The following is a 118,512-nucleotide window of genomic DNA, read 5'->3' as shown; positions in this document are numbered from 1 at the left end:
TTCATTTATACACACCGTTTACTACATCATACCCACAGATTCCTTTCATTACTATTTAACACACACAAGCCAAAAGCTAAGCTCTTCACCTGCTGTCCCGTCTGTGTGCCCAGCTCGACTGTATTGTGGGGAAGAAGGCATACCCCTTTATGGAGGACAGACAGCAGTGCCCGACCACTCCGAGCATGGAGGCTGAGGAGTATCACTGCTCTATTGAGGGGTAAAGTCAGGCTGGCTGCTCTGTTGAGAGGTTAAGTTGGTTTTGCCACACAGTAATTCTCCCACTATCGGTTCCCAGAGAGACGACTTGGATGATCCCAGGATTCCGCAATACAGGGTGCCCCTCCCCCAACATGCAAGGGTTGTTAACATCATAACATTCTGTTCTTCTTCTCTGTTTCTAGGATAAAAATCCTGTTTTTCAGGAAGCAAACTGTAACTCTACAGTCTACTACTTGAATCATAACAGCATGTATTTTCAAAAATATGATCTTTAGTGTGACAGGCTATGAAAATTACAGCATTGGTCTGTTCTGACTGTGTTGTGACTTGTTTTCCTTATTACTAACCAATATTTTTCTTTATTTTTCCATAGACTTTGTATTTCAGTGTTACAGTGTAGGAGAAGAGGCAACAGAGACTCCACTGATCCCAGGATTCTGCAGCAAAACTCTTAGATGGGAGAGGATATTACTGTCTTTCTGGAGTTTCAAGCCAGACTTTACAATACAGGGTGCCCCTCCCAACATGCAAAGGGTGTTAACAGCTTAGAATGTGGTGCTCTTACCATTTAATAGTTGTCTCCCTCACTTTCAAATTTTATGCTTTTTCTCCTCCCCACTGTGAAATTCTATGCTCCTTTTCTTCCCCACTCTGTAATTCTATGATTGTTCTCTTCCCCACTCTGTAATTCTGATTGTTCTCTTCCCCGCTCTATAATTCTATGATTGTTCTCTTCCCCACTCTGTAATTCTGATTGTTCTCTTCTCCACTCTGTAATTCTATGATTGTTCTCTTCCCCACTCTGTAATTCTGATTGTTCTCTTCCCCACTCTGTAATTCTATGATTGTTCTCTTCCTCACTCTGCAATTCTGATTGTTCTCTTCCCCACTCTGTAATTCTATGATTGTTCTCTTCTCCACTCTGTAATTCTATGATTGTTCTCTTCTTCATTCTGTAATTCTGATTGTTCTCTTCCCCACTCTGTAATTCTATGATTGTTCTCTTCCCCACTCTGTAATTCTGATTGTTCTCTTCCCCACTCTGTAATTCTATGATTGTTCTCTTCTTCACTCTGTAATTCTGATTGTTCTCTTCTCCACTCTGTAATTCTATGATTGTTCTCTTCTTCACTCTGTAATTCTGATTGTTCTCTTCCCCACTCTGTAATTCTATGATTGTTCTCTTCCCCACTCTGTAATTCTGATTGTTCTCTTCCCCACTCTGTAATTCTATGATTGTTCTCTTCCCCACTCTGTAATTCTATGATTGTTCTCTTCCCCACTCTGTAATTCTATGATTGTTCTATTCCTCACTCTGTAATTCTATGATTGTTCTCTTCCTCACTCTGTAATTCTATGATTGTTCTCTTCCTCACTCTGTAATTCTATGATTGTTCTCTTCCTCACTCTGTAATTCTGATTGTTCTCTTCCCCACTCTGTAATTCTATGATTGTTCTCTTCCCCACTCTGTAATTCTGATTGTTCTCTTCCTCACTCTGTAATTCTATGATTGTTCTCTTCCCCACTCTGTAATTCTATGATTGTTCTCTTCCCCACTCTGTAATTCTATGAATGTCTGTACCCCATACACCACTACGCTACATCATGGGCACATTTTTGTACTTACCCCTGGCATTCTGGGAGGCACGCAAACGCACCCCAAAACTTTAATTAAGATTAAATCATATGCTATTTTCTTCCCAGGTTTCCTACAAGGTTGACACATCTTGGATGGATGATTTGACATTTTCATTTTCACAACAGTTCCCCTTTAAAAAGCCCCAATAAATATCACTTTAGTAAGCCAGAGTGTTAATAAGGCCCGACTGAAGCCTCTACATTGCATGTCTGACAATAGTGAATAAATAGGGTGTAATAAATATATAAATGTAAATGTTTCCATGTTATGTGCAGCCAAACGGCGTCATGAGTAAATACTGTACATACAAGGCCTTACAGTCAACATTCAAGTTACAACAAAAAAGAAATATGTGTGGCTATAACCCAAGCTTCACCATAGGGCAGTGATCCCCAACAAGTTAATCCCCTCATTGTTTTCAGTTACACTCATCTTCAAAGGGGAACTTAATCCCCCTTATTGTTTTCAGTTTTAGACCTTTTAAGGGAAAGTTAATCCCCTCATTGTTTTCAATGAATCCATGTTAAGGGGTTCAGCCAAATACCAACCTGAATCCTAATTAGCATATGCTAATCAGGATTTGGAAGGGTTAAATGTCACATTAACCCTTCCAAATCCTAATTAGCATATGCTAATTAGGATTTGGTTTGGCCAGGACCGAACTCTGTGGAAAAAGGACGAATCCTGGATTCAGCACATCCCTATTATAAATACCGGCAGGGTAAATATGGTCACTATAATAATTCTCTCTAAGACTTCTCTCTGGATGCAGAGAAAATGTAGGCAGAGAGACGCTGCCTCCTGTGACCTTAGCCTTAGTGAGCCTCTGTGTACCTGAAATGGGTTCTGGTTGAAATGCAGGAGAGCCACAAACCCTGCAACATATTAAAAGAGTGAGATTTGACTTCATGCAAACCAAAGGGAATGTTTACACTGAAAAATGGACAAACAAGGCTTTACACTCTCCCAATATTTGGTTTCCGCTCATGTTATACAACTCACCTGTGTGGCTTAACTATCTTACACCTGCGCAAGGGGGTATAGCTTGGTGATAGAGCATTTACCTGCAGCTCGAGTGATCCCTGGTTCAAATCAGTGTGCCCCCTTTCTAACATTATATTAAAAGAAATATATATTTCAAAATTATAGCTAAACAATATGGTTACAGTCGAATGACATATAGGAGATCATTGCTGAAGGCCTTTGTGGATAATAAACCTAGCTATAGCAAGCAATGCTGTTCAGCAGCAACAAGGGCCAAAAAGAGTTTGTAATAGATTGTGTAATAGGTTGTGTAATAGGTTGTCTTCTGTAGTCATAAGGGACATTAGTGAAATGGAGTCCAAAGAAAACTGACTAAGCTACTATGGCTTGACTTGGGGATGGGGCTGTGATGACATTAGACCAGTCAGTCTAAAACGTTCCCATAAGAGTAACCAGAATTGGGGCAACATAGGCTATACACGACAATAAAGATTGGTAAATTCTTCCTGCAACTGGGAAACTATGCTATGTACCAACAACTCATCACAACTTATGTAACCTGCTTATATTTTGTTTTATTTATTATTTTATTGTTGTAAAATAACAAAAATAAACCTTTAAAAAAAAAAAACTACTATGGGTTAGGGGATTTCTGTTGCAAAGGAAGCATTTGTCTGGTGCTATAGAGTCACTGCCCCGTGTGTGACAGTCAGAGCGATTTCCATTTAATAACATTAAGATCAGTGAGAGCCAGACAGGAGCAATTGTTGTGCCGCTGTTCCTACTGGAGGGCAGCAGCAGACTAAAACCGCAGCCGGTCTCAGGAGAAAAAATGGAAAAATGAACACATCTGGCACATTCATAGGCAATATAGTAAATGGCTATATATACTCACCCCTTAATGCAAGTATCCTGGGCTCTGGTTGAAACACAGGAGCGCCACAAGCCCTGCAGTATATTAAATCAAAGAGAGAGATCTGACTACATGCGCAGTGAGACAATCAGTGAGAAGCCCGTCTTTATATTCTTTTATGCCTTATGCAGAGTTGTTTATATATGATTATACAAAACCCACAGAAGCCCTGAACAAAATATTGACATTTGGTGCATCTCCCAACATAATACTAAGCATTATGCTTTACTTGCCCAGGCCTGAGGGCTGACATGGCCCAATGCACCTGTAGCCACTGCATCCCATTGCTGCCAATACATAATAATGTGATGTTTCCAGCTCACGTGCAGCCAACTTGAGCCATAAGTACATGCTGTAAGAATGGGGAAATAGGGCCTTACTGTCACTTTAACACTGTTTGGTTTCAACTTGTATTCCACAACACACCTGTGTGGCTTAATAAATGTATTCTTGTGCAAGGGGGTATAGCTCAGTGGTAGAGCATTTGACTGCAGATCAAGAGGTCCCTGGTTCAAATCTGGGTGCCCCCTCCCTGCTGTTATATCAAAATGAATATGGAATGTAGCCTTATATCTAAGCAATATGGCTGCACACTACCAATGTATTAGACTAACAAGGATAAAAATAACTGACCCAAAGCCTGTATGTAGAGAGACATCACTGACAGCTGTCTAATAAAAAGCTCACCAAACACTTACCAACATTCATTTTCACTTGACAATAAAACTCAGTTCTACACACCTTACACTTACACAGGTAAGCCAGAGAAGCTTTACGGTAGAGGTTATAGAATTTAATAGCAGATTTTTGCATTTTTCTGGTTTAAATACAACATTAAATATCGATATAAAAATTCATCTTTATGAAAACAGTACACAAAGTGTATCAGAGCTAGAATTGTATTTGCCAATGATACCTTAAAACTGAATCAATCCATATATTTTGTGCAACATAACGATGAGAAGGGGGCACCCGGATTTAAACAAGGGACCTGCAGTCAAATGTTCTACCACCGAGATATACCCCCACATATTGACATACTGACCCTTTAGTGGTCGTTTTTAAGACAGACAATTCACTCTATGAGACTATTATTTTGTAAAGTTGATTTATATATTCGGCGTAACATAAGGGGCACCCGGATTTAAACCAGGGACCTCTTGATCTGCAGTCAAATGCTCTACCACTGAGCTATACCCCCACATTTTGAACCTTTAGCGAAGTCATTTTTATGACGACAATTCACTCTATTAGATTATTACTTTTAAGGTTGATTTAGATTTTGTGCAAGATAAGGAAAAAAGGGGGCACCCAGATTTGAACCAGGGACCCTCTTGACCTGCAGTCAAATGCTCTACCACTGAGCTATACCCCCATATTATGAACCTTTAGCGAAGCCATTTTTATGACAGACAATTCACTCTATTAGATTATTACTTTGTAATTTTGATTTAGATTTTGTGCAAGATAAGGAAAAGAAGGGGGCACCTGGATTTGAACCAGGAACCTCTTGATCTCTTACATCACTAAACTCCAATTATAACTGATGATATCACTAAGCACCGTTTATAAGGAAAACTTTTACAGTTCGGTCCCAAAGGCAACTGACCAAACTATATATTGTAATTAAATATAATTAGAGTAGCCTAATAATGTTATTTCCCCAAGTGCATACCGATACTTTCATTGAATCTCATGTGCTATTTTGCCCCCCTCGGATTCCCTACATGGTTATCACTTCTTGGATGCATTAAGCTGTTTTGGGACTTTTGGCTTGGGGGGGTAACCTGCCCCTCCTGTGCCTCGCTGTCCTGCCCCCACTCTCTGGACTCAGCCGGGCCTTCCTCTGTAAGTGAGTGTTGACCCCCCCTGGTTTTCCTCTGCATTGCTTCCTGGGGTATTAGACTATTTTCTCTGGTCATTTTTTTAGCTTTACCACTGCATCCTTAGTGGCCCTGTAGCTGCTGCCTCTGATTCGCTGCAATAACTACAGTTCTGTAAGCATTGACCTAGTATGTCTGCCCCAGCCAGATCAGAGCATCCTCACCAAATGAACACCCGGAGCAGCCAGCAGTTCTTACAGTACCGGCGGTATTGGGCATCACAAACTCACACTTGGGCACCAACAAGCTCTGGCCTTCTACATGCAACGTCTCAGAGAACGGGCCTGCCCACATATACCTCCGGCTGACTTCCTACAGAGCCCTGTGTCAGGCAAACTGCTGGAGGGAACTGATGCCTCCATTCTCCCACTACACTCTTCTCATGACTCTTTCTTGATCTCCATACACTCGACAACTCCACTTCTGCCTCCGCCAAAACTCTCCCCTAGTCTGTTGGCTCCTCCCACTGCCATCACTATTAGGGGTTGGGCCTTTCACTCAATTATGGTGGCATTTGTCCCATTAGTCTCCCTCCATTCACCTGGTTTTTGTACTTACCCCAGGCATTCTGGGAGGCACGCAAACGCACCCCAAAACTTTAATTCAGATTAAATCATATGCTATTTTCTGCCTAGGTTTCCTACAAGGTTGACACATCTTGGATGAATGATTTGACATTTTCATTTTCACAACAGTTCCCCTTTAAAAAGCCCCAATAAATATCACTTTAGTAAGCCAGAGTGTCAATAAGGCCCGACTGAGCTAGAGTTCTATGGGACAATTAGTGAAGACGGGGCAGGGGGACTAGCAAAGGGTTGTGGGGGAGGAGTGAGGGGGGCATATAGTTTACCAGATAAGGAGCTTCCGTTACAAGGAAAACAGTCTCATATCTGCCTTAGCTCTAACTCTCCGTTAGACGTGCAGACTTTGCCAGTATAAGGGCATCTCTGCAATGTGTCAACTGGGAAAGGCTTTTCATGGGGTTAGACACAGAAGGAAAATGGAACATCTTTAAAACATTGCTTTGCAGGTATACACAGCAGTATAACCCCCTTGTAAGCAAGGAGAGGCATCGCAAAGCAAAACCTTTATGGCTGAATAAAAGTGTTAGTGTCGAGGTTGGTAAGAAAAAACGTGCTTTTAAAGCATTCAAGTTAGCTGGGACAGCAGAAACTTTCATCAGGTACAAGGAAGCAAATAAAGCAGCAAAAAAAGCTATCAGGCAAGCTAAAATAGAGATGGAAAGGGATATTGCAGCTAGGAGTAAAAAGAATCCAAAATTATTTTTTATTATGTGAATAGTAAACAAATGAAGCAAGAAGGTGGTGGGACTTTATTATCACGGGGGGGTAATTGGTTGATGGAGAACGGGGAAAAACAGAAATTTTGGAACTCTTTATTTCTCATCTGTCTATCCCATCCGAGGGCCAGATAATGAAGGCTTCCCTTGGTAATATTGGCCCAGTTCTAGTAATTTAGGCTACTGACGGCATGGGTCCACTCGGGAGGAAATTCAAAGAGACTTGAACATGTAAAGGTAAACAAAGGTCCAGGGCCGGATGGGATTCATCCCAGGTTATTAAATGAGCTGAGCGCTGTGATTGCCAAACCTCTTCACTTAATTTTTCAGGATTCATTGAGGTCTGGCATGGTGCCAGAGGGGACATGATTACTCTGTACAAGTACATTAGAGGGGATTATAGGCAGATAGGGGATGTTCTTTTTTCCCATAAAAACAATCAACGCACCAGAGGCCCCCCCTTTAGATTAGAGGAACAGAGCTTCCATTTGAAGCAGCGTAGGTGGTTTTTCACGGTGAGGGCAGTGAGGTTGGGGAATGCCCTTCCTAGTGATGGGGTAATGGCAGATTCTGTTAGTGCCTATAAGAGGGGCCTGGATGAGTTCTTGAACAATCAGAATATCCAAGGCTATTGTGATACTAATATCTACAGTTAGTATTACTGGTTGTATTTATAGTTTATGTATGTGAGTGTATAGATTGGTAGGTGTGGGTTAGGTGTGCTGGGTTTACTTGGATGGGTTGAACTTGATGGACACTGGTCTTTTTTCAACCCTATGTAACTATGTAACTATGTAACTATGTAACTATGAAGCCTCTACATTGCATGTCTGACAATAGTGAATAAATAGGGTGTAATAAATATATAAATGTAAATGTTTCCATGTTATGTGCAGCCAAACGGCGTCATGAGTAAATACTGTACATACAAGGCCTTACAGTCAACATTCACGTTACAACAAAAAACAAATATGTGTGGCTATAACCCAAGCTTCACCATAGGGCAGTGATCCCCAACCAGTGGCTCAGGGCAACATGTTGCTCCCCAACCCCTTGGATGTTGCTCTCAGTGCCCCCAAACCAGGGAGTTATTTTTGAATTCCTGACTTGGGGGCAAGTTTTGGTTGAATAAAAACAAGATTTCCTACCAAATAAAGCCCCTGTAAGCTGATAGTGTGCATAGAGGCTGCCTAATAACCAATCACAGCCCTTATTTGGCTCCTCCATGAACTTTTATGGTGCTTGTGTTGCTCTCCAAGTCTTTTTACATTTGACTGAGGCTCACGAGTAAGTTGGGGTCTCCTGCCATTGGGGGTATAGCTCAGAGGTAGAGCATTTGACTACAGGTCAAGAGGTTTCCACCTGGTCTCATTTTCAAAACCAGCCAAAGTCAGTCCCAAAACCAACCCAATATTAGCCAAACACCACTTCAAAAGTAGCCCAAAAATACCCTAAAAAATAAAAGAAGGCATATGTTGGGAGCTACGTCACAGCAGAAATCGAATTAGTTGCATTAAGCCCAGACATGATATACATATGGGTGTACAGCAGGTTGTAACTCAGACAGGTTGGGACTGAGAGGTTAGAATAGCAGCAAAGCAGAGTAGGAAAGGGACCTTCTTTATACACCATTGCATGCTGGGTAATGTAGTTCTACCATTATTCCTGGCTGCAGGCTAATTGTTAAATCCAAACTACATTGCCCAATGAGCAGAAAGATGAACAGCACAGATAGCAACAATCCCAGCTTCCCATTGGAGAGTTTTGGGTCATTCATACAGAAAGCGTGGCCTTAATAGAAGTATCACCCTCAGGGGCTTGCAGTACACAATGAGGCTGTGACAATAGTATTTTTTCCCCAATGCATAAAAAGTGAAACTTGGTTATTAGAGAGTAATTAAGAAATACTATGGCATATTGTTTTACAATAAAATGGTTTAATGATGCTTCCTGTAATGGCCCTGTTGGTATATAAGTAATGATAGATTTATGCCAATGAGTTCTGTTCAGCATGACATCACAATGGTTACCATGGCAACCTTATCAGACAATCAGATTGTACCCTGAGTTCCCACTCTCACAGCTGCCATTAGACAGTAAGATGCTGTTGGATGCAGACCCCTCTCAGCAGCTGCATGGAAAGGTGAGAATTCTGAGCTTTAGTAGACATGAGCACTATTATTATTCCCAGGAAAAATCGAGTTTTTTAAAAATAACTCCCATAACTCATGATTAATGTTTAGTTAAACATTAATAACAACATTTTTTTGTAAAATAAAAATTCGACAGGTTTGATCTGTCAGGTACCATTGAGTCCTATGGAGGCTCATAATAGCAGAGGAATAGAATAGTCAGTGACAGCCTGTCCTTAAGGGCTCTGGCACACGGGGAGATTAGTTGCCCGCAAGAAATCTCCCTTGTCACGAGCGACTAATCTCCCCGAACTACTTACATCCCGAACATGTAAGTCAGCGGTGGGATGGTACACGCTGCGCAGGCGATTTCGGCAAATCGCCGAAGTTGCCTCGCGAGGCATTTTCGGCGATTTGCTGAAATTGCGCCGCCGTGTGTGCCATCCCACCGGCGACTTACATGTTCGCCGGTGGGATGGCAACTGATGGCAACTCGGGGAGATTAGTCGCCTGCGAACAGGGAGATTTGTCGCGGGCGACTAATCTCCCCGTGTGCCACAGCCCTAAAGGGCAAATTAATCCCCTCATTGTTTTCAGTTTCACACCTTTCAAGGGAAAGTAAATCCCCTCATTGTTTTCAATGAATCCATGTTAAGGGGTTCAGCCAAATACAGACACGATTCCTAATTAGCACATGCAAATTAGGATTTGGAAGGGTTAAACAATTGCCCAATGAGCAGAAAGATAAACAGCACAGATAGCAACAATCCCAGCTTCCCATTGGAGAAAGCGTGGCCTTAATACAAGTGTCACCCCCAGGGGTTTGCAGTACACAATGAGGCTGTGACAATAGTATTTTTTCCCCAATGCATAAAAAGTGACACTTGGTTATTAGAGAGTAATTAAGAAATACTATGGCATATTGTTTTAAAATAAAACGGTTTAACCTTTTTAGTGCCACAAAGGACCAAAGTGCCACAGAACGTAGATTCTACGTCCTGCTGCACTTCCGGTTTTGGGAGCGGAGGAATGGCTTTTCAAGCCATTCCTTCGCTCCCCACTCGTTCCCCAGCCTCCAGACAACAGTCAGAGGTGGGGAACGAGTGGCCCCTGGGTAGCGATTGCCCAGGGGCCCCATGATACATACCTGCCATCCACGTGGCTTTCTGTGCAGCTCCTCTCCCTTCCGCAGCTTCCCCCTCTGGCCCCCCTGCTTCCTGACACGCCCCCTCACATGATCTACTGCTGCTGGGCCAGATCGAGTTTCTCCTGCAGATCCTGATCTTCTAGACCCCAAGTAAGTGGCAAATACACACACAAACACACAATCACACATTTATTACACAAATACACACTTATACTCACACTTACACCCACACACATGCATTTTTGGGAGGTTTTCAAACATTTATCACTTACAGCACTTAGAGAAACTCACACTTGCTTGCACACTCGCACACATGCACACAAAACACATTTTACACACATGTACACACACACTTACACACTTATGTAATTTTGTAATTATTTTTTTTTTTCTAATCGCATCGTTTTTATTCTTGCCTGAAAAAAATGTTTTATTGCCATTGCGGATAGTGTATTCGCTAACCGCACTGCGCAATACCTTTTGTGTATTATTTTGGTGTTTCTACTACATTTTCTGTGATTTTGGTGGATTTTTGGGTATTTTACTGCATGTTTAGCCATTTTATAGCATTTTCAGTTATGCATAGTTGTTGTTTGCTTGACTTTGTCTGTAAAACTTATTTGCCCTAGCCAAAATACTCAAACGGTTATTCTGCCCGCAGATATTATTAGGCAAAAAAAAAAAAAAATGATTTTAGTGATTTTTTTTATCTTTATCAATTTTATTGCTTTTTACATTGTTCTTTGTTACTTGTCTTTGCACATGGACATTTTGTCTGCTGTATTTCAATTTGGCATCCTCTGTACCCCACATAGTTTGGTAAATCTATTCATATTGGGCATCAAACTGTTCAGTAGACTAGTGGCGTTCATACTTAGAGTGTTTTATGTTGGTACGTTACTAAATGTGGGGTACATAATGGGGCAACATGCAAGCTTTGTGACGATTTTCAGAAATGTCACAAAAACAGTTCTGTTTAGCATAGCTTTGTAATTTGGTAGTTTGCAGTAGAAAGTTTTATTTACCCATTTTTGTTTTGTCAGAATGTGTACTTTCAGAAAATATATGGGTTTCTAGGGTGTCTTTACTGTTAGGTGGTCGTATGGCACATAATACACATACCGGGTGCAAAAACTGCATGAGCCGAAGCATCTTATGTGAAAATTCATATGCACTATTTTTACTTGGGTGCCCCTGTACCCCACATAGTTTGGTAAATCTATGCATATAGGGCATCAAACTGTTCAGTAGACCCCTGGCGTTCATATTTAGAATGTTTTATGTTGATACGGTACAAAATGTGGGGGTACATAATGGGGTAAAATGCAAGCTTTGTGACAATTTTCAGAAATGTCATAAAAACCGTTCTGTTTAGCATAGCTTTGTAGTTTGGTAGTTTGTAGTAGAAAGATGTATTTACCCATTTTTGTTTTGTCAGAATGTGTACTTTCGGAAAATATATGGTTTCTAGGGTCTCCTTACTGTTAGGTGGTCGTATGGCACATAATACACATACCGGGTGCAAAAACTGCATGAGCCGAAGCATCTTATGTGAAAATTCATATGCACTATTTTTACTTGGGTGCCCCTGTACCCCACATAGTTTGGTAAATCTATGCATATAGGGCATCAAACTGTTCAGTAGACCCCTGGCGTTCATATTTAGAATGTTTTATGTTGATACTGTACAAAATGTGGGGGTAAATAATGGGGTAAAATGCAAGCTTTGTGACAATTTTCAGAAATGTCATAAAAACCGTTCTGTTTAGCATAGCTTTGTAGTTTGGTAGTTTGTAGTAGAAAGATGTATTTACCCATTTTTGTTTTGTCAGAATGTGTACTTTCAGAAAATATATGGTTTTCTAGGGTCTCCTTACTGTTAGGTGGTCGTATGGCACATAATACACATACCGGGTGCAAAAACTGCATGAGCCGAAGCATCTTATGTGATAATTCATATGCACTATTTTTACTTGGGTGCCCCTGTACCCCACATAGTTTGGTAAATCTATGCATATAGGGCATCAAACTGTTCAGTAGACCCCTGGCGTTCATATTTAGAATGTTTTATGTTGATACGGTACAAAATGTGGGGTACATAATGGGGTAAAATGCAAGCTTTGTGACAATTTTCAGAAATGTCAAAAAAATCGTTCTGTTTAGCATAGCTTTGTAGTTTGGTAGTTTGCAGTAGAAAGATGTATTTACCCATTTTTGTTTTGTCAGATTGTGTACTTTCGGAAAATGTATAATTTTCTAGGGTCTCCTTACTGTTAGGGGGTCTTATGCCGCATAATGCACATGCCGGTAGCTTATATTGCAGTGTATACACTTTGTATGCACTAACTTCCTTTTGGGGTCTCTAAATGCCAGATACATCAGTGATCCTATGCACAATGGGCATCAAACTGTTCAGCGGACCCTTGGTTTTCATATTTAGGGTGTGTTTTCTTCGTACCTAATGTTATGTGGGAGATATGGTGCTTGAAAGTGGAAGATTTGATGTGATTTTCAGGTATTTCACCAAAACTAGCAATTTTGGGAAAGTACTGCGACTCTGTAGTTTGGAGTAGAAAGACATGGGTACCAATTTTGAATTCGCCCGAATGTGTACTTTCCAAAAATATATGGTTTTGGGGGGTCAATGTATTTTTGTGTGTTTTTACCCCACAGAAAATGCAGTAATCGTGTTGAATTTTCAGTAGCTAAAGAGACCTCTGGGGCAATCTCTATGCACTGACGTCCTTATGGGGTCTCTAAATGCCAGATACAGTGCTGATCCTATGCACAATGGGCATCAAACTGTTCAGCGGACCCTTGGCTTTCATATTTGAGGGTGTGTTTTCTTGGTACCTAATGTTATGTGGGAGATATGGTGCTTGAAACTGGAAGATTTGATGTGATTTTCAGGTATTTCACCAAAACTAGCAATTTTGGGAAAGCACTGCGACTCTGTAGTTTGGAGTAGAAAGACATGGGTACCAATTTTGAATTCGCCCGAATGTGTACTTTCCAAAAATATATGGTTTTGGGGGGTCAATGTATTTTTGTGTGTTTTTACCCCACAGAAAATGCAGTAATCGTGTTGAATTTTCAGTAGCTAAAGAGACCTCTGGGGCAATCTCTATGCACTGACATCCTTATGGGGTCTCTAAATGCCAGATACAGTGCTGATCCTATGCACAATGGGCATCAAACTGTTCAGCGGACCCTTGGCTTTCATATTTAGGGTGTGTTTTCTTGGTACCTAATGTTATGTGGGAGATATGGTGCTTGAAAGTGGAAGATTTGATGTGATTTTCAGGTATTTCACCAAAACTAGCAATTTTGGGAAAGCACTGCGACTCTGTAGTTTGGAGTAGAAAGACATGGGTACCAATTTTGAATTCGCCCGAATGTGTACTTTCCAAAAATATATGGTTTTAGGGGGTCAATGTATTTTTTTGTGTTTTTACCCCACAGAAAATGCAGTAAACGTGTTGAATTTTCAGTAGCTAAAGAGACCTCTGGGGCAATCTCTATGCACTGACGTCCTTATGGGGTCTCTAAATGCCAGATACAGTGCTGATCCTATGCACAATGGGCATCAAACTGTTCAGCGGACCCTAGGCTTTCATATTTCGGGTGTGTTTTCTTGGTACCTAATGTTATGTGGGAGATAAGGTGCTTGAAAGTGGAAGATTTGATGTGTTTTTCAGGTATTTCACCAAAACTAGCAATTTTGGGAAAGCACTGCGACTCTGTAGTTTGGAGTAAAAAGACATGGGTACCAATTTTGAATTCGCCCGAATGTGTACTTTCCAAAAATATATGGTTTTGGGGGGTCAATGTATTTTTTTGTGTTTTTACCCCACAGAAAATGCAGTAAACGTGTTGAATTTTCAGTAGCTAAAGAGACCTCTCGGGCAATCTCTATGCACTGACATCCTTATGGGGTCTCTAAATGCCAGATACAGTGCTGATCCTATGCACAATGGGCATCAAACTGTTCAGCGGACCCTTGGCTTTCATATTTAGGGTGTGTTTTCTTGGTACCTAATGTTATGTGGGAGATATGGTGCTTGAAAGTGGAAGATTTGATGTGATTTTCAGGTATTTCACCACAACTAGCAATTTTGGGAAAGCACTGCGACTCTGTAGTTTGGAGTAGAAAGACATGGGTACCAATTTTGAATTCGCCCGAATGTGTACTTTCCAAAAATATATGGTTTTGGGGGGTCAATGTATTTTTTTGTGTTTTTACCCCACAGAAAATGCAGTAAACGTGTTGAATTTTCAGTAGCTAAAGAGACCTCTGGGGCAATCTCTATGCACTGACGTCCTTATGGGGTCTCTAAATGCCAGATACAGTGCTGATCCTATGCACAATGGGCATCAAACTGTTCAGCGGACCCTAGGCTTTCATATTTCGGGTGTGTTTTCTTGGTAGCTAATGTTATGTGGAAGATAAGGTGCTTGAAAGTGGAAGATTTGATGTGATTTTCAGGTATTTCACCAAAACTAGCAATTTTGGGAAAGCACTGCGACTCTGTAGTTTGGAGTAGAATGACATGGGTACCAATTTTGAATTTGCCCGAATGTGTACTTTCCAAAAATATATGGTTTTGGGGGGTCAATGTATTTTTTTTGTGTTTTTACCCCACAGAAAATGCAGTAAACGTGTTGAATTTTCAGTAGCTAAAGAGACCTCTGGGGCAATCTCTATGCACGGACGTCCTTATGGGGTCTCTAAATGCCAGATACAGTGCTGATCCTATGCACAATGGGCATCAAACTGTTCAGCGGACCCTAGGCTTTCATATTTTGGGTGTGTTTTCTTGGTACCTAATGTTATGTGGGAGATATGGTGCTTGAAACTGGAAGATTTGATGTGATTTTCAGGTATTTCACCAAAACTAGCAATTTTGGGAAAGCACTGCGACTCTGTAGTTTGGAGTAGAATGACATGGGTACCAATTTTGAATTCGCCCGAATGTGTACTTTCCAAAAATATATGGTTTTGGGGGGTCAATGTATTTTTTTGGGTTTTTACCCCACAGAAAATGCAGTAAACGTATTGAATTTTCAGTAGCTAAAGAGATCTCCTGGGCAATTTGTATGCACTAACTTCCTTATGGGGTCTCTAAATGCCAGATACATTGGTGTTCCTATGCACAATGGGCATCAAACTGTTCAGCGGACCCTTGGCTTTCATATTTAGGGTGTGTTCTTTTGGTACCTAATGTTATGTGGGAGATAAGGTGCTTGAAAGTGGAAGATTTGATGTGATTTTTAGGTATTTCATCAAAACTGGCAATTTTGGGAAAGAATTGCGACTCAGTAGTTTGGAGTAGAAAGACATGGGTACCAATTTTGAATTCGTCCGAATGTGTACTTTCCAAAAATATATGATTTTGGGGGGTCAATGTATTTTTTTGTGTTTTTACCCTACAGAAAATGCAGTAAATGTGTTGAATTTTCAGTAGCTAAAGAGATCTCCTGGGCAATTTGTATGTACTAACTTCCTTTTGGGGTCTCTAAATTCCAGATACATCGGTGATCCTATGCACAATGGGCATCAAACTGTTCAGTGGACCCCTGGCTTTCATATTTAGGGTGTTTTTTCTTCGTACCTAATGTTATGTGGGAGATAAGGTGCTTGAAAATGGAAGATTTGAGGTGATTTTTTAGAATTTTCATAATTTTTTATAGAAAATGCTAAATTCAGTAAAGCATTGCCGTTTGGTACTTAGGAGTTGGAAGACATAGTTACCCATTTCGGATTCGTCAGAATGTGTAGTTTTCAAAAATGTATGGTTTCCTGGGGTAAACCTAATGTTCCAGGATTTTTGGCTTTGGAATGTAAAGTATGCCGTATTCTGCTGTAATGCTTTGAAAATTTAGTAATTTACTGCTGGGAGTTTTTGATCTATAGAAGTCAGAAATCTCAATAAAACTATACATATCAGGTATTGGCACGTTCGGGAGACATGAGGCTTTCCAAATCAGTTGAATTTTTGTCCATAAAATAAAATGTGTTTCTGGTAGAAATCCTTATATCATGAAAAATAGCATTTTTTCTTTTTTTTTTTGTATTTCAAGCTCTGAATCTTGTTCCAGAAGTGGAAATACACAAAAACTCAGGTAGATTTGGAAAGCTCAGGTTCTCCTGAAAAAAACAATATATAGTTTGCCTACCTAAACTTAACCCTGCCCCCAGTAAAAGCCCCTACATTGAGAGAGCACAGAATGTTCACAAAACGTCTGGCACTGGGGGGAACTGAAATGACGAATTCGGCTGGCACTTAAAGGGTTAACAGATCCTTCCTGTAATGGCCCTGTTGGTATATAAGTAATGATAAAATTATAACATCATAGCTTCTAGTTTCACAGCTTTTGGGCCCCCCACATACATTTATGCCAATGAGTTCTGTTCGGCATGACATCACAATGGCTACCATGGCAACCTTATCAGCCAATCAGCCACTCTCACAGCTGCTATTAGACAGTTAGATGCTGTTGGATGCAGACCCCTCTCAGCAGCTGCATGGAAAGGTGAGAATTCTGAGCTTTAGTAGACATGAGCACTATTATTATTCCCCGAGTTTTTTAAAAATAACTACCATAATTCATGATTAATGTTTAGTTAAACATTAATCACAACATTTTTTTGTAAAATAAAAATTCGAAAAGTGGGTGGAGCCACCAACAGCCAATCCGTTTCCACCCATTACATTGCATTGGTTTATATTTAAACTGATGCCATTATTTAAGTATTAATTCCAGGGTTGTTAAACTTTGCAAAGTTAGTTACTGGGTATTTGCGGAGTGACCAATAGCCAATCACTTTTCACCTATTTACTTTCAATGGTGAAGTGTAAAATGGTGTCAGTCCAACAATTTTTATGTCTGAGTCCCCAGACTTTGCAGACCTGGTGTTTTGGTTTAAATTTAAAATGCTGCCATTCCCACACTATTTATGCCAGGGTGCCCACTGTTTGTCACTGGGAAATTTCGACTCAAGGTTAGAAAAAGGGGGCACACCCACCAACCACCAATCACAATTGACCTATTGATTTTTATTAGTTTAAATTTAAACTGCTGCCATTGTCACACTATTAATCCTAGGGTCCCCAAACTTTGCAGAGTTAGTCACTGGGTAACTGCAGTTCCAGGTTAGAAAAAGTGGGCGGAGCCAAAAACTGCCAATTAGATGTTACTCATTAACTTCCATTGGGGAAATTTAAATTACTGCTATTCGGACACTATTGAATCCACGGTTTTGACTATATAACTGTGGTCCAAGGTTAGAAAAACTGTGTGGAGCCTAAAACATGAAGTTTGTTCTCAAATTTCCATTTTAGTTCAATTTGTATGTGCTGCTGGCCCTGACCTCTGTATTAGAACATAAGCAGTGTAGTGTCTGTCCCACTGAGTGAGGCACTTGTAAGTGAGGCATAGAATTCTTGACTTATAGCTTTTACACATAGTTCTCCCAATCTGCCATTTTGTATTATGTGCCCACCTGTTTTTTCCATTTGCACTAGTGTACAATTCAGTAGTCCATACAAATCATTTACTGACTGTCCTTTATCTTGAAAGGAGGATCTAAAGAATCTGTACCACGTTTGCACTTTTTGCCACTGGATTCTTTGGCAGGATTCCCCCTTTATGGAGGACAGACAGCAGTGCCTGATCACTCTGCAAAGGAGAGGATATCACAAAATTTGCCTGTCTGTATCCCATTCACCACTATGCTACATCATGGGCACATTTTCATTGATGATTTGTGACTGGTTTTCCTTATTACTAACCAATATTTTTCTTAAGTTTTCCATAGACTTTGTATTTCAGTGTTACAGTGTAGGAGAAGAGGCAACATAGACTCCACTGCAGCAAAACCCTTAGATGGGAGAGGATTACTGTCTTTCCGGAGTTTGAAGCCAGACTTTACAATACAGGGTGCTCCTCCCTACATGCGAAGGGTGTTAACAGCTTAGCATTCAGTGCTCTTACCATTTAATAGTTGTCTCCCTCACTTTCAAACTTTATGCTTTTTCTCCTCCCCACTGTGAAATTCTATGCTCCTTCTCTTCCTCACTCTGTAATTCTATGATTGTTCTCTTCCTCACTCTGTAAATCTATGATTGTTCTCTTCCTCACTCTGTAATTCTGATTGTTCTCTTCCCCACTCTGTAATTCTATGATTGTTCTCTTCCCAACTCTGTAATTGTATGCTCCTTCTCTTCCTCACTATGTAATTCTATGCTTCTTCTTTTCTCCACTGCACAGTTCTTTAACTTTTCTCCTTTTCCCCACAGTGCAATTCTGTGCTTCTTCTCTTTCCCATTGCAATTGCCTGCTTCTTCTTCTCCCCACTGTACATTACATTCATTTATACACACCGTTTACTACATCATACCCACAGATTCCTTTCATTACTATTTAACACACACAAGCAAAAAGCTAAGCTCTTCACCTGCTGTCCCGTCTGTGTGCCCAGCTCGACTGTATTGTGGGGAAGAAGGCATACCCCTTTATGGAGGACAGACAGCAGTGCCCGACCACTCCGAGCATGGAGGCTGAGGAGTATCACTGCTCTATTGAGGGGTAAAGTCAGGCTGGCTGCTCTGTTGAGAGGTTAAGTTGGTTTTGCCACACAGTAATTCTCCCACTATCGGTTCCCAGAGAGACGACTTGGATGATCCCAGGATTCCGCAATACAGGGTGCCCCCCCCAACATGCAAGGGTTGTTAACAGCATAATATTCTGTTCTTCTTCTTTGTTTCTAGGATAAAAATCCTGTTTTTCAGGAAGCAAACTGTAACTCTACAGTCTACTACTTTGATCATCACAGCATGTATTTTTATAAATATGATCTTTAGTGTGACAGGCTATGAAAATGACAGCATTGGTCTTTTTTGACTGTGTTGTGACTGGTTTTCCTTATTACTAACCAATATTTTTCTTTGCCCCCCTTTAGACTTTGTATTTCAGTGTTACAGTGTAGGAAAAAATGAATTATTGATGGATTCCCAGAAGAAACTTTGGCTACAACAGAGACTCCACTGATCCCAGGATTCTGCAGCAAAACCCTTATATGGGAGAGGATATTACTGTCTTTCTGGAGTGTGAAGAGCTATACTCTACCTGCCCTACCCTGCCTGTGTGTGCTATAATCTACCTGCCCTATGCTACCTGTGTGTGTCATACTCTGCCTGCCCTACCCTGCCTGTGTGCCATACTCTGCCTGCCCTACCCAGCCTGTGTGTGCCATAGTCTGCCTACTCTATGCTGCCTGTGTGTGCCATTCTCTGCCTACACTATGCTGCCTTTGTGTGCAATACTCTGCCTGCCTTATGCTGGCTGTGTGCTGGCACTGCTCCTACAGTCTGCACAATAACTATATATTAAAAAACATTTTAATTGCAGTACCACCTCAGTACTTGTTCTTTTTGTAGTGTGTTACCTTTGTGTGCCATACTCAGCCTGCCCTACTCTCCCTGTGTGTGCTATACTCTGCCTGTCCTATGCTGCCTGTGTGTGCCATACTCTGCCTGTCCTATGCTGCCTGTGTGTGCCATACTCTGCCTGCTCTACCCTGCCTGTGTGTGCCATACTCTGCCTGCCCTATGCTGCCTTTGTGTGCCATACTCTGCCTGCCCTACCCTGCCTGTGTGTGCCATATTCTGCCTGCCCTATACTGCCTGTGTGTGCCATACTCTGCCTGCCCTATGCTGCCTGTGTGTACCATACTCTGCCTGCCTTATGCTGGCTGTGTGCTGGCACTGCTCCTACAGTCTGCACAATAACTATATATTAAAAAACTTTCTAATTGCAGTACCACCTTAGTATTTGTTCTTTTTTTAGTGTGCAGGGTTTATTTGTGGGTTTCTACTGCTCCTACAGGAGGTGTGAACAGGTGAACAATGTGGGTGATTACAGTCTGAGCCTGACGTGTGGACATTGCAGAGGGTGAACAATTTAGGTATTAAAAGGTGTGAATAACACAGGGGATTACATTTTTAAACAATGCAGGGGGATTGCAGCCTGAATTTGAGGTGAGAACCATGTAGAGGGCCACAGTACTGATACCATTTAAAGTTTACACAAAGGTAAGCATCAAAGCACCCAGACAGGTGGGGGGCCACACAGAGGGGGGTCACAGGCCAGTTGAACAGCACTGGTGTATTATTACAATGTTGCATGTTGTATGAAATCATCAGGGTAGGGGGGCTTTTAAGCCTGTTAATTTAGGAAAGGTATAGCCTAGCAGTAGGTCTACAGTGAATGCTGTGAGATGCTGTCTCATTTAAAGAATAAGTGAACCTATTAAAATGTAATGTAAAAATGCTCAGGCTGCTTGTCTAACTGCCAGTACAATGAATTTTGTAACAACAGCACCACCTGCTGTTCAGTTTCTGTAATTGTAAAAAGAGGAAAACAGAAGGAAAACAGAGGAGGGTTCTGATGTTGCTCTGCTCATGAAGACGATCAGAAGCATCAAATGCCCTTTATAATCTCTTCCCTGAGCAGAGCAGCATCAGAGCAGATCTTTGGTTTCCTTTTCAAGTTATATCTCTTTCTACAATTACAGGAGCTGACCAGCAGGGCGGCACTGTAGTTAAAAAGTTTATTATATTGGCAGCATAGGCGGAGGGTGACTTTTTTGTTTGGGGAGGCTAAAGATGGGCCATACAGAGACTGACCTACACCAAGGGGCTGATTTACTAAGACACGAATTTGAATCCGAATTGGAAAAATTCCAATTGGAAAACGAACATTTTGCGACTTTTTCGTATTTTTTGCGATTTTTTCGGCACCTTTACGACTTTTCGGAAATTATCGCGACTTTTTCGTTACCAATACGTTTTGCGCGAAAAACGCGAGTTTTTCGTAGCCATTACGACTTGCGCGAAAAAACGCGAGTTTTTTGTAGCCATTCCGAAAGTTGCGCAAAATCTGGCGATTTTTTCGTAGCGTTAAAACTTGCGCGAAAAGTCGCGCCTTTTTAGTAGTGTTAAAACTTAAAAGGCGCAACGTTTCGCGCAAGTTTTAACTCTACGAAAAAATCGCCAGATTTTGCGCAACTTTCGGAATGGCTACGAAAAACTCGCGTTTTTTCGCGCAAATCGTATTGGTAACGAAAAAGTCTCGATAATTTCCGAAAAAATTGCAAAATAACGATCATTACGAAAAAAACGCAATCGGACGCATTCGCCCCTTTCGTGGGTTAGTAAATGTGCCCCCAAATGTGAGACTTAGTGGATTTGCTGCTGGTGTAAAAAATGAGCCTCCCAACTACCTCTGGTAGTTCCCACTGACTGGGTGGGAGAGCTTTTTTACCCTAAAATGCTTAGGATGTAAAAGTATTCATACGTGCACTTCTGTGAGGGGTTCTCCATCCATTTGTATTTGGGATCAGTTAGCTTAAAGGGGTAGTTCACCTTTAAATTAATTTTTAATATAATGTAGACATTGATATTCTGAGACAATTTGCAATTGGTCGTCTTTTATTTTTACTGGTTTTACAGTTATTTAGCATTTTGTTCAGTAGCTCTCTATTTGGTATTTCAGCAGCTATCTGGTTGCTAAGGTCTTATCTATCCTAGCAACCAGGTAGTGGTTTAAACAAAAGATGGGAATATGAATAGTTAAGGGGCCTGCATGGAAAAATAAGGTAGACTATAAAAAATTATAATAATAATAAAATTGTAGCCTCGCAGAGCAATACATTTTGGCTGCTGGGGTCAGTGACCCCCATTTAAAAGCTGGAAAGAGGCAGACGAGAAGGGCAAATTATTCAAGAACTATAAAAAATTAATTAGGAAGACCAATTGCAAAGTTGCTAGGAATAGGCCATTCTATAACATACTACAAGTTAACTTAAAAGTGAACCTTCCCTTTGTGTTTTAGTTAGATTTATAGAGAGAGAGGCAGTGGGTACTGACATCCCAGGCACATTATATTCAGTGAGACACAGTCTGTATTTATAAAACCAGTACATTATATACAGTGAGATATAGTGGGTACTGACATCCCAGGCACATTATATACAGTGACACGCAGTCTGTATTTACAAAACCAGCACATTATATGCAGTGAGACACAGTGGGTACTGATGGCAGATATTCAGGCCCTGGCACTATAACACTGGGACCAATACACAACATTGGCCCCACTGTAACTAACTAGAAATGAACAAAACAATGACAAAAGTAAAAAACAAAATAGTAAGTGCAAAAAACAACAAATATATAAAAGCACAATGAGCTTTTTCAGGGGGAAAGAGTTAACTTACAATAAATCTGTCAGGGTAGGGATATTATAAATGTCAGGTCAGGCAAACAACAATTTAATTTCAACTAGTGATTTAGCCTTTAGAACTGTATAGTACCTGTGTATAGCGCCTGTGTATAGTACCTGTGTATAGTACCTGTGTATAGAACCTGTGTATAGTACCTGTGTATAGCGCCTGTGTATAGTACCTGCGTATAGTACCTGTGTATAGCGCCTGTGTATAGTACCTGTGTATAGCGCCTGTGTATAGTACCTGCGTATAGCACCTGTGTATAGTACCTGTGTATAGTACCTGTGTATAGCACCTGTGTATAGTACCTGTGTATAGTACCTGTGTAGAGTGCCTGCGTATAGTACCTGTGTATAGCGCCTGTGTATAGTACCTGCGTATAGTACCTGCGTATAGTACCTGTGAATAGCGCCTGTGTATAGCGCCTGTGTATAGTACCTGCGTATAGCACCTGTGTATAGTACCTGTGTATAGTACCTGTGTATAGTGCCTGTGTATAGTACCTGTGTATAGCGCCTGTGTATAGTACCTGTGTATAGTACCTGTGTATAGTGCCTGTGTATAGTACCTGTGTATAGTACCTGTGTATAGTACCTGGGTATAGTGCCTGTGTATAGTACCTGTGTATAGTACCTGTGTATAGTGCCTGTGTATAGTACCTGTGTATAGTACCTGGGTATAGTACCTGTGTATAGTACCTGGGTATAGTACCTGGGTATAGTACCTGTGTATAGCGCCTGTGTATAGTACCTGTGTATAGCGCCTGTGTATAGTATAAAAAGTTCACTTATAGTTAACAGGAATATATTATGGTGAGCACCCAGCCCGGCAAACATGCCACTGCTATTACACATGTTTTTCTCTTGGGATTATATCATAAGAGACTAGGATTCAGGATTACCCTTGTCTGAGCACGTTAGTCAATAATCGCTCAGTTAGTGGATTCGTTATCTAATGAACTCTCTTTGGGGTGAAGCGAGGGCACCGTTAGACCATGTTCTGCTAAGAGATACAAAAGGATGGCTTGAGGAATATAGATTTAAACAAGCTGTCATGTCATGTGATAATCATGTTGGCTCATTACCAAAACTATTTTGAGGCCCAACATCCCTCGAGGGGGGCAACCCTAGGCTCTGGAAACCTACGGTGTAAAAGCACATGAGGCTTTTAAGGTTTAGTCACTAGTTAGAATGTAACTGTGTAATATGAACCTGTAATCATTTCTATTGAGCCTTGCACTGTAAGTTTTACATGGTATATATACAGCATGTTGTGGCGGTCCCTAAGCTCATGTAAGTGACAGCAGCACAGAGCGTGTGCAGTGAATCAGCAGACAAGAAGATGGCGACACATATACTCATTGCTAGAAGGCTGTGGTTGCCTTGGGCTGGGACAGAAGTATAAAATATAAATTACAGCATTTCCATGTGGGGTGCTGTCAGCCCTCTAGTGAGAAGACTGTAGCTGATCTCTCGTTTTAACCCAGCGAAGTAGGTACAACATTGGATTGGGTGTCCAAGGCCCACTGCGGGGCTGCTGCCCCAGGGGCCCCCACCAGTGTCGGACTGGCCCACAGGGATACCAGGAAAACTCCCGATAGGCCCAGGTGTCAGTGGGCCCTCCTGCTTCTAATTTATAGTCATTCCCTATTTCTCTATGGGAACAAAACAACTAAATATACAGAAGAATATAGATTATAGTATATAGATTATAGTATATAGAAATAAAAAACTAGGAAAATATAAAGACTGAGTAAAAAGTGGATGAAAAATAGTTTGGAGAGTGGGGCCCATTGTCTAGGTTTTCTGGTGGGCCCCTGGGGTCCCAGTCCGACCAGGCCCGGATTTGTGGAGAGGCCACAAAGGCCCAGGCCGAGGGCGGCAAAAGTTTAGGGGTGGCATGCCGCCCCTCCGCAATTAAATTTGTAAATTTTGCTCCTATACGGAGCAATGGGGACCTCTCCCCACTGCACCGTATGGGAGATGTAATGTATGCGCATGCGCAGCTGACGTGGAGGGCGGGTTCGCGCATGCGCTCGCTGTGTGGGGGGGGGCGGGGTTGGCGATTTGCGCATGCGCACAGGGGGAGGCCGGAGGGGGCGGCCTCAGGGCGCCCGCGTCACAAATCCGGCGCTGAGTCCGACACTGGCCCCCACACCCACTCAAGGACCCCAACGGCTCACTCCCCATCAGCTCCTTTCAACCTCCGAGTGCACCTTTGCAAGGGAAGGCGATGGGGGGAAGCAACAGTATTTACAGGTATCAGGGTTGGCTGGGCCCACAAGGACTGGGGAGCACCGTGTTTTTTTGCAATGTCCCGCCAGCCCAGTCCGACCCTGAATAGGTATAATGAAACCATATTGGACATTCACCTGTTTTGCTCCAGCCAGTGGTAATACAAGCCCTGGCCTTAGCTGATATTTGGGGCTCTCTGATTACTTTATTTGGGGGCAAAATACAGACTGTGCACATTAGGGGACACAATGGGCTCTCGTGCACTTTCATGGGCACGGCCAAACCTGTTGGCACTAAGCACTTGTGTTAATTTCATTGTATTTAATTACAACATATTTGTTCCACTGTGGAAATGAAGTGCTCATTATTTCTCTCAGGCTCTGGCTGCCTTATTTATTCCTGTAGACATTCTCCTCCATATTTCACCACAGGATACACCATGATGTCACTGAACTATACAACCAGCCTTTTATTTGTACCTCAGCAGTACAGGGAGCAGCACTACTAGAAACAAAATCTAAATGTAATATGACATCATATCAATAAAGTCTCTACAGCTCCAGTCTTTTGACTATCAGCAGTGCCTCAGACCTACTCAGTAAAGATACGCCTTACAGACGCGCAACCAATTAGGAAACCCCAAAGGTGCGGATTCTCTTAGCACCTCCCAGCGACAACAATTGCAGCCAATGAGCGCTCACCCTGCAGCAAAAAGGGGCGTCGGCACTGAAAGTTAACCCTGCGACGGCAATGGGGGCGGGGCTAAGGCGGTCCCGCCCACGCTGGCTGTGAGGCGTCTCTAGGCTGCGCGCTTCTGTCAGGTTGATGAGCTGAGGGGACTGGGCGAGGAGCTGGAGTTATGGAGGTGAGGAGCTACACAGATACCGCTAGTTATGTGCCACAACTCACCTGTATGACTTATAAAGCTGTGCCAAGGCTTTTATGGTATGTTTTGTGGGAATGTTTACTGGCTGCGAACAGAAACTTCCTTATTTGACACCCCCTGTGTAATAGTAATATCACTATGAGCAGTAGCTCAGCACCTCTGTCATTTCATAAGTGCCAGGTAAATAGTATCTCGCAGAGTCATTCACTATTATATTAGGGTGTTTGACGTCTCTGAGAGCCTGGTGTGTAATAATGGGCTGTCTTGAAATAATGGGGATGGCAGACATTAATACATAGAGTGAATAATTGGACCCCTGCTGTAAAATGTAAGGATATTATAAGCCACTGAGGAGTTAGATGACCATATATATAGATTTCATTGAGTAATGAGACAAATGACATCAATAAGCACTGGTTATAACTGATGACATCACTAAGCACCCTTTATATAGTGAATAAATGAGCGCCTATTGTTTAATATGAGGATATTATAAGTCACCAAGAAGGGGGACGTCTAATATCCTTATGTCTTCAACAGGGGGTACATTCATTATTATAATACATAAGTACCAATGAATCATGTGACAGAAATGACTAAACACCATTATCTAATGACATCACTGAGCACCGTTTTGCAAGGATATGATGCACAGGATATTTATGGTTTTGGTGTATTATAAGAAATATAATACACAAGAGCCATAAATATCCTGTAAATGATATCCTTATATGTGGGGCTTAGTGATGTCATTAGTTATAAGCGGTGCTTAGTGATGTCATTTGTGTTAAATGACTGTGACTGTGTATTATAATAAATAAAGTGCCCCCTGTTGCAAAACATAAGGATATTAGAAGTCACCACAGAGTTTCGTGACCTGTATAAAAGCACTCGGCCTTCCTCCTTGTGATTATATATGGTCATGAAACTCCTCTGTGACTTATAATATTCTTATATTTTATAATAAGGGTACGTTATTCTCTATCATTTACAGGATATTTATGGCTCTTGTGTATAATAGTGATAACCTACTAGTTATGTAATGTAATACATGTGTGTAATACATGACTGCAGATACTGGCTATTAGCTTCCTGTCTGGAAGAGGTTGCCTCTCACTTGGGTGTCTTGCAATAAGGCAAAATAACTGTGTTTAATGTTCTTTCCTTTTTTACAGGTGTTAGTCAGTGGCATAACAACTTGTTGCCAGGCCCCCCCTACGAAAAATCTTCAGAGGGGCCCGGCGCTCAGCAACTGTCCCAGCCCCATGCTTCGCTGCCTCTTTGCCCCACCCCATCTCAAATGCACCCACATGCCTGCTTGTACAGGGAGTGACTATAGAGAAAGCTGACCCCACGGTCCATGAGCCCCCCTGTCCCCCGGGCCCCCCCATGTCTGTAAGGTTTGCTTCCTTTATAGTTACGCCACTGGTGGTAGCTAAAGGCTCAGTGGTGCCCAATGCAAACTTCTTTCTTCTTATAGCACCTGTATCCCCCGTTACCATTGGTTAATGAATCCACATGTGCTCTTGTGAATTGCCCCCTTTGATATTGTAGTGTTTATTTTCTAAAGAAGTAGAAAGTGCAATAACTGACTGTCCATCCCAATTGTGGTAGGGGATGTAGGGGCGGTGCAGCTTCCCTAAGCCCAGCATAGTGTTTCAACAAATTTTAGTTACTTTCCCCCCCCAAACACACATACCAACACATTATTCGCAATAAGGGGATGCAACAAATTCCCTCCAGAGCCCAGTGCAGAGTGCCAAGCAACACAGGTTCTGTTTCCTGGTTCATTAATTAACAGTCACTGTGGATTATGTATAAAAAAAAAGTGAAAGGACAAGAAAACCCTAATTACATTTTTTCTCCAGGTCAGCGAACCTGTATCGAAGAAAATGCATAAGGCTGGGAACTTTCTGTTGCAGGCAAGTCCCATTATCTTACCTGACTTTCCTGGGCATCCCTTACTTTTACAGAAGACTAAAATTGAAAAATGTTAAAATGCTGTGCAAAGGCCATACACAGGTATAAGCTGCTGATTCGGCCTTTCCAGACAGAGTTGGCAGTTTATTGGTCCGTTTATGGGGCCTTCTGATGTGCCTGCCTGACTGATATCTGCCCGAAAATTGTCCAGATATAAAAATGAAGAACCACATTGGCTCGTTAATGCAGTTCTCCCTCTAATGGCCTGCGTTTCCCATCAATGTGATCTGTTTATTTGGCTGAATATCACCTGCCTCAAGGTGGGCATATTAAGGAAGGATCCACTCATTTAAAAATCTCACCAAACAAGCAGATCTTTAAATGTGGTGCTGTTAAAAGTTCCTGGGCCAGTGCGTTTTTTTTCCAAAAAGGAGTGCCAGCCCTAGGAAAAAATTGAAAAAAATTAATTTACTGGAGGGGGTGCAATAACGTATTAACTATCCCTACTCCCACTGTGAATTAGGGTTTCCTTGTCCCATACATTAAATTGCAAAATTAGTTAGGGTAGCACTCTGCATATTTAAGCATTTTTTGTTGCAATAGATGTGTAGCATGAGGGGTAGGTCATTGCAAGTACTATTTAGAAACACTTAATAGACATTGTATCAAATTTTAACCTAATGTTAAATGCTGTGATGTGAAATGTTTCATTTTGGTGCCTACATTTGTGCCTACAGCACAACATAATTTGCTGCTGGTGGTGGCATTTATATGTTTTGCTGCACCCAAGAGCAGCGTATACAGGGAGTATTGGCTTAAGCTTTTCATACATTAAATATGAACTACTAAAAGATTTCTCCAAAATGATTGAGGCGATTGCACTGCACTTGAGCGCCCATCCACAAGATGGCACTAAAACCTTGATGATCATCCATTCCCTGACCCCAAGCAGCACTCCATTAGCATATGAAATAGGTTGTGTTTATTCACTTTTGCCACATATGACAGCTCATTTGAGGATTTTGTTTAGCAGCTCTCCAGTTTGAAATTTTGGCAGGTCTATGGTTGCCAGGGTGCAAATTACCTTACCAACCAGGCAGTGGTTTAAAGGAGAGCCTGGAATATATATGGGAGTGGAACTGAATAGAAAGATAAGTAAAGAAAAGTAGCAATAACTATAAAATTGTAGTCTCAAAGAAGAATAGTTTCTTGGCTTCCGGGGTCAGTGACCCCCATTTAAAGATGGAAACTATTAGAAAGATTAAAAATGTAGACTTAATGGCTCTCTGCACCTCTTCTTCTTAACACTCTCACCTTCTTTCCTTGCTATATTTCAGTAGTGCAAAGAATCCTAAGCCTTAGCATTCTGATTACATGTGGAAACATGTACGAGATGGTTAAGGCTACAATCATACTGTGATGCAGTCACATTTATACGTAGGCCGAGAAACATCCAAACCACTTGCCTCAGCCCACTCCAGTGTTTGTATTAAGAGGCACTGTGACGGCCTGTGTGCAGAAACATGGAGCAGATTTTGGAGTGAAATGTACACACAGGCTGACTGTGTCTGGTAATGCTGACACCAGAGCAGGCACAGACAGGGGGTTTGGCTGTTTCTCACAGGCCAAGATACTGCTCAGTGTGGCTCAGGGGTTTGTGTGCAAATTGTCTAAAGCAGCAAAGCTACTACTGTGTCACTGGCATTCAGTGACCACAATTGCTACAAACCATTATTCCATATTGAAAAGGAATAATGGTTTGTAGTAATTGCATATCACTATCCAGCTGATAATCATCTCTCTCTCTTGTCTTATTAAGCATAAAGACATCTTCAGTGGAAGCAGCCAGTGCTTGAGCTATTCAGGTGGAAATCAGAAACTGATGGAGGGATTTAACAGTAGCCTAGTGTCAGAATCATCTGCATTATTCAGTTACAAATTGCAGGTAATGTATAAGCCATGTCTTCAGTTGAAGTTTTTGTTTAAAGCTGCCCATACACAATAACATCTGCTTGTTTGTTGAGGTTTCCAAATGCAAACAAATGTAATTCTTGGAGATCATCATTGTCACCTGTGCAGACCTGTCAGTAGAGGGACACCTTCCAATAGCATTTTGAAACCTACCTGATAGATATCTGTCTGATTTTCAGAAGTTCATATGACCTTTTCAGGGCACTGAATTCTTTATGTATAGCAGCTTGTTTACATTTAGCTCAGGTTCATCAATTGGTGGCCTGGTGCTGACGGGCATTAACGTGAACAGTCAGTGATGTATGGTTTGAGGTCCTGGGATGGTGCTGTAACTATGTGTATTTGGCATAGTAAGCCAAGATGATGACAAGGTAAGGGGCTGTAGTTGTGGCATAGTGTGTAGAGTAGGGCAAGATAGTGTTGGGGGACAGAGCTGTGTCTTTTACTCTCACACTTCTTTATTTTACAGTTAGAATCTGCAATATGTTCTGACAGTTGATTAGTAAGTGACACATAGAACATCACAAAATGGTTGCTCAAGGTAAAAGACCAATATTTACTGATATATAATATATATAATACACTGGTAAGATTCTTAAATGGGCCACCTTTTTGTGCGTGTATATTTTAATTGTTATAGCACTACTTATGTGCGCAGTGCTGTTCAGCAAAACAATAAATTAATAGAACAAACCTGTTCTGAAGGTGTCATTTGTATTTAATATAATGGTGCATGATGTGACATTATAGCTATTACTTGCTCTGATGAGGTGAAATCAGGAGGAGATGATTAACTAGTGGGTAGCCTTCGTGGCAATGTGGTGAGTTAGTCTATATTGTAGAGCATATTTCACCTGCTCTATTCTCTGAAGAGAGAATAGTTAAGTTGGGTTGAAAAAAGACCAAAATCCTTCAAGTTCAACCCTTCTAAGCAAACCCCAATGCACTCACATAGATCCATACTAACCTATCTATACACTCACATATGTAAACTATATGTATCAACATCAATTCTAACTGTAGATTTTACACAATAACCTTGGATACTATGCTTGTTCAAGAACTCATCCAGGCCCTCAGAACAGAATTACAACATCACTAGGAAGGGCTTCCCCAACCTCACTGCCCTGACTGTGAAAATCCCACTACACTGCTTCAAATGAAAGTTCCATTCCTCTAATTCCCCTGTCTGCCTATAATCCCCTCCAATGTACTTGTACAGAGTAATCATGTTCCCCTCCAAGCGCCTTTTTTCCAGAGAAAACTCCTGCACAAGTAGCAATTCGCAGTTGCACTATGGACACACAGCAAGTTTATTTGTTTGCAGAAGGCAAATATGTTGAGGTAGCACACTAATAACCCATTTTTATTTTGAAAACCATTAGCAAAATACCTGCTTGTCAGAATGAATGTTCCATTGTAGGTGGCCTTTCTTCAGAGAAAACAACTCCATCTTTGACAACCTTTGCTCATAATTTAGTTGTTCCATTTCCTTTACAAGTTTAGTTGCACCTGCCTATTTCTAGATCAATAATAGCCTTCCTGAGAATATAATTGTTTAATGCTGTTTTTTCAGAGCAACAGCATATTAGATGTAAGTCAGAATTGTGACTCTTCAGCCCTTATTGTCCCCTTGGAAAGTTCCAAGAACATAGTTGATGCTTTTCTGTCTTACACACCATGGTCTGCCAGTGGGGAAGAGACACAGCCATCAGGCCACCCTCAAGTCAAGACCAAGTGAGTCCTTGTTTCATACTTAGCATTCAGTCCAGTGATCACTTTAACCTTAATTTGTCAAAGCACTTCCCTATGATATTATGTTGTATATCTAACAATAAAAAAACACAATGGATGCATTTAATTTGAGTTAAGCTGTTATTAGACACTATTTATAATTTTCTTTAGGATTCAAACTGAAAGCTGTGAGAATGGAAGCGAGTCAGATCTCTATGGATTAGTGTCTAACATTCTGGAAGAACCAGACAAAGCACAGCCGTGTTTTGCTGAAGGGTTTGTATTATGATTATAAAGCCAAATTATCATAATGTGAATGTAGGGCAATATTCGTATAAAGGGTAAAAAACAGCAGTTGTAGTCAAATTGTTATTCTGCTAAAAGGGCAGTTTACCTTTATTTTTTAGTATCTGCCTTCATTTTTTATATTTAAGGATCTTGAATTATTTAGCTTTTTGTTCTGCTGTTCTTGAGTTTGGAATTTTACTGAGTCGTCAGCCTGAGGGCTAAGGGGGTTGTACACCTTTAAATAAACTTTTATTATGATGTAGAGAGTGATATTCTGAGACAATTTGCAATTGATCTTCATTTTTTATTATTTGTATTTTTTTAGTTATTTCATTTTCAGTCCAGGAGCTCTCCAGTTTGGAGTTTCAGCAGCTATTTGGTTGCCAGGGTCCAAGTTACCTTGCAACCAGGAAGCAGTTTGGAGGAGAGCCTGGTATATGAATAGAAGAGGGCCTGAATAGAAAGGAAAGTTACCAATCAAACTGTAGCCTCCCAGAGCAATTGTTTTTTCGCTGCTGGGGTCAGTGACCCCCCATTTAAAAACTGCAAAGAGTTGGAAGAAGGAGGCAAATTATTCAAAACTATAATAAATAGAATTCGCCATTCTATAACATACTAAAAGTTAAATTAATGTTGATCTACCCCTTTAACTAAATAAAGGAAGTGCATAGAAAGTGCATAAACAGTTAGAAGTCAAGTTTTACATCTGATATGGTCTATATGTTGTGTTTCTGACAGGGCATGCTCTTCCATTTTAAAATCACTATGGCCAGTTAACACAAACAGGCTTCCTTATCAGCAAGACCTACTTCCAGAAACAAAAAGACAAACAGAGCCATCCATTACATATCAAAATAGGTGCATTACAGATTCCATTCCCTGTCATGGGATGCAAAAACTGGAGGATACATGTCATGGCTTGAGTGGCGTAGGCCAAAGCAGGACTGATAATGTAGGCTATTACAGTGACAACTCTAACATGGCTTTGCAGCAATACTGTTTCCCTCCATCATTTGAATCAACAGAATATCTTAAAGACTATCCACAGAAGGGAACAGATTTATATAATTCTTATAACAGACATTGTAATGATGGTGACATTAGTCAGTATGACATGTTAAATTCTGTGACATGCAAACAAACTAACACCTCAAAGTATGGCATTCAAGATGGCAAAAAGTCACTTAATGAATTATCTGAACTATTTCCTGCGGATAATGATATTTACTCTAGAATATTCCAAGCAAAGCAAGGCTACCAAACAAAAACTGACGATTTTATAACTACTGAACTGAATTATAAATGTACAAAAGACCCCCAAGAACATCCAGCTAACCCTATTGCAAAAGATATGTTTGTGCCTGATTGTAGGCTTGAACCAGACTTTGCACTGACAACACTTGCTCTAGATGGAGGCAGCAGCTATTTTGCAAATAACGTACATAAGATGCAGTCTAAGCACAATGCACATAATTTTACAAGCCTGGCATCTGCTTCTTCAGTGGATGCTGATTCAGTTAGGTCTCCATGGATGAAGAGAAACACTGAGAGTAATACAATGTATTGCAATGGAGGCACAACAATGAGAATTGGCAGTCATTCAGCTATTATTCAGAAAAACTGTGCTCAAAACACTGACTATAGTGCTGCATGTTCACCCTCTTTCACTCCAAATACTGCTTCAGTGTTCCAGAAATACTCCCAAGAGCACACACCAAACGTTGAGTGCAGCTGTTGTACTACAGACAGAAACCAGAAGGACAAAAGAGAAGAAAGTCTGTATAATCTTGTGCCAGGCAAAGAGTTTAAGCTACTTAATAGGTTGCATGAAAACTCCTCATACTCCTATGGTGTATTTGACATTGGAAAGCAGGGCTTCCAAATGAAACCGCATAGCACACAGTGTGATGAATTAGAAAAGAATTTAGAAAACATACAGCAACACCTTCAGGTTCAGGCTGTTAACATCAATAAATGTAACCCTCTTCAAGTCAAATGCTTTTACGGCCCCCTTTTGATGGGTGGTGACACACAGACTAGTGTCATTCATCCAATGCCTTTCACCAATATGAGGTCTTATTTTCCACATCCTTTGGGCCATTCTGTTCTCCCTTTCATTGACTGCTGTGAATCACATCCTTTTGAAGATATTAAGAGACTGAACCCTCGCTTCAAAGATTTGATAAATGGGGAACCACAGTTTTCTACCTTGTCACCAATGTTCGGCATCCGTGAATCGCTAAGGCCCCGGAATGTGTCCTCCAATGAATTACACATTTGCCTGGAAAAGTGTTATGAGCAGTGGCGAGCAATGGTAAAAGAGAGGAAACAGGTAAGACAAGGAAAATAAGAGGAATTTTTCTTTATGAAAAACTTTAAGCTTGCATGGTAAATCATGATTACTTTTATCCAGTTTAATGTATCTTATTCTGAAACTAGAATTAGAAACATTGAAATATTTAGAATAACCTTATTAGGCTGGTGAATGCAACTATATTAGATTTCAGATGCATGTTTTGTAAAAATAACTTTTTTGTCTACAACAATTGCACATTTGCACAGGTTAGGTAAGTATAATAGCCAGTAATTAGTTTTAATTGTTGTAGTAGAGTTAGGGCTCATACTCAAAAGAGTTTCTTCTTGCATTCCCCTGCGGTGGCATTCTCCTGCATTCTACCACAGGAAGGAATGCATTTTATTCTTCTGTATGTGCCTGTACTCACACAGGTGCATGTAAGCGCCAAACGCAGGTGAAACGCAACATGCTGCATTCCACTTTCATTCGATGCTTACACGCTCCTGAGTACACCACGATAGGCTGCATCTGTTCCTTTGGTGAAATGCAGGAAGGATTCACTGCAGGGGAACACAGGAACAAATGCTTGTGAGTACGAGCCCTTGGAATAATGAAAATCAGAGATATCATTTTTTTGGCACTGGTGAAGTGTTTTACTTTTCCTGGTAAATATTGGCCTGTGGCTTTCTTACAGAGAACCTAAAATTTCCATCTACCCTAAAGCATGCATTTGAAATGTAATCCAGCTTTGTAATAAACTGAAACCTACTTGGTTTAGCCACACTTGAAACCAAAACTTGCTTAACTGAATTCAAGCTGTTTGCAGAATTCAGAATACGCAGCTGTTTGAACTTTACTAATTCTTGTTCCTCGGCAGCTCTCTTCCTGGGGATCTTGGTTTTCAAATAAGATTATTAAAAGAATTTCCCACTCAACTGGAAGCAACTTATTCTTCTTAGGGGGGAAATGTAATATAATAGCAGGTTTACGGTTTTCTTCACTTCTAGCAACCCAATTGCAACTAAGCAGTAGGTTACAGAGCACTTGCGCCTGTCAGTACTGTATGTAACACCTACCATAGGCAGATGGTTGGCCAGGGACCCTGCTGAATATTGGGACTATTGGTACTCCCTAGCTTGTGATTATGAATGACTTGCAAGCTAGTGGGCATCCAAGGGGACACCTACGCACTGCCCCCAATGTTCCCTTCATGAATACAGCACTACCAAGTTGCAGGCATTCAGTGGAGAAGTGCAGGTCTTTGTGCTGAATTCTGGAGTGCAAAAAAATATGGGCCCTTATGGGCTTTAAGGGGGGAAAGGGAGCAAAGTACAAAAATATGGGGCTTTGTGCCCATTTTTGCACTGTATCGTCTGCCCAGCACTTTGTTTACATGGCTTATTCCAGATATTTCTGTATTTAGTTAATTAGGTTACATAGTAACATTGTAGAAGTGGTTGAAAACTATCATGCATCAGGTTTAACCTTGTTAGATAAACCTGATCTAGAGGAAGGCGGAAAAAAACTGCAGCCTCTACAGTTTGCCTCAGAGGGTATATAATAATCCTCACTCCAAAATGGCTTTTAGACAAATCCCTGGATTAACTAAGTACTGAGAGCTAATTTCAGTTATTTCAATAACTTTGTATTTTCTCACCTTCTAAAAGGACATCCAGCCCTTTTTTTTTTTTTTTTAAAACAAATGTATCTGGCAGCCTTGGGTAGAAAGTTCAACAATTTCACAGCTTTAACTGTAAAAAATTCTTTTCACATAATGAGATGGAATTTCCATCTTCTAATCAGAATGGTGCCGTCATATCCGCTAAAAGGACGTGCTGGTGAATAAAGCATCAGAGCATTTATTGAATCATCCCCTTTTATATTTGTAATAATAAGTAACCATAGCCCTTTAGCACCTCTTCTCCAATGTGAACAATCTCAACTTTGCCAGTCTTTACTCAGAACGGAGACCTACCATACCTTTTATTAGCTTTTTAGATGGGGCCTTATCAGTGGTGTGTAAAGAGGGAGATGACCCTCTCCTCCTATGAATCTATGGGGTTGATTCACTAAAGGTCGATAAGCGTTATCACATGGTTTTTTGCGTTCAAATTGACGCGATAAATAACAACCGATTCGTCAAAGTAATTTTGCATGTGTTAAATCGTGCGCTACTGCAATGCGTTAATTTTAATGCATGCGTTAAAGGAGAAGGAAAGTCTAAGTCACTTGGGGGTGCCAAAATGTTAAGCACCCCCAAGTGACTTAAATCTCCTACCTTTTACCAGGGTAGCTGCGATCACCTCTTTCTTCCTGCTTCACGTGCGCACGAATAAAAAAGCCCAACTTAAACTATTAAGTTGGCTTTTCACTCTACTGCACATGCGACTGTCCCGGGAATTTGCCGGCAGTGCAAATACGGAAGGAGGAAGCGCATCGCTACAGGTACCCCGGGCTGGTGCAATTTTCTCCTAACAGGGGCACCGGCCCGGGGTAAAAGGTAAGCGATTAAAGTCACTTGGGGGTGCCTAACATTTTGGTAGTATGTGCCAATGTACCAATTTGTATAATCGGACTTATTTATTGTTTCAGGCAGAACTTATTCTTTCAGCAAACTATACAGGCAAAAAGGTCTCGAGCACTAACAACACCGCAATCCCAAGGCTCTGTGCCAACCCTTCTAGAGTTGACCGACTGATTGTGGACCAGCTACGTGAACATGCCAGGGTAGGAAAGATACATATTCCTTTTTTAATATGGAAGAACCTGTGCATCAAATATGCAGGTATCACTTTTTATCTATATTTTTATTTTAACACATTTTTAACACTTTTTTAATGCTATTTTTTTCTTTTTCTATTTTTTTACTTAAATAATACTTTTACTTTTACTTAAATAAATAATACACCCTCCCTATTTACTGAAATTAAAATACTGTATTCCCCTTTCAAACTTTTGTATTCCAACTAGCCTCTCACTCTGATGAGTACTGCTCATTAACTTTTGCTTGCCACTGTTTGGCAACTATATCAGTCTGCATCAGTGAAGTCTTTTGGCACAGTAGGGGGGGGATTTAAGGTAGTAACAGGCACCAGTAGTGGTTTACAGAGCAGAAAGCAGTGTGAGTAGTGTAAAAAAAGGCCGCACTCAGCCATTTTTTGCAGTTTGCACCCTGCATCCTGCCTTTCCTGTATTGCTTTAGGATTTTGACTCTGTATTCGTGGGGGAAGCAGCAGGTCTCTGCATTCCAAAATGGAGCCCATTTTGGAGTGCAGAGACCTGCGGCTTCCCCCACAAGTATAGCATTGACTTCATTAATCAGCGACGTATTGGTCAGGGGGAAGCTTGGAGATGCCCACTCATTCCCTAGCTTGTGCGTTATGCAAATCATTCAGACCAACATGAGGAGCAGAGTGCCGATTACTAAGTGAGCACTAACAGGCTCAATCTTGTGCCCCTAAGCGCTTTTGCACATGCTCGTAATTTAAATTACTCCTAATATGAATAACCACACCCAGGGGTAGATACAGGGAAAAGTTAGAGCTGTTGGAAGCCAAAGGAGGATGCTTGGAACTGGCAGATATGTTAGTTGGGGCAGTTCTGTCTCCAAAGGATAGACCAAGGCCAACACCAGAAACAAGGTACTGCAACTAACATTCACTATAGTTTGCTGCCTCAGGTCTCAGAGAGGGAAATAGGAAAGCTATAATGGGGCATCCCTAGCTTAGCTTAAAGGGCAGTGCCATTTGAATATTTAAACAGTTCTCTGTTGTATTTGTTCCCCAATTTCTAAAAATATAAAAAGCAAGCATATACAGTGGCTTGCAAAAGTATTCGGCCCCCTTGAACTTTTCCACATTTTGTCACATTACAGCCACAAACATGAATCAATTTTATTGGAATTCCATGTGAAAGACCAATACAAAGTGGTGTACACGTGAGAAGTGGAACGAAAATCATACATGATTCCAAACATTTTTTACAAATAAATAACTGCAAAGTGGGGTGTGCGTAATTATTCAGCCCCCTGAGTCAATACTTTGTAGAACCATCTTTTGCTGCAATTACAGCTGCCAGTCTTTTAGGGTATGTCTCTACCAGCTTTGCACATCTACAGACTGAAATCCTTGCCCATTCTTCTTTGCAAAACAGCTCCAGCTCAGTCAGATTAGATGGACAGCGTTTGGGAACAGCAGTTTTCAGATCTTGCCACAGATTCTCGATTCGATTTAGATCTGGACTGTGACTGGGCCAGTCTAACACATGGATATGTTTTGTTTTAAACCATTCCATTGTTGCCCTGGCTTTATGTTTAGGGTCGTTGTCGTTGCTGGAAGGTGAACCTCCGCCCCAGTCTCAAGTCTTTTGCAGACTCCAAGAGGTTTTCTTCCAAGATTGCCCTGTATTTGGCTCCATCCATCTTCCCATCAACTCTGACCAGCTTCCCGGCCCCTGCTGAAGAGAAGCCCCCCCAGAGCATGATGCTGCCACCACCATATCTGACAGTGGGGATGGTGGGTTCAGAGAGATGTGCAGTGTTAGTTTTCCGCCACACATAGCGTTTTGCATTTTGGCCAAAAAGTTCCATTTTGGTCTCATCTGACCAGAGCACCTTCTTCCACATGTTTGCTGTGTCCCCCACATGGCTTGTGGCAAACTGCAAACTTCTTATGGTTTTCTGTTAACAATGGCTTTCTTCTTGCCACTCTTCCATAAAGGCCAACTTTGTGCAGTGCCCGACTAATAGTTGTCCTATGGACAGATTCCCCCACCTGAGCTGTAGATCTCTGCAGCTCCCCCAGAGTCACCATGGGCCTCTTGGCTGCATTTCTGATCAGCGCTCTCCTTGTTCGGCCTGTGAGTTTAGGGGGACGGCCTTGTCTTGGTAGGTTTACAGTTGTGCCATACTCCTTCCATTTCTGAATGATCGCTTGAAAAGTGCTCCGTGGGATGTTCAAGGCTTTGGAAATCTTTTTGTAGCCTAAGCCTGCTTTAAATTTCTCAATAACTTTATCCCTGACCTGTCTGGTGTGTTCTTTGGATTTCATGGTGTTGTTGCTCCCAATATTCTCTTAGACACCCTCTGAGGCCGTCACAGAGCAGCTGTATTTGTACTGACATGAGATTACACACAGGGGCACTCTATTTAGTCATTAGCACTCATCAGGCAATGTCTATGGGCAACTGACTGCACTCAGACCAAAGGGGGCTGAATAATTACGCACACCCCACTTTGCAGTTATTTATTTATAAAAAATGTTTGGAATCATGTCTGATTTTCATTCCACTTCTCACATGTACACCACTTTGTATTGGTCTTTCACGTGGAATTCCAATAAAATTGATTCATGTTTGTGGCTGTAATGTGACAAAATGTGGAAAAGTTCAAGGGGGCCGAATACTTTTGCAAGCCACTGTATATATATATATATATATATATATATATATATATATATATTGTAAACAAATATCCCGCACTCACAGGGCTTATGAAAACAAAAAATATTTATTGGCAAGTGACTAGTCACTTGCCAATAAATATTTTTTGTTTTCATAAGCCCTGTGAGTGCGGGATATTTGTTTACAATATCTATGCTTTTTGACATTCTGCACCCAGGCATTTGTTGCCTTTTGATACGTGAGTGCCAGATCTTTGAGTCTTTATATATATATATATATATAGCAAGACAGTGAGCTTCACACACCAGGACTTGGCGTGGGTTTTTTCCGAGGAAGAGCACAGTTAGGGCTCTGGCACACGGGGGAGATTAGTCGCCCGCGACAAAACTCCCTGTTCGCGGGCGACTAATCTCCCCGAGTTGCCATGACCCGCCATCCCACCGGCGAACATGTAAGTCGCCGGCGGGATGGCAGACGCGGCGGCGCGATTTCGCGCAAATCGCCGAAATAGACTCGAGAGTCTTTTTCGTCGATTTCCTGAAATCGCCCCGCCGCGTGTGCCATCCCGCCGGCGACTTACATGTTCACCGGCGGGATGGCGGGTCATGGCAACTCGGGGAGATTAGTCGCCCGCGAACAGGGAGTTTTGTCGCGGGCGACTAATCTCCCCCGTGTGCCAGAGCCCTTAGTGCTCGAAACGTTGGATTTCTTTGCTTAAATAAACTTATCATTTTTTTGCCAAGTCCTGGTGTGTGCAGCTCACTGTCTTGCTTTATATGTTTTTGCTAGTACCCTGGGCATTTGAACTTCAATAGGGTGTGCTCCGTTTGTTCCTGTATATATATATGTGTGATCCAGTTCTCTCCAATCCTTTTTGTTTCATTCAAAAACACAGGTTATTTTGCTATCTTAACTTAGATTAACTTAATATCTTTGTACAGAGTTGGTAAATGTGCTGTATATTACATGTACTGGCAAATCCAAAATTCTTACAGGTTGTAACGCTGCTGGGGAAAATGGAGCGCCTACGTATTTCCCCACTGCATGCTAACATCTCCACAGCACTCGACCGCCAGTTGGAGGCAATCCACATTACACAGGTGCACCGCAGGGAAGAAATTAATAACGCATCAAATCGCCAGCGTCAGGAGGAGAGAGGTAATAAAGCTTGGTAAACAGATTAGTTTATATTTCTTGGTACTTGGTAAATATTTACTGAAGACATATAGTATACAGCATTTTTTAGCCGAATCCCGAACTGGATTCGGTGCATTCCTAATATCCAACTGCAAAACGTTCACAGAATCTAGATTAGTCTGGGGGCTCAGCAAATGAACAACAATGGCAGAAATTCTTAGTGAAGGAAAATAATAGTCTTGGGACTGGAAAGAAGCATCATGTTTCAGAAGAATGAAATGAGAAGAATGAATGAGATGCTCTAAATATTTTTACTAAGAACAGACTTCCAAATATCCCCCAGAGGGTCAAGGAGGGGTGGAGCACTAAATCCTTCCCTACAACTATGAGAAAGTATATTAATGCAGAGTATTTTAATCATGGAAAAGTCATTCATCATAAAAGGCTAAATGGGATGCAATTTCATTCAGCATATGCAATAATAAGGAAACACTAGGGGGCACATTTACTAACCCACGAACGGGCCGAATGCGTCCGATTGCGTTTTTTTCGTAATGATCGGTATTTTGCGATTTTTTCGGAAATTATCGCGACTTTTTCGTTACCAATACGATTTGTGCGAAAAAACGCGAGTTTTTCGTAGCCATTCCGAAAGTTGCGCAAAATCTGGCGATTTTTTCGTAGCGTTAAAACTTGTGCGAAAAGTCGCGACTTTTCGCGCAAGTTTTAACGCTACGAAAAAATCGCGTTTTTTTGCGCAAATCGTATTGGTAACGAAAAAGTCGCGATAATTTCCGAAAAGTCGTAAAGGCGCCGAAAAAATCGCAAAAAATACGAAAAAGTCGCAAAATGTTCGTTTTCCAATCGGAATTTTTCCAATTCGGATTCTAATTCGTGTCTTAGTAAATCAGCCCCTAGGGGTCATTTACTTATCAAGTGTGCACCTGGGTGCCGGCAGGCAGCATTGTTGTATTCTGCACACCAGAAAAAAATCTATCAGGGAGGTAATGTAATTAAAAAACATTTTTATTTACCAGGTCATTATACAGCAACAATATTGCATTTGTAAAAGAATCACAATATCCATTAATTAACAAATCAATACATACCACCTAAGCGTTCGCTTGACAAAGGCGTTTGAGCCGAAACGTTGGGGTATTCTCTCATCCAGTATCTGCCTTCATTTCCTTTTTCAGTTTTTCACTGGTATGTATTGATTTGTTAATTGATGGATATTATGATTTTTTTTTACAAATGCAATATTGTTGCTGTATAATGACCTGGTAAATAAAAATGTTTTTTAATTACATTACCTCCCTGATAGATTTTTTTCTGGTGTGCAGGGTATATTTGTGGGTTTAGTTGGTATATGCAATCCTCTTATGGGGGGATTTAAAACCCTGGCACCTAAATTTCTATATATTTTTTTGATTGTTTCTTTAAAGGGCAAGTGTATCTTAGCCCGGTGTGCCCTCCGTTACTCTAAATTCAGCATTGTTGTATTCCACGAGACCTCTGAAACGAAGCACATAGACCTGCAGCTATTCTGCAATAGATGCATTCACTTTGCTCGCTGCCTTGGAGGTCACAATTACCCTTTTTAGCTTCATGAATACCTACCCCTTCCTGCAAAGAAAGGTAAAAAGCATCAGTTGCTTAGGATAGGGTTCTTGGCAAACTTATCAGGTTTAGAATGAGCATGTACAATGGCATGGATGATGGTCTGTTCAAAAGGGCATCTCTATGGCTTTCTGTGACTTTATTTTGTGTTTAGTAGAGCTCACTCCTCTGTGTGTAGTAGCTAGATTGTAACTGATAAAACCAGTGATGAATCAGTTAAGCATGGAGAGAGCTCCACCTACAGATCAGCGCAAATCATTGTCGGTTTATTTCACCAAAAGACAAATTAGTTCCAAAATTGTTTAATAGTAGCTCTTCCCACTCCCATCCCCAGTCTCACCAACAGCAGTACATTCTCAAGTAAATCTAGCCCTGTCTTTACATTTAATAAATCACTGACTTAACAATGGCTACTCTGTGAGCAGGAAAGAAGCTAGCCCCTCCATAGTTTTTCAAGAGAAGTGGTTTATGACTTTCTAATGGCTAATAAACTGGATGTCAAGACTGATATGTTGAAGAAGTTCTTCAGACTGCTTCTCCTCCCACAGATTAGAGGAATGGAACTTTCATTTGAAGCAGCGTATGGGGGTTTTCACAGTGAGGGCAGTGAGGTTGGGGAATGCCCTGCAGTGTTGTGTGACAGATTCTGTTAATGTCTATAAGAGGGGCTGGATGAGTTCTTGAACAAGCATAGTGTCCAAGGCTATTGTGTCTAAACGCTACAGTTAGTATTAGTGTTGTTATATATGGTGTATAAACAGGTCGGTGTGGGTCTATGTGTGTGCGTTGGGGTTTGCTTGGAAGGGTTGAACTTTATGGACTCAATGGACTCTTTTTTCAACCCAGCTTAACTATGTAACTATGTAATAAGCTAAGCGATGTCGCCAAGCGAGCGGATCTTCACCCGATATCCCCACCTACGGGTGGGCGATATCGGGTAGCAAGGGACTTAAAAAAAAATAATCCGATCGTTTGGCCCCAGGGCATTACATTTGAGCTTATGGGGCAGTCGGTTCGGGGACCGCATCAACGAGCCGATGCGGTCCCCGATCCGACTGGATTTTCCAACCTGGCCGATCGAGATCTGGCCAATTTCAGGCCAGATATCGGTCGGCCAGGCCGCTCTGTTCTGCCCATAGATTAGCTGCCGAAGGGGACCGATATCGGCAGCTATAGTCGGCCCGTGTATGGGGGCCTTAATTGCTGATTGGTTTCCCTGGGCAACATCACCTGTAATGCTTCACTCCACTTTTTACACAGCATGATAAATATACCCCAGAATGTTTAACCCTGAAGGTCGACACTGGAAGCCAGCACAAGGTCAGACGTGTCAGTCAAGAGTCCAAGACAGTGGAACATCCGTGGCTTGCTTATGTTAGCAGCAGGGCAAACTGATCCAAAAATAAGCCAGGGTGTTGTCATCAGTGTGTGCTAGTCTAAATCCACTTTTGACACTTTTCATAATGCATTTTTACTCTGATTACTGACCAATGAAAGTCTGTTAATGTAAATTCCATTTAGTGCTGTAAATCTGAAAACTGTTGGTTTGTGCAGAGCTTCACCTTGCATGCTTAAAGAGCATAATATAATATAGTGTCTTACTTTTTACATTTTATGAAGTAAACATATTGTTTTTTTCCCCACAGATGTCATTGCCCTCGCTTCCTCTGTCAAAAATCTGTCAGCAGCTACGCGCAAATCACGGACAGCTTTATGGTGCGCTCTCCAGATGACTCTGCCCAAAACAGTGTACGCTAGCAAGGTAGATCCGAAAAAGGCTGTGCCAAATACGGCAAATCACCAGGAAGAGGAATAACTGCCATGCTCAGTTCATGTTTGTGTTCACTCCTTATTAAAGTATTGTGAAGATGGAATGTGACAATTACACACTTTTTAGTACCAGTGTTGGTATGTGACATTTGTTTAGTTGAAACAAAAAGAAAAAGTATTTAAAAATTGCCAAAGCAGATAGATTAGTCAAAAGGTTCCCTATTTACCTGTAGATTAATGATAAATGTTAATGAATTATTTTCTCATAGAGGAAACATCATTCAGGTGAATACTGAAGGGGTATCTGGTGGGTTTGGTTTGTGTTTTAGTTTCCATGCCATTTTTACCCCAGAATTTCCATCTTGTCCTGGTGGGTATTCCAATATCTTTTTGAGAAGGGTTAAATTCAGTAAAAAAAAGTCGTACTAAAGTTGCACCACAGAAAATATCAGGGCCTCAGTGGCCCTTTACATTATTTGGCCACATGTTTTTTTTTCAATATATGAGTAGCGCAGTGCTGATGTAGTACAGGCTGAACAGGAAGCAAAGTAGTAGCGCGTGTTGCATCATTCTTACTTTGTGCACGTACCATTGGTTCCACACCAGCACTGCACTACTAATGCAAGGTAGGAAATTAATGACGGGCAACAATGTGCCAGTGCCCTAAAAAATAGCCACCAGATCTAGTCTGCATTCAATATTTTGGCATATACATTCAACTGAGGTTTTATTTTAATTAATGTATTGCTTACTTTAACGTCATATATTATTTAACAATATATTTATAAGTAATTTATTGCACCGTGTGACTAGTTGTTGGGGTGCTCTGCTCTAATTAGAACACAACGTTCAGCTGCTTTATTTGGGTGAAATCCCCCCTGCTCTTCCTAGTCCAAAAAATATCTGGTATGGAAAGTTGTGGGAAATGTTTTTATGATAAGTATGTGTATGCGATGAAATTCAGGCAATTCTGTCACTGATTCTCACTTGTTCTGCTTCAGTGAATTCACTAGGCAGGGAAGTATTATTGCCATGTTTGATTGGTCACCACACAGAGCTAGAGGTTAGGTTCATAAGAGGCTAAAGGGTTTAAATGTTTAGAAAAATGCATACGAAATGTAACTGAATGTAAGTTACTTTCTGCTTAACATTAATAAACTTACCCTTGTTCAAGTTCACAACTAGTGGCGTCTTCTTTACATTGTACCGTACATTGTGGGGAAAAAATTGTTTACTTGTTTTTAGTCTAAATTTCCACCAGTAAACATCTTCGTTGCTGTGATGTTAACATTTCTCCCTTTGTATATCTCTATACCATGGGGAAACAAGGCATAGAAGTTAACCTTGAACTTCTTAAAAGCTGGTTGCGCTTGCTTTGCTGTATGAGGCATAATGTACCAAGTGCGGGTTGAATTGCCGCACAGGAGCCCTGGAATTATTGGTGCTTTGAGGTGCTTTTACTTCCAGGGCTCCCTTAGCATGTTGTGCTGCATTGTCTGGGATATGTACGCTCTCCTTAACCTCCGCATAGACTCACGGGTAGACCGGTGTTAGAGCAAAAGATTTTATTTCATAGTTGTACTCTATTTACAACAGCTCTGGTGCAAAAGGAACAAGGCCAGAATGACAGTACCAAAGATATTCTTGTATATTGATCATTTTCTGCATGGAGCCAGCCGCAGTATACAGAGAAGCAAAGGATCTTGAAAGCCAGTGCCGCTCAACATAAATTTCTTTCTAAGCACAGCTTATATGTACCTATTGGGAAAGCCCTTTGAATTGGAAACTATAAAATTCTGATATGGAGTGCATACTATCTGCCAGAGCAGTGTAAAGGTGGCCATACACATGTAGATTTGTAAAAGCTTTTTTTTTGTTATTGTACAACCAAGCTTTAATCATTTACAAGTACAATTTGTCTATCAATGAGAACAGCCATTTCAAGTGATATCGTCTGGTTAAAGGCCAAAGTAGAAGAGAATGTGACCTATTCGTATACACTGCATACTCGTCCTTTCGTATCCACTTGCAAACAATTTTGTAATGTCCTATGGACAATGTATGCTGCATTGTACAGTTTCCTTTTTTTCAGTTTTTGGTTGTTGTTGTACAACGGAAAAAAAATAAAATAAGTTTAAAAATACTTGATATCTTTTTGATTTTTACTGCTGTAATATTGAAATGAACGTTCATACCAAAGAATGAATGATCGGTACATGTGCAGTTTCCATTTTAAGTGATCCAAATCTGTACATCCCATCAACGGACACATTTCATCGTTTACAGACGAACATTTTAAAACCTGCCTAATCCATTTTCTGACCGATCGTTCGGTGCACACCATCCTTAGGATGATTTGCAGATTTTGTCGAATTGCAAAGAAATTGTCCGTTAAGTATAGAAAAATCGTTACGGGTATGGCCAGCTTAATACTACACAGAGATGCAGCGAGCACTTTATCTACAAAGTTGCCATATATAAATGTTCCTTTATCAGGCCTGCTATATAGACCCCACCAAAGACTCACAGTCTGTCCAGTGTATCAGGAAAATACATTCTTGTATAGTGTCCAGTAATCATTTATTTTCTTCCAGTATCTGTAAATGTCACAGAATAATATTTTTAGAGATCTGACAGTCAATGGCAAAACTGTCTCAACCTTTAGCCCCCACTTTAGGGTTGAGAAATGATGGAGAAATGTACATAACCTAAGCGACAAGCTCTGTAGCGGTGCCACGATATTCAGCACCTTCTTTCATAATGAGATCATCGGAGAGCGCATTTCATTGCCTCTAAATCTGTCAACCTCTATTCCAGAATAAGGATAATCTGAAATCCCACAGTAGTGTCACGTGATCATCGCAACTCCAACCATTCCAGTGTATAAAATCATATTAGCCCCCCAAGCCCCCTTTCCAGTGTCACATGATGAATTTTCTTCTATATTATAATATACTCCAGTGTCATTGGATATTCTGTACCACCAACTTCCAGTTTTTTGCTTCCAGTTCCAGTGTCAAAGGAAAATCTGTACCCTTGAAAGAGAATCAGCTTTTCTCATCTTCAGTAGCAGGGGAGAATCAGTACCAGTGTAAATACCCCTCATAAAGTATATTTCTGGAAAAACTATTTCCTTCTGTTATAGTGTCTCAAGAAAATCGCGGCCAATCAAGTTTGATTGCCGTAGTACAAAAAAAATATGTCCCATTCGTTTACCCTAGCCCCATTGTCCAGTGTCACAGTGAGGTGGCACTACACAGCTTCAGGCCACAGAGGTCTCAGTAGTATCTAGCTGTCTCTTTCCAGCTGGTGACCCAATGCTTCTGGCTGTATGGAATCCCAGAGCAGAGTCCCTGCCTCTCTTCCAGTGGGACACACACAGCGTAGTGAGTCTTAACTAAGTTATAATATCCAACACGGTGGAAAAATCCAATCTGAAAAAAAGAAATCGGATTATGTAGAATTATCAACAAAGGGGAAAATGAAACAGAAGAGGAGAGATAACATGCTAGAGAGAGACAGTACATATAAGGAGGTTACACTGGAAAAAAAAGGAATTTAGCACAAACAGTACTTGTAATAAAAACTGTAGAAATAACAGACAAGAGTAACACTTTATATTAGACTGAGCACAACTGTATGAATATAGAAAAACACACAAAATTATTTCAGCTGCTGGCTGCACACATGGCAAGCCAACCAATCAGCCAGATCAGTAAAATATGGACACGCAAATGGATGGCCAGACTGCACCAATCTTATTAAATGGCCTAAAGGCCTATGGGTCACCTCACTGTACAGAATAGTGGGTTCTAGGTTGGATGATACTTCTGTACACACATCGCTGAAGCGTATTGGTTACCCATATTTTCAGTTCTGGTACCACACTTCCATTTGCTGAACACTTGTTTTGAGCTGAACAAGTTGGCTTGCCTGTAAACAGCCTTAGTAAAAAAGTTAGATAGAAAACTAGAAGTGACTCAGTAAGGGTCCTGGAAAGTTGTGAGTTGACACTCATAGCCTGGTTACCCGAGGGGGAGGGTCAGGGGTCAGAGGTTGAACTCAGTTGTCCTGGGTTAAGCGTTCTGTCTCCGATGGCTGCACCTTCATTTCAGCTTTTTGACCTCTGACCTCATACATGGCGCGGGTGTTGGCCCTCCGGAAGAATCCACACTAAAAAGCACGATATTGGTCAGGGGCCAACCAGAGCCCAAAGAAGATTTTAGAAAAATTAGACTGGAAGTTAGAGCTCTGTTAAGTTATATTACGTAGCTGCTGCAGTAAAAAGAAGTGATCCGAAAGCAGGAGAAGTTGAACCCAAACGCCAGAGATTGTGGTTAGCAGAGGTGAAAGCTTCAGTTTTCAGAGGAGATATTGTTAGATCAAGGAAGAGAAAATTAATTCAACCTCAATCGACTGAGCAAACAAGGTAGTCCTGCCTATGGTCAGTTTCTGGCTACTGTGTTATACTGGGCTTGCACTGCAAGACACTACTATCTGAAACAGTGTAAGAGATTGGAAAATCAACAGTATAGCTGCCTGATCATAAGCTGGATCAAAGGCAAAGATGCAACATTTCTCACCAAACACCTCATCAAAGCTTACAAGAAAAAGATAGTGAGGTCAAAGGTGCATTTTAAAATGCAGGACATATCTGCTTCTGGTGGTGAGACGCGAAAGTTAGATGGAGGATGCTTGGCTTGGGTACTTACCTTCCATAGAAGCAAGATAATTATACCAAGGAGCACAATTCCAGAAACTACCGAGACAATGATCAACCAGAGTGGCAGCTCAGCTGGTGGGGGCTCCTCAAGTTCTGAGTCTATGGAAACAGAGAACTGGGAAGAAGAATAAAAAAAAAATTAGAACATTTTGGGATGGGAGAGGTAGATAATTTAGGACCCAATGCAGATGCAGATATAAAGTAGTGGAGGCAGAACAAATACAGTTGGCTTATATATATATTTCCTAATTAATGGAAACCCAACCTGGAACCCAAACATCTCTCTCAGAAATTGTAGATGGCATGTTCTACAAGACTTAGAACCATTTCAGAAGGACATGTCCTACTAATAACACTGGATGCAATATAAAGCCATCCCAAGGATTATGGCCAAAAGTAATAACATACAAATACAAACAACCGATCAGAGTTATCAAACCAGATACACCCATTTCCCTTCTTGTTTTGTCCTTAGCCACTGATGCTGAACATACAATTGACAGATTTTTTTTGTCTGTATTTCTCTACATACCGTCACAAACTGGCTCTTCATGTTAATGGTGGGTACATCAGTTTTCAGGTACAGCTCAGCTCCTCCCATCACCCACACTCGATCTACATTTCTGTAATCCTGAGGGGGAAGTTGGGATGATGAAGGTAAGGTTAGCAGAAATTAAGCTAAACTGAAAAGTGAATTATAAAATGGCATAAAAACCCTACACCAACAGCTTACATCAGTCAAGGTTTGTATTTCTTAAGTACTATATTAAGCTGACCAGATTGTAACAAACAAAAACAGTAATGATGCACATTAAAACACTTATAAATAATTGTATCAGTGCTGCCTGTGCTCTCAAGCATTCCAAACAAACTCCTCTTGAGGGTAAAAGAATAACAGAGGAGACTGGACTCATCAAATTCTAAAAGAGGGGAAACATTCAGATTCCAGTAGTTTAAACTATTGCTAGAGCAGCAGGTTGGATAGTAACTGGATTGAGAATCTTTTTCACCTCTAGAAAGGTGCTGTTCCAAACTCTTCCCCGCATACTGATGGTTGCTCTTGACTGCATGTCATTCAGTGGACAGGAAAAATGCACACACGTTGCTCCTCCTCCGGAACATTTCTAGAAAAAGGCAAAGAGTCACCTTGATGTGTATGATACTGAATATAAGAATGGTTTGAATACAGGATTCAGTCTGGGTCTTTTTGGAATCACTTTGGCAGAATACTACAGGTGGCCATGCATAGGCCGATCTAGTATGCTCTCTGACGGAGAATGCATGAAGGATATGGTCGACTCTCTGTTGTTGCGATCAGTCGGTACACAAACAGTTGGAAGATCGGGGAGGTTAAAAGACACGCCTCCTCTTCACATTTGTCAGATGAAATTTTCAGACCTGCCAAATCCTGATTTTGCCCGATAGTACTTGGATATCAGGCGGGCCACGGTACATCACCTTAAGTGGCATATTCATCAATATTAAAAATTTTGAGGGGAGGGGGGGGTTAATCATTGCGCCAATTGGCCCAATCTTCATTTCTATATTTATTACAGTTGTCAAATGGATTAATCTTTTAAATAGGCTCTTTAATGTTCTGCCCAATCAGAAATAATGAACCCTAATAATGGACCCTAAACCTGGAGCCTCTTGCTCACTTAGCCATGGAGCGAGCTCTGACTGGCCAAAAGGTTTCTTACCAGTACAGCTTCAGAGCTTTCTCTTCTGACAGCCGCCAACGTCCGAACATCTGGTGTCTCATCAATTTGTCTTCTCCTTCTTTTAACCAAAGTTTCTGAAACCTGCAAACACCAAATATAATATTACCTAAATTAAGGGAAATATTTTGTTTTCTCATCTGTAAGATGAAGGGCATATGACTGAGCTGGTATAACTTATTTATTACTCCTTTATATTGGTTTTATAATAATAAAAATGAAATGCAAAATGATTTCCTGTAGTCTTATATGGCATCTATAAAGGAGGTATTGATTCAGTGTGCAGTCTAAGGGGCTGATTTACTAACCCACGAATCCGACCCGAATTGGAAAAGTTCCGACTTGAAAACGAACATTTTGCGACTTTTTCGTATGTTTTGCGATTTTTTCGGATTCTTTACGAATTTTTCGTTACCAATACGTTTTTTGCGTAAAAACGCGAGTTTTTCGTATCCATTACGAAAGTTGCGTAAAAAGTTGCGCATTTTTCGTAGCGTTAAAACTTACGCGAAAAGTTGCGCATTTTTCGTAGCGTTAAAACTTACGCGAAACTTTGCACCTTTTAAGTTTTAACGCTACGAAAAATGCGCAACTTTTCGCGTAAGTTTTAACGCTACGAAAAATGCGCAACTTTTTACGCAACTTTCGTAATGGATACGAAAAATTCGCGTTTTTACGCAAAAATCGTATTGGTAACGAAAAATTCGTAAAGAATCCGAAAAAATCGCAAAACATACGAAAAAATCGCAAAATACCGATCATTACAAAAAAAACGCAATCGGACTCATTTCGACCCGTTCGTGGGTAAGTAAATCAGCCCCTAAGCCTCACATAAGATGCCACTGTTCTCGGAATGACTGCCCACACCCATCCTTTTCTCCTCCTTTGGCAGTCCCCCTGTAATATTCTAATCCCCTTTCAATGAGCCAGGAGGCTACACAGACTTGTGACAACTAGGTCATGGTCTGTTAAAACTGGTGATGGAAAACCAGCAAATCATTAGAAACAATCTCATATGCACTGTATAAAGATAGAATACAATACACTTACATTCAGGTTTAAGGGGTTGATAACGTCCCCAGACGGATGGCAGGCCTTTTCCGTTCCTGTATTAACCAGGACCTCAGTAGGGTATAACAGCCACTTCCCGTTGGCTACTTCATGGGGCCAATTAAAAGCGATAAACAGTGTTGCCAAGGATGTCAGCGGTTCCCCATAATTGATAACCTAAAAGGTAGAGGGTGAGAGTTATTAGCCAAGCTTCCATTAACTGCTTGCATTATGTGTCGTCCAAAAATATTGTTCCTTACTGTAAAACTGAACTCCACGGGGCTTCCAACATCCTGAACTGTCTTCATGGCAGACTCCCCCATCACATTGCCACTGAAGTAGGTCTGAATGTGGCTTGGCTGGCTGGAAGTGAGGCAAAGAAGTCAAGGATGTTTAATCAGCCTCAATGGTCATGTTAATTATTATGCTAAGATACAGAACTGATATCAGAAGATATAGGTGAAGGCTGTAGATGAAGGAAGGAGAATTCTGGGTACTTACACAGAGAATGATATCTTTAGGGTGTAATCCACTAAGAGTTTAGCATACTCTTCATGCAGATCATCTTGTTTGCTTAACCTAAGGGAAAAAACATCAGTGGAAGAGTAGGTTAAAGGAAGCGCCACTAATGTAGAAGAAAAGACATAAAGTAGAAGAGAAAATTGGTCAAACAGAGGAGGAAGAAGGAGTTAAAAGACTTAAGTAAAATAAGTTGAGATAGTTTAAAAAAGAATACAGACTATGCTTTTTATTTTGCCAATTCATAAGACCTATTATTTTCTTTTGTTTTTGCTTTATCTATTTTTGGCAATATTAGAAGGTGAATTTCTAATGGTTTTCTCCAAATTCTATGACAATGTTAGGTTCAGCCTTGTATAAGACTCTATCCTTCTTGTCTGTTTGGTCACATGCTTCCAGTGTCCCTCTTGGAATGGTGGAATCCCTTTCCAAAAAGACATGATTTCTTGACTAGGGGCTTGGCTAAATGAAGGCATTACTGGAAGAGTCCAGGCAAAATAACAGAAGAACTGAAAGATTCTATAAAAAGCAGTGTCTGCCCGTAAATGCTGCTTGTGCCATTAGACTAAAATAGGGTCTTCCTCTTTGTCCCACGCCCCACTCTCACGTGGATAGCTGAAGTCCGGCCACCACTTCTCGTGTTTTCAATGAGATGCCAACAACTTCGAAAACGATGGTTATTTCAGCCTAGGAGTGAGGGAACAGATAGGTAGAAGATGTTTATGTGGTTGAGAATCTTGTTGGTATGTACATAATCCCCTGTGCCTGCAGCTAGACCAATGGCTTTGGTGGAGGTGGTGTAAAAAGCAGCTATGGGGGCCATGCATGAAAATATACCCAAAAACCAATGCGCCAGATATGTTATAAATTTTTCAACACACAGATCTATCAACTGTCGGAGGAAATTTAGGTTTATGCTGTTCCAGATTATTGCACAACCTAATACATATATCAAATCGTCTGTGTTTATCCCAGTGTTATGGTTCTACCTCTGAACTATGGCGTTCTGCTGTGTGTACTGTCAGTACTATCGCAATTATTTTGATAAAGGTGCAGCATGGTGGAAGTAGGGATCTTTTGTTACTTTAGACCAGTGCTGTCCAACTTCTGTGGTACCGAGGGCCGGAATTTTTCCGACCTACGTGGTGGAGGGCCGATAATGGAAGCAAGTTTTCACTACTCCCCTTTTTGAAACCGCACCCACTTGAACACACCCATGTTATCACATGACCATACCCATATTAATGGTTGTAGTACAGCAAAAACTTGCCATACTCTGCCTGCCCTACCCTGCCTGTGTGTGCCATACTCTGCCTGCCCTACCCTGGCTGTGTGTGCCATACTCTGCCTTCCCTACCCTGCCTGTGTGCCATACTTGGCTGGTTTGTGCCATACTTGGCCTGTGTGTGCCATATTCTGCCTGCCCTACCCTGCCTGTGTGTGCCATACTCTGCCTTCCCTACCCTGCCTGCATGTGCAATACTTTCACTGTGTTTGCCATTCTTGGCTGGTTTGTGCCATACTTGGCCTGTGTGTGCCATACTCTGCCTTCCCTACCCTGCCTGTGTGTGCCATACTCTGCCTTCCCTACCCTGCCTGTGTGTGCCATACTCTGCTTGCCCTATGATGCCTGTGTGTATGGCACACACAGGCAGCCTACAGTGACACAATGCTGGCATTGCTCCTACAGTCTGCACAATAACTATATATTAAAAAAACTTTTTAATTGCAGTACCACCTCAGTATATGTTCTTTTTGTAGTGTGCAGGGATTATTTGTGGGTTTCTACTGCTCCTGAGGTGTGAACAGGGGAACAATGGGGGTGATTACAGCCTGAGCCTGAGGTGTGAACACTGCAGGAGGGGAACAATGCAGAGATTAAAAGGTGTGAACAACACAGGGGATTACATATTTAAACAATACAGCCTGATTACAGCCTGAATCTGAGGTGAGAACCATGCAGGGGGCCAGTTAATCACAGTACTGATACCATTTAAAGCTTACACAACAGTAAGCCATCAAAGCAGCCAGACAGGTGGGGGGCCACACAGAGGGGGGTCGCCAGTTGGACAGCACTGCTTTAGACTATGTTGCGTGACCGCAAAATGGAGATTGTTGATTATTACAGAGACTTTCACCCAAAGATAGACCTGTCTGCGGGACACCTCCCTTTATTTGATCTATAGCCCCAATTTGTGTCCCCAATATAGATAGGCCTAAGGCAGGGTGAAATAAAAGGAAAGGTAAAAGGCAGTAATGGGTTAATACCTAATTTGAGATCATAGTTGGAAGAAATTAGACTAGGGGAAGCCTAGCAAACAACACTGCACCCATTGGTGATAATAAACAACACATATAGTCCCTCTTTTTAAAGGAAACTTAACTAACAATTTTGCCTATAATTTGCCTTATATGGAAATAACTGAATATTGTGCTTCATATATAAAAGGTTAGAATAGCACAGACCATTACTGTATTGTTCTGAAGCTTCTTGTCTCACATACTGTCGCCTCGGTTGGTATGCTATAGAGATGGCTTCCACAAGACTTGTATTTTGTATGACTAATAACTCAGACTTTCTGAAAGAACCTTGTCTCCGAGTCTTGTTTTATGACAAGGCACTTGGGTTAGAACAAATACCAACAAGATATTCTCACCTTCTGATTCCTTTTGAATGGGAAGCCAAGCTCACAGATGATGGTCTCCTTCAAGGTGCAGGCCAGAGGCTGTCAGGGGAAAGACACAATCTGTTAGAATGCAGTGCTTTATGGATATACAAGAGAAAAGTTTTGCTTAGGAGAGACGATATCAGGGAAGAAAGAAGATACAGATCTTGGAATTACAAGATGTGGCCTTGGAAAGATTAAGTCTCAAGCCTTGCAGGGCTGGTTGCACTTACTGGTCGAACAGAGGAAAAGAAAAGCTCAGGTGGAATGGTTATGTTCAGAACTGCCTCATGGGCATCATCCGCTGGTGATGTGGCGCTGGGAAAGTTTGTAACGATAACGTTCAGATTCACCTTATTCACACTTGAGTCATAGTGCAGAATCTGTGAGCCATTTACCCTGTGGGATCAGATGCAATAAAAGGAAGACATATTGAGGATTACCAATGGGGTAATATATAGAAAATAAATGTGTGTGTACATGAATATATCTACAGTGAATATAGGGAGGGGTTATATGGAGAAATGGAGGGATTACAGGGAGAGATTATATGTAGCAAGAGGAGCGGTTATATGGAAAAATGGATGGATTTCAGGGAGAGATTATATGTAGCAAGAGGAGCGGTTATATGGAGAAATAGGAGGAGTTATGTAAACTTATTGATGCAGTCCATAGTGGGAACCCTGGAATTACTGCTGCATCAGTAGGCATTCCTGTACTTAATTCACCAGAAGAGGTATGATGGACACAGGGCCCATTAGCACAACCATACAGTATAGCAAGAAGCGCAAAGATGGTCTCAATAGAGCAACATTTGCATCCTTTTTAGTGCAGCTTCGATACTGTTTGTAAATGACCCTATGACACCCAGATATATCGACTGGGCTGGGGCAATTCTGCTGAGCCCTTGGGCTAACTAGGAGCCATATGATTTTTAGGAGGGCTACCAGAAATCATTTTACTGGATTACAATGCCAGCCTACAAACCAGTACAACTAACTCAGCATTTCAGTTTTCAGGCTCAGATAAAAATGTCCACAACTCTTACTTGGACAGTGGCGCATTTCCAACCACGTACTCGTACTGCATTTGCAGGTTACTTCTGCACACATTATCTGAGCCGCACTCCTTCTGAAAGTGGATCTGCAATAAACAAATACAGAAAACATCATCACAAACTTAAAAATTGGTCTGGACCACACAATCCCGTCGCTCTATTAGTCTAGACTGATTTTTGGAAATGCACATTGGAATTGATATGAGAAGTTGATACCGACACGTTCCCATGAAAATCATTCCGAATGTGAGCACAAATACTTCTATTAATTGAAACGTGGCCTCAAGTCAACACAATCCAGTGGTACTTACGTCAGGCGACACTACAACATGGCTTTAGCAGTCTGGGAAAGACCTGGTCAGGAGTCCTATACTGTCAGAGTATGAAGGGGGATGGTTTTCCTCTATCTCTTAACAGCAAAGGACCTCCCCTGAACAATCATGTAATGGATCCACGCACATTATTTGTAAATTCTGGCTACATGCAACCATACACATAGGTCTTGGGTGCAGACACGTAGGGGATTTAGTATAGATAATAATAGAAAGCAACGGAAGGAGTTTGGTTAACATACGCCCTTTGCTGCTCATTCACCCATCTCTTGCCCCTCCCTGAGCGCTCACCTCCAGCTCTTGGAAGTTGCTCTGGTCTTCACTGAGCACAGGGAAATTATCCAGTGAGCGGACTGCCGATCGTCCTCTCGCCTCCCTCTCCAGAATTGAGTACTTCAAAGAGATGCTGATTGGGTGAAGCTTGTCCCGAATATTATCCTATTAAAGCAGACCGAGAAAGGTGAAAAGAAACATGAGCTTTTGTTAAAAAGAATCAAGAACATAAACTGCCTATATATACAGTAAGTACAATATTGCATGTGGTAGGAGAAGATTTAAGGACAACCCCTTAGGACCTAATGAAATCCTGCCTTATAACAATGACAGCCTAAAGCAGCAAAGAAAGACATCTAATACCAATGTATCCATTTTTAGGAATGTGTACATTTGTGTATTTATGGGGAAAAACTGTTTACTATATTTCTAAAAAAAATAAAATTCTCTACACCCTTTCTAGTAAAATACAACAGTCCAATCTTCCTTTATGGCAGAAATTCAGGATCAGCGTAAAGATAGCCATACACGTTTAGATGTTTCTCTCCCTAACGACCAATTTCAGCAAACCGAACAATCGCACATTTAGCGATTTTTTCATCCGACATCGGTCAGAAAATCATTTGGGCGGGTTTGAGAATTTTCCTCGTTAGCAATGAAATTTGCCAGTTGTCCAATTGTTTTCAGGACCAAGCAGGTAGTCTTCTTAGTTTCAACTAGACGATATCGCTTGAAATGGTAGTTTTCGGTGATGGACAAATCATACGTTTAAACGATTGCTTCAGGATAAGCTTGGTCCTATGATAACTAAAAAATCTTATCATGTATGCCCAGTTTCACAAGCCAAGTAACAGGATCTGATGTTAATGTACCTCTTTGTTGCATCTTACATCACTGCAGGAAATGTTGCAGGCAACAAAAAGATCTTTTCCACAGTGGTATGCTGTAGAGATCCAGAAAATGATTGTGGGTGGGGGGGCATAGGGGTAGGTTTTTTTTCTCCCTGGCTCTCCAAACACCCGCTGGCATCAACTTTCGGAATGGGGAGGAAAAGAACTGTAGGGCCCCTAGCCCTTCAGTTCAGGCACACATGTAGGGGTCATTTATAACAGCAAGTGCAGTGGGCGAGTGCAATCTCTGTTTTAATAGGCTAAAACAGCTTTAATGCATAACATGTATGAAGAAACATAGCATTTAAACACAGATTACACAACAATGCACATCATTCTTTGTCTTTAAAGGAACAGTAACACCAAGAAATGAGATTGTTCTAAAGTAATTGAAATATAATGTACTGTTGCCCTGCACTGGTAAAACTGGGGTGTTTGCTTCAGGAACACTACTATAGTTTATATAAATAAGCTGCTGTGTAGCCATGGGGGCAGCCATTCAAGCTGGAAAAAAGGAGAAAAGGCACAGGTTACATAGCAGATAACAGATAAGACACCATTGTATTCTACAGGGTTTATCTGTTAGCTGCTATATAACCTGTGCCTTTTCTTCTTTTGAATGGCTGCCCCTGGGGCTACACAGCGGGGTATTTATATAAACTATAGTAGGGTTTCTGTAGCAAACACCCCAGCTGTACCAGTGCAGGAACGGCTGCCCCCGGGGCTACACAGCGGGGTATTTATATAAACTATAGTAGGGTTTCTGTAACAAACACCCCAGCTGTACCGGTGCAGGAATGGCTGCCCCCGGGGCTACACAGCAGGGTATTTATATAAACTATAGTAGGGTTTCTGTAGCAAACACCCGAGCTGTACCAGTGCAGGAATGGCTGCCCCCGGGGCTACACAGCGGGGTATTTATATAAACTATAGTAGGGTTTCTGTAGCAAACACCCCAGCTGTACCAGTGCAGGAATGGCTGCCCCCGGGGCTACACAGCGGGGTATTTATATAAACTATAGTAGGGTTTCTGTAGCAAACACCCCAGCTGTACCAGTGCAGGAATGGCTGCCCCCGGGGCTACACAGCAGGGTATTTATATAAACTATAGTGGGTTTCTGTAGCAAACACTCCAGCTGTACCAGTGCAGGAATGGCTGCCCCCGGGGCTACACAGCAGGGTATTTATATAAACTATAGTAGGGTTTCTGTAGCAAACACTCCAGCTGTACCAGTGCAGGAATGGCTGCCCCCGGGGCTACACAGCAGGGTTTATATAAACTCTAGTAATGTTTCTGAAGCAAACACCCCAGTTTTACCAGTGCAGGGCAGCAGTACATTATAGTTTAATTTCTTTAAAATATATACATTTTTTTGGTGTTACTGTTCCTTTAAGCCTGACAGAGTCGTCATTGTAACATTCATATTTATTTCATTGTACTTCCTTACATTTTCTTCAAAAACTGCCATATTTATAGCAAAACTTCCTGTTCTTGCAGCTGCTTGGGGTTTTTAAAGCTTCTCGATAATGTGTCGCTGTCTATATTTACTGTATAGGCTGATCATTCAAACCACTACCTATTTTCTAGGGTAAATAATAAGCTAACAACCAGATAGCTGCTAAAATTCCCAACTGGAGAGCTGCTGTGCAAATAACATGCTAGATTTCTTCTGGAAGCAACAAGGGGCAATTCTGTGAAGGGATAAATATGGCTACAACACCCCAATCACACCACATGCATACATAGCACTGGGGGCCCATACTAGGGTAACAAAAGAGACAAGGCATGCTGGTCTGGTAGTGTGTCATGGCAGATTCTGTGAATATGGGCTCTGGGCTCAGTAGATCTAGCTCTGTAAGTGATTCTGTGTACATTTGAGTACCTAGATGTGTGTGTCTTGCCATAGATTGTATCTTTTTAGATATGTCTTATAATGTCTTACACTATAACAAAGAGCTGTAATCCATATATGGGCTGAGTCTTCTGGGGAAATGAAGGAAATGTTACAACCTGGGTTTGTGGACTGGAACCACAAGTGTCTGAGGTCGTAGCACACATCCTGTTCTGTCTGTGAGCCTTTGGTTATGTACTGTATGTAGCAAAGGAGAAAGGGGCCAATGCAGTGTAATTCACATATTGCCTTTTTTTGCGGTAGTTTCATTTACTGTGTACCCCAGAAAACATTCTCAGAGATTAAACTGGGAACATTTCTGGACACTCCCTAATGTGTATTGGCTACACCTCATCCATCATAGGCCTGCCCCCAGCTGGACCCCCAATTCCCTTTTTATCAAGGAATTTAAAACAAATCTGCAAGAAAACCAATAGTGAATATGGCCACTAGTTATACACATGCAGGATTATGGGTATATAATTGTACATACAAAACTAATTGGGTTAGATAAGCTGGGGCCCACAGAAACTTGCAAATAAGAGGAAAAAATATATGATAAAATCCACAATCCTGTCACAGTACAAAAATGGGTACCCGCGGGTATTGAGAGTTTTTCCTGCCCTGAGACTGTACAAGGGGAGTAAGCACATGGCTGTGTCACTGAATGCTCCATTTATGCTGCTTTAGGAAGGTTTATTTTACTAATAAAACATTGGTGAACTTCAATAAACAGAGTAAATGACATTTAGATAGATAGAAAGTCTTACTAATAGGAGCAGCTGAACATTCTGACACTTGGTATCTGGCATAGAGAAGAGTCCCTGGTACACAGCCCCAGAAGCACCCTGGAATTTCACCCTAGGTGGGCGTCTGTCATGGTCGGCCTCTAAAGTGTACTGCAAAGCTGGAAGGCAGAAGAGGATTAATAATAAGTGCCTGAAATGTATGCGTTCCCCTATGCCGAACTTTGAGATTGTTCATAAAATGTAATATTGCTTCCCACACAGAAATAGAATCACCCTACTACTTTCTTTGGATGCATTGCTAAAAAACACCTACTACTGCCTCACATACACCATGTACTGCCTCGCATACACCTTGTACTGCCTCACATACACCTTGTACTGCCTCACATACACCTACTACTGCCTCACATACACCTTGTACTGCCTCACATACACCTACTACTGCCTCACATACACCTTGTACTGCCTCACATACACCTTGTACTGCCTCGCATACACCTTGTACTGCCTCACATACACCTTGTACTGCCTCGCAAACACCTTGTACTGCCTCGCATACACCTTGTACTGCCTCGCATACACCTTGTACTGCCTCGCATACACCTTGTACTGCCTCGCATACACCTTGTACTGCCTCGCATACACCTTGTACTGCCTCACATACACCTACTACTGCCTCACATACACCTTGTACTGCCTCACATACACCTACTACTGCCTCACATACACCTTGTACTGCCTCACATACACCTTGTACTGCCTCACATACACCTACTACTGCCTCGCATACACCTTGTACTGCCTCACATACACCTTGTACTGCCTCACATACACCTACTACTGCCTCACATACACCTTGTACTGCCTCACATACACCTACTACTGCCTCACACACACCTTGTACTGCCTCACATACAGTGTTAAGAAACACCTACCACTGTCACGTACATCGCTAGAAAAGCCTTATACTGTCTAAAATAAAGTGCTTGAAACCACAAACTGCAAGAAACTCTGACCACTACTTCAAACACAATTCTACAAACACCTACTCTTGCCTTAAATACAAAAGTAAGAAACACTTACCATCCATGCACGGTGCTAGAGACATCTACTACTTTCTTAAAGACCTAACAGTACAAACTGCCCTCAGATCTTGTGCAGAACCCCCATAAGCTCAGATTTGATCCTTTCCAGATAAAAGGTGCCAATGCAGTTCTACTCCAATCCATACAAAATGACTGCCCCGTATACTCACTGATATTCTTTCGGTAGGCAGCGTTCCCAGTACTTAGCGTATAGGAGAAGCAGACAAGGACATCAATGCTACCAAGAGAAAGGACATGAGATTGAGTTACTAGGGTTCATTAACTGACACTGGGGAAATCCTAGCAACCAGACATTTGCTTTTATTATTCTACTGGCAGTAGAGCCTAGGGTATTATGGGACAGCAGTGAAGTAAGATAAAAAAGGCAAAAAGACAATCGTAGAGAACTAGCAAAGAGCAATATATAAGAAATGATCAGTCTCACCAGGAAGTATTCGAACATTTGCTTGGATCCACCAGTGTAGGAGTCACCTTAAAATCCTTTGAGATATTAATAACCGGGCGAGACCTATAAAAAAAGAAATGCCGCAATGAAAGCTGCAGCCAAAAACAGAATATACGAAATTCTTCAACCAACTGCTTCTGCCTATACAAAAAGACTTTACCTCAGAAGGGCGATACGGTCAGTCAGACTTCCCACGAGCAAATCTGGGTAGGCGTTATCATCCACGTCAAGCCCTCCGCTGAGTGAGTATCCAAAAGTGGAGATATTTGCTACTTGAGAGCCATCAATCACCTTTAGGAAAGAGCCACACCACAGTTACATGGGAATAAGAGATATTCCATTGTGAATACAAAGACTATGGGGACATGCAGACAGGCACTGTACCTGTGAAGGTTCTTGCTTTGGGCCGTCGGCATTGCTGTTATAGATGTACACTTTACCCAGTCCGTCAAACGGGGCTCCCACTGCCAGGTCTGTGAAACAAAGGTGGTGCTTTTAGAAACCTTACAACAAAAACTGCACATCAACTCAAGCCTCTATATTATTCATGCATCCTGAAGATACCCAGAGATACTGAGGCTCAGCTGCACCTAGTAATAAGAATAAGGTACAGGTATGGCACCTGTTATCCAGAATGCTCGGGAATGCTCCGTAATTTGGGTCTCCATACTTGAAGGAACTGAAAGTCCGTACGAGAAAAGTCACAGAAAAGTTGTGAGGATCCCAAACATTTGAATTGTTGCATGAAAACTGCGACTTTTTCTAATTGTCGCACAAAAAAAAAAAAAACAGCGTAAAAAGGGAAGGGTCATCTGCCATTGATTTCCACATGATCTTGGCAACTTTTACCTGGCGAATTGTCGGATTCCGATATTTAGCTATTTTGTTGCATCTTAAATCTCTAAAAAGTTGTTCCCATATTGGGAAAAAAAAATGTAGGCGGTTAGTATAGCCCCCTAAGGCTACTAAAAAAAATCATTTAAACATTAAATAAGCCCAATAGGATTGTTTTGCCCCCAATAATTCATTATATCTTAGTTGCGATCAAGTACAGGTACTGTTTTATTATTACAGAGAAAAGGGAATCATTTAACCATTAAATAAACCCAATAAGGGGTAATTATATCTCTGCCCCCAATAAGGGGTAATTATATCTTAGTTGGGATCAAGTACAGGTACTGTTTTATTATTACAGAGAAAAGGGAATCATTTAACCATTAAATAAACCCAATAGGGCTGTTCTGCCCCCAATAAGGGGTAATTATATCTTAGTTGGGATCAAGTACAAGGTGCTGTTTTATTATTACAGAGTTAAAAATGTTAATTATTTGATAAAAATGGAGTCTATGAGAGGTGGCCATTCCGTAATTCAGAGCTTTCTGGATAACGAGTTTCTGGATAATGGATCCTATGCCTGTTCTACATGCCATAAGCCAAGGTGCATCTCCCATTGTCCAGAAGGAAGACTTCTTGTAGAAGCGCTGCTCCCCACCAACAGTTTCCAGCAGAATGGGATGTCTGTGCGGATCTTAGTTTATGGCACCACTGTTTGACTGTCAATGATCTTTACATGGAGACAAAGTAATCAGCCTATGGCCATAGGGAAGGACTGTAACATGGCAGCTGGATCACTTACCGGTAAATCCATCCTGATTAATGTCTCCAATGTTTGCCAGGGCAAAGCCGAACCCAGAGAAGCTGCTCCCGTGCAGCACCATTGCTGCCTTATCATTGAAAAACCCTGCCACGTTGTTATACACATATACTGCACCCCCTATCTCCTCTTTTCGATCAAAATAGTAGGGAGCTCCAACAACTATGTCCTGCCACCTGTAGGTAAGACAAAAGAGAATAAAAAAGAAAAGACTATAAGAACACACCTACAAAGCGCAAACACACAATGTCAGGACCAGCTATTGCTACTTTGTGCATAGTCCTCTTTGGGCACTAGCAACATTTCAGACCAACATTGGTCCTTGTCCAAGCTATCAATGTTGGTCTGAAACGTTGCTAGTGCCCAAGTCAGAACCCTTAATAAAGGCTTTTAAAGAAGATATTTCTTATTGTGGTGCTGTTCACAAAGAGGATATTGGACAAGTGGATGGATCTGGCTATCAAGTGACATGCACCTGTAATAAAGTGTATTTTGAAGGTGCTGACGAAAGTTGTTGAGGATTTCTTTGTGCATAGTGTCTGAGTCCCCATGTACTGCCCACAATTGTATAGTTTTGCCTTTGTTGTAATAAGCGTTGAAAAGAAGAGGCAGGAAGGACACACTCACCCGTCATTATTAAGATCAGCCAATGCAATGGCGCTGCCAAAGTAGGAGCCCACCTGCTGACCATTCAGCACATGCTTTACTACCATAATGTTCTTTTGCACATCCAGCAGGAACACAGCGCCTTTGCTTTCCCATCTGGGAGCACTAGACACCACTGTCACTTGGTCCTTATGCAGAACTCTGGAGTTAACCTGGACTGTATACCCTGCATGAGAGGAAGAACAGAATCACCCATGGTAGCTGGGCCCGACTGTCAAGGAATATAATGTTATGGAACCAGAACAGGGTGGCAAGGAGATGAGAATTAAAAAGAGAACTATATAAGAGTGCACTGAAAGATGCAAGTGAAGCTCAGAGAGGGTGAGGGGCAGACAGTGAGAGAAGGAACAGCGAGAAGGGAAAGTGAAGAAGAGAGGAACTGAAAGAAATTACCCATATAGATGTTAAATGTATTATTGGTAGGATAATAGATTTCCTTTAGGTCCCAGGCTGTATCTCTCTGTAGGATGAAGTTTGAACCTGAAAAACAAAATCACACTAACAGCTAAAGCTTGGTACAATCTTACGGAACAGGATGTGGGGGTGAAAAGCTTTATCTGTCATGATGCATTATAGCAAATTGAGTCTTCCTACTCCTAAAGGGTAAGTAAGCTTGCCCATATCCATGGCTTTGTCTGTTTCTAGTGAGAGTATCTGCCAGGGCTAAATACAAAAGGGGCTGAAAGGAGAAACTGTGACATTCATAGGTACAGACCTCCCTTGCACCTCATTTAGGACGATACAAAGTACTGTGGCACCCCTGCAGGACTTACAACAAGAAAAGTTCACCCAGCACACCCTTACCTCCTCCAACAATTCTTACTCGGTGCACAGCCCAGAGAGTCAGCACTCCCAGCGCAGTCCAGCAAAAAATAGTTGACCGGTACAACGAGTGTAATGCAAGCGGGGCTTGGCCCCTGTGTGATTATTCAAAAAATAGCAGCCTGCAGGACTTACACACATTCTGTGCTTTGTGAAGGAATTTCAATCCAGCACAAGGGATAGAGTGCAAGTTGCACAAGTCACTAGTTGCACCAGTACCCACAATAAATATAACATAAGTGCTCATTTATGAAGCAAGTGCAAAATGTATATACAACCCTGCAGGTATTTTACTCACACTGCAGCTCCCCCCCCCCCCCCAAATTCCTACATTAAAACCACTAAGTTGTGTCCCAAGGTACCACTAATTGGTCTACAAGATACACCAATACAGGTGCAACATTTAAACCCCCTTTTCGGGAATCATGTGGAAGTTGTGGTGCACAGTTTCAGAGTTAGGATAAGTGCCAGTTCCAGGTTGCGGTGTCATGAACTGTATTATTTTCCTATTTGTTTGGGCAGAATTGGGGCAGATAACGCATGAGAGAATTAGGTAGGATACACTGCAGCTCTAATGACATGACATGAAAAAGGGAAGGACAAGCCTATTACATGAGGATCAAAGCATCTCACCTTGCCATGTATATGCCCCAGGTGCTCCAAAATAGACCATATTACTGGTAAATCCCCCACTGATGCCCATCTGGCACATGCCCGTGGCGTCAAAATCAGAATTAGGGTCACACAGCTCATTGTGATAGGTCTGCCAATCGTCATCTTCATTCAGCTCCAAATTGTTTCCTCTAATATAGCATTTTCCTATCATCCGCCGCTGGTCCTCCTCTCCTGACCAACGCACTGACGTGTATCTATGGCCGCAAACCTGGCATGGGTGGCATAAGAATTGTCTAAACAAAAGCAGTCCTTCTGCCCAAGTAATCCCAAAGAATAGAAGACATCCTATCAGAAGCCTCTGCTTTAATAATGCAACCATAGTAATGGGCAAGATTGTAATGGGATAGATTGATGATAGATAGATAGATAGATAGATAGATAGATAGATGATAGATAGATAAATATATATTGTATACAGGTGTGGGACCTGTTACCCACAACCTGGGGCTTTCTGGATAAGGGGTCTATCAGAAATTTGGATCTTCATACCTTAAGTCTGCTAAAAATCTATAAAGAAAACAATCGTTTTGCCTTCAATGCAAACTCATACAGCTTAGTTACAGAAAAAGAAATCATTTTTAAAAATGTGAATTATTTGATTAAAATTGAGCCTTTGGGCGATGACCTTCCAGGAATTCGGTGCTTTCTCGATAGCGGGTTTCTGGATAATGGGCCCCATACCTGTATTTACTTAAAAAATGTATCCATGCACACGGTGATAAGTGATACGTGCATGGTGCATGTGTATGTGTTTCTCCTTATTTATGCTTTTCTGCCATTCAATGCAAGCCCCAATATCATCACAAACAAAATATTGAATTGTTTTTTTTGCCTGTTTTAGAATTCTCAAAATAGAAAACAGTAGAACGATAGATTCACAAACAGGGTCTGACTTGCCTGACAGAATGCCAGAGCATATGTTGGTGGCCCCAGCCCTAGTGGACCCCTGCCAAGGCCAATTTCTTTCAGACATTTCTTATTTTCACCATAGGTCTATATGTCATTTATATATATATATATATATATATATATATATATATATATATATAATATATTATATTATATTTAGCAATGTTACATCTAATTGTTGTGTTAGGGGCCCTTAGTTTCCAGTTCTCTGGTGGGCTCTAGAAGGCCCAGTCCGACACTGAGACAGAAATACATTACATACTGTATATGAACTCACACCAAAGCAGATTCTCTCTCTGTACCACACAGAATTGACCCCTGGCTGTTATTTTACTAGCTGATCCTTCTTCCCATAGTAGATCCAGGTGACAACATCCACTGAGCCCTCGCACCTGAAATCTCTCTCATATCTATATTATATCCAGTGCTGCGGAATATGTTGGCGCTTTATAAATAAATGTTAATAATAATAATAATATTATTAATGCCGATATAGGAGTGTGCTATAAAATGCGGCTGTATTGGTTTGTTACTGACACAGAGTATTTTCTGTGTTTGTGTATGTACCCATTGGAAACACGTTCCCTAGAGATTCCCAATTGCACCACTTACCAGCACTCTTCCATCAGGCCCTTGTGACGCCACCGTTACACCCAGCCACATATTCTCGATAATGTTGTTCTGAGGGTCGCCTGTGTGGGAAACAATATTTAAAAAAAGATTAGTGACATTCAGGAAGGTGAAAACTGAGGGACACTTTATTTTATGCACTGGCTGGGATGAGAGGCGGAACTTCCTACTCTATGTCAACAATGGAGGAGTGGGTTCTGCCTTGTGAATGACAGTCAGTGTAGAAAAGAGAACTTGCTTTGGACAGAGATAAAGCAAACAGTTCCCTATAATCTATTTACAGGACATCCAGCTTGTGCTTTAGTTCTGATGGCAGCCATTGCCTCATACCTGTCACTTCCTGGTGCACAATAGATGGACCTTCTGATCTGCAGTGATTATGGCTAAGGGGGGCTTTGTAGATTTTGCACAGCTTGTTTATTTTGGGACAAAGAAAGTAGGCTTAAGGTGGCCATACACAAGCCAAACCATACGATACCTGGCAGACCAGCACGCAGGCTATATGAATAAATATCATATCATGCGTATAGCAACTTTTCAGTTGCTCATTTTGATTGGCCATGCCAGCTAAATGATCCGAACAGCAGGAAGAAACAAGGAACGGTGGCTTTCACTGACTTTCTTTCTGATGACCAATAACAAATTTCAGTCAGGACAGATAATCTTCTGTCCACATGTGCGAGTAAAGATGGCCAATATCGGGGTAATTCAATCATTTGACCCTAAGGCATAGGCTCTGTCGGACTGAGGACCACATCAACGAGCCAATGCAGTCCCCGATTAAACCTGTCCTATTGAGATCTGGCCAATTGTAGGCCAGATATCGTTAGGTAGGCCCATCAGGCATGAAATCTGCCTGTGTATGGCCACCTTAAGGCACACTTCAGATAGAATTCATAGCATTTATAGATACAACAAGCATTTCAAAGGTAAGCCTTTGCATTGCTTTTTCTTAAACTCTTTTAAGAAATTACTGATATAGAAAAATAAAACCACTTTCTAAGTTGGCTAATTTTAACAATGTGCCCAGAATGTAGGGCATTAAATGATGATACTATAACTTTAAATTCTTCTCAAAGAAAATCATGATGGACTTATGCCATGTTATTCAGATAGATGTGTATCATTCTTAAATAGCAAAGAGAGATCAGGGTGGGGCTGTAAGTATATAAACATTGTGCAGACACCACAGGCAAGGCTAGGGCCATGGCACACTAGGAGATTAGTTGCCCTCAATACTTCTTCTCTACCACGGGCTAATCCCCTACACATGCTTTCCCATCAACAATCATGAAAATTGCCGGTGGGAATAAAGGCAAAGAAACTACAACAACAAAGCAACGTGCATGTTTTCCCACCAGTAATTTACATTATTGCTGGTGAGATTAGTTGCCCACGGTAGCGCAGATTTATAGCAGGAGCTTATCTCCCTATGTGCCATCACCTTTAAGGGTAGGGGCATATGGGACGGATGATTTGCTATTCTCATCTCCTTAGTGCAGTTGCACACAGGACAATTATGTGCCTGTGGAGCTACACAGAGGAGTGGAAGAGATTGCATACCTCCCAACATTTGAAAAATGCAAAGAGGGACACATTTCTGGGGGATTTGGGGTCATTTTATGTGTTATTAGAGTTTTTCTAAAAAAGGTCAATACGGTTGTATGTAAGTGCAGGTGAAGCTTGTTAACTTTTTCTGGGCTCTCTGCCAAAAGCCCACTTATCTAATTAAGTTTGAGAAACATTGTAACCCAGCTTGCTTAGTTGTTACTGCGGAAACAGCAAACGGAGGGAAAATGAAGCAAATTCTTTTTAAAATACAAATAAACCAATAAAAAATAGTGTTGAAAAAAATGTCATTAATTCTGGTATACCATTTGAAACAACAGAACTAAATAGTGTTTGGCGGACGAACTACCCCTTCATCCTCTGCCCGCCATCATACAATGTGCCATGCGGATCTTTGCACTTACTTTCCGGATCAATGGGCACCCTAAAGCAGTCATTGGTAGAGCTGGTAATGGGACAGGCGTAGAGTGCACCAGTCCTGTTTGCTTTCACACTCGGCGCTGCTGCATCCTGAGGAGCTCCTGAGAGAAGCCTGAGAAAGATTGAAATGGGATTGTAAGAAAAAAAATAAAAATACATGTAGAACAGAGGCAGTCTAATGATCAAACACTGAGTAGACTTATATAGAGTATACAATTTAGAGAAATGGAGGGCAAGTATATCCTTGCCAAAAAAACAATGGATGTGTGTTTGCGCATGGTGCGCGTGCATTATTACGCATGTGTCTAGACGTGCGTAGTTAAAAGTCTGATACTTTTTTTGTATCATGTTTAAATGAATAAAATACTTTTTTAATTATAAATACCTCCCTGGGAAAGTTTCTTCTGGCGTGCAGGGTTTTTGTGGGGTTTTGTAGACTTATATAGAGGGCTGTAGATATATGTTAGCAATAGGAAAGAACAAATATATGTATTATCTCAGAGAACCCGAGATACCACAAACCCACATGCCTCTACCTGGAAGGCAGAAAATAACTCCATCCTCTGAGTCAGGGAGAGAGAGCACATGCTTTACTGCCCCGCTGGAACACGGACAAACAGGAAGGAAGTGATACTTTCATTATTTTTTAGTTAACAATGTGTAACTGCCACTAGCCAGTTCCCGTCCCGCAGGGCACTGCCATGAGAAAAATGGGAACATCCTCCCGGCAATGCACACCCATTGGTTTCCTGATAAATCGGGCAAACTTGCCAAAATGTCTCTAATTTTACATGCAACTGAGCTTATTTTGACTAACCCCAAAAATAATAGATGGGGGGGGGGGGTGTGAGGAAATACACAGAAGGAGAAAACGCAACAGCAAAGTAGAAACGGATTAGAGGAACACAAAGTGAAAGTGACAAATGATGGGAGGCTCTGTGGTTTAATCTTGTTCAGCCTGTTCAACATAGAAAGTCACTACCGCTGGCTACTACTAAAGGGGATCTCTGCCCAGAAATAGGGGTTTTGCATAACTATAGAAAATGTAATTTTAAGCAACTTTCCAATATACAGGTATGGGACCCGTTATACAGAATGCTTGGGACCTGGGGTTTTCCGGATAAGGGGTCTTTCCGTAATTCGGATCTCCTACCTTAAGTCTACTTAAAAAAATATTTAAACAGTTATTAAATCCAATAGGATTGTTTTGGCTCCAATAAAGTTTAATTATATCTTAGTTGGGATCAAGTACAGGTACTGTTTTATTATTACAGAGAAAAGGGAATCATTTAACCATTAAATAAACCCAATAGGGCTGTTCTGCCCCCAATAAAGGGTAATTATATCTTAGTTGGGATCAAGTACAGGTACTGTTTTATTATTACAGAGAAAAGGGAATCATTTAAACATGAAATAAACCCAATAGGGCTGTTCTGCCCCCAATAAGGGGTAATTATATCTTAGTTGGGATCAAGTACAGGTACTGTTTTATTATTACAGAGAAAAGGGAATAATTTAAACATGAAATAAACCCAATAGGGCTGTTCTGCCCCAATAAGGGGTAATTATATCTTAGTTGGGATCAAGTACAAGGTACTGTTTTATTATTACAGAGAAAAGGGAATCATTTAAACATGAAATAAACCCAATAGGACTGTTCTGCCCCCAATAAGGGGTAATTATATCTTAGTTGGGATCAAGTACAGGTACTGTTTTATTATTACAGAGAAAAGGGAATCATTTAACCCTTAAATAAACCCAATAGGGTTCTGCCCCAATAAGGGGTAATTATATCTTAGTTGGGATCAAGTATAAGATACTGTTTTATTATTACAGAGAAAATGGAAACCATTTTTAAAAATGTGAATTATTTGATTAAAATGGAGTCTATGGGAGATGGCCTTTCCGTAATTCGGAACTTTCTGGATAATGGGTTTCCGGATAAGGGGTCTGATACCTGTACACTAATTTAATATTTTCAGACCTGTTAGAAGGGTGTAGAATATAAACAGCCAGGCCAATACTGCATTTAATAACAATTACGAAGAACTGTTTATGTCATGTACACTGAAAAGTCACCTAGAGCTAAATTATATATTAAAGGAGTAGATCATCTTCAAATTAACTTTCAGTAAGATTAAGACATTGATATTCTGAGTCAATTTGTAATTGGGCCTCCCCTTTTTATTTGTTGTGGTTTTTTAGCTTTTTGTTCAGAAGCTACCCTGTTTGGTATTTCAGCAGCTATCTGGTTGCTAGGGTTCTATTTCCCCTATTATTATTATTACAGGTATAGGACCCATTATCCAGAATGCTCGGGACCAAGGGTATTCCGGATAAGGGGTCTTTCCGTAATTTGGATCTCCATACCTTAAGTCTACCAAAAAATCAATAAACCATTAATTAAACCCAATAGGATTGTTTTGCATCCAATAAGGATTATTTATATCTTAGTTGGGATCAATTACAAGATACTGGTTTATTACTACAGAGAAAAAGGAAATTAGTTTTAAAATTCTGAATTATTTGATTATAATGGAGTCTATGGGAGACAGGCTTTCCGTAATTCGGAGCTTTCTGGATAATGGGTTTCCGGATAAGGGATCCTATACCTGTATTAACATTTATTTATAAAGCGCCAACATATTCCGCAGCGCTGTACAATAAGTGGGTTACATACATTGGACATACAGAGTAACATATAAAGCAATCAATAACCGATACAAGAGGTGAAGAGAGCCCTGCCCAAAAGAGCTTACAATCTACAAGGAGAAAGGGCTGAGGCACAAGGTGTGGGAACCTAGCAAACAGACATTGTTTTGAATGAGATATTGAATTATGAAGAGGCGAGGGACTGAAATGAACAGGAAGAGGAGACTAAAAAGTAACAACAACAGTAACATTTATAGTCTCACAGAGCAATAGCTTCTTGGCTGTGGGGTCAGTGACACCCATTTGAACACTGCATAAAAATAAATAATGAAGACCAATTGCAATGTTGCTAGGAATAGGATATTCTATATCAAAGTTAACTTTAAGTTTAACCAGACCTTTAATACATATTATTATATATACTTTTAAGGTGGAAATCCCCTTTATCAGCTGCAGTTCTTTGCACACTATGCTATAACAAATAACACCTATATTTCTTTTCATTTTTCACAACAAGCTGAATTAATGTGCCCTTTGGCCCATGTTAGTGAGGTATGTTCCCCAGAACCTCCCAGATTTCAGGAATGTCAGTTCCTATGAGGCATGCTTATTGCTCTGTGCGTGCTGAAACATGCCGCACCTCTCAAGTCAGTGAAATCTCAGTTGTTTAGCTTTGCCTTGCTCAAGGAGATGGTTCCAGTTAAACATTGATTTTCCTTATAAACACAAGCTGCTATCTCTTGGTATCTCAGCAATATCTCACCTCAGCAGTTTCACAAGTCGGAACAATGTAAGGGCAGTACACGCATACAGACACAAGAAATCCGCTGATAAGAGCAAAGCAGGACAGGGAATGGTACGTTATGACTGGAAAAATCACAGCTGGAAATCACAGCTGGTCTGGGGCCTACTGTGAATTTATGTCCCATGAATTAAATATTAATTAATATGTATTCCTTTACCAGGAACTCAAAAAATGTTACTGCATGAAGCAGCCATTTTGTTTTGGCCTACTTCCTGATCATGAACCCATAATCTTCTACAGGAAGTGTTTTCCTTTAGCCTGCTATAAGTCCCCAAATATAATCAAAAAATCACAATTTGCCTTTGGTTTCAAACCTTAAAGAAATACTGTCATAGGAAAATATGTTTTTTGTTTTTTTTTAAATGCATCAGTTCTCCAGCAGAATCCTGCATTAATGTCTGTCTTTTAAAAGCACAAATAGATTTTTTTATATCTCATTTTGAAATTTCACATGGGGCTGGCCATATTCTTCATTTCCCAGGGTGCCACAGCCACTTGTGCTCTGATAAACTTCAGTCACACTTTACTGCTGAGCTGCAAGTTGGAGCGATACCACCCCCCTCCCAGCAGCTGATCAGCAGAACAATGGGATCAGTAGGTATCAGAATAGCACTCAATAGTAAGAAATCCAAGTCCGGCTTGGGACTCCTCCAGTTACATGGGAGTAGGAGAAACAATAGGTTAGCTGAAAGCAGTTCTAATGTGTAGCGCCGGCTCCTTCTGAAAGCTCAGACTCAGGCACAATGCACTGAGATGGCGCCTACACACCAATATTACAGCTAAAAGTACATTTGTTGCTTTAAGAATAAATTTTAAATGGTAGAGTGAATTATTTGCTATGTAAACAGTGTAATTTAAAAATAAAAAGTACCCCATAAAAATCATAACAGAATTTACATTGTCAGTATATAATGCATCTTAAGTCTGACTCCCACCCAGTCCCACACCTAAAATTCATATATACATAAATAAATATAAACAAAAGAAACACACGGGCAAATTCTATGTGTAATTCACATACCAGTCTGTCTCTTCTCCTCTACCTTTTACTCCCTCTCATAACTTCATTCCTTCTCTCCCTCCCCCTCATTCCTTCCCAGACTAACAGTGTTTATCTTGAGGCTCCTGGTTATACTCTGAGATAGATGAGTGGCCCAATAGATGTATATGTATGGGATCTCTTATCCAGAAACTCAATATTGCTGGAAGGATATTTCCCAAAATAAAATTATTTAAAAATAAGTCCTATTTTCCTGTAATAATAAATTGGTACCTTGTATTGTATGGTAACTAAGCTACATGAATCCATATTGGTGGCTAGACAATCCTATTTGGGTTTATTTAATGTTTAAATGTTTTTAGTAGCCTAAAGGTCCCCATACACGGGCCGATTCTAGCTGCTGATATCGGTCCCTTAGACCAATTCGGCAGCTAATCGGCCCATGTATGAGCACTACCGATGGGCCTGCCCGACCGATATCTGGCCTGAAATTGTCCAGATCTCGATGGGGCAGGTTAAATAATCTAGTCAGATCGGGGACCGCATCGGCTCATTGATGCATTCCCCGGTCCGACTTTTCCTAAACCCGTTGTTATAATTCGATCGTTTGGCCCTGGGGCCAATTAGCCTGGATTCTCCCGATATTGCCCACCCGTATGGGTGTATGGGCACCTTTAAGGTATGGTGATCCAAATTTAGGAAAGACCCATTATCTGGAAAATCCCAGGTCCCAAGCATTCCAGATAATGTATCCCATACCTGTATCTGCAGAAATCTGAATTAACCTTTTCTACACCTTGCAAGAATGCAGAGTTGGCATCAATTGGTTATGGTAGGAAGTAGGGCTGCACCAAATCCAGGATTTGGTTCGGGATTTGGCCAAGATTTGGACTTTTTCAGCAGGATTCGGATATGGCCCAATCCATGCCCCTGACCGAACCGAATCCGAATCCTTAAAATCACGTGACTTTTTGTCACATAAACACGGAAGTTGAAAGTTTTTTGCCACCTGCATAGCACGAGGTTCTCTTTAACCCTTACTTATTCTGATTTTCCCAAAAATAGTGGATTCAGTGCATCCCTAATAGGAAGCTCTATCGTTGCAAGGACCTATACAGGGTACTGGTACATGGCTTTGGTGCCTGCCATGAATCCAGCTAAAATAGTATTGAAAATCCAAAATTGTTTTGTGCCTACAGTGTCAGTGCAACAGCCTAGTCCAAGCGAACCTTGCATCATTTACTAGTTTATATGCCCACCTGGCACACACAGCGCAGCTTATAGTAGGCTTAATTATAGGTTTTGAATTGCAGGTTATCAAGGTAGTGCTGTGCAAAATAATTGCAGTGCAAGTTCCTGAGGTGGGCCATGGCACTTGGAACTGCAGGTTACTACTCTAAAACAAGGATATTTATTATTATTATTAACATTTATTTATAAAGCGCCAACATATTCCGCAGCACTGTACAATAAGTGGGTTTCATACATTGGACATACAGAGTAACATATAAAGCAATCAATAACCGATACAAGAGGTGAAGAGGGCCCTGCCCAAAAGAGCTTACAATCTACAAGATTTATGAGGTTCATACCCAGTGGCACCATGCGCAGAAGGAGTTAATAAGAAGAAGCTCAGTGGGGAAGTAATGGTGGGGGGCGCTGCATAGTGCTGTGTTGTGACTAACAGGAGCATGTTACCTGCATGTCTGGAATGCTTGAGGGAGGGGGTGAATCAGAGGAAACAGGAGATAATACTCATATCACCGCACCCTTAGTGACACAGCACGGATAGAGTCCATGCCAACCCTGTGACACGCTTCCGCAGAGCCAGCGCGGGTAATGCCAAGCTTCCTACAGAATCTGCTGCATTATGGATCCTGCACAGAGAACAGGCAACCTGTGCCAACAGGATGACAAGCACATGCCGCAGGCTAGGAGGGTTCTATAAACCATGACGTGTCTATACATCAAACGTCTTAGAAGTGGCGCTGCCAGTCCGAACACACGCCAAGGCCCAATAACTTGAATAAAGGAAAAACACCAGGTATAAAGCATGTAACAGCCGGCCCTTCTCCTCCTTATACACACTTCCTTATTGGCCCAATTAAAGAGCTGCAGGACCATCCTCCCTCTGCAATGTACAATGATGGCCTATGGCCGAGATACAGAAGCTGTGTCACTCTGACCCTGGAGGGAAAAGACCCAGCTCCTACCTATGCCGTAGTCTATTCACTTCCAGCCTCCCCCACTGTGCAAGTCCCAGCATGACAAGTGCAGCCAGGCATCCTGGCCTCTACAAACACCTTTGGGAGGAGGTAGCAAGCAAAATAAGTGCACAGCAGGGCTTGGAAGCATAAAATATGCAGCTGATATTAATATTCTACATTTATATAGAGCCAACATTCACGCAGAGCTTTACAGGGATTATACACCATTCACAGCAGTCCCTGTCCCCTAGAAGCTTACAATCTGAAGCAGGGTTGGGAAAAAACCCGGTGGGCCCTGGCGGCCCAGACCCGACCAAACCCTTGCTAACGCTGCCAACGGTGTTCCTCCCCATACGAGTTAAATTTACGCGCGCTCAGTGGAAGACGTTGGGCGAGGGTCCCTGTGGAGGGTGCGGGGATCGCAATCGGTGGGGGCACATGCAGGGTCCCTGAGCACCCCTCAGTCCAACCCCGATCTGAAGTCCATGCTACAAACACAAATAGTCACTGTCATCTGTGCATAATGCTCTGGACAGAATTGATCTCAGGACCCCAGTGCTGTAGCATTGCGGCCCACTGCCCCACCTATATTATGCACCAAGGTACTTATGCCTTCCTTTCCCTTGGCTATTTCTCTGCACATACTTTGGTCAGCACAATTAGTAATACATGTATGCTGGCCTGCCGATCCTGACCAATTTTTATGTACAGATATAGGATCCATTATCCAGCTACCCGTTATCCAGAAAGCTCTGAATTATGGGAACACCATCTCCCAAAGACACCATTTTAATAAATAATTCACATTTTTAAAAATGATTCCCTTTTTCTTTGTAACAATAAAACGATATCCTGTACTTTATCCCAACTAAGATATAATTACCCCTTATTGGGGGCAGAACAGCCCTATTGGGTTTATTTCATGGTTAAATGATTCCCTTTGCTCTGTAATAATAAAACAGTACCTGTACTTGATCCCAACTAAGATATAATTACCCCTTATTGGGGGCAGAACAGCCCTATTGGGTTTATTTCATGGTTAAATGATTCCCTTTTCTCTGTAATAATAAAACAGTACCTGTACTTGATCCCAACTAAGATATAATTACCCCTTATTGGGGCAGAACAGTCCTATTGGGTTTATTTCATGGTTAAATGATTCCCTTTTCTCTGTAATAATAAAACAGTACCTGTACTTGATCCCAACTAAGATATAATTACCCCTTATTGGGGGCAGAACAGCCCTATTGGGTTTATTTCATGGTTAAATGATTCCCTTTTCTCTGTAATAATAAAACAGTACCTGTACTTGATCCCAACTAAGATATAATTACCCCTTATTGGGGGCAGAACAGCCCTATTGGGTTTATTTCATGGTTAAATGATTCCCTTTTCTCTGTAACAATAAAACAATATCCTGTACTTTATCCCAACTAAGATATACAGTAATTATCTTATTATCGGCCAGGACCCCAACGTGACTATTATACTGCCCCTATTTTTACACCTTAGCCATTACGGCCTTCCTCTCCCTTGGCCAATATTCCTAGTGCTGTGATTTAATGGACCATCGCTCTTTACAATTACCAACAGTTGCACGGGGAAGGAACAAGTAAAAGGCTGCGAGCATTGATTTCTTTCAAGTAAATAGCCTGTAAAACGAAGAGTGTTTTTGTCCTGCCCTGGCAATCAATAAAGGTTCTGTGCAAAATATAAACAAATGATAAATAAGAGATGCTAGAAAATGATGAGAGTGAGACACCCCTGGAGGCACACTGTGCCCATTGCTACAGGCAGGCCTGGGACATACGAAAAGTAGATGCAAGTTGCAATGGTAAAGTCACATTAAAGTCTATGGGGCTGTTCACACTAGTGACTGCATGTACTCAATAAAGTTCTATCAGAGCCAATCAGGACGCCTACTGCATATTTTACATTCCTTAAGGAAAGTGTCAGGGCACGTGACTGCAATGTGATTAAGACTTGATCACGGGGGGGGGAGGGGGGCAGGTTTATTATCCCTTTTCCTTGAACTGAATCAGACCCTGTTTTTGCTAAAAAGTTCCCTATTTTGTAGCAACAATTTGTAGAGTGACCTCCCTAGAGACCTGTACAACATCAGCTGTCCCATGACAGACATCATTTGCAGGGCTTTTTTAAAAAAAAAAAGCATTTATTTTGATCCCTAGCTATTTAAAACATTAAAGGGGAACTTGACCCAAAAAAATGTTTTACGCAAAGTGAAAGAACATGGAATATACATTCGATATACATTTTCAATGATTTAAAAGTAACTTCTTAATGTTGTTGCAAATGAAATTATTCTGTGTCTATGTTTTCTTCTCTGTTGGTTCTGACTCCTGAAACAATATGGCAATATATGGCAAAGTGCTTCTGTGTGTTGGCTCCTGAGGCAGATGATGAAGCTTCTACACAAGAAGCAGCTGCCTGGGGAGACACTGTTCTGCTTTGGGCGGGAGGAGGAATTTGGTCCCCCCGGGGGATGACTGCAGAGAGGTGAAGTGCATACAGCAGGGAGGGGCCCGGTGTGAGCAAATCTTCAGAATGACTGGAATGTTTGCCAGGAAGCTGAAGGCAACCGCAGGCACCTCCATGTGTATGGCACACCTAGGCACAGAGGTGCCCCACTCCCCAGCCATTTTGATGCAGGCACACAAACCCAGCGGGCAATGTAACACACTACTACTACACGCGTCCCTACACAAACATAACAACTAAGCTAACTTCTGTATCCCAGCTGTACAAATACAGATGTGCACACCCAGGTAAAAATATTAAGGGGGAAATATATCCTAGGATATATAATGTATATAGCCTATATATCCTATCAGCAGCCAATTAATTTTAGAATTAACTTTGTGTATAGTATATAGATACAGATGTTCAAAGGCAGTTTACAATTGGTTGTTTATGTCTCAGCCTGAATGAAAATGAAAATCTGGTTGCTAAGATAAGCGATACCCTGCAACAAAAACGTAGATTTTCTTCTGATGCTAGATTTTTTTTTATCATGCTCTTTCTATTCAGGCCTTCTCCTATTGCTGCTCATCTTTTATTTAATCCACTACATGATTGCTATGGTCATTGGGACCCTAGCAACCAGATAGCAGTCTGCATTACACACTAGAGAGGCGCAGACAAGGAATAAAAACACCGACTTCTTTGTATACAAGTCATGCTAAAAGTTTATGAACCCCTTTAGTTAAATGACATCTCTAGAGGTAGGTCTATACACATGTATTGTATTAATAGGTGCGGGAGCTACCCTGCTGCTTGCCTATATAACCTAAGGCTGACGGATCAAGGCGGGATTCCTCTGCTGACATATTCATGTGACATTAGCCCTGGGGTAATAAATTCTAAAGGCCTTGCCTTCCAAAATCTCCTTTCTGCCTCTCCTACAGAATCTCAAGGCTTTACTGAGTGTCTGTCTATAAACAGCAATATGGAGACTGCCGCTTTAATGCTTGGAGGTAGGCAGGGGACATTGTATGATATAATTAGAAAGAATAATTCTATTACCATAGACTGGGAGAAGCATAATGTGGCATTGCCTTTAATCTGCTAGAGGCAGCCTTCCGCCTTGCAGCACTTACTGGGATTACAGAACCCCCAGCATCCAGGGAGCAGCATCAGCAAGAGCCACAAGTTGCCTGTCACTGGCAGTCATTTATTATATTGAGGATTCTGGGCACAGCTACAAGGACCACAGACCATTTCCTTGGTGCCCTTTCCTGCTGATGAGCCTAATGGCGAGGGGAGATTAGTGAACACATGATGCCCATGTTCTTTAGGGTGCATAGACTGCTGGGAAATTGTGTCCTGGCGGCTGAACTGGAGCAGAGCAGTCAACTTACATGACCCAGTTGAGATTAAAGCAGAAATCTTCTGCGCCAGGTGCCTGCGGTACAGGTCTGACTGGTACCCTTGGTTATGGTTAGTTCTGCACCAACAAATGGCAGGAGCCCTTACATACAGAAACACAGCATTTTGCATAGGAAATTGCTCCGTATTGGGCAGATTTATAAAAGCACGTGCCCTATTCTCCAATCCCCAGTATCCAGTGTACAGGTGTCTGCACACCCAGGCATGCCCTGTGCTGGGCAAACAGCTCTGTGTGTGTCTGTGTAAATGTATCAGTGTACTCACAATGTGCACCAATGTTTGCACACCCCGCCCTAAAGGAGTATAAAACTTTCTTATCTGCAGGTGTGAAGAACAAAGGGGCAGGGAGGCAGGCGGTTCCTCCTGCAGCCATAGAGCTGTTAACTACTCATCTGTCCCTCACCCTTATTATTAACACCTCCCGTGCCGGAGAACTAGGCATATAGACCTAGTACATCAATACCTACATGATAGTCGATTCATTTGCCATGCCGAGCTTTCTTAATGTATCCTGTTATGGACTGAAAATCCTGCAAATAACCTATAGGTTTAACAGTTGGGATCTGTGACCCCTCCACTGTGATTATAAAGAAACCTAGTCATAAATTGTGGCAATGTTGCTGCAAATAATGAGCTTTAAACTGGGCATAAATATAAATATCTGCTTGTTTGGTGAGACTGCCAAATGAGGGTGCTTAATCTGGTTACCCACATGCTTGGCTAAATATGGCTATTTCCATCTTTTGACCCCCTGGGCTAACGATCGGATCATAATGCAGGCCTATGCAGGAAAGAATAACATTGATAGGCTGATGTGGTCTTAAGCTGCCGCACATCAGATGGGCAAGGATGTTGGACAGGACCCATATATGGGCCAATAAGCTGTTGGCCAGGAAGGGCTACATTAACAGCTTATATTGTGGTTTATACGGGCAACTTTTGCCATTTGCATACAATTCCCAATACACACAGCTAGCCATTATACTCTGTTCCAAGCACAAAACCCATTCTGCTATTTTAGAACCCTGTCCCATTTACCTTCACAAATACAAGAATTTACAGAGCAATTATGGGCGCCACAGACATTACACACTCCTCTCCAGAGACCTTGGCAGCATCATTCAAGTGCCTTTGAAATACAAAATATATAGCCCCCCCCCACCACCACTTATTAACCCCTCATGCTCAGACACCTGTACGCCAGTTACGGCATCCCATCAATCTGTAACCCATTCCTGTAACATTATCCAGCTCTACAAAAAAATACCTGCCATTAACCCTATCAAGCCTCAAAGCTTTATTCTTTTGAGTGAATAAATGCCCAGCAATACATATGGCTACAGACTATCCTGCCCATACAGGCCTGTGTATCTGTATATTGCTATTATCACTGATCACAGTGATTAGTCTGTACAGTCTGTATAGTCTGTATAGGAAAAAGACATTTTGGGGGAAACACTTCTACAATGGAAAGGAATGGCAGGTTGCTTGCTTGCCTTCCCCCAGCAATAGCCTTTAATGTCAGTGTCAGTTATGTGAGTAACTTTGTTTCTCTGTTATCTTCAATATCAATAACCGGTCAATATAAAGTATATACAGCCCAGTATTGCTCATTAACTGCTACAGTGCCAGACTGACCCAGGCGCACTATGGCATTATATATAGTGGGGCCCCTATATATAGTAATATTCCTATACATATCTATAGAGAGAGAGTAGTACTTACAGGTACCGCTGTTCGCCCTCACTCTGCCGGTGCAGGGACACAGAGAAGCCGAACAACCCCCCAGGGACTCCGGCTTCTTTCAGCACAGGGAAGCGGGTATCCAGGTTGAAGGCGCAGGCGGGCCGGCACAGCAGGGCGAGTAGGAGCAAAGTGCCGGGGCTCGGCCGCCTCATCGCCGCCGGTAGAGTCAGTCTCTCGCTGGTTCCGATCCTGGTTCTGATCCCGCCTCCCCTGTAGGTTCCGATCCTGGTTCTGCTAGAACTTTCCCCCCCAGGTGCTGGGTCCGGGCTGATAGCGCTCCTGTCCCTGGTGCTGATCCTGGTTCTGACTCGCTGTGGGGCTGATTCTGACTTAGTGCTGTTCGCGGTTCTGATTTAGTTGCCGCTGGTGCTGATCCAAGTTCGGATCTCTGTTGCCGGTTCTGCTCTTGCTTCTGCCCCCGGTGCTGCTGTTCTGGTACCGGTGCTGACCCGGGCTGAGCAGGGAGCCGGTATGTGCCTGGGACCTGTATGAGTGTCCCCCCTCCCTCCTCCTCTCTCCCAGTCTCTCCTATATCAGTGCCCTCCCTGCCAGTCCCACCCACACGCACCCTCCCTCTCCCATTCACTCTCAGGCCGGCCAATTCACCTTCCCTCCCTGCCTCCCTCCCTTCTTTATTGTAACCTTCCCTCTCCCTTTTCTTCCGGTGACTTCTCCCTTTAGACCCGGTACGAATCCCTGGCAGGTTCTTAAAGGGGCCGCGCTGCCTGCCCTACACCTGCCGGGCCTGGGGCAGAGAGAGCTGAGCTGTGTCCCTAGCCGACCCCCCTGCACACAGACTAGTCGGACCCCCGACTCCCATTGCTACAGGCAGTGCAGTGCCAGTCAGACTGCTGAGAAATTGCACCATCAGTCCCGACTCATGAGCTCAGTGTAACTGCACAGGGAGCTGCTAATGGAATTACCCGGGGGATGCACTCACTGCTGCACATCTGGGAATATTGCCTTCAGCCCTCCCACAATCCTACTGAGAACTTGCCAGATACAGCTTCAGCTTGCCCAGGGGTAACACAACAGGAATGGAAGACACTGTGATGGCTCAGGGGCCCCAGGAGTGTAGGGGGCCCCCATGGGATCCTGACTGATAATTTCAATATGGACCAAAGTGGTTTTCCTCAATAAGTTGTTGGGGAGCCTGTTTTAAGGGGGTTTAAGTTGTATGTGTTCTCTTGCAAGAGCGCCACCCCATGGCAGGAATGCCTGCCACTCGGAATCGCCCCAGCAGCTGGAATAGAGCTCTATCAGATGATTAAAATGGAGGGGTCTGCGATCCAATAAGCTGTCTGCCCTGGAACATGGTCAGCAGATAAAGAAGGAGTCTGAGAAGCAAAATGCTGCACTAGCAGGGCCGCCATCAGGGGGTTCTCCAACAAGGGGCACAGTGGTAAATGGGGGCCTTGGAGTGGGCAGGGGTGGGTGGGGGTATCATGGGTGCAGTTTTGGCATAATAGGGTGCGGCAGGGGTGGATCAGTGCATGGCTATGTGTGCTTGAGGCTTTTTTATGATTAGTGCCCCATTTTACTTTTTGGCAGACCCCACCATTTAGGGTGAAGGCACACTGAACTTCTAGTAGCAGCTACTTTTTCATGGCTGGTAAACTCCAGAAAATACCCTGCCATAGACAATACTGAGAATTACCTCTGCTAAAACACATGAGACAAATATCAGTAAATGATCAGCATTGTTTATCTTAGTAGCCACGACAAGTAGCTGCTACTAGTAGCTGTGTGTGTCTTCACCCTTAGGGGACCCAGTTGTTCAGTGGGCTAATGGTTGTCTAAAGTTGGCAATACATAAGATGGTACTGGGCCAAATTTGGCTGATCCAATAGTTGGCCTGGGGTCAAGGAGACCTGTTGGGCACAAACTATATCAACAGACCAGTGCAGCCTTTGACTGATGAGATATTCAAACCCGCCATGCCCAATTTCCAATCTAATATTGGTTGGGCCAGCCCTTCCCAGAACCCTATACATGGGCTAATAAGCTGCCAACTTTGACTACAGGGGCTGAATCAGCAGCTTTTAGGCCTATGTATAACCATTATAAGCCTCTCTAGACTGGCATCTTATTGGTCCTTCTCCAGGGTGAGAAAGATGGGTATAAAGTCGTATAAACTTTGGGAAGGCTGCAAAATTCCATACAGGCTTTCCGACTCAGCCCCAGTCACATATTGGGGTGTGATTCCACTTCTGGCCCTGGGACAAAATAATCTGGTCGCCCCATGATTCCCAGCACAAGACGGAGGCAACAGAGGGGGAAAGACAGGGGCAGGATAGTGTAGAAAATATAAGACAATAAGTTAAAGCCAGTTGTTTTCTATGCGGTGTTAGAGTTTTGTGGCAGAGCTGAACTATAACACTTGGCTGTTTCAGTATGTCCTTGAAAAAACAATTAGCATGGTTTAATTTGAATGCAAGGCAGGTTCACGAGGGAACTTTGCCAATTGGTACCCCAAAATGTACCATAACAATACCTACAAATACTAACGCAAAGCATTTTTCCAGAATCAAACTACAGTGAAGCAAATCTCGACTTATTCTCAACAAAACTAAAGTTCTCGTGTGTGTGAGGCACTATAGGAAATGCAGCTTCCTGACCTTTATACTTCTAATATCTTTAGAATTTACAGTAGGGGGTACATTATCCCTTATAATACAAGTGATACTCAGAATTACCTGCATATCTCAGCCTGCAGCCTTGTGCCTTTATATGGGCACAGAACCCCTCACTGAATTCTAATATCCTTAGCATTTACAGTAGGGGGTACATTATCCCTTATAATACATGAGTGATACTCAGAGTTCCCTGCATATCTCAGCCTGCAGCCTTGTGCCTTTATATGGTCACAGAACCCCTCACTGAATTCTAATATCCTTAGCATTTACAGTAGGGGGTACATTATCCCTTATAATACATGAGTGATACTCAGAGTTCCCTGCATATCTCAGCCTGCAGCCTTGTGCCTTTATATGGTCACAGAACCCCTCATTGAATTCTAATATCCTTAGCATTTACAGTAGGGGGTACATTATCCCTTATAATACATGAGTGATACTCAGAGTTCCCTGTATAACTCAGCCTGCAGCCTTGTGCCTTTATATGGGCACAGAACCCCTCAGTGACTGCTAATATCCTTATCATTTACAGTAGGGGGTACATTATCCCTTATAATACATGAGTGATACTTAGAGTTCCCTGTATAACTCAACCTGCAGCCATTTGTTATAAGAATGATACAGAAATGCTAGGATGGAGTAGGCAGAAAGATGACTGGGAAGTAGAGGGTTACTGGGAGAATTCATACAAACATTACAATGAAATAAAGGAGGCTCAGGGAAGGAATTCACAACACATTTGTCATACAGAAAGTACAATATCTAGAATTTTGAACTGAAAAGCTCCTTGTTTGCACAAATCTATGATGGATCGTTTTACTGGAAGAATAGACTGAGTATTAGAATGAATCCACTGGGGGGGGGGGGGGGGGGGACTTATTTACAATACCCCACACAGCAATCAGCCTTTTTGTTGCACTTTGTCCACTTGTGGGTCATTGTGCAAATAGTGCAGGGCTCTGTGCTCTGTTTTGTATTGCAGAGACCTGTGGACTGTGCTTAGAACTGAATGTGGCTTGCGTTAGGCCGCGCTTGATTCTAAAGGGGTGGGCAGGGGGAGGCACATAGGTAGGGTTGCCACCTTGCCCCCTGCTGAAAGCTGGGAGAGGGCAGGGACAGTGACATCACATGGCGCCCCGTACCTGTCCCTACCCTGCCCCATACCTGTCCCTACCTTGCCCCGTACCTGTCCCTACCCTGCCCCGTACCTGTCCCTACCTTGCCCCGTACCTGTCCCTACCTTGCCCCGTACCTGCCCCTACCTTGCCCCGTACCTGCCCCTACCTTGCCCCGTACCTGTCCCTACCTTGCCCCGTACCTGTCCCTACCTTGCCCCGTACCTGTCCCTACCTTGCCTCGTGCCTGTCCCTACCTTGCCCCGTACCTGTCCCTACCTTGCCCCGTGCCTGTCCCTACCTTGCCCCGTGCCTGTCCCTACCTTGCCCCGTACCTGTCCCTACCTTGCCCCGTGCCTGTCCCTACCTTGCCCCGTACCTGTCCCTACCTTGCCCCGTACCTGTCCCTACCCTGCCCCGTACCTGTCCCTACCTTGCCCCGTACCTGTCCCTACCTTGCCCCGTACCTGTCCCTACCTTGCCCCGTACCTGTCCCTACCTTGCCCGTGCCTGTCCCTACCTTGCCCCGTACCTGTCCCTACCTTGCCCGTACCTGTCCCTACCTTGCCCGTACCTGTCCCTACCTTGCCCCGTACCTGTCCCTACCTTGCCCCGTACCTGTCCCTACCTTGCCCCATGCCTGTCCCTACCTTGCCCCGTACCTGTCCCTACCTTGCCCCGTACCTGTCCCTACCTTGCCCCGTACCTGTCCCTACCTTGCCCCGTACCTGTCCCTACCTTGCCCCGTACCTGTCCCTACCTTGCCCCGTACCTGTCCCTACCTTGCCCCGTACCTGTCCCTACCTTGCCCCGTACCTGTCCCTACCTTGCTCCGTACCTGTCCCTACCTTGCCCCGTACCTGTCCCTACCTTGCCCCGTACCTGTCCCTACCTTGCCCCGTACCTGTCCCTACCTTGCCCCGTACCTGTCCCTACCATGCCCCGTACCTGTCCCTACCATGCCCCGTACCTGTCCCTACCTTGCCCCGTACCTGTCCCTACCTTGCCCCGTACCTGTCCCTACCTTGCCCCGTACCTGTCCCTACCTTGCCCCATACCTGCCTCTACCTTGCATGTCATTCTGAGACACAAGGCATACCCCCCAACTGTCCCGCTTTTCGCGGGACAGTCCCGCTTTTTATGGCGCGTCCCGCTGTCCCGGATAGTTCCATGAATGTCCCGCATTGCGGGACATTCATGGAACTATCCGGCACAGCGGCATGCGCTTGCTGTAGCCGGATGTTCTTGCTTCATCGCCTGCTTCGTTATGCCTCTCCTTGCGCTGCGCGACAGGCCCTTTTATAAGGTTACGCCTGTGGGTGTGACGTCATTACGCACGGGGCGCAACCTTATAAAAGGACCTGTCGCACAGTGCAAGGAGAGGCATAACGAAGCCGCAGAAGAAGGCTGCGCCTATGGGAGGTACTGTGTATTGGGGGCTACTGTGTATGGGGGGCTACTGTGTATGGGGGGCTACTGTGTATGGGGGCTACTGTGTGTTGGGGGCTACTGTGTATGGGGGGCTGCTGTGTATTGGGGGCTGCTGTGTATTGGGGGCTACTGTGTATTGGGGGCTACTGTGTATAGGGGGCTACTGTGTATGGGGGCTACTGTGTATTGGGGGCTACTGTGTATTGGGGGCTACTGTGTATTGGGGGCTACTGTGTATAGGGGCTACTGTTTATAGGGGCACTGTGTATTGGGGGCTACTGTGTATTGGGGGCTACTGTGTATTGGGGGCTACTGTGTATAGGGGGCTACTGTGTATGGGGGCACTGTGTATGGGAGACTACTGTGTATTGGGGGGTACTGTGTATGGGGGGTACTGTGTATGGGGGGCTACTGTCTATGGGGGGCTACTGTGTATGGGGGGCTACTGTGTATGGGGGGCTACTGTGTATGGGGCGGCAAAACTGGTACTTAGTTATAACTCACTGCCTTCTCTCTATACTTGTATTTTAATGTAGGAGTTGCTATATTGTTTTCCTTAGGTCGTTCAGTATGAGGGTATAGCACATTTTCGTCTGCACCCGCCATTTCATCTATATAAAAGGGGTATTTTTTTAAAATGGGGTGTGGTAATTGGGGCGTGGCCACAAAAGGGGGCGTGATCAAAAAAATTTGCCGCGCTGCGCGCGCCAAATCTTTTTGTCCCTCTTTTAATTTTTCAAATGTTGGGAGGTATGCACAAGGTAGTAGCAGCAGGACACACAGCCCACATTGGCCCGCCCCAACTATTTCCCCTCCCCATGATGTCATTGTCCTACTCATAAGTGACATCACTGATCCTGGTGCGCCTCAGTAGTCATACAGTGTGCCAAAGTGGAAAATGAAGCCCGCAGTAAGAAGCCATCACCGCCATACTGATTGCTGGGTTTAATATTGATTCTTCAGTGTCCAGTGAGAGATGTTAATTTAGAAAATCTGACCAATAGAGGTTGCTGTTTAATAAGTATATTTGGTTAAGTGATGTTGCTACACGGCTAGTTTCAGGGTGGGGCAGAGGGGGCATTTGCCCTTGGACACCATCAGGAAATGGGACACCTTGGTAGGAAGAGAATAGATAAAAGAAGATAGGACATTGTATAACAGCTGTTATTTTCCCTACTGCATGATTATAATATACTGTATATACAGAATATGTAGCCCTTTCTTGGCACACTCTGCAGAAATTGGATTATCCTATCGTTATCCCTAAGTAGACTGAACTCCATTTGCATATATTGAAAGATACTGGGATTTACAGCACAGTGTCGCCACCTAGTGGGCACTGAGGAGCACACCTTAGGGCAATTCCAACAGGAAAATAAATCACACAGTTTGCAGATAAGATACATTTTATAGAAAAGATGAATAAATCATGAACAAATTTTATTATAAATAGTAATCTTGGCCTGGTTAACCCGTGTGGTCTATCCACTCCCGGCACAGTCTCTTAAGATGCCACAGTCCAACACTCTGATTTGGGTAAACAAAGACCACTGCTCAGTTCAGTCCTTTCCCCAAGAGCTCTTTAGTCCCCCCAGGTAGCGTTACCTGCCCCAAAGTACCTCTCCCTTTGGAATGGCAGTTGCTCCCACATAGTAGGGACATGAGCAACACCAGTCCAACAGGGGACACACACTGGGGAAACAAACTGGGGACACACACTGGGGACTCACACTGGGGACTCACACGGAGGTAAAGACATCCTCCAACAACTAAGCAGATCTCTTGCTTTATAGACTCAGCCGGTTACTCTTTGCTTTCCAGATCTGGCTCTCTCTGGCTGGCACTGCAGCAGGGGATCCTTTTATATCATGCTGGTCCCCCTCCTTTCCAAGAAGTGCACTGGGGCTCCCAGCCAACTGGATTTCTCTCCAGTCAGTAACTGGGCTGGATCATGTTGTAGACTGAAAAACAGGGGAAAGAGTCTTCTGATCCCCTATATATATATATATATATATATACACAGGGTTGGACTGGGCTGCCGGGAAACAGGGTAAAATCCCGGTGGGCCCCGGCTCTGGTGGGCCCCGGCAGCCCAGACCCGACCCTTGCCGGTGCTCCCCCTCCCGACCGTTCCTCCCCTGGCGCCTCAAATTTATGCGCTCAGGGGAGGACGTCGGGTAGGGGGCCCTGCGAGGGGGGTTAGGGGATGCGCCCGGCTGGGGCACCTGCAGGTCCCCTGGGATGGGAGCCTCGGTGGGCCCTTCACCCCCCATTCCGAACCTGTATATACACATATAGCCAGTGATGGACTGGCCAATCTTGCCATCTGACCTGCTGGGCCCCAGACACCCCTGCTAGTCCCTCTGCCCATGGCAACAGGGGCCTTGGTTGAAGTGTTCAGCGACGGGTGCTGGTAGCTGTGAGCAGCAGTCGGTGGTTGTGGGGGGGAATAGAGTGGAGTGACCAAAAAAAAATCCCCAGCCTGTCACTGGACACTTGTGGCTAGATCTGGAGGTGGAACTGAGGGGTGACGGAAGGGGGCAAATGGAGGGCATACCTCCTAATGAAAACTGGTATATATGCACGGCATAGAAAACCACTCCCACTTTGTAGCCCTGCTGCCCAATTATGATGCCCACTCAATTAAATATACCCCTTTTTATGCTATCAGTCTCTGGGCAGTCACTGGCTACAGGCATTGCTAAACAGGTTTAAGGGGTGGGGGGCCCAGTTGGAGATTTTGTGATGAGATGTTTACAGTGTTCCCTTATCTGTAACAATATGGGGTTTCACTACAAATAAAATTATTTTTCAAGTTACGGAGGGCACTCCGAAAAATGGGGCAATGTAATAAAAGTTTGTTTCCAGCAGCAGTCCAGTGGGTGCGGTTTTCAACCCAAAGCTACCCGCTAGAATTGGAGCAAACATGGCACCTTCTATGACATTACTCGTTTCCATGTACCAGCACTTGGCCTTTATAAACTATTGCACAGCTCCCTCTGCTGGCCATAAAACAGTAAAACATTGCAACAAAATATAAAAGCAAAGCCTTATTTTGCCTTTTAATATTCCATTTATTTAATTCCCTCTAGGGTCCACATGAGACACCTGGCAGATAATAGCAGTAAGGATAAAACTAAGGAATCAATAATGGGGCAAGGTACATAAATAACAAAATGGAAAAAATAAATTATTAATTATTGTGATACAGACAATTTGCAATTAGGCTTCACTTTTATTCGTGGCTTTTGAATTATTTAGCTTTTTGTTCAGTGGCTCTCTAATTTGGTTTCTGGTTGCTATGGTCCAGTTTACCCTAGCAACAAGGCAGTGGTGTAAATGAGAGACAGCAAGATGAATAGGAAGATAAGTAATGAAGTAAAAACAATACAATTGTATCATAGAGCAATAGTGTTTTTGACTGCTGGGGTTAGTGTCCCCCATATGAAAGCTGGAAAGAGGCAACAGATGAAGGCAAATCATTTAATATATTATTCCAACTAGAGCAGAACTACTGTGCCACACTGTTAATGGAAATATTACCAGCTTAGTGCCCAAAATACCAGCCTGTATAAACACAAGGTCAGGACTGGGATACAAAATAGGCCCTGGCATTCCAAGTACACAGAGGCCCAAATAGCCCCCCCAGCCCAATAAATAGTGACTGTCTATGGCATCTTACAGCAGCCCCTCTGGCATTTGCCAGAACCCACAGATTGCCAGTCTGGGCCTAATAAATAGCACATTGATTTGATGGCTAGCACGCATTTCTGTAAATTAAAGGAGAAAGAAAGGTTAAAACTAAGTAACTTTATCAGAGAGGTGTATGTAAATACAGCCATAAGCACTTACAGAGTTCAAAAGATTTGTTGTGTCTGTTTTCCTCTGCCAGAGACACGCAGCTCTCTGCTCTTACTGATTTTGACTATTAACCATTATTAGTGCAAAAGGCCTCATAGAATAGAACATTGCTTTGCAGGTATACACAACAGTATATTCCCCTTGTAAGCAAGGAGAGGCATCGCAAAGCAAAACCTTTATGGCTGAATAAAGGTGTTAGTGTCGAGGTTGGTAAGAAAAGATGTGCTTTTAGGGCATTCAAGTTAGCTGGGACAGCAGGGACTTTCATCAGGTACAAGGAAGCAAATAAAGCAGCTATCAGGCAAGCTAAAATAGAGATGGAAAGGGGAAAAAGCCGAAATTTTCATCTGTCTATACATCTGAGGAGCCAGATAATGAAGGCTTCCCTTGTAATATACCCAGTTCTAGTAATTTAGCTACTGACGCATGGGTCACTCGGGAGGGAATTCAAGAGACTTGAACATGTAAAGGTAAACAAAGGTCCAGGGCCGGATGGGATTCATCCCAGGGTATTAAATGAGCTGAGCGCTGTGATTGCCAAACCTCTTCACATAATTTTTCAGGATTCGTTGAGGTTTGGCATGGTGCCGAGAGACTGGCGGATTGCTAATGTGGTGCCGTTATTTAAAAAGGGATCCCGTTCTCAGCCTGAAAACTATAGGCCTGTTAGTCTGACATCAGTAGTAGGAAAGCTTTTGGAAGGGGTAATAAGGGATAGGGTACTTGAATACATTGCAGTTCACAATACTATTAGTTTGTGCCAGCATGGTTTTATGGGTAACAGATCTTGCCAGACTAATTTAGTCGCCTTTTATGAGGAGGTGAGCAGGAACCTCAATGCTGGAATGGCAGTTGATGTCATCTACTTGGACTTTGCTAAAGCGTTTGATACAGTACCTCACAGAAGGTTAATGATCAAATTAAGGAATATTGGCCTAGAACATAATATTTGTAATTGGATAGAGAACTGGCTGAAGGATAGAGTACAAAGAGTGGTTGTAAATGGAACATTTTCTAATTGGACCAGTGTGGTTAGTGGAGTACCGCAGGGGTCAGTCCTTGGTCCTTTGCTTTTTAACTTGTTTATTAATGACCTGGAGGTGGGCATAGACAGTACTGTTTCTATTTTTGCTGATGACACAAAATTGTGCAAAACTATAAGTTCCATGCAGGATGCTGCCGCTTTGCAGAGCGATTTGACAAAATTGGAAAACTGGGCAGCAAACTGGAAAATGAGGTTCAATGTTGATAAGTGCAAAGTTATGCATTTTGGTAGAAATAATATAAATGCGAACTATCTACTGAATGGTAGTGTGTTGGGGGTTTCCTTAATGGAGAAGGATCTAGGGGTTTTTGTAGATCACAAGTTGTCTAATTCCAGGCAGTGTCATTCTGTGGCTACTAAAGCAAATAAAGTGCTGTCTTGTATAAAAAAGGGCATTGACTCAAGGGACGAGAACATAATTTTGCCCCTTTATAGGTCCCTGGTAAGGCCTCACCTTGAGTATGGGGGCAGTTTTGGGCTCCAGTCCTTAAGAGGGATATTAATGAGCTGGAGAAAGTGCAGAGACTGCAACTAAACTGGTAAAGGGGATGGAAGGGTTAAACTATGAGGTGAGACTGTCGAGGTTGGGGTTGTTTTCTCTGGAAAAGAGGCGCTTGCGAGGGGACATGATTACTCTGTACAAGTACATTAGAGGGGATTATAGGCAGATAGGGGGTTCTTTTTTCCCATAAAAACAATCAACGCACCAGAGGCCCCCCCTTTAGATTAGAGGAACGGAGCTTCCATTTGAAGCAGCGTAGGGGGTTCCTCACGGTGAGGGCAGTGAGGTTGGGGAATGCCCTTCCTAGTGATGGGGTAATGGCAGATTCTGTTAATGCCTATAAGAGGGGCCTGGATGAGTTCTTGAACAATCAGAATATCCAAGGCTATTGTGATACTAATATCTACAGTTAGTATTAGTGGTTGTATATATAGTTTATGTATGTGAGTGTATAGATAGGTCAGTATAGGTAGTGTTTGCTGGGTTTACTTGGAAAGGTTGAACTTGATGGACTCTGGTCTTTTTTCTACTCTTTGTAACTATGTAACTATGAGTGCAAAAGGCCTCAGCAAAAGTGCATCAGAAAGAAAAACAGGGGAAATGAAACCTTGGAACAACATGGGGTATGGAACATCCAGAAGAAGTGAGGAGGAAAATGGCGGTTGTGAAGCTCTTGGAAGGACATGGGGCATGAAACCTCTGTGAGAACAGAGATGGAGATGTGTAGCCCCGGGGGCAGCCATTCCTGCACTGGTACAGCTGGGGTGTTTGCTACAGAAACCCTACTATAGTTTATATAAATACCCCGCTGTGTAGCCCCGGGGGCAGCCGTTCCTGCACTGGTACAGCTGGGGTGTTTGCTACAGAAACCCTACTATAGTTTATATAAATACCCCGCTGTGTAGCCCCGGGGGCAGCCATTCCTGCACTGGTACAGCTGGGTGTTTGCTACAGAAACCCTACTATAGTTTATATAAATACCCCGCTGTGTAGCCACGGGGGCAGCCATTCAAACTGGAAATAAGGAGAAAAGACACAGGTTACATAGCAGATAACAGATAAGCTCTGTAGAATACAATGGTATTTTATCTGTTATCTGCTATGTAACCTGTTTCTTTTCTCCTTATTTCCAGTTTGAATGGCTGCCCCCGGGGCTACACAGCAGGGTATTTATATAAACTATAGTAGGGTTTCTGTAGCAAACACCCCAGCTGTACCAGTGCAGGAACGGCTGCCCCCGGGGCTACACAGCGGGGTATTTATATAAACTATAGTAGGGTTTCTGTAGCAAACACCCCAGCTGTACCAGTGCAGGAATGGCTGCCCCCGGGGCTACACAGCAGGGTATTTATATAAACTATAGTAGGGTTTCTGTAGCAAACACCCCAGCTGTACCAGTGCAGGAATGGCTGCCCCCGGGGCTACACAGCGGGGTATTTATATAAACTATAGTAGGGTTTCTGTAGCAAACACCCCAGCTGTACCAGTGCAGGAACGGCTACCCCCGGGGCTACACAGCGGGGTATTTATATAAACTATAGTAGGGTTTCTGTAGCAAACACCCCAGCTGTACCAGTGCAGGAATGGCTGCCCCCGGGGCTACACAGCGGGGTATTTATATAAACTATAGTAGGGTTTCTGTAGCAAACACCCCAGCTGTACCAGTGCAGGAACGGCTGCCCCCGGGGCTACACAGCGGGGTATTTATATAAACTATAGTAGGGTTTCTGTAGCAAACACCCCAGCTGTACCGGTGCAGGAATGGCTGCCCCCGGGGCTACACAGCAGGGTATTTATATAAACTATAGTAGGGTTTCTGTAGCAAACACCCCAGCTGTACCAGTGCAGGAATGGCTGCCCCCGGGGCTACACAGCGGGGTATTTATATAAACTATAGTAATGTCCCTAAAGCAAAGGCTCCAGTTTTACCACCCTAATATTTGAATTACTTTGATAAATTTTGGAGATGCTGGTTCCAACCAGGAGAGATAGCTGGGAGTATTCTCCTTTACAGGCTCTGCTGCCTTAGTGAAGGGCCTGCAGTAGCGACAGGAAAATAGTCAGGCATAGTCTTTAGTTGCCGGCGACAAATCTCCCTTGTTGCGGGCGACTAATCTCCCCGATATGACATCCCACCGGCGAAAATGTAAATCGCAGGTGGGATGGTGTACGCGGCGCGATATGCCGATACACTGCTGCGTACGCCATCCCACCGGCGATTTACATTTTCGCCGGTGGGATGTCATATCGGGGAGATTAGTCGCCCGCAACAAGGGAGATTTGTCGCGGCAACTAATCTCCCTCAAGTGCCCGAGCCCTTAGGTGGAAACACTAAGGATATAAATCTGTTTAACCAGATGGTTCTCCACGGTGGTGCACTATTCTGATATTAAACCAGTTCTGTTTGAGTTTGCTGCAAAATTACTTCTGGCATCCTTCTTTTACATCATTATTACATCTGGCAGTGGGAGGTTTAGTGCAACCTATCACTAGCTGGACTTGTCTGTATTACAGCCAAAAAGGGGTTACTCATATAATAGATACTATACATATTCCAGCAAAGCAATTTCCTCATATAAGTACTGGGGTTGGCTTGCAGTGGGAAAGTGTGGCTTTTATAAGGATATTAGAAGTCACTGAGGGGTTCTGTGCCCATATAAAGGCACAAGGCTGCAGGCTGAGTTATACAGGGAGCTCTGAGTATCACTCATGTATTATAAGGGATAATGTACCCCCTACTGTAAATGATAAGGATATTAGCAGTCACTGAGGGGTTATGTGCCCATATAAAGGCACAAGGCTGCAGGCTGAGTTATACAGGGAACTCTGTGTATCACTCATGTATTATAAGGGATAATGTACCCCCTACTGTAAATGATAAGGATATTAGCAGTCACTGAGGGGTTCTGTGACCATATAAAGGCACAAGGCTGCAGGCTGAGTTATACAGGGAACTCTGAGTATCACTCATGTATTATAAGGGATAATGTACCCCTTACTGTAAATGATAAGGATATTAGCAGTCACTGAGGGGTTCTGTGACCATATAAAGGCACAAGGCTGCAGGCTGAGTTATACAGGGAACTCTGAGGATCACTCATGTATTATAAGGGATCATGAACCCCCTGTTGTAATTTATAAGGCTATCAGAAGCCACTGAGGGTTCTGTAACCATATAAAGGCACAAGGCTGCAGGGAACAGGGATTATGAGGGATAATGTACCTATTGTAAATTATAAGGATATTAGAAGTTACTGAGGGGTTAAACACTAGAGCATTTAACCCACCCCACGTAGCATCTACCCCTCCCCGTGTAGCCCTGCCTCACACTGGTATATACCTATTGAGGACTGCATCAATGAGCCAATGCTCCGACATCTCCTTTCTCCTTCACTGTATTGCGATTGTTTGGCCCTAGGGAGACATAAATCAGTTATTACTTGGCCATTAAGCTAACTTAATCCTACTCTTCCTTATATAAATGCACTGACAGATAGGGAGAAATGATTGGCCTGGGTGTTGTTGATTCAGTGGCACTCTGGCCTGGGCGTTGTTGGAGGGTAGGATTGGGGTGGGATGAGGGCTTAGGTGGGTGGGCCAAGGGCTTCATTTGAGGATATTACAAATTTATGACATTGCTGACATTTTTAATACCAGCCCTGGGCCTCGGTGGCTGGACGGCAACCCTAAAAGCAACTTCGCTTAGTCTTCTTGTCTGGGGGGTTTGGAACCCATTTTTTTGGCCAAGTAGATGGAAGTACAAAATTGGCATTAAGATCTGGGCAGTTAGCGTATATTTTTATACCCAACCCCCCCCACACTGGTGTACCCAATGTACATGCAGGGGGTAGGATCGCAGGGGGTGTGCCAAGTGCTGGTTCACACAGGGCCCTGTCTCTCTGATGGCCCTCTCGCTCCCCCCTGCTACCCCTATAGTCTCTCCACTGAACCTGAGCTTCACATCCAAGCAATATATGTATTATTTGCTCTAATCTGCACTAATGCAGAGAATGACAGTTGGGCTTTCAGACATGGGGCAGCTTCAGCAAAACTGCTTGATCCGCCACCAGAAGTTATCTGACGCGGCTGGTACAGGTGATTCTCAGCCAGCCAAAATCAATGTGGGGTGAAGTGGAGCTCAAAATCTTCAGTATTTTGTCACATACACACACGTTAAAAGCAACCAGAAGGGGGCAGTAAAGTCATACTTAATTATGCTGCTCCGCTCCATAGAGACTCCCCATTAACCAACCTGAAAATAATATCCCTATTGGATAGAAAGACAGTCACCTCTTCATTTACAGTCATCTCAGGGAAGATGTGCCAAATCCATCATCTTTAGGTATTTCTATATTTATGTAATTTGCTTATTAAAATGTAAGTGAATTAGGAAAAATGGGGCTGATTCACTAAAGTGCGATAAAATTTATCGCACGCTTTTTTGCGTTAAATTAGTCGTGATAATTAGTGCACGATTCACCATAGTATTATTGCGTGCGTTAAGTCGCCATATCGCATGCGTTAATTTCCGCGCTGAAAAGAATACGATCGCATGATTCACAAACACTTAGGCGCGCTAAATATCGCATTCGGCTATGCGAAAATTAACACCTACTACAGGCAGGCGATAAATTATAGAAAAGTACAGTAAATGAGTTTTTGGCAATAAAATATGGACTTTGCAGTGTTATTTATTCAAGTCTGTGTTTCCCCTAGAGTGACGCAGCCGCCAGTTTGCAGGGAAATGGGCATTTTTAATACAGTAATTTTACGAAAGTATTGGCGTGTATGGCTAATATGGTGTGCATTCATTCGCACGACTATTTATATTTGGCTACAAGTGATAAAATGTTTCGCCAGGCATGGATTCGCAGCAAAATTTTGGACGTGTGGCGAATTTTTCCGCGGCAAATTTTTTCATGCGTTTCGCAAAACAATCTGCCAATGGCAAAACGCATGAAAAAATTTGCCACGCAAAAATTCACCGCACGTCCAAAAATTTACACAAGCGTCAAAAAATAATAGTCGCAGGCAACAATTTTTTTGCCCTCGCAACATTTTTGCCGTTTCGTGGATCTTTCGAAAGATTTGCTAATTTTTCACTAAAGAAACCAGAACCCATTTGCTCATCACTAGTGGCTACTATTTATAAGCATCTACTATTTATATGATACCATTTATATGCTACCATTTATATGTGGCTAATATTTATATACACCATTTATATGCGGCAACAATTTATATACACCATTTCTAAGCTACTATTCATATCCGCCGACTATTCGCGTGCGTTATTTAGCGCATGTACTGTCAAATACTGCTTGAAAATAGTCATCGCGAGTTAAATAACGCATGCAATATCGCGCATAAAATAGTGCAAGTATGCTTATAGTGAATCGTGCGAAAAGTCGCGAAAATTAAGACGTGATAACATTTTTACCGCACGCTAAAAGTAGCGCACGTTTTATCGCACTTTAGTGAATCGGCCCCAATGTGTCATAATTTGCCCACATGTTGCCATTTCTTTAGTCACGTGACATGAACAATACCCTGATCGGCCTGACATGTTTCGTGGCCCTTAGACACTTCCTCAGAAGCTGAGGCACCTGGCAGCATGTCTGGCACCCAAAATGGCAACCGATCATCCCACCCACCCCTTTTTTAGTTGGATGGTGCACAATGGTGAAATACATTTTGTTTTTTATTCTATGTTGTTATTGATACTTTGGGCACATTGTCACAACTGTGGGTGGGTATAATTAAATTTAGTTCTTGCCCCTTGGGGTATGGTTTAATAGATTGTACTTTATATGGCTACCGCGGTTGCAGTGGCTGGCATAACGGCGTATACTATATTTGGTTATAATGGGGCAAGGACGTTTACCTGGTTAACATCATTTAATAAAGCTGTGGCTTTAAAGGAAACTTAAAGAAAAATGAGTCTAAAGGTCCCCATACACGGGCCGATTGTAGCTTGGACCAATTCGGCAGCTTTTCGGCCCGTGTAGGGGCAGAAACGATGGCCATACCCGACCGATATCTGGCCAAACGATCAAATTAGCCTACATGTTCCCTGATATCACCCACTCGTAGGTGGGGATATCGGGTGAAGATCCGCTCGCTTGGCGACCACGCCAAGTGAGCGAATCTTCATGTGTATTGGCACCTGTAGAGTTTTTATTCAATCTATTTAGTCTGTTATGATGCTTATGGCACATGCAACTACCTCCTCACAGTCCTCCTGGACTAGAAAGTTTGACTAACAATACATATAAGCTACCACTGTACTAAGGAAAACAAAATGTTGGGTGAAAATGACAAAAAATGAAGCGGGTGTGTGTTTTAAAGCCAGCTTGTCACAGAAAACAATATATAATACAGAACCCCTTGTGCAGGGAGATGTTCCTACAGAATAACTGAATTGTTCCTGCCAGGGAATGTGTATGCGGGGAATCTGCCGGCACTGAAAGAGTTAAAGAGAGATAATGGGACCATTTGGATAAATGAATAACTGTGCTGTATATTAGTGCCATGAGATACAATGGGCCTGATTCACTAAAGTGCGATAAAAATTATCGCACGCTTTTTTGCGTTAAGAAACGCAAAATAATTTGCGCACGATTCACCATAGTATTATCGCGTGTGAAAAATCGCCATTTTCGCATGGGTTTTTTCTCGCACTAGTTTTACCGCATGCGTTAATTTCCGCGCTGAAAAGAATACGATCGCTTGATTCACTATAACTTTTGCGCACTAAATATCGCATTCGGCTATGCGAAAATTAACACCTACTACAGGCAGGCGAAAAATTATACAAAAGTACAGTAAATGATTTTTTGCAATAAAATATGGACTTACAGTGTTATTTATTCAAGTCTGTGTTTCCCCTAGAGTGACGCAGCCGCCAGTTTGCAGCGAAATGTTCATTTTTAATACAGTAATTTTCTGCAAGTATTGGCGTGTATGGCTAACATGGCGTGCGTTCATTTGCGCGACTATTTATATTTGGCTACAAGTGAGGAAATGTTTCGCCAGGCATGGATTCGCAGCGAATTTTTGGACGTGCGTTGAATTTTTTTGCGGCGGATTTTTTCATGCGTTTCGCAAAACAATCCGCCAATGGCAAAACGCATGAAAAAATTCGCCACGCAAAAATTCACCGCACATACAAAAATTTATACAAGCGTCAAAAAATAATAGTCACAGCAACAATTTTTTTGCCCGCACAACATTTTTGCCGTTTCGTGGATCTTTCGAAAGATTTGCTAATTTTTCACTAAAGAAACCAGAACCCATTTGCTCATCACTAGTGGCTACTATTTATAAGCATCTACTATTTATATGCTACCATTTATATGCTACCATTTATATGTGGCTAATATTTATATACACCATTTATATGCGGCAACAATTTTTATACACTATTTCTAAGCTACCATTCATATGCGGTGACTATTCGCGGGCGTAATTTAGCACATGTACCAGCAAATACCGCATTGAAATAGTCTTCGCGAGTTAAATAACGCATGCAATATCGCGTGTAAAAAAGCGCGAGTATGCTTATAGTGAATCGTGCGAAAAATCGCCAAAATTAAGCCGCGGTAAAAATTTTAGCGCACGTTTTATCGCCCTTTAGTGAATCAGGCCCAATGGCTTTTACTGCCTGTGCCATGGGCAGGATTATGTGGCCACTAGAGGGCACTCTTTCATAACAATTTTTGAACAAAGGCTCCGTGTCAGTACAGGTATGGCTTCTGCTGTCTGCAATGCTTGGGAACTGGGGGGTTACTCACAATGTGGAGCAATGAAAAAAAATATATATTTTCGAAAAAAAAAACAAACCAATAAGATTATTATTATTATATAATTATTCCAGAAAAAAAGGTAAATGGTCAGAAATAAAAATTAGTTTGTTTTAATGCAAAGGGCATTGCTGTATTCTGGGCAATTTATACTGAACCCATTTAAAGCATGATAAAGTAAATGCACTCTGGGCTTATCTCTGTACTTATCTGTACTGAACAGGACTGGTATCTGTGCTGGCATACAGTAATTAAGAGTGACAATAGTTACTTGGCAGATAGACAGACTGATATCCAGTTGAAAATAAAAATTAATAGGGAAATAGGAAACGATAGATAGACATACAGATAAAGAGATAGATAGATGATATAGATAGATAGGAAGATAATAATAAATAGATAATGGATAGATAGATTATAGAGGATAGTGATAGATAGATAGATAGATAGATAGATTAGATAGATGACTATAAATAGACAGTTAGATAAATAATAAAAAAATAATGAATAGATAGACAATAAATATCATGTAGATAAATAACAGATGATGGATGGATAGATAGATAGACAGACAGACAGATTAGATAAATAGATAGATAGATGATAGATAGATAGATAATAGAGGATAGACAGAGATAGGTAGATTCGATAGATAGATAGATGCTAGATAGATAGATAGATGATAGATAGACAATAAACAGACAGGTACATAAATAATAGATAAATGATGGATAGATAGATAAATAGATATATAGATGATAGATAGATAGATAGATAGATAGATAGATGATAGATAGATAGATAGATGCTAGATAGATAGATAGATGATAGATAGACAATAAACAGACAGGTACATAAATAATAGATAAATGATGGATAGATAGATAAATAGATATATAGATGATAGATAGATAGATAGATAGATAGATGATAGATAGATATATAGATGATAGATAGATTGATAGATGATAGATATTTATGGATAGATATATAATTGACTAGATAATTATAGCTAATCATCAGATAACAGATAATAGAAAGACAGATACATGGATATTTAGAAAGTAATATAAACAGGAGAGCAGTGATTGTTTGTGTTTGTGGTATTGTAATTATTTGTATTTATTGTTCCCCTGTTAGACATTATTCACACAGTGCAGTTATATAACCATACTGAAAGAGCGAATGGATTATTTATTTAAGGACTTGAAAATGCAACTAAATTCACTTAATTTTAGCTGGCGCTACAGCAAGCACCTATGGGGCAACATGCATAGATCCGCCCCTTGCGCCAGAGCCCTCTGCACTTCCAGCCCCATGCACCAAGCAGTGCACTCTGCACCCCATTCTTATGGGCCCCCTATTTGTGCCCCACGTGCCATAACTGTGTGTATAGATTTACTTGTGGGACAGTATATGTGTTTGTGGTGAGTTTGTGCCAGTGGCTGTATATATTTATATGTGTGTATACAGTGTGCTGGTCCTGTTTATAGATATATATATATAATTGTTTGTATGTTTATCTTTGGATTTGCTTACATTAATGTGTATAGGTGCGTATATAAAACATAGTTGTGTGTGTCTGTGTAAGGGCACATATATATATATATGTGTGTGTGTATAAATGTGTTTCTTTGTACTGACAAGCCGAGCGAGCCATAAATACAGTGAGTGGTGAAGAAATCTGTTTTGCCTGGAAGGCTTTCCTTCTGGAGCCAATAGGAATGTCAGACCCTCCCTGCTCTACCCTATAATTATGGGGTAGAACTGGTCTGTGGAGCTTTGCCTTGGCTATATTGTACTGGGAGACGCTCGGCAGGGCTCAGCAGGGATGTGTGTCTGATTAATTTCCAGGGAGCTCTCTTCTCCGGCTCTACAAACCATGAGCGGGTCCTATGAAAAGAAGATGGCAGTGTTGACCGACCTGACCACTTCTTGTCATCCTGTGACCAAGGACTCTCCCACCCTGCCAGAGTCAACCGCCACGGATATGGGCTATTATAGCGGTCACCTCTCTGGTGGGCAGCACGACTTCTTCCAGACTCAAGCGTACTCCCCATCTATCAGCAGCTATGGCTACCACCACCCCCACCATCAGTACAACTTTAATGGGCTAGTAGGGAACGAGAGCTTTCTGCCCAAGGATGACTATCAGTATGGAGGGGGATATCGGGCGTTTGGGCATTACAGAGAGCCTCCAGTGCCGGAGACAGGTAAGGATGGGAAACAAGGGGCAATGGAGATTGGAAGGACAATTAGGATATAGCAATAGCAAAGGCAAGATGGAAAGAATAACAGATAGAGAATAAGAGAAGGGCAAATGAATGTTTTTATGTTTTTGGGTCAAAACTTTCTTGTTCCCCATGTCTGGGTGAGTTTCCTTAGCTGCTCTGGTTCCGTCCCACACTCACTCCAAATACATACAGGCAGTTTAATTGGTCGTAGTGTGTTTAAATGTGATAGGGACCCTAGATTGTGAGCTCCATGGAGCAGGGGGTGATGGGTATGATGTATAATCTCTGTATAGCACTGCACAGATGATAATAATAAATGCAAGAGTCCATAGGAGGCAGTCGGTTTAACGCGGGACACAGACAAATTACAGCCTGAGAGACAGAATAACAACAGCGGGAGGGGAACTTTACAAGGCAAACACAATAGTTTTTAGCTGTAAGCCTTTAGAAAGAATATCAGCTGTGTTTTATATTGAAACTGGTCCCCCCTCCCCAATCCTTAGCAGCCCCCAGGGAGTCAGTAAGTTTGCTGTCTTGTTATTCATTCCCTGTGTTCTGTGAATGGGATATAAATATTAGCGTTAGGGGTGAACATTCTGCAGGTAAGGGAATAACTGCTTGCCAGCACCATGAAAGAAAGTATTTAATTGGGGAAACTGGCAGTGAAAAGGTTAACAACCAGTCCTGTTTAATGCCAGTGATGCATTCTGGGCCAGTCCCACTGATCCTAGTAAAAATGATTCAGATCTTGTGGTTGGAGTTAAAAGAGTAAAGCTGTCAGTCTCAAGGATTTGTAGCCCAAGTGTTGTCTGTATAGCTGGCAAGGCAGGAATTAGGACTGGGGAAATGCTGTGTAGATGTACGTCACTTTATATTGAATGCTTGGTTTCTTTTATATATATATATATATTCATGGTGTCGTTGGGCCAGGGAGGTTCATAAGGCTTGTTATAAGGAAGAACATTACATGCATATTTGGCAATTTTATTATGTTCCAAGCATGCCTTTTCAAAATACTTCTTTGCAGTTGGTCCGCTTTTCCTTTTTCAGGGACATAGGTAGAATTGAAAATTATAGGCTATTTCTTGAGATTTTGACACACTTAGCAGCTTATAATAACAATATGGCTTTAAAGACTTGTCTTTAACGTTTCTGTGCAGTTCTGCTAGTGTTTTGTATAAAGGTACGGACCTTTATAATGTTAATGCTCTCCTGTCTAATGTATAAATCCCACCCAGTCTATTCCTTACTCCTAAAGCAGCCTAGCCACATTGTCTATTCCTTCTGCCCTAACAATGGCCTTATCTGATCTGCCTGTTTTATTCAACAGACAGCCTTGGAGCTATGGCACTATTCTGGGCATTTAATATTTTTCTGAGCAAGCGACAAAATGCTCAGATTTGCTTACTACTGACTACATTGGCAGAGATCATTGCAGTCGGTTGGTGCATAAGGCCTTGTTGTACATTACGTTTGTGCTTTGCACGCTGGCTCGGCACAGAGGATCTGTACACTCCAGTATAGAATGCTCGTGCTCAGCCTGAAATGCACAATCTTGTGTGCTGTCCTAAGTCACCCCCATAATGCCTAGGTACCCCAACCTTCTGGCTTTGGCAAGACTACTCTAGAAGTTGCAGGCCACCAAACTGGCACCTTAACCACAGTTTCTATAACTTACCCATGGCACGCAGAAACTAAAACCATGGCATGGTAGGGAAAAAACATGGCAGCTTACATCAACACAGTCTGATACTATCCCTATGGAAAAATCTAGACTGCCTATCTCTGGTTATCCATCTACATTCTTGCTATACCTTTGTCCACAGTCGGAAACAATCTTTGTGATCTCTTTATCGATCAAACTGTCTCTATCTGGTCATACCCATAAAATCTTACTATACCCAAACAGTTGAATCCCAACTGTCTGTCCCTGATTATATCTTCCCTGTCTCATTGCAGTTATATCCTGGTTGTGTGATTATAGCTAAGCTGTCTGACTGTACTTATATCCAGACAGTCTGTCTCTATCTGGAATGTCTCTTCATGCACACAGACTGTCTGTCTCTGATTATATCATCCCAGTCTCACTCTATCCATATCTGCACTGCATATCCACATTGCATTTTATTTTCAACTGTGTGTGTGTAATTGGGGCCTTAGATTGTAAGCTCTGCTGGAACAGTGGTTTCTGTGAATAATATATAATATCCCTAAAGCTTTATGTAATGTATTATATTATACATGTACTATTTAAATAAAATAATAATAACTGTTTATAAAGGGCATATATTTTATAATTGCCTACCCTGTTTTATATTAGGAATCATTTATATATATTTATGTCATCATCTTTATCATAAATATATTCTATCTATCTATCTATCTATCTATCTATCTATCTACTTCTGTCTACATTTAGCTTATTTTGTAGCTACAGTTGGCCATGCACCTTGGAGAGGTTGTCAAACATGTAGGACTCGGCCCAAAATGCCCACCCATGCATTGAGACAATTTAGTATGAAATGATTGTGTGCCTGGGGCCACGATTAGATCATATAGCAGCCCTACAGAGCCCATAGATATCTGGCCCATACATAGGCTGATTCGGTTTAAAGGAGCCCAATTGGCAGATAGATGACCTATCTATCTATCTATCTATCTATCTATCCATCTCTATTTATCTGTTTATCTATCTTATATAAAGCCAATCCAAGAGGAAAATCAAGCCTGCCTGATCGACATCTGGCTGATTTTTGGCCAGATATTGGTCACGGAGGCCCATTGGTGTTTCCCATACACGGCAGATAAGATGCCGAATTGGTCTTAAGGACTTAAACCAGAAACTTAAATCTGCCCTTGTATGGCCACCTTTAGAAGTCCTTGCCTAAGTGGAGCCAATAGAAATAATGTGTCCTGTTGCTTAAGGATATAAAAGTACTTATAAAAAGTCAGGGCTCCAGACTCTGTGGGTCTGCTAATTAAACCAAAGGTGTTTATTTGATGTCCACCCAATAAACCCCTTTTAAAAGACCAACTGGGCGTGGAACCATGACTCTCCCTCTGTCTCTTTATATATAAAAACAAAGGATTCCAGTAATAAAAGCCAAGGTTCCATTTGTGTGTGTGAGTGTGAGTGGGGGGGGGGGGTGTAGGTGCACCTGTAGCAGAATAGGGAGATTCCGTATGTTTAGTTGCATCTCTAGCAGATTCCTGAGTCCAGAGCCATAGGGCAGAGTGAACAAACCAGATATTTATCCTGAACCTATCAACAACAACAACAGACTAACTACTCCTAGCACCTGAGGGTAGGGGGGATGTGAACAGGTGAAGTGGGATGTGAAAGACAAAGGAACAGCAGGGATGGCGATAGCAATCAGGAGAGAGTGGGTTGGTGGTTTGACAACGAGGAACAGGTAATGTGAGAGGGGAGATGTGATGGAGTGTAATGTTGAGCTTCCGTCAGTTTTTGAGAGTTTTTGACTCATGGTCAGTAGTTACTAACCATAGGTACAAGGTTGAAGTAACCAGTGGCAAGGCATTCGTTAGCTAAAGTGACCATCATGCAACTGTCTGGTTTGGTCTTCAGTGGAGCACATTTGCAGATGTGTTATTATTATCCCCTAGTCTGATGACCAATGGCCCTGGGTGCTTTTGCATTGTTGAGTTTTTCCATCTAAGTAACAGGTGGGCCACTGTTGACCTCTGGGGGGGGGGGGGGCAAAAGTGCTTTCATGGAGCAAATGTGGGTTATTTCTTAGATGTTCAGCAGTTGAATGACCAACTGGATGGGGCAGGTCAACCTATTGGGGATTCAGATGATACAAGCCTAGGCTAGCAATCTGGAAACCCTGGCAAATATCCAAGGGGCTGCTCTAAGCTGCTATAGCCTGGTGCTTTCAATTGGGCCTGTACAGGGGGACATTATTTTGACTCACAGTCCAGGCATAGGGCAATGATTGTATATTCACACTGATGCAATCACCAACAGAATTTGGCAGATTGTGGGACCTTCCCTTTATTGATGGGTATCTACGGGAGAAGAAAGTGCCAAGAGGGTGAAATAAGAACTTTTTCATATTTAAGCATTGAGCAGAATGGAGTGTAAGAAAGTGGTGGTGTTGGGGGGGTGGGGTTTAAGAAAGAACTGCAAAAAAATAACAATTTGGTAAAGAAAATAAACCATTGCGCTACATATGAGGCAGGCAGCAGGCTGCTATATCTATACCAAGCAGAGTACAACAGTTCCAATATATGCCCAAAGCCTAGCCTACTCATACAGTTCCACACTGCCCTCTTGTTTTAATCATCATCTCCTCTTTTCTTCTTACAGTTTCAGTGAAGGAAGAGCCAGAAACCGAAGTTCGGATGGTTAATGGGAAACCTAAAAAGATCCGAAAGCCAAGAACCATCTATTCTAGTTACCAGCTGGCTGCATTGCAGAGAAGGTTCCAGAAGGCCCAATATTTGGCACTGCCCGAGAGAGCAGAACTAGCCGCCCAGTTAGGGCTCACTCAAACGCAGGTAATAAACCATAAACGAATAAACTATAACATTTAGTGAGCCGTACTCATTTTGTTTATTAAAATAACTTTTCCACAATAAACTTCCTTCTTATAATGCTTCATATTTTCATATTGGTCTCCCTATATGCTCCCTATTGCTCCCCAAAACCCCTTGATATAACTCCTTCCTATTGCTCCATATAACCCTCCCTATAACTCCTCCTGTTGCTCCGTATAACCCTCCCTATAACTCCTCCTATTGCTCCATATAACCCTCCCTATAACTCCTCCTATTGCGCCATATCCCTCCCTATAACCCCTCCTATTGCTCCATATAACCCTCCCTATAACTCCTCCTATTGCTCCATATACCCCTCCCTATAACTCCTCCTATTGCTTTGTATAACTCCTCCTATTGCTCCATATAATCCTTCCTATAATGCCTTCTATTACGCCATATAACCCTCCCTATAACTCCTCCTATTGCTCCATATAACCCTCCCTATAACTCCTCCTATTGCTCCATATAACCCTCCCTATATCTCCTCCTATTGCTCCATATAACCCTCCCTATAACTCCTCCTATTGCTCCATATAACCCTCCCTATAACTCCTCCTATTGCTCCATATAACCCTCCCTATAACTCCTCCTATTGCTCCATATACCCTTCCCTATAACTCCCCCTATTGCTCTGTGTAACCCTCCCTATAACTCCTCCTATTACGCCATATAACCCTCCCTATAACTCCTCCTATTGCTCCATATAACCCTCCCTATAACCCCTCCTATTGCTCCATATAACCCTCCCTATAACTTCTCCTATTGCTCCATATAACCCTCCCTATAACTCCTCCTATTGCTCCATATAACCCTCCCTATATCTCCTCCTATTGCTCCATATAACCCTCCCTATAACTCCTCCTATTGCTCCATATACCCCTCCCTATAACTCCTCCTATTGCTCCATATAACCCTCCCTATAACTCCTCCTTTGACTCCATATAACCCACCCTATAACTCCAAATGATCCTGTCTTAATGCTCTATGTAACCCTCCCCTATAACACCTATTACTCCCTATATTGTTTCCTATATATTGTTTCTAAAAAAACAGTTTTACTTACTTTACATTTTAAATGCCATGTAACTCTCCCTATAATTATATAGCCACCCCTCACAGGCCAATAAAAGTGACTCTCTATGGCCCCTTACAGCCATTTACCAGAATCTACAGATTGCCAGTCTGGGCCATTCTCTCATACTATTGCTTTCTTTAACATCTGACGGCCCAGTATAGACGCTATAGATACTGGTTGCGTCTAATGATTTTCTCCTTGCAAACAAACTATACAGAGGTCATTCCAAAGAGGCAAATTATATTTCTACATTAAGGCAAATGTTACACAGAGAAATGAGTAGCTGCTACCTGTAGCTGGCCTAAGAGAGACAGTATCCAAAATCCATAATGCCCCTCATAAGTGACAACATTTTAACCCAACTGCATGAAATAGCTGCTGATTACACCCACTATGTTGGCTTTGTGACAATTTTGTTTCCTAGGTAGTCTTGGAACCTCAGTTTGAAGTCGATTAGGGTTACATTGTGGATGATTTGCTGCCATAGTTATTTTTAGTACTATGGTTGATGCAGTAGTGTCTTCATATATATGTAACCTTGTTTGAAGCTAAGTGGGGTCTGACCAAGTTGTGGTCCTCAGTTTGGGGGGCATGTTTCTGGCTACATAACAAACACCTTCAAATAATGCTTATAATGATGAATTGACATTGACCACTGTAATGGCCACTGTAAGGTTGTTTCATTTAAATCCTTATCATTTCCTCATGATGAGAGGTAAGTAAAGTGCAGAACAGGGTGGAGGGTGGCTGGGTGGGGTGGTTATGGTCAGGGAGGGGGTGTCCTGAGGCTTCCTTATAGGGATTTACAAAACATGATGCTGCTGTGAAACTGGGTTAGGTCCTGTTGGAGAGGAGCTTGGGATGACTCATTGGGCGGGGGTAATGCAGGATAGATGTGTACAGCAAGTGTAGGGCCTGAAAAGGTTTGGAGAGAAAACAAGGCACTTCCCAGAAACACAAATTAAAACTAAGTTAGATTATTTAAGTTCATACCAGTACCAGACTGTGACAAGAACGTTTTTGATGGGTTCAGCCTTTTCAAGGACCATGATGTAAAAAACACTTGCATGTTAAAGGTCTTAGTTGTTTATACAAGTATTATGGGGATCTTCCAAAAGACTTTAGGTCCACCAATAAATGATCACCTTATCCCATTCTTATTCGCTGATCCAATTCAATTCCATTTTTGGATCCCAATGCATACTCACCAAGCACCCACTAGTTGGGGTGTAATCACACTCCCCCTCTGTACCATTTCTCATTATCTATTTATGAGTTGAAGGTGGTCAAAATGGATAAAAACAGGTGGAGTATGACTTTTAACACTTCACACACTTTAAAATGTTGATTTTTGGGCCAAGAACTATAACAGTTTATGACGTGTGGGATGGGTCAGTGTGCGGGGTAGCCTGCAATATTCCATGTTCCATCATGTATTATGGATGCTTCTGATATATAATATCATGTTTTTAGATTTAAAAAATCTTTGAGGAAACAGGGTATTTTCATATCTTTTTGTTTTCAATTTTTAGGTAAAAATTTGGTTCCAGAACCGAAGATCTAAGTTTAAAAAACTGTACAAAACCGGAGAAGGGCCTGGTTTGGAACACAGTCCGAATAACAGCGACTCCATGGCTTGCAATTCCCCTTCATCCCCACCCGTATGGGACAATAGTCGAAGCCGAACCCCTCAGCAGCAGCAGCAGCAGCAAAGTCTTCCACCGTGCTCTTCACCCTCTTATATGGAGAACTACCATCCGTGGTACACCCAGCAAACCCAACCTGGCCAGCACCTACAACCATCTGAAGTTATGCATCAACCTCCTTCCAATACAGTGTATTAAGTGAAAAAAGACACTGGCACTAATTTATCTTTGTGCCCTCCTGTATTTTATTTTTATTTTTTTTGGAATTTGATGACAGTCAAAAAGTTTGAAAAACAATGTCAGCTCAAGGTCAAACCGATAATTAGGTGCATTTTATACACAGCACCTAAAGAATTGCTTGATCCCTCAGGCTGAGTGGTTTGGATGGACAATATTTTGGAGATTATCCATTATTTTGGATGCCACTATACGTCAGTCTTTCTCGAACCTTGGATTCTCGAACCTTGTGTTGGGCCTCTTAATTTATCATTAATGAAAGTGACATTAATGTAATGTTCTAAAGTATAGATTCTCATTCTTTTATGCCTCTCCTGACAACCATGGTTTAAATACTGCAATAGCTGAATTAAAACTCTAAAGGTGTTATTTTTAAGACCCTTTCCAGGACTTGTTGCTGTTTGACCAATGTGATATTCTGTGCCTTAGTAAATGAAGCTATATTTAAATAATAGATCAATTTTTACGTTTTATAAGGGACAAGAAGCAAAATATTCCATAACTCTACTGAATCGAGATACAAAGACTTGTAGAGTTGATTCTGCCTGGGACTGTAAGATGTGGCTGCATCTCAGTGGCCTCACCAGCTTCCATAAAGGAACATCGAATGGTCAAAAGGTCCCGAATTCAGTGTCACTCCATGGTGGAACGGACTTCTTTCCAGAGCTGCTGTTTGTGTAACTTGGTCACGTTCCTGTGTCATGGAAATATTTAAAACAAAAACAAAAAAAAAAAAGACTATGGTTGGCCTTAACTTATTTTTGTAATATTTTTGGGGGGTTGTGTTTGGAATGGGAGAAGAAGATGATGAGAACTAACTTTGATTAGAAGATGGGGGGGGGGGGGGGGTGTTAAAGAATGTTATGGTGTGAATGCAAATAAATTTTTATGGTATTTTGCTGGAAAACCAGCAGGTTTGGAGCTTGCGTACAATTTATTTTATCTTGAATTACATGTTAGGTATGTAATCTGTACACACACACACATACACATTGCTTGTTAGGCCTTACATTCTGTCTTTATAACACTCAGGCCTGAAGCATTGCCTCTCTATTTTTACCCTCTCTATATAAATATATCTCTGAGTACAAGTATGTAACGCTGCTCATCCAGTTAGGGAGGGTTTGAGGATGACACACACAATAATAAAGGCAACATTATGCGTTTCATGCATTTGCCACACACCCTGTAAACATCCTATCCCGTCTCTACCTGCTTTCTTAAACCCAAGTATCTGCCCCGTGTTCATAAGTATATACTTTTTTACATTTATTTTTTGTATGCGTGGGTTTACACACACAATTTTGTATTACACCACTTTCCCTGTAGGTATTGTAATACAATCTTTCCTAATAATTCAGAAGTATATAACAACTACATGAGAAAATGTTAAATACAATTTTGATTCATTTTAACATTATTTTATGACACAATTCTGTAAATGACAGTACAGGTGTGGGACCCGTTATCCAGAATGCTTGGCACCTGGGGTTTTCTGGATAAGGGGTCTTTCTGTAATTCGTATCTCCTACATTAAGTCTACTAAAAAAGTATTTAAAAATAAGTTTTAAAAGTAATTAAACCCAATAGGGCTGTTCTGCCCCCTATAAGGGGTAATTATATCTTAGTTGGGATCAAGTACAGGTACTGTTTTATTATTACAGAGAAAAGGGAATCATTTAACCATGAAATAAACCCAATAGGGCTGTTCTGCCCCCAATAAGGGGTAATTATATCTTAGTTGGGATCAAGTACAGGTACTGTTTTATTATTACAGAGAAAAGGGAATCATTTAACCATTAAATAAACCCAATAGGGCTGTTCTGCCCCCAATAAGGGGTAATTATATCTTAGTTGGGATCAAGTACAGGTACTGTTTTATTAAAAAAATGTGAATTAGTTGATTAAAATGGAGTCTATGGGAGATGGCCTTTCCGTAATTCAGGGAAACCTGCCTAGGGTGAGGGAGGTTAGGCAGGTACCTCTGTTGCCAACCCCTAGTCCAGGATCTCTTACCCCCACATTTGATTTTCCGGCGCTCCCTCCCTGCACGGTATCTGCGCGTCTTGCTCTACGGCGTCCCCGTGTGTGCTTGTGGGGGGGAGGGGAATGCAGTGGGGGTGAAGTGGCTGGCCAGGTCGCCTAGGGTGCCCGGCCGATGACCCGCCTCTGACTAGTAGTTTCTTAACCAACTAACAAAATGATGCATGCAACAATTTCTTTTGGGCACGCAATATTTTAGCATTTTCTATGATTTTTAGCATCCAAAAAGATGACGTGAATAACAATTTCTTTGACGCGTGTCAATTTTTTATGTGTGCAACAATTTTTTTTGTCACGGGCATCGATTTGTTGCCACGCATCAAATTTCGCTGCCTGTTTTGCAAAATAATCCGCCAATGGCAAAACGTTGAAATCCGCCATGAATCCATGTCAAATTATTTTGCCCATTTCTTAACCTACTTTAATTCATTGTTAGTCACTACTATAACCAAGATGGAACTGCATATTTTTCTATGAAATAGAATACAAATTCTACTTTTTTTTAATCTTTACAGAATTACATGAACCTATGGGGCAGATTTATTAAAATTTTATTAAAAAATTTTTCATTTAAATGTATGCCACAATTTAAGAAAATCAAAGCAACTGTAAATTCAAACATTTTCCAGTGCAAAATTTTCAAGATGAAATTTAAAAGTTGAAATTGAAACAATTTCAGCAACTAAAACCCAGCAGGTCCAAAGGAGGTGAATTTTCAACACTGAAATTATATTCATTTTGTAGTTTTTTTTTTAAAAACAGTAAGATTTTTGCAGACTCATTGAAAATGGGGTTTTCATTTTGAGTTTTTCCTGTCATTTAATGGAGTTTTTGAAAAATTCAAAATTTGAAATCTGTCTTTTTATCAAAAATCTATTTTTTTTATTCAATTAGTAAAAACTAGATTGTGTAAAAACAAAAACCATATTCTACCCATCGTTTTTAATGCGTTTGCTAAGTTTCAAGTAATTGCAAAAACTCAAAATGAAAAATAGCTCCCATTGACTTCTACATGCATTTGCCAGATTTGAGGTGGCATATTTTTATATTTGTTTTTTTTTTTTTTACATTTTTGTGCTTAACAAATCTCAAATTTGAGTTTTGGGAATAATAATTTGCAATTTTTGCAGCGAGAATCTCAAATTGCAGTAAAAAGCAGAACTTGCATGCTGATAAACTGCCCCTAAGGGGCCTATTTATTAAAGTACGACAGGTACAAAATACAAAAAAATTGTATTTTATCGTACTGTGCGTATTGTCTGCGACTTTTTTGTATAGTTGAGCGACTTTTTTGTATTTTGCACGACTTTTTGGTACTTTGCGACAAAATTTGTGCGACAAAATTGTATTGTCGCGCAGACTACGAAAGTTTCGGATTCATTCAAGCTTCGGTATGGCCCAAGGAAAGTCTCTCATAGGGCTCAATGGCACTCTGCAGCTCCAACCTGGCCCAAGGAAAGTCTCCCATAGGGCTCAATGGCACTCTGCAGCTCCAACCTGGCCCAAGGAAAGTCTCCCATAGGGCTCAATGGCACTCTGCAGCTCCAACCCGGCCCAAGGAAAGTCTCCCATAGGGCTCAATGGCACTCTGCAGCTCCAACCCGGCGCAAGGAAAGTCTCCCATAGGGCTCAATGGCACTCTGCAGCTCCAACCCGGCCCAAGGAAAGTCTCCCATAGGGCTCAATGGCACTCTGCAGCTCCAACCCGGCCCAAGGAAAGTCTCCCATAGGGCTCAATGGCACTCTGCAGCTCCAACCCGGCCCAAGGAAAGTCTCCCATAGGGCTCAATGGCACTCTGCAGCTCCAACCTGGCCCAAGGAAAGTCTCCCATAGGGCTCAATGGCACTCTGCAGCTCCAACCCGGCCCAAGGAAAGTCTCCCATAGGACTCAATGGCACTCTGCAGCTCCAACCCGGCCCAAGGAAAGTCTCCCATAGGGCTCAATGGCACTCTGCAGCTCCAACCCGGCCCAAGGAAAGTCTCCCATAGGGCTCAATGGCACTCTGCAGCTCCAACCCGGCCCAAGGAAAGTCTCCCATAGTGCTCAATGGCACTCTGCAGCTCCAACCCGGCCCAAGGAAAGTCTCCCATAGGGCTCAATGGCACTCTGCAGCTCCAACCCGGCCCAAGGAAAGTCTCCCATAGGGCTCAATGGCACTCTGGGAGACTTTCCTTGGGCCGGGTTGGAGCTGCAGAGTGCCATTGATCGCCAGTAAGATATTATCATGACTAATACCATTTTTTCGTAAGATTTTTCATGATATTTGCGATCATCAGAAATTATTGTATTTAATCAGATTTTTACCCAATTCAGAATTCAAACTCGTACTTTGATGAACAGGCCCCCAAGAGTAGACATCTACGTGCTTCAATGGTACCTATGTATTTCTTTGGAGACTGCAAACTGAGCGACACTAAAATGCCATTGTATATAGTTTTTAAGAACAGCCATGATGACTTTAATGATATTTAAATTGTTGTTTTTTAACCCATTATGGAAACCTTATAAATGAAGGTACTTTATCAAGGGGTCTTTGGCTTTTGGTTAAAGTTGGGTTTAAATGCCGGTTTGTTGTTCTATGATGAATGTTTGCTTCCTGGCAAAACTGGCCCCGAGTGGTATTGCAAGTACATACACGTTCCGATGGAATCAGTTCTATCTTGCAACTCCAATAACTTTCTTTCAAGGTGTTATTAAAGGAATCATCACTAAAGGAATTGAAAAATAATTATTTGCTACCTTAATCCCTGCATGTAGTTTTAATCAGGGATTAACGATTCTGACAGGAGTTAGTGCTCAGTGCTGCTGGTGAGCTGTGTTGTACACTAACATATTGATTTGTATTGCCATTATGGATTTATATACAGAATTATGAACAACACATTTCTAGGTGAGAGACGGTAGAGGCAATATGGTTTGGTAAATAGGTTGTTCTTATAAATAGTCAGATGGGACTGGCAAAGGTCATAACCACATGGATCTCTCAATGATTTTTTTAACTAGCGCTCTTGCTATCTTTTATCACTATAGATAAGAAATATAATATATCTATACAGGTATGGGACCCCTTATCTGGAAACCCATTATCCAGAGAGCTCCGAATTACGGAAAGCCTGTCTCCCATAGACTTCAATTTGATCAAATAATTCAGAATTTTAAAACTGATTCCTTTTTCTCTGTAATAATAAAACAGTACCTGTACTTGATCCCAACTAAGATATAATTAATCCTTATTGGGGCAGAACAGCCCTATTGGGTTTATTTAATGGTTAAATGATTCCCTTTTCTCTGTAATAATAAAACAGTACCTGTACTTGATCCCAACTAAGATATAATTACCCCTTATTGGGGGCAGAACAGTCCTATTGGGTTTATTTCATGGTTAAATGATTCCCTTTTCTCTGTAAAAAAAAACAATACCTGTACTTGATCCCAACTAAGATATAATTACCCCTTATTGGGGGCAGAACAGCCCTATTGGGTTTATTTCATGGTTAAATGATTCCCTTTTCTCTGTAATAATAAAACAGTACCTGTACTTGATCCCAACTAAGATATAATTACCCCTTATTGGGGGCAGAACAGCCCTATTGGGTTTATTTCATGGTTAAATGATTCCCTTTTCTCTGTAAAAAAAACCAATACCTGTACTTGATCCAAACTAAGATATAATTACCCCTTATTGGGGGCAGAACAGCCCTATTGGGTTTATTTCATGGTTAAATGATTCCCTTTTCTCTGTAATAATAAAACAGTACCTGTACTTGATCCCAACTAAGATATAATTACCCCTTATTGGGGGCAGAACAGCCCTATTGGGTTTATTTCATGGTTAAATGATTCCCTTTTCTCTGTAATAATAAAACAGTACCTGTACTTGATCCCAACTAAGATATAATTACCCCTTATTGGGGGCAGAACAGCCCTATTGGGTTTATTTAATGGTTAAATGATTCCCTTTTCTCTGTAATAATAAAACAGTACCTGTACTTGATCCCAACTAAGATATAATTACCCCTTATTGGGGCAGAACAGCCCTATTGGGTTTATTTCATGGTTAAATGATTCCCTTTTCTCTGTAATAATAAAACAGTATCTGTATTTGATCCCAACTAAGATATAATTACCCCTTATTGGGGCAGAACAGCCCTATTGGGTTTATTTCATGGTTAAATGATTCCCTTTTCTCTGTAATAATAAAACAGTACCTGTACTTGATCCCAACTAAGATATAATTACCCCTTATTGGGGGCAGAACAGTCCTGTATGGGAGAAAGAAGCCCCATGAGACACCAGTAGAAGCCCCATGAAGCATCAGGGATTGTTATAATTATTACTTTTCAAATAAATGGATGGAAAGCAAAGGGGACATCTAAAGATTCTACTACCCCAAGCCCCAAGTTTTTCCCCAAGTAAGTGGTGGGGCAGTGGGGAAGAAAGTGAAATCCAAATTAATGGGTTAGTGGCAAATAGGGGTTCACCGAGTCCCGGATTCGGTTTGTGATTCGGGCCAAATCCATGCTTTTTTCAGGGTGGGTTTGGGGGTTCAGCAAAAACCAAAAAAGTGGGTTCGGTGCATCCCTAGTGGCAAACCTGCTTAGAACTTTGTTAGACAACCCCTGATCCGAAACCAGGGTTATTTTACCATTTAGGCATGGGGAGAACACAGTTCTAGCTGTTTTTCTAATTTTAAGAGCAAGTACTATTGGTTCTGGTCATTTAAGTATAATGACTGTCCAGTTGTTTTGGTACCACAGCTGCTGCGCTTGGCAACGTTTGCTGTAAACACCAGACGTCTGTGAACAACAGCATATTGGAATGTTAATGAGAGTAGATGAATCTATACAGAAATGTTCTAAATGGCTTTAAGTGCTTTCCAATGATGCTTGTTTGATTCTGCAGTGATGAATAACAGCCAGAGAGGAACAGCATTGGATCTTGGCTTGTATCTGCTACACATGACAGTTTAAATTAAATTTCCTCTGTAACTGGACGGCCACCATGCATGAGATCCATTGCATTGTCATCAGCAACAAGTGCCTGTGTTAAACCAGGTTAGGCAAGGTTTGCCAGTATAGGAATATCTGACTCATTAGGACAAAAGATACATTGGTTTGCTTCTAGAAGTGTAAGCCCAGATAGAGTTTAGGGTCAGCTTATGACCTCATTCACAAGCCAATTTGGGTTACTGTACAGAATGATTTTTTATTTTGGCAAATTAACCTTGGCGCTATCTGCCATATTGCTTAGCAGGGGGACCCTCACACTCTCCAACAGCCTACTGTTGCCATGGGCAACTTTAAAGGTCTAAATCAGTGATCCCCAACCAGTAGCTCGTGTTGCTCCCCAACCCCTTGAATGTTGCTCCCAGTGGCCTCAAAGCAGGTGTTCATTTTTTGATTACTTGGCTTGGAGGCACGTTTTGGTGGCATAAAACCCAGTGTAAAGCCAAACAGAGCGTTTTTTAGACTGCCAGTCCACATAGGGGTTTCCAAATAACCAATCACAGCCCTTATTTGGCACCCCCAGGTACCTTCTTCATGCTTGTGTTGCTCCCCAACCCCTTGGATGTTGCTCCCAGTAGCCTCAAAGCAGGTGTTCATTTTTTTATTACTTGGCTTGGAGGCAAGTTTTGGTGGCATAAAACCCAGTGTAAAGACAAACAGAGCCTTTTTTAGACTGCCAGTCCACATAGGGGCTACCAAATAACCAATCACAGCCCTTATTTGGCACCCCCAGGTACCTTTTTCATGCTTGTGTTGCTCCCCAACCCCTTGGATGTTGCTCCCAGTAGCCTCAAAGCAGATGTTCATTTTTTTATTACTTGGCTTGGAGGCAAGTTTTGGTGGCATAAAACCCAGTGTAAAGACAAACAGAGCCTTTTTTAGACTGCCAGTCCACATAGGGGCTACCAAATAACCAATCACAGCCCTTATTTGGCACCCCCAGGTACCTTTTTCATGCTTGTGTTGCTCCCCAACTCTTTTTACATTTGAATGTTGCTCACGGGTAAAAAAGGTTGGGGATCCCTGGTCTAAATAATTACTATTATAGAGCTGCTGGACCCCTGAGATGGTACAGAAAGTTCAGTACATACAATACAGCATTTATAGCCAGATTATTGTTTCATGGTTTGAAGTTTGTCTGAATCCCGCAAAAGTGCTTAGATTCAACCATGCACCGAATCCAGGATTCGGTTTGGATTTCGGTCAAGATTCAGCCTTTTTCAGTAGGATTCGGATTTGATATCTGAGGTCTCCCCTCAACCAGCCCCAGTGCTCAAGTGGTGTTGGATTTTGATCAGTTTAGACTATTATACACTCATACAGTTCTGATGCTCAGAAGGTGCTGCGCCTCTGAGAGCAGCCAAGCACGACTGAGCCGTTACACATTGTTTTCCTTTATACTGGGAAGAGAGGCAAAGCTACATGTGACAGCTTGAGGTGCTTGTTAAATCTCAGAGATACTGCATCTTCTGAAAATAAGAATGGCATTCACTCAGGCTTCTATGAAAGCTGCACTGACGCCTCTGGAAGAACTGTGGGACAGCACCAAAATGAACATCTAATATACTTAAAACCTTTGAAAAATGAATGCGCAGTGACATCATTAGTGACATCATGCTAGGCCGCACCCATGTTAATTAGACCACGGTTAAATATATATTTTATATATATATATATATATTATAGGACATTAAGACATTCTGTGCATTAAGCTATCAAGAAATGTCCCCCCTTTAAACAAAACAGGGATTGTTTGTCCATATACTGCAATATACTTCAAGCTGGCCAACTGCGTCAAAGTCATCCCCAGTCTGGCCAGTCCTACACTCACTTTTATCTGATTCATTAAGAATTCTAGTGCTTCAATATACAGTTAACAAAGGGACTGAGTTTTACCTGAAACTTACTTGTTTTCAAGGTTAAAACCCCCAAATGGTTGCTCTTTTATTGGCTCCATTGGGTAGCTGGGAAGTGTGGGAGCTAGACTATGGAGCTGGCCACTGCTCCTGTATAAACTATAGCAAACATGGGAAAGTTGTGCTCAGCCGGGGTGCAGGGGCGCAATGAGGTTGTGACCACAAAATTCATATAGACAGAAACAAGAGGTCCTCTGCCCCCACCCATTATCAATATATAGAGGACATTAAGACATTTTGTGCCCTTCCCTTTGACGCACACGTGCAATTGACCGCTGAAACCAAAAAACTGCTGCTCGGGCAAGTGTGCATGCTTGTCGGAATTTAATGGAGAACTTCAGGAGATGGAAGAAAAATCGGGGGAATGCTATCAATGAGAAGGGTGAGAAGCCCAAATCGGATAACTCCCCAAAAAAAGAGTGGTTGACAGCTTTGCATTTGCCAAAGTCCACAGATTGCTAGTCCGGACCAGAACACAACAAGATAAATGCAGTATCAGTTTCAGGTATAATACCCCAGGACAAGGGGAAGGATGCAGTGACATGTAAGGT

General features: G+C 42.0%; 3 protein-coding genes and 2 non-coding genes across 7 annotated transcripts; 3 read left to right on the top strand and 2 right to left on the bottom strand.

The window, feature by feature from the left end:
- The first annotated feature begins 4,217 nt into the window (after positions 1 to 4,217).
- On the top strand, positions 4,218 to 4,289 carry trnac-gca. The gene has a single exon. It is a non-coding gene; the product is annotated as a tRNA-Cys (tRNA).
- Positions 4,290 to 4,888: 599 nt separating this feature from the next.
- On the bottom strand, positions 4,889 to 4,960 carry trnac-gca. The gene has a single exon. It is a non-coding gene; the product is annotated as a tRNA-Cys (tRNA).
- A 20,532-nt stretch (positions 4,961 to 25,492) lies between these two features.
- Positions 25,493 to 44,944, top strand: LOC116407919 (meiosis-specific coiled-coil domain-containing protein MEIOC-like). Of its 3 annotated transcripts, XM_031894189.1 has the most exons (9): positions 25,493 to 25,609; positions 27,499 to 27,552; positions 29,370 to 29,495; positions 31,098 to 31,258; positions 31,427 to 31,531; positions 32,282 to 33,875; positions 36,432 to 36,566; positions 40,235 to 40,397; positions 43,643 to 44,944. In XM_031894189.1, the coding sequence occupies exons 1-9, from the start codon at positions 25,604 to 25,606 to the stop codon at positions 43,810 to 43,812; spliced, it is 2,514 nt and encodes an 837-aa protein (XP_031750049.1). In that variant the 5' UTR covers positions 25,493 to 25,603; the 3' UTR covers positions 43,813 to 44,944. The 3 variants fall into 3 exon arrangements, with proteins under 3 accessions (XP_031750049.1, XP_031750050.1, XP_031750051.1); XM_031894190.1 differs by lacking the exon at positions 27,499 to 27,552 and having other exon boundaries at positions 25,517 to 25,609; XM_031894191.1 differs by lacking the exon at positions 27,499 to 27,552 and having other exon boundaries at positions 25,517 to 25,689.
- A 372-nt stretch (positions 44,945 to 45,316) lies between these two features.
- On the bottom strand, positions 45,317 to 81,399 carry itga3 (integrin subunit alpha 3). Its single transcript, XM_004918608.4, has 26 exons — positions 80,827 to 81,399; positions 68,516 to 68,643; positions 66,525 to 66,604; positions 64,962 to 65,211; positions 63,900 to 63,986; positions 63,468 to 63,672; positions 62,823 to 63,016; positions 61,571 to 61,659; positions 61,347 to 61,477; positions 61,166 to 61,249; positions 60,891 to 60,958; positions 59,657 to 59,793; positions 56,123 to 56,269; positions 55,491 to 55,585; positions 54,676 to 54,841; positions 54,434 to 54,502; positions 52,384 to 52,463; positions 51,759 to 51,836; positions 51,518 to 51,620; positions 51,258 to 51,434; positions 50,190 to 50,291; positions 49,500 to 49,613; positions 49,022 to 49,120; positions 48,479 to 48,604; positions 47,796 to 47,939; positions 45,317 to 47,200 (listed from the first exon to the last, which is right to left on the bottom strand). The coding sequence occupies exons 1-25, from the start codon at positions 80,997 to 80,999 to the stop codon at positions 47,829 to 47,831; spliced, it is 3,093 nt and encodes a 1,030-aa protein (XP_004918665.2). The 5' UTR covers positions 81,000 to 81,399; the 3' UTR covers positions 45,317 to 47,200; positions 47,796 to 47,828.
- A 19,677-nt stretch (positions 81,400 to 101,076) lies between these two features.
- Positions 101,077 to 109,901, top strand: dlx3 (distal-less homeobox 3). The gene is given in 3 exon segments (NM_001030395.1): positions 101,077 to 101,452; positions 105,804 to 105,994; positions 108,644 to 109,901. Coding segments are annotated over 3 exon segments (834 nt in total). The 5' UTR covers positions 101,077 to 101,121; the 3' UTR covers positions 108,956 to 109,901.
- The last annotated feature ends 8,611 nt before the right edge of the window (positions 109,902 to 118,512 follow it).

This window comes from Xenopus tropicalis, chromosome 10, assembly GCF_000004195.4.
Source record: "Xenopus tropicalis strain Nigerian chromosome 10, UCB_Xtro_10.0, whole genome shotgun sequence".
In the NCBI taxonomy this organism is placed as follows: Eukaryota; Metazoa; Chordata; class Amphibia; order Anura; family Pipidae; genus Xenopus; species Xenopus tropicalis.
Note: the sequence above shows the minus strand (reverse complement) of the source record. Positions and strands in the feature narration are given on the sequence as shown.

What these genes read in the sequence shown, in the direction of transcription:
- LOC116407919 (XM_031894189.1), top strand. An exon ending in CTGGGAACTTTCTGTTGCAG is followed by an intron (nt 27,553 to 29,369) that starts GCAAGTCCCATT and finishes TGTCTTATTAAG; the next exon opens with CATAAAGACATCTTCAGTGG. An exon ending in TGGTAAAAGAGAGGAAACAG is followed by an intron (nt 33,876 to 36,431) that starts GTAAGACAAGGA and finishes TTATTGTTTCAG; the next exon opens with GCAGAACTTATTCTTTCAGC.
- itga3 (XM_004918608.4), bottom strand. Translation starts at nt 80,999, where the DNA reads ATGAGGCGGCCGAGCCCCGGCACTTTGCTCCTACTCGCCCTGCTGTGC. An exon ending in GCAACTTCCAAGAGCTGGAG is followed by an intron (nt 55,586 to 56,122) that starts GTGAGCGCTCAG and finishes TGTTTATTGCAG; the next exon opens with ATCCACTTTCAGAAGGAGTG. An exon ending in CATTCAAAAGGAATCAGAAG is followed by an intron (nt 52,464 to 54,433) that starts GTGAGAATATCT and finishes CCTCACTCCTAG; the next exon opens with GCTGAAATAACCATCGTTTT.